At 37.2% G+C, this 125,231-nt stretch overlaps 1 protein-coding gene across 1 annotated transcript; it reads left to right on the top strand.

The window, feature by feature from the left end:
* The first annotated feature begins 40,057 nt into the window (after positions 1 to 40,057).
* LOC145688053 (uncharacterized) lies at positions 40,058 to 86,935 on the top strand. Its single transcript, XM_081761758.1, has 3 exons — positions 40,058 to 40,266; positions 58,150 to 58,410; positions 85,401 to 86,935. The coding sequence occupies exons 1-3, from the start codon at positions 40,144 to 40,146 to the stop codon at positions 86,502 to 86,504; spliced, it is 1,488 nt and encodes a 495-aa protein (XP_081617884.1). The 5' UTR covers positions 40,058 to 40,143; the 3' UTR covers positions 86,505 to 86,935.
* The last annotated feature ends 38,296 nt before the right edge of the window (positions 86,936 to 125,231 follow it).

The raw sequence follows: 125,231 nt of genomic DNA, 5'->3' as shown, positions 1-125,231 counted from the left end.
CCATGCCCAGAAGAATGGAGCGTGTAATAAATTCAGAAGGGTCTTGGACACAATATTAATGTCCCCGCCTTAACTCCCGAAAAAAGCCCTTTTCAGGGCTACCTAAACGCCTCTGAAAATATTTCTAGAAGTAAACCACTTCTTGTATCCGATTTCTGTGCAATCCTACTAACAAAAGAATGATAATTAGCTGTAGGCTTTGAACTCAAGACCTCTTCAGTGGCAAGTCCGTACTCTACCAGTGAACTAACATGAACACGCAAACCCAACCTGAAGAAACACGACTTTCAATTTCTGGTATTCGATGACAACGATGCTCATATACTTTGCAAATGTTGTATTCAACTTGGGATATTCCGCAACACACACACACACATAAACAAAGCGAAAGAGAGAGAGAGAGAGAGAGAGATGAATACACAAAAGCATATTCAACGTATTCGAATGAGACTCTAAGTAACGACATTCCGTTCTAAAGAGAATTTGTGTTTCTTCCCGTGACGTTAAGGGGATCGGGAAAAGTTATGTGTCTTGAAGCAGGATACGACTTTGGATACTCTGTTTATACACTTTCTATATCCGTAGGAATATACTGTATTTCACGAATATAAATAACATACTGTAATGAGAATATTGAGAAGTTAAATCTGTATGACAAATAGCTGCAAATAAATACACTACATAACTTATTTATTGCTATTAAACGATTTTCCTAACTTGTATTTAACATTCTCCTATATAATACCGACCTACTGTGAAAATTATCTCAGATGTTATATTTTAAACATAATACTTACTATGTTCTGCAATTATTATGTTATATATAAACAACTTATGTATTTTAATGTAATTATTTTATATAATTTTTCATGCATTGCGGAAAATATAATTTAAAAAAAAAAGTATTGGCCCAGACGAGAATCGAACTCTCAACCATATGATTTGAAATCCGACAGCTTACCAATGAGCTAACACAAGGACTTCTAGAACTAAGCTTCTAGCGATGTATAACGGATCTCATGATAATTATGACATTCATATCCATTACAAACGCAGTTTCTGTTCTACTTTGACTTTTATTTTAGTACTCAGGCGATAATTATGTTCTATTTCTTAATTTTGAGCATTCTTTTACATATGGAAAGATTCTTTAACGTATTTAAATGTTCCATTACGTATAGAGAGCTAAATGACAAACAAGCATGTGCTCACATTAATAAAAACGTTTCGAAATATTGTATCATTTAGTATTTCAATCAATGTTGCTTTTTTAAACACTTGGTAACAAGTCTTATTATATTTAAAAGAAGAAAAACACATCTGCAAACTTTTACCCTTTTGCAAAGGCTGGCTTGGAGGTTCGAACCTGGCTTACTTTTTCCCGAAGATACCCGAAGCTGGACTTTGAAAATTTTTGCCTCAAAACACCAATAAAGAATGCGCTCAACCTTTTTGAGACAAGGTGTACAAAGCTAAAAAAAAGTGTTGCTGCTGGTGTTTTTGAGGCCTGAAAGAATGGAAAATTTGGTTTCCTTATGGAAAACTAAAAACACTATTTTAGCTTCCTCTTCTTTTTATTATTATTATTAATATTATTAATATTAATATTATTAATATTAATATTACTCTCCATAAATTATATTCAAGATAGTTTTTATTATGCTTAATCAAGAACTACTGCTAGGACCAAACGCTATACTTTTGTGCATAACTGTAAAGGTAACCAAGAAAGTTCTGCCCCTTTTCTTGGAGGTCTGTGTTCAATTGGACCTTACACCGTGAGTTGAATGCGAGTGGAGATACGGCGAACGTCAGTTGTTGGTGTGGGTATATCCAACATACTACCTGGTTGTGGCAATTCAGATACACAGTGAAATTACATAAAGACAGAGGGAACTTGGTACATCCACAGAGCGTCATAAGAGCATGTACGAGTTCAAATGGAGGTCAAACGCCGCTGTAGCGGGACAGAAGATATGCCAGGTCTTTGGTGAGGGTGTCGTGACGACGCGGACAGTGCAGCGATGGTTTAACAAGTTTAAGTACGCTGACGAAACACCCGAAAACACCACGCACAGAAGACCAACACATGTACAAAGAGGAACTGGGACTACTATTCAGTGTGTGGAGAAACCATTCTACACCACAACCATCAACTTGGGAAGCACTACAAGTTGGGTCGATGGGTCTCACATGTTTTGCCTCCGGGCCAGAAGGCAACGCGGCAGTCGCCTGTGTTTATTTAGTTTCGGAGCCATTTCTGGACAGGGTGTTGACATGTGATAAAAGGTGGGTCCTATACGAAGCTCCACGGCGCTGTCATCATTGGTTAGCATCCCATGAACCGATTTCAAAACAACCGAAACCAGCACTGTACCAGAAGAAGGTCGTTCTGTGTGTTTGGTGCATCGTGCATCGGGAACTGCTGCCAGCTGGTCAGAGTATCAATGCAACTGTCTAGTGTTAGCAGTTGAGCTGTGCTCAAGAAAAACTCAAAACTCTGGAGCCATCACTTCTGAATTGCAAATGGGTCCTCGTTTACGGGACAACGCTAAGTCCCACGTGGCTAGGATGACTCAGAACACCACTCTCCGCATTGAATGGGAAACAATATTGAAACCACTATATTCCCCGTGTATTGCACCGTCCAATTATCACCTGTTGCACTCTTTGGACAATTACCTTAGAGGACGTCAGTTCAAATTCCTAGGAAAAGTCCAAAGTGCAGCTGATACCTTCTTCGTTTCACGGCCCATCAAGTTCTACCGCGATGGATTCCATGGCCTTCCAGAACGTTTTCAGAAGGTCGTCGATGCTGATGGGGACTATTTTTGATCTTCCAGGTTAGGTGACATATTGATGTTCGAAAGTGGTGGATGAAAAAGCGACAGAACTTTTCTTGCTTACCTTTATATTTAAATTTAAGACCTTGTATACAGAACCTTCTACACAAGATTGATTTTCTTTGAAATTTCACTTAAAATTTCTTTACGGTTTCCTGACAAAAATACTTATTTATCATTCGTGACTAAAAAAAATACACTGAGTAGAAGTAAAAGAGAGCGAATGAAATCCAAATTGAATAAAAACATTGTTTCTCACCAAATTTTCCATCCTCTATGTCTTTTAAAACACTTGTTAAAGCATATAAAAATATACTGTACTTACAAATCAGTTTAGTACCTTTGTTTTATGACTGTATTTGTAGTACCTTGTTAAAACGTTTGTCTTCAAACTGTCAAATATAAATCGCAGTAAATTGTGTAATCTGCTGTCACAAAATAGTATCCTATTTTTCGATCGGTATAAGGAAGAGATACTATACTATTTTTCGATCGGTATGGAAAAACAATATTTCTCCATACTATTTTACCGTAAATTATTAATTGTCAATAAAATTTGTTACTTTTAAATGAATGAAGCAAGATGATTTTACTATGATGTTTTAAAAGCTGGTCATTTGGGGGGCCAGGAAACCATTTGGGGGGGGGCGATGGGCCCTCCTTGGCTACACTCCTGAATTAATCAATCAACAGTATTTCAAATTTCAGCTGCATAAACAACCTATGACTTGTAGGACTAGTTCATTTTGTTAAAGCAGCTGTTTTAACGAAGCTTAGTATCAACGTGTCAGGTATTTCTATGAGATAAGAAAAAACATTATTTTGTAACTAAATGATAGCTCTATCCATATAGATTCTGCAAACAGAAACAATGAAAATCGATATAAATGTGACTCACATTATTTTAACAAAAATCTATTTAGGTAATAGTTTGGGCTGCCGCAAAAAAAGGAAAAGTAAGAAAACTCCTATTAATTATAACAACTCCATCAGGGGTTGAAATTGGAGGGAGCATACGCCATTCATCAGCCCATTAAGGTGTACAAGCTCGAGTGCGAGCCCAACTGAGAGAAGTGAGCCCGAGTGCAATTGAGCTCGAGCCCCAATGGAATACGTGAGCGCGAGCCCAATTGAGGGAACTGAGCCCGAGCACGAATGAGCGTGAGCCACATTGAGAGAAATGAACCCGAGCGCGAGCGCAGTCGAGAGAAGGGAGCGTGAGCCCAAGTGAGCGCGAGCTCAGTTGAGACAAGTGAGCGTGAGCCCGAGTGAGTGCGAGCTCAGTTGAGACAAGTGAGCGCGAGCCCGGGTGAGTGCAAGCCCAGTGCACAGATGTGAGCGCGAGCCCGAGTGAGTGCGAGTCCAGATAAGATCAGTGCGTGTGAGTGCGAGTGAGCGCGAGCCCAGTGGACAGAAGTGATCGCGAGCCCCAGTGAGTGCGAGCCCAGATAAGATTAGTGAGTGCGAGCGCGAGTGAGCTCGAGCCCAGTTGGCAGAAGTGATCGCGAGCGCTAATGATCGCGAGTCCAGTTGAGACAAGTGAGCGCGAGCCCGAATGAGTGCGAGCCCAGTCGAGAGAGATAAGCGCGAGCCCGAGTGAGTGCGAGCTCAGATAAGATTAGTGAGTGCGAGCGCGAGTGAGCGCGAGCCCAGTTGAGACAGGTGAGCGCGAGCCCAATGGAAAATGGCCATCTATGCTTGTCACAGGTAAATCCAAATTAAAACTAAACCTACAATATGCATGCAGTTATACAACACTTCCTTATCTGTTTGCCATGGACCTGACAATTTATCAATAGAGTCCTTTTTTTTTCATTCGGTGCAAAGAACGCAACATCACGTCTTAAAATAAGTAGTACAAACAACATACATGCAGCTATATTTATTTCTCTAGAAATAATAATGCGATTGTTCTGAAACTTGCGAGGTTTCTTAAGTATAAATCAAAGTTTTATATGGTGTCATCTTTGTATTTATATTTCAAGGACCAGTGGTACAAAATCTAAAAAAAAGGTATATTTTGAGGGAATTTCTCAGCCCCCTCCCCTTGTCACGCAAATAACTGTGGGTGATGGAGAAAAACAGATTGCACTTTCGAATTCAGCGACCAAAGTTCCTTTAGGATCAGATGTTTTCTTTCATGTGGCAAAAACCTTGTTTACTAGTGAGCTATTGATTTATTGAATTGATATAAATCTCTATTCTGGCGCAATTCCCGTTTCTGTATCATTATATGAACAGTGACATGAGACAAAAAAAAACTACTTTTTTTAGGGAATTTTCCGAAAAATCCTTCTAGAATTTCCCTCTTATAAAAATGGCGGACATGGTGTATACATCATTGTAAAGTATGTTTCATTACAAATCCAATGAAGTATAAACCTTGCTTATATTGTAATTCCCGTGGAAGTTACATGTAATTTTTCTGCACCTATTGTATATGGTAAAATGGACAGTACACATAGCATATTATATTTATAGAAATATATTTATTTCTCAATGAAGAATGATGCGACTCAGATGAAACTTACAGGGTTTACTAAGTATGAATCAAGCTAACCTAGAATATAATTTGTATGTTTATATGCCTAAGGGTACCCGAGCTAGAGGTACAAAAATGAAGAAAAAGGGAAATTTGGGGGGAAATTTCCCGAAAATCCCTCTGTCACGGGAAAACTGTGCGTGATAGAGAAAAACGGATTGCAGATTCGAATTCAGCGGCCAAAGTTCCTTTAAGATCAGGTGTTTTCTCTCATGTGGCAGAAAAAAAGTTAAAATTTGTTGACTAGTGTAATCTTTTCCTGGAATTTTGAAGGGAGCTTGCATTTTTGAGCACAGGAAAGACTAACATTTAACTTCGTTTTTGTAAGATATACAAGAATTTTAAAGGGACGCTTCAGCCCAAAGGCCCCTCCCCGTAAATAGGCCACTGACTACGGGATATTAATGGCATTGGTAATCAGTGCCACGAGACCCACAGGAGAAATAATTACATCCTTCCTTGTCATTTAGCATCAATAGTGTCGTTTTTCTTCCACGCTGCACTTACTTGTTGTACAGCGCCACAATTACATCTGGTGTAGAAAATTGGAACTAATTTTATTTTCTACACTAATCGCTTTTGCATGTTCCCAAATGTGTTCCCACCAGGTTTGACTGTATTCTGTCAAGTGGTTGCGTCTCCAGAGTTCTCTGAACAGCGATACTTATTTTATGATAACCTGGTACTCTATGGAACAGAAACATGGACATTACGCAAAAGCGATGAAAAAATATTGGAGGCTTTCGAAAAAGGAGAGAATTAGCTGTGTTGGACGGAAAACGAATGAGGTGTTAGAAATAGTATCAGTAGGGGAGACAAGAAGAATTTTAGATGCAATTAAGAGGAGGAAAAGGATCTGGTTGGGGCATTGGCTGAGGAGGAACTTTATTATGAGGGACATGGTGGAAGGAAAGAGAGGGAGGGGCAAAGGAGACTGTAGTTGAAGGAAGGTATTAAAACAGAAAATTGCTACGTCAAGACGAAGAGACTAGCTGACGATCACCGTATATCGAAGCCTCTGAGTAGCAACAAGTGACCTGCCAATAGCTATGATGATGATATGTTAGCAATATTGGCCGAAAGAGATAAAGAAAAATTAAAATAATAACGATTATAATCAAACCTCTTAATATTTTAGTATAATTTGAGTAAAAACTGAAAACGACTCAACTGTCCATGTCTTTTGTGTAAACTCAATTTATACAAATACTTTTGACCTATATTAGAAATACAAAAACACAGTATCAAACTCCAAGCTATTTGAAATAACTACAAAATCACTCTCATTTGTGTATATGGATTATTTATTGTTGTGTAATGTTATATGGCTCAATCCTCATGTGCCATACTCGTATATTTGACGAGGCTAAAAGTTATATTGATAACCAATTATTCAACGTATAAGCACCCGCCCATGAAATCAAACTTGCGGTCACATACACTAAGTTTTTGTCAATGTCATGAAAATGTTATTTCGATATTAATTTTTTGAGCACACATTTACACATTAAAAATTTTTAACAGGTGCTTGATCTTGGAGCCAAGGCCATCCATACCCATGTAGTCGGCACCTATGGTGTACGGAATTACCGATGTTCAATACTACATTCTCTTTAGTTTTAAAAGAACACCACTAATATGTTTTGAAATGAGGTAATATCTAGTTTTACGTAGCACGATTATGCACCGAGGTTAAGAGAGATGGTGATGATGAGAAATGACTGAAATAGTGGAATGAAGGAACAGTAGGAAACGGGAAAACCCCGAGAAAACCTACGCACACGGTCTCTATCCACTAAAAATGCTCACATGGTGCAAGCTGGGATTGAACCAGGGACCCCAGCACCAGAGGTGCACGCTCTACCACTGAGCCGGTACTTGTGCAAGACTCTTGCGCAAGAGTCTTGGTCTTGGTCTTGCATGCAAGACTCTTGCGAAAACTGCAAGACCAATACTCTTGCGCTCATCATTAGCTAGTACTATTCACAGAACTCTGTTCTTCTGTTCGTGTCATTCCCATGCAATTCTTGTGCTAAACATATCTTATAAGGATGATATTGTTCACATGACGAAATTCTAGACACAGATGCCAACTTCTTGTGCGACCTTCCCTGTTGACCCTTCTGAAATAATTCACAACCACATCAATACTCATGTCCGCCACGCTGTCTGTGACTTTGAACCCTTCCGTGAGTATTGAAATTAGTTTGCGGTCGGTGCTAGCTGATTTGAATGACGCCTATGATACTCTGCTGCTGCTTGTCGTTGACTAAGTCCAGATGCATGTAGGAGCTTTCAGCTTTTTCCTGCGTTGAATACATTTCACTTTCTGAAAACAGACGTATCACAAAGGAAACCGATAGAACAGAACTCAGAGCGATCCATTTCTCTGACCGTACATTTCCATTACACTTAGGAATGTAAATGTTCCGAAGCAAAATAATGACCAGTGGTGTAGGTGAAACTGTTCCTCGTACGAAGCTACATGTCATGAAGGGATGTAGAAGGGATGCGAATATAGAGCTCCACATTTTCTTATTCTCGACCATATTGGAGGTGGGTGATTAGTACGACGCCAAGACTTCCTTTTTTCACCCAAGATTACACCAAAGTATGCTCATTACCTCGAGGCTGAGTGGGCTATAAGTCTCTAGGTGCGGAGACTATGCAGAAAATGTATGCGGTTCTAATCTGCGTGGTCTCCTGCACTGCAGACAGATGCTCTACTGTCTTGGTCACTAAGTGCGTTTGCACACGGCAACGATAATATCGGTGGAACCACCGATAATGTCGGCGGTGAAATCGACTTCAATGTATTCAAATCGTAGCTTGCACACGCCACCGATATTATCGGCCGATCCTCCGACACGCAGATGCTGTCGGCCAAGCCCCCGATACTGTCGGCGGTATCGCCGACACCGATTTTGTCGGGGGCAATGTTTTCTTATGATTGGATGCACACGCCACCGATAATGTCGGCCGGCCAGCGGGTTAGATGAAGAGAGTGAGTGACAAGGCGCTGTGTATTTTTGTTTCGTTTCTTGTCTTTGGAATTTTGTTGTTTCCATTTTGTCTATTACAATTGTATAATAATATTATTATTGTCTTGTCCTATAAACAACTTCGGAACAGCTTATTATTTTTTTACAGTCTCTGTTTTGGAGTAGCTAATTCCCTTTATTAAATAAATATAAAATGTGGGAAGTCTGAAGGGTACTGGTTTCCCTCTAAATAGCTATTACCAAATAGAATATAGGAAATTTAGATAACCAATTTCTTGATTATTTTCCACTCCTTTTTTATTTTTGTTCTTTCTCTCTCTCTCTCTCACACACACACTCTTTGATTATATATTTTTTAATCTATTAATGCTTTTAAATTTTAATACATTCTGGAAATTAATTTAAGCGTAATTTTCAAAGTTTGATACACTGTAAACATAAGCATATGGAAAAATTCTGATTATTATTACTTTCTTTTCTTTTCATCAGAATTGTGTGCAGATCACTTTTCCAGGTTCCACTCAATAAGCAATGATTGAATAGAATATTTGTTGACAAGTCAAAGTAGAATTATTATTATTTTGAAACGAAACCAGCACAATCAAACTCTCTTTCCAAAGCTCCAAAGCAGGAGCGTCATTTCAGATTTTGCTTAGGGGGGGGGCAAGACCCTTTGGTATAAGTAAAATTTAGCGTATTTCACTGATTTACTACTATTTAATTGATAAAATCTATAGAAATCTCAAACTCGGGGGGGCAATTGCCCCTCCCTCCCCCCTTAAATGACGCCCCTGCACCAAGTACAAGTTACTCATTTGGCATTTTCTTGATTGTGATCTCAACAATAGGGATGTGACTTCATGCTTCACTTGTTGCAGATTTTTTCTCTCATTTCCAAAACTATCCAAACCCCCCTTTTGTAAAATAATTTGTGGAATGGCAATTGAAAACAAAGACCAAAGCTATGTATCCAAGTTCTCCCTCTCCTCTTTGTACCGGGATCGACCCCCTGATAGAGTTCTGCAGTTTAGCTACAGTGACTGAATGTAAAGGTTGTGTATTATTGCATTCGTATCTTTCTAGTTTTGCTTAGATTTTTAGAGATGGCAGGAATTTTTCCATTCGATATTTTAACCCACATTGAACTTGTGGAATGTAGACCTTGCATATGGGATAAGATAACAGACTCTTTCAAGGACAGGAGCTCTTCCGTGGCTAAGCGGTTAGCGTACGCGCCTTTGGCGTGGGAGATCCGGGTTCGATTCCCGGCGGGAGCTCATGTGGTTCGGATTCCACGTTAATCAGTAGGTCCACGTCTCATATAGCCTCGCTGCTGAACGGGACGTTAAACTCACAATCAATCAATCAATCAATCAATCTTTCAAGGACAGAATTGAAAAGCAAAAAGCATGGCGAAAAGTTTATGCAAGCCTTGCCCAGGATTTTGAGTTCATGGACAAAAAGAAACGAGAAACGACAGGTATGTATGCAACAGCGCAAATCTGTCTTCAACGTTGGGGCGGGGGGGAGGGTAAGATCGTTCCCATATTATATATATAGCGATGTTCAAACTATTTCTGTAGTCGAGAAACAATGCTGTGGAGGATCAGGGAAGCAGAGTTGTCTTCAACATTGGGAGGCGGACAGTTTTGAGGCTTATTCTGAGTGGACATTAATTTCATCTTACTTTCCTTTCTGGCGATCGGACACAATCAAATTTATCTCCCAAAAAACACATTTCAAATCGGATTATTGGGGGGGGGGCATCTCCCCAGTTCCAAGATTGAAGGGGACATGTCCCCTTCATCCCCCCGGGATTTACGCCAGTGTATGTATGGAGCAGTGTAAAACAGAATTACTAATTCGAATCTTATCGTTTAATCTACTATCACATTAATGTTAATTGCATAGAAAACAAAATAATATACATACAATATGTAACAGTGTTCCGACAAAAATTAAAACTAATATAGTTTGCAATGTACAGCAGCATCAATTCTCATCGAAACGAAAATAATATGTTTACAGCATCTATTTGAAACGGCACTGTTAAATCTAAACATGTTCAGGCATAGGGCTATTTTTTCTAAGTTTTGTACCGTCCTCCACACATCTTCAGAACAGTTTTTGAAGTCCTTGTTTTAAAAAATAATTTTCCCAATTATTATTTTTTTATGTTTTCATATATGGAGAAGATTTTTTTTTTGTGTGTGTGTCGCTTACTTCGCTCATCACCGGCAACGATATTGTCGGGGCTTCCACCGATATTGTCGGCGACGTGTGCAAAGTACACCGACACCGATATTATCGGGGATTCCACCGATATTATCGTTGCCGTGTGCAAACGCCCTTAGTTAATTTTTGTTGGAACACTGTTATATATTGTATGTATATTATTTTGTTTTCCATGCAATTAATATTAATGTCATAGTAGATTAAATGATCAGATTCGAATTAGTTATTCTGTTTTACATTGCTCCATACATTCACTGGCGCAAATCCCGGGGGGATGAAGGGGACATGTCCCCTCCAATCTTGGAACTGGGGAGATTGTCCCCCCCAATAATCCGATTTGAAATGTGTTTTTTGGGAGAGAAATTTGATTGTGTCCGATCGCCAGAAAGGAAAGTGAGATGAAATTAATGTCCACTCAGAATAAGCCTCAAATCTGTCCGTCTCCCAATGTTGAATACAACTCTGCTCCCCTGATCCTCCACAGCATTGTTTCTCGACTACAGAAATAGTTTGAACATCGCTATATATATAATATGGGAACGATCTTACCCCCCTCCCACTTCAATGTTGAAGACAGATTTGCGCTGTTGCATACATACCTGTCGTTTCTCGTTTCTTTTTGTCCATGAACTCAAAATCCTGGGCAAGGCTTGCATAAACTTTTCGCCATGCTTTTTGCTTTTCAATTCTGTCCTTGAAAGAGTCTGTTATCTTATCCCATATGCAAGGTCTACATTCCACAAGTTCAATAAGGGTTAAAATATCGAATGGAAAAATTCCTGCCATCTCTAAAAATCTAAGCAAAACTAGAAAGATACGAATGCAATAATACACAATCTTTTCATTCAGTCACTGTAGCTAAACTGCAGAACTCTATCAGGGGGTCGATCCCGGTACAAAGGGGAGAGGGGAAACTTGGATACATAGCTTTGGTCTTTGTTTTCAATTGCCATTCCACAAATTATTTTTAGAAAGGGGGATTTGGGATAGTTTTGGAAATGAGAGAAAAAAATCTACAACAAGTGAAGCATGAAGTCACATCCCTATTGTTGAGAAAATGCCAAATAAGTAACTTGTCCTTGGAGCTTTGGAAAGAGTGTTTGATTGTGCTGGTTTCGTTTCAAAATAATAATAATTCTACTTTGACTTGTCAACAAATATTCTATTCAATCATTGCTTATTGAGTGGAACCGGGAAAAGTGATCTGCACACAATTCTGATGAAAATAAAAGAAAGTAATAATAATCAGGATTTTTTCCATATGCTTATGTTCACAGTGTATCAAACTTTGAAAATTACGCTTAAATTAATTTCCAGAATGTATTAAAATTTAAAAGCATTAATAGATTGAAAAATATACCATCAAAGAGTGTGTCTGTGAGAAAGAGAGAAAGAACAAAAATAAAAAAAGGAGTGGAAAATAATCAAGAAATTGGTTATCTAAATTTCCTATATTCTATTTGGTAATAGCTATTTAGAGGGAAACCACTACTCTTCAGACTTCCCACATTTTATAATTATTTAATAAAGGGAATTAGCTACTCCAAAACAGAAACTGTAAAAAAATAATAAGCTGTTCCGAAGTTGTTTATAGGACAAGATAACAATAATATTATTATACAATTGTAATAGAAAAAATGGAAACAACAAAATTCCAAAGACAAGAAACGAAACAAAAATACACAGCGCCTTGTCACTCACTCTCTTCATCTAACCCGCTGGCCGGCCGACATTATCGGTGGCGTGTGCATCCAATCATAAGAAAACATTGCCCCCGACAAAATCGGTGTCGGCGGTACCGCCGACAGCATCTGCGAGTCGGAGGATCGGCCGATAATATCGGTGGCGTGTGCAAGCTACGATTTGAATACATTGAAGTCGATTTCACCGCCGACATTATCGGTGGTCCCACCGATATTATCGTTGCCGTGTGCAAGGCCAGTCCTAAGTACATTTTTATTCTTGCGCGTGTTACAATGGTAACGATATGATAAGGCGACAGTTTGAGTTTGTATCGGATACAAACTCAGACGGTCCCCACAGAAATTTTTAACAAAGGACATTTTTGACACTTGACTGGGTCTTTTATAATTCAAAGATGATAGTTGCAGAAATTCGTACTTTGGATGTCAGTACAGTCACCCACATAAGTACTTGGACCGCTGACTGTTATAACTCCATTACTTGGGGTCTAGGAACTTATGTGTGTGACTGTAAATTATTTCCTGCTGGTGACATTCCAGTAAGAAATAATAATTCATGTCGTATGTCTTATAATGTTAATATTAGTTAAAGTAACATTGTTAGTAATATTACGTAGCAAAATACTGTAGTAGTTGCAGTAATGCGTAGCAACAGCTGCATTGTTTTACACGACATCATGGATACTTTGTTACCGAAGTAATTTTCAAGTTGTTACGTACTTCATTCCACCTATCCCTGGCCGCCATGGGTTTAACGCTCTTTTCAGCAGCGAGGCTGTATGAGACGGGACCTTCTGATTAACATGGAATCCAAACCACATGAGCTACCACCGGGAATCGACCCCGGATCTCCCACGTCAAAGACGCGTAAGCTAACCGCTTAGCCACGCACCACGAAAGAACTCTGGCAAGGAACTTTTGTTCCACCCTATATATATAACTTTTAATGAGAATTTATGTGAGATTGGAAAATCTTCCCCATCTTATTTAAATATATCTCCTTCTATATTCCATAATTATTAGGCATTAATACTTTGCATTAATGCAATTTGTCATGTTTGTAACCTTTCAGAACTAATTCACAGAAAAAAGACAAAATCAAATATTTTTAGTTTCTAGGGGTTTTAAGAGCAGAAGAAATTTTTCCCATGTTATTTAAATAAATAATTTTTCAATGAGAAATTTAGAAGTTCATGTGTATACTTCAAATTGGAACAGAAACTCAAAGTTTGGCTTACTCGCAGGGTTTTGAATAGGGATGGTACCGAGACCGAGACTAGTCTCGGTCTCGTCTCGGTCTCGTCTCGAATTATCGAGACGAGACCGAGACCGAGACGGACTTTTATATACCGAGACGAGACCGAGACCGAGACGCACTTTTAAATACCGAGACGAGACCGAGACCGAGACAGACCTCTATAAATCGAGACGAGACCGAGACGAGACTTAGGTCAGTCTCGAAAGTCTCGGTCTCGTCTCGAATATTGATATTGATAGATACTAAAATTGCCTTCACTCAAAATTTCTTTCGTTGCTGTGTTAGATAATATGATAACGGTTGACTGATGTACATTGGCGTATTTAGGGGGTGGTTATCGGGCTTAAGCCCCTACCGAAATAAATTTGTGATAATTTTTTGCATTGCACGTATAACGTAAATGTTTCTTACTCGTTCCTCAAGCCTCTCCGGAAACAAAGTCCACTGCTGATGCAAGTAGAATTCTCTCTTTCTCTCTCTCTCTCTCTCTCTCTATATATATATATATATATATATATATATGTATACATGGTCGCGGTGCCACCCAGGTCCGCCCTGCATAGGTTTCCGGGGGCCCAACTTTAATTTTAAATGGAAGCAAGGGGTGAGTGGTGCCTCGTTCGATAGACCCTGAAAAAGTAAAAAGCGTTGTGGCAAAAAATCTTTCATATCGGGCACTATATTCAAAATGGCCGCCAAGACATGTTGCCTCTATCAGATACAGTAAAACGTACAGTACCACTAATATGAAAACGGTTGAATATAAATGAACCGAACAAAAATTCAAATAGAAAATGTCATGTGTCACATCGTTTGATATTGTCGCGGAGGCTCCCAGGGCCACCCTTCATGGCGCCCCAGGGCGCAACCTCAAAATTGTAAATGGAAACATGGGGTGAGTGATACCTCGTTCAAGATATCTTTAAAAACTAAATAGTCCTGTTGCAAAAGATCGTTCATATGGGTCACCGTTTTCAAAATGACCACCAAGACATGGTACCTGTATCAGTATTACATATTTCTAATTTAGTTATTTAACAAAATCACAATAGCCCATACATTATATAGTGTTTGTTTTATGGTGCAAGAATGCTTTCAAGAGAAGATGTTTCTCATAGTCTTTGGGCTACTTGTAATGTTAATGTTTCAGTCTTCGTTCCAGCAATACATGTAAATGGAAATTGTAACTGAAATTAAATGTAACTGATACATTTGCAGTAACACTAGTTGTTCCCCTTAAGCCTTAGGCCTGGTGTACACTTTAGATTAAGACCGTGCTTAATTAAAAGTTTTAATTACACACTAATTACATTTCACTTGCTTTAGTTTGACCACCGATCACCTCAAACTCGATCCATACCAAATAGCTATATGCAATTATTCAAGGACTTACAGTTAGTAATACACAGTGTTTACTTTTCTTTTGTTTTGTTTTAGTTTAACGTCCCACAGTTATGCTAGAGCGGCTAAAGGAGACGTGCAGCTAATGATTATAGTGGAATCCGAACCACTTCGGTCGTTCAACTTCACCTCTACCGGAAATCGAACTCGAGACCACGCGAATCGAAATGAAGAGTGCTAGTCGCTAGACCAAATGGGGGTTCTCACATTATGTTGATTTAAATAATTCAGTCAGTGTTGTCAGATCCGAAGATTAAAAACTAGCGTGTCTATACTCCAAAAATAGCGAATTGGAACTATTTGTAGCCCAAATAATGAATACTGATGATGTTAATGAAATTATTTAATATGAGCTGGAAAATGTGCTGGACGTATTGCAAGAAGAAATTATGATCGACGGACGAAAACAATTCTAGACTGGACACCACAAGACAAAAACAGCCTAGGAAACCTCTGCATACAAGAAGGTGTGACGAAATCAAGAGCCACTGAGGAGTAACCTGGAAAAGAATTGCCCAAGTTAAATAGTTCCAAGTGAAAACTTGGAAAGACCTTCATCCAGCAATGGATTTATAATGGTTGATTATGATGATTTTATTATATCTCAACCTCGGAGGTAAACTAAACCAAGTCATAATTTCGTAATTTTACATAAGCAAAAAACTGGTTCCTCAACCAAGACTATATGTGTAACTTTTACTGGGTAAGGTAGGGTAAAAATGGATCCAAAATTTGATGAGAGTCATAGAGCGAAAAAAGTATTTTTGACTATTCAATCCATCATGTTGCAGCAAAACTACGAAAATTAATACAAATAAAACTAGAAAGTTAAGAATCACTTCTTTTGGCGAGTGAGAAAAAAAAAGATACAGATAACTCGAATTACCTATATACTTATATAATATGTATGTCCATGTTTCACAAGTAATTTTTAATCAATATATAATTTCAACGTAATGAACGCAAGATTAGTTTTCTCGAATAAAGATTGCATACACCGTTCAGAGCTCAGGAATAAGATTAATCTATGTTACGGCACTGGATATGTGCTTACGTATGCATTACGACCTTATGAACTTGTATAAGAAACAGAATGCACTTAAAATGAGACGCGAATTATGCTAAACATCGGACTTTGAATCTAACTTGTTTTGTGATCCAAATCGAGACCTCACATAGCAAAGATGAGTGTAGTAGCTCCAACCACAAGGTTCAGGACGTTCGTGTTATAAAGCAGTGGTGCCCCCCCCCTTATGTACATGACGCACCCCCCCAATTGTCTATCCGTAGGTGTTCTTTCATGAAAAATTCTTAATTCTTTCGATTAATTTTTACACCCCCTCAAACATATTTATATATATTTTTAAACCCCCCCAAATATTTCAATGACGCAGTTTGCGTCATAGCCCCCCTCTGTGGGCACCCCTGTATAAAGTGTCAATTAAACACGGAGATGTGAAATGGTAATAAAGCATTTCATCAATTTCAAACAAAATACGTATATTGTAGTGGTAATTTGCCCTATTTGTTAAGATAATGAAAGTTATATTCTGTTTTTAAAATGACTGCCAAAGCAGAATGTATTGAATAATAAATGAGAAATTGTAAAGTTTAAATTTCGGTACGATTAAATACATTCGTGCTGCTATGTGTTGCGTTATCCGTTAGGAGGTATTGAACAATTCTGATTCAAAGGAAGGAAATGAACTACTGTGTAGTACTGGAGTTAATTTAATAGAGTTTAATTGTATATGCAGTACTGAGGCTATATGAGACGAAGTCTATTGCTGAAAGTGAAATATGGATTCTATCAGGGTTTTAGGGTGATATACCCACTGATCATTGAACCTGGAATACGCGCATGGAAAGCATTAGCATAAGCAAATTAGCTATGAAGAGGTACACCATACCATAATTTTAATTCAAAATGAAAGGAAAAAATAAGCTTAAACGACAGACTGTACGAGAATAATACTTTCACTATTTGAATTTCACACTATTTATTTCGAGACTTTCGAGACGAGACCGAGACTTGGTACTCGAGACCGAGACCGAGATCGAGACAAGCATCTGTTGACCGAGACGAGACCGAGACCGAGACGGTGATTTTTTACTCGAGACGAGACCGAGACCGAGACCGTTATTTATCAACCGAGACGAGACCGAGACTGTACAAAGTCTCGTCTCGTCTCGTCTCGATACCATCCCTAGTTTTGAAGCAAATAAGCAAATAAGAAAATCGTAAAAATTAAGGAGTTTCTTTTTTCGACCCCATGTGGGACTACTTCTACACCCCAAAATGTTAAGGTACTTCAAGCAGCTACAGAATCTTGTAATTTGGTGAGGTTTTAGGGTTTGCGGTGTAACCAACAGGAAAAATCCGAAATGTTAGGCTGTTGGTATATAACGACGGTTGAGGCGTGTATGCAGTGTGTCCAAATAAAATTATACTAATAAGAAATTTGAATAACTCGAGAACCAATAGTAATAGAATCACAAGATTTTATTTCTCGGGAAGAGGAAAGAATAGAATTGTATCACCAGCAGACAATTGAACGCAAAAAGACTTCACGCATGTATTTTACTCTTGAGCAAAATGGCGTCCTTTACTATTCGTCAGAAATTAGAGTGTTTTTTTTGGTTCGCAGAATTCAAGCCCCCCTATAACCACACAAAGAAATTTTAAACAACAATACGGACAGGAACTACCAGACCTTCATTGCATTGTTAGATAGTAGAAACAATTGCTGGAAACTGACTTTGTGTTTATGAAGAAAAGCAGTCGAAAAAAAAAAAAGCCGTGAATGAAGAAGTGGAGACGCTTCAGGAAGCCTTTCAGCGAAGTCCAACCAAATCGGTAAGGCGTACAAGCACACAACTGCAAATCCCATTGTGCATACTATTGTGCATAAAAGGTTACGTCTCAGAGCCTACAAGCTACAGCTTTTTCAGAAACTTCAGTTGAATAACAAGCTTCACAAGTATGAATTCACTGTTGAAATGCTATCGTACATTGATGGGGATTAAAAGGATAGCTTTTTCTGATGAAGTCACCTGCCATACGTCAGGTAAGATGCATAGGCATAACTGTAGGGTATGGGGTGAGCAAAATCCACATCGGTTTGTGGAACATGGAAGCAACAGCCTAAAATAAAACGTTAGAGATGCAAAAAAAGCCGGCTTTTTTGAATCGATAGTTTTTTTCATATAAAAAGCCGGCTTTTTTGGAAAAAACCGATAATTTTGGAAATTTTGGCTTTTTTAATTTTCATGATTTTTCTATCCAAATAGCTTTCTTATAGTATATTCTATATTTAGATAAGATTTCCACGACCTGAATGCCATATTTAGCTCTGTAATTCACCATCAAGATGGATGGAGCACATATTTTACGAATTAAAGCTAACATGAAGAATGTAGTATTTGAGGGCAATTTTACAGGTTATTTAACTTTATTTTAACTTTTGAGTTATCGACATTTTTTCCTTCTCTAGGTCATTTTAGTTTGTCATCCGTGTTTCATTTCTAAGAGCTTAGTACTCCAGCTTCTAGTACGAAAGTTAAACTTACGTTTTTCTATATATCCGTCAAAGCATACGTTTTTCAATATGTCCGTCAAACCGTATTTCCACATTTCTGTTATACTGTAGTTGTGCAATGATTTAGCAATAATTTTCCAGATACAACCTTGAATACCAATTTATACAAATAATCAATAGCGGATTTAGAAAAGTACTTTGGGAGGGGTTTCTCTGATTGTTTCGTTTTCTAAAAAGTTCTATTTTTATTTGGGAGCAGCTTGAAGTTTATGAGTACAGGCATAACTAATATTTCGTTTCGTTTATATGTTTAGCAATAATCTTCCGGATACAACCTTGAAGATCATTTTATACTGAGAATCAGTGGCGAATTTAAAAAAGTGTTTTGGGAGGGGTTTTCTTACTACTAATGTTTAGTTTTTCTAAACATTCGTAATTTTTATTTTACGGGAGCTTAAAGTTTATGAGTAAAGGCATAACTAATAGATATTTCGTTCGTTTTAGACATTCCACAACTTTGGAGAACAGGCTTTAGTCCGAAAGACCGATCCTCTAACCTTCGCAAAACCGTCACTGCTGGTAATTAGTAATAATAACGATTTAAAAACAATAAGAAAGGAAGTCGGCCAACTCCTACACTCCTAGTCGGCCAGTACACGCAATATTTCTACATTCTCAGATGGAATGAAGGAAGGCTTTGTCAGAATGGTCGAATGCTGGGTTGAATCCCGGACTTCCCGATAGAAGCGCAAAAGCCAACCACTCAGTCACGTTTGTTGTGCAGTTGTATTTAGCTTAACTTAAATATATTACGTAGTCTTTTTTTTTTGTTCCGTAATGATATGTTGAATCCCTCTTGTTAAAAATACAGAAAACTTGAGGACTGGGTAAACCGTGATGGTGGTCAAGGGCGCCCATGTTGTGGTTTCCAAGGAGGGGCAAGTATAAGCGACGTTTCAAAAATAGTTTCAAATTTTGCTGTAACTAATGTAAAAATCCTATTGGATTTTCAATATTCTGAAGTACATTTTCCTCTAGGGGGGCATGAGCCCCCTTAACCCCCCTGATGGGCGCCCTTGATGGTGGTTATAAAAAACTTGACTGTAGAATTTCAAGAATATACAGAACCATGTGCAGCCTTTAATTGTATCATATAAATCTAAGTATTTCTCTTATGTTTTATTTTAATTTTATTTTGTTTCAAAAAGAGGGTATGGAATATTTTGAAGTAAAAATACTACATACAATTTTGCTAGTTATTTGTGTATTTTTTGAAAGAAGTTTTTACTCTTAGGGTTGGCTCGTTTACACAAGCTGTTTTTTATTAAATAACTGGTTTAAACTAAAACAATTAAAAGAACAAAAATGCGAATCGTGTGAACTTCATGGTGACGTTTCACATGTCAAACCATCTGCATTAGTCTTATTTCCTTTTCACCTTTTAATCAAGGTGTCCTATGTTCAATTCTCGGTCGAACCACAACCCTTCTTTCATGTGTAAACCAAGTACTCTTTCGGATGTCACTTTAAGCGAAAGTCTTCTCCTTGATAACCTCGGTATTACGTAAGGATGTTAAGCCTAAACATACAAAACGAAACCAAATTATATATTTCTGCATGCCTGTTGTTTTATAAAGAAGCTAAAGTTGCTTAAATATATTGATTAAAATTGGTAAAATTTATCGATTGCCTACTTAGCTTCCAACATTAGCTTGGATTGGACTTTCAATGATACCTACATACTAAATTTGTAATTTAATACCTCAGTTTTAGAAAAATAAACACACTGCTGAACAAGACTGCACTTATTTAATATAAAAACACATTTACACGTGACGTTTCGATCTTCTATCCAAGTTCCTCATCAGACGTACACTCACGTCTGATGAGGATCTTGGATAGAAGATCGAAACGTCACGTGTAAATGTGTTTTTATATTAAATAAGTGCAGTCTTGTTCAGCAGTGTGTTTATTTTTCTGATTTTATTCATAAGACGTTGACTATGATTGTGTGTCACTCAGTTTTAGCGTACTGATTATAATACGTTGACCTTTAAAATTTACATGCAAATTAAATTTTACAGGATTTTCACGTTATTGTTTTACATTTAAAAGAATGACGGGATTTTCCCGATGGCTAGGGCGGGAGTTTCTCAATTTAAGAAATTTACTGACCGGACTTCTTTAAGCTTATGGGACCTCTTCCAGGATAACCCCGTTGTTGAATAATAACACCAAGGCGAAACAAACTTATTTCTGTGAATATGTAATATAAATACATAAAGCAAAATATCTAAATCAAAAAACCTGGTTTAAACCCCAAAAAAGCCTGGTTTAAACTGCCCCCCCCAAAACGGGTTTTTGGCATTTTCAGAAACAACCATGGTTCTTGCCAACTCTGCTTACTTTTGTATATAGGAGGTTAAAATGTATTTATTATATACATTGGTTAATCCTTTGGAATTCATAATGTAAAAATGTTGAAGTAAAATTGTTTAAAATATCTTTTCGAAATTCATGGTTTACTTTCGAGGTTTTATATTATTATCGGCATCAACCACTAATTAAATGACTTTCTGTGTTATAGAGAAGCGAAACAAAGTCTGCTTTATCGATTTAAAGCAGAATTTTGAAAAAAAAAGCCCAAAATTTCCCAAGCAAAAAAGCAAAGCAGAAAAAACCGAGTTTTTTTTCCAAAAAAGCCGGTTTTTTTTCGAGCCCTTGCATCTCTATAAAACGTGTGGATCGTTGACTGAAAATTCTGTCATAGCCCCATTCTTCTTTGGAGAGGCTAAAATTACAGGAGCAACGTACCTGGCAATACTAGAAAATTAAGCTTTATCCCACATACCACAGGGATACATATTCCAACAAGACAGTGCTCCTCCTCATTATGCCTGTTGCGTGAGAGAATTTCTGGATGACAATTTCCAGAACAATTAGATTGGAAGGGGAGTTCCCATTCAATGGCCACCGAGATCGACCGCCTTGACCCATGGACTTTTTTTCTTTGGGGTACACTGAGAAAAATCCATTATCCGGACAGCGGTATATTGTACAAATACAAGGAATCGTTATGTTTACTAAGGAAATCTGTACGGAGCGTACTTTATCCATATACTACAGAGGTACTGCCTTTTACCCGCTTAGATGTTACATCATGTCGCTGCAGGATGTCTGACATCTAACAATTTTCCGTATTTTACATACGTATACGTATGTTAAATACTTCAGCTATACGTTATATACGTCCATCTGTGTGTAAGATCCAGACCGCCTATAGACACTCTTTCTTTCGCCATGGCTGACGTCATATAACTACCGTCTTTTGCTTGCGAAACGAGGTTGTTTACAAACGGAACAGAAGAGAGGAAGGAAACAAAAGCCTGGGTAAGTACAATAGTTAACTATTACTTTAGTTAAATATTCCATTAATTATATATTCTTTTAGTGTAACTTGCTTTAGTATAGTACTAAGTAAGTAATGTAGTTTATGACTACAATTCTTACTATTGTAACTCGTAAATGATTGAGGAGAATGGAATGGGTGAATCTGAATTTTGAAAAAACTTTGAATATTAATGTTTTGAAACATATTATGTTTCAAGGTAGCAAAATGAATGTTATGTATTTATTCATTCCATTTTATATGTGACGATTTATTACTTGGTGCAGATTTACTACAGGACTGCTTAACATAATTGCTAATAAACCGTTTTCAGCGCGGAAATTTCCTTGTGTAGTGAAGATTTAGGATTTAGATTTCTGGGCTTTCGGCATCAATGGCCTTGTTACCCCATATGAGGGATGACTTTCCTCGGCGAGTACACTATCCGGGGAAAGGAAGGGAAGAAAGGATTGGGGAAGGAAGAAAACGGCCTGGGACCTATATGTTAGGTACCACTCCGGCATTTGCCTGCTGTGAATGAGGAAAACCCAAGGAAACCTCATTCAGGATGGCTGGACTTAAAATCTTTTGATACTTTTTCGACCGAGTTCTCCCCCGGGATCGAACCCGGAACCGTTCGCATGGAAGGCGAGAGCGCTAGCGACTACCCTACGCGGGGCCACTTGTGTAGTCTAGAAAACTCATTTTTACTAGGATATTTGCAATTTTTTTTTTTGTTGTTACTTTTAGTTTAACGCCCCATGATTGTACATCAATGTAAGAGAGAAGGTGACAATGAGATACATGATAATGGTGGAATCAAGAAAATGTAAGGAAACTGGAAAGTCTTAAGAATAACCACACCTACAGTGTTCACCAAAAGGCTATTTGTCGGGAGCAGGAATCGAACCAGGGACCTAACGCATCAGAGGTAAGCGCTCTACTACAAAGCTTTCTTTTGTTTAAAGAACTTGTTTACATTGAAATATATATATTTTACGAAGATACTGACATATTTTACAGCCTCACTGAAATTAAAAAAAAAGTAGTCAGGGAGAGTTTACTTGTCAGATTTTTATTTTTTAATTTAATTTATTTTTATTTTTATTTATTTTTGCTTTGTTATGTTCCCTAGTTAATTAATGTTTGGGTTACTGAAAATTAAAACCTTTTTAGTATTATTGTTATGTCATCACTTTGGAACCAAAAAAGTTAGATTTTTTTTTCTTGTGTTTTCATATAGGAAGTTGGTAAGTTTGTGCCTTAGCATTGGTTTGGTTTCTAGAACGTAATTGAAGGTCATGTTGAGTTGAGTCTTGGCGGGTTTAGAGTTCGTGAAGTGTCAGGCACTGCTTGTGCCCCTGTCTTCTGTCTGTGATGTTTCCTGGCTTTGGGCTGTGAGGTATTTATGTTGAGGAGTACCAACGCAGGCCGCGTGATATACAGGTAGCTACAACACAGCTTCAACAGCTACGAGTGCCAGGTGTTCATCTTTCGTTACGGCGTGACTAATGCAGTATAGTACTAGGTTCAAATTCTATGGGTGGTAAAAATGGTCGTGGTGTGGTAAGAAATACAACGTAATTGTTATTAGTTTATTAGTGTTTCTTCATAGTATAGTTTCACTATTTCTAGAAGGAATTAAGTATTAACGAAGTAATAAATAAGTAAAAGCACACTTTGATTGGCGTTAACTATTTCTCATACTCCATTGAGAATGTTTTGATCCTCAGTTGCGCAAACATCCAGTGTGCGTTTTTTTGTTTGCTTACACTGCCTTATAGATGAGCTCCCTCGTGGCTAAGTGGTTAGTGAACACGCCTTTGGCGTGGGACACCCGGGTTCGATTCCCGGCCGGGGGCCGCGGTGGCTCAGTGGTAGAAGGTTCACCTGTGGTGCTTGGGGTCCCGGGTTCGATCCCAGCCCCGCCAAGTGAACCTTGTGGTGGACAAACACCGTGTGCGTGGGTTTTCTCGGGGTTCTCCCGTTTCCTCCCACTTTCTTCATTCCACTATTTAATTCATTACTCATCACCGTCTCCATTAGCCTAACCGGCATAACCGTAGGACATAAAACTCAAAGATTTCATTTCATTTTTTCGATTCCCGGCCGGAGCTTATGTGGTTCGGATTCCACGTTAATCTGTAGGTCCACGTCTCATACAGCCTTGCTGCTGAAAGGAACGTTAAAATCAAATCAGCACTGTTTTACAGATGCAATTGTTCGATTCCGAGTTCGAATGAAGCTTTTTACGGGCAGGGGGCGACTTTTATATATACAATCCAAGGATTTTAGTTATTAGTCAGTGATGCAATATATAGACCTATATATATTACAAAATTGAAAGTGACTATGTTTGTGACTCTTAATCTCTTAAGAGCTGCGGTGGCTCAGTGGTAGAGCGTTCACCTCCGGTACTTGGGGTCCCGGGTTCGATCCCAGCCCCCGTCAAATGAACTTTGTGATGGACAAACACCTTGTGCGTGGGTTTCCTCGGGGTTCTCCCGTTTCCTTCCACTTTCTTCATTCCACCATTTCATTCATTGCTTATCATCAGCGTCTCCTTTAGCCTAACCGGCATAACTGTGGGACGTAAAACTCAAAGGTTTCATTTCATTTTTTCTTAATCTCTTTGGAATCTTGTACTTAGGTTCACAGCGGAAGCGACGAAATAACTCGACTCATCCATTGTAGCTCTCTTCGCAACCAGTTTCCAAAATGTTGGCAATAAGTTTGCGAAACGGGATATGACGACTCCAATTTTGGGTGAAAAGTCGCTATAAAAAATAATAGAGAAATTCATTGTCTATAAGCATTGTTTTAAAGTTGTAGATGTAAACTAAACAATATGTTCTACTCACTGGCGCAAATCCGTGGGGGGGATGACGGATACATGTCCCCTCCAATCTTGGAACTGAGGGGGACTTCTCCCCAATAATCCGATTTGAAATATGTTTTTTGGGAGAAATTTGATTATTTTTGTCCGATTGCTACAAAGGAACGTGAGATAAAATAGATGTCCCCCAGAATAAGCCTCAAATCTGCAGCCTCCCAACGCTGAAGACAACTCTGATCCTCCACAACATTGTTTTTCAACTTCATAAGTATTTTGGACATCGCCAAAAAAAGTATGGTAACGGTCTTACCCCCCCCCAATGTTGAAGACAGATTTGCGCCGCTGGTTCTACTCACATCTTTGTAAATAGGGCGCAACCAATCCTTTAATTCAGGGATCATTTCAGGTTGTTTCGGGTACTTTTGTTCATATTGTGGTCAAAATAGTTCCGAAATAATTAACACTACAGTACTTACGTTAAGCAATTTTTTTGTAAAAGAAAAAGTGCAGAATAATTAAAAGACCCCAAAGGACAAATATAACAAACATCTTCTTCGCCTTTATTCACGCAATCTATAGCTAATCTTGTTGCTATCGGTAATGATGTACAGGTATTACGTGTGTTTCTCAACGGAAACTCTGCGAACTAAAGGACATCAAGTTTGTAGTTGTTCTTCGTTAGAGGACAAGGGTAACATAACAATGCAGGATTGTGGGGCAGTGAGTATGCTGTATTTCCAAACTCTTCATCAGTTGCGCTGATTAAAACAAACAAACAGAAAAAAAGAACGTAAAAACTGTTTTGAACTAATAATGCTTCTCTACAGATGAACATTTTGTTTGGAGCAAAAAGTCGCTAAATGTGTAAGTAGGTAAATCGTCATTTAAAAATCACCCAAAAAAGTCTCCAATCGGAAAAAAATATTTTTTGTCGCTATCGTAGGGCGACCATACGTCCCGTTTTGACCGGGACAGTCCCGTTTTAGTGGCGTGTCCCGGCCGTCCCGTCAGTAGATGGAAAAAGTAGTATTCGTCCCGTTCTATGTAAATGAAAGAAGTAAATAACAAACCCAGTATCTTTACTCCTTTTAAAAGTATTAATAATTAATAATAACAAAGAGGCAAAAATTGAACTGAAATTCCCTATATTAAACATACTCTATAGTTCGCAGTACTGCTCGAAAGGCAGCAGAGGTTTTAGCAGTTGGTTGTGTGTTGAACAAATTTCAACGTGTCTTTCCTTTTTCATAAGTACCCGCTCTGTAACAAAGAGAGAGAGGAGGAAATCTGATATCAAGGCACTGATAAGAACAAAGGTAGATCTAAAAGTCTAGGGTTGCAAGAACCTGTCCCGTTTTTAACTGAAAATTTTATGGTCAACCTACGCTATCGTTGAGGTCGAATTCCCCTTATTTAGCGACTTTACCCAAAATTGGCAACATTGACCCCCACCGAACAACCAGGGTTGAATTCAGGGGGTAGCCCGGGGGGAATCTCCCCCCCGAAGAAAATTCATTCCCCCCCGGAGAAACTCCCAAAATTTCAGTCACAAAATGTAGAAATTACTTCACCCAATTATTTGCTTTTCTTTCCGTGTACGTGCAGACGAAATCCGATCTCTCAATATACATATAAATGACGCAGACCCATTCTATATAAATGTTAACATGTAACATCTAAGATAGAATACCAAATAGTGAATAAAACTTGTATTTCTTAACGCTATGACTGAGTTTGGCAGAACATGAAATTGTTAACTGTTGAAGAAAGGTTTGTATTTTAGTAGGTACTATACTCTCGCCCTATATTATATATTAGTAGGTAGCACTAGCACAGGTTGAGATACGAAAGGAAAGATAGGGAAGATCTTTCGATCATTCCATATAATCTCTCATGTCAGCAGACTTCAGTTCTTGAAAATATACAGTTCCTACATTATTTGAAATAGGGCGCCTAAATCCCATTTCTCGCATCGGAAGTAACAGACGTAAATGTGTTTTACGATTGTTAAAATAAACACATCTTTCTTTAATTAAAAATAATTCAGTTAAAGGGTGAGATTCAGTGGGCGTCATTTAGAGGGATCAGGGAGGAACAGTTATCCCTCCTTGATTAGAGACTTATATAGAATTTATCAATATGATAATAGTATATAAGTGAAAGATTGCTATTGAAGGTGGCCAAGATCCTGCTCAGTGCCGTTCCATGGGGGAGGGGCAAGCGGGGCGACGGCCCCGGGCGCCGAAGTAAGGGGTGAAAAATTCGGGAGGGAAAAAGAAAAGAAAAGAAGGAAAGAAAAACAGAGGAATGAAATACATGTGGACATATATAAAATGAAAGGAAAAAAGTAATGAAAAGTGCTCAAAATCAAGGAAAAGCAGGGTTTACTTTTTAAAATTTTCCCACCTTTGGCGGCTGGTCTGTCGACCTCACTCATATATACGGGGATGCCGTCGTATACTCTCGCGCCAAGCGCTGATTTTCCACGACACGGCACTAATCCTACTGAAGATTTCGTCAACTAAACTATTGATGTATATGCAGTGAAGAAACCAAGGCTAATATGTTTGATTTAGAATCAGAAGTGTGAGAAAGAATGATAACTTTTTATTAAGATATTCCTAAGTATGTTTGTTTTAGGAGAAAAAATATTTCAGTTAATTTAAATCTTTTTAAAAATTTTTACATTAGTAACAAACAGTAATTACTGAATATAGGGAATAATAAAAATAGTTACTGTAAATAGCAGTTAAAGTTTAGTGTAAACTATTTTTGCCAGTCTTTATTTAATGTTTTAGATGAAATCAAACGATTGTTTTCTTAAAATTATAATCTCATTGAATATTTATCAGCAATTAGTCTCAATATTAGGTAAGATGTGTATGTGAATGGAATTGTTAAATATGCTGCTTTCTTGAAAAAAATACAGAAAAATAACCCTCCCCCGAGCAGTTGACATTCCCCCCCGGGTGTAAATGTCTGAATTCAACACTGCGAACAACACCCCGTTATCTTTAGCCTAGCCAGCATAATAGTGGGACGTAAAACTTAAAGATTTCATTTCGAACAACACTCCCAGAAACCTATTGTTATACCATTCCCGAAACACCCTTTTGTACAGTTCTCCCTATTCGAAAAAAAAATTGTAAATAGCAGTGTTCATACATAAATATGGAACTCAATTTCCCTGAATTTTCCAGGTCTTCCAGGTATTAATTTTTCAATTTCCAGGTCTAGTGGAAGAAACTAATAGTACGAGAACACATAAATTTTAAGAATACTATATTTATATATTTGAGAATGGCCACCCTTCTCCCCAATGAACGATTGCAATTAAATATTGAGTCACAAGAAAATAAATAATTAAAATAAATAAAATTTAAGTTGAAAAATATGAAGTTGAGAAACCTACTAAGGGAATTATATAATACTTTTGTTCCATACTTGAATACATTCAAAATATACAAAAATATTGGCTTGGGGAAGAAAAAAGGGCCCGCGAGATTTTAACTGATTCTTATAGTACTCGACAACAGAAATAAATTACTGAAAGAATTTTCAAAATCGGCGCAGGTAAACATGCAGAAAATCGCATTTTCATGTACCGGTTCAAAATGGGGAAGAAAAGACGACCGCGAGATTTTAATTGATTCTTGTACACGACAAGAGAAATCGATTAGTGAAGGAATTTTCAAAATCGGCGCAGGCAAACATGGAGAAAATGGCATTTTCATGTACCGGTTCAAAATGGGGAAGGAAAAAGAACCGCGAGATTTGAACTGATTCTTGTAGTACTCGACGAGAGAAATTGACTAGTGAAGAATTGTCAAAATCGGCGCAGGCAAGCATGAAGAAAATGGCATTTTCATGTATCAGTTCAAAATGGGGAAGAAAAAAGGGCCCGCGAGATTTTAACTGTTTCTTGTAGTACTCGACGAGAGAAATCGATTAGTGAAGGAATTTTCAAAATCGGCGCAGGCAAACATGGAGAAAATGGCATTTTCATGTACCGGTTCAAAATGGGGAAGGAAAAAGGTTCCGCGAGATTTTAACTGATTCTTGTAGTACTCGTCGAGAGAAATCGATTAGTGAAGGAATTTTCAAAATCGGCGCAGGCAAACATAGAGAAAATCTCGTTTTTATGTTCCGGTTCAAAATGGGGAATGAAAAAGAACCGCGAGATTTTAACTGATTCTTGTAGTACTCGACGAGAGAAATCGACTAGTGAAGAATTGTCAAAATCGGCGCAGGCAAGCATGAAGAAAATCGCATTTTCATGTATCAGTTCAAAATGGGGAAGAAAAAAGGGCCCGCGAGATTTTAACTGTTTCTTGTAGTACTCGACGAGAGAAATCGATTAGTGAAGGAATTTTCAAAATCGGCGCAGGCAAACATGGAGAAAATGGCATTTTCATGTACCGGTTCAAAATGGGGAAGGAAAAAGGTTCCGCGAGTTTGAACCGCTACGATGTATGTTCACGAATGTCCCCGTCTTCTCAAATTTAGTTAATTACTGTGACACTGAAACATGTGACACAGAGTCAAATTGTGGATGACTGCAATCGGCAACCACTGCACATATACTCCTCCCGCCCCACAGTTTGATTATTTCGATCCATTCCTCACGTGCTAACGGCATGGTTCAACATCTGCAAGAAAGAGGTAAATGTAACGTTCAATTGGCAATAGCTTTTCACCAAATTAAGCTGCATGAAATCTGATTGCATATTTGACATACTGAGAAAATTCTAGTCCGTGGCCATATGTATCACATATCCCATCAATTCATAAAAATTTTGAACACAAAATTACGGTCGTCCGTGTGACGTACTCCCAAAAGGCCTAATGTGTATCACCCACCTCACATTCAATGAAACCACATCCGTGTAGAATTTAGAAAGGAACTTCTTATGATGTATACAGGATGTCTCAAACGTTCCCTGACATAGGATAACTCTGTTATTATCAGAGTTACAACAAAATGTAAGAGGAAAAACATCTCGAAATATGACGTTTTCAATCTAAAGTGAACACTTTTTAAAAAAAATCGGACGAGATGTTTGTGCTGTATACTCTTTATGCACCCAATTTTAAATGAAAATGCAACGTTGTCATTTACCTGGACCCACAACATAAGTGAATGAAGTTACTGTTTGAAACGGGGGTTGGCCATCGACATGTTAGCGTAAAAGACAGTAACTTCACTCACTTACGTTGTGGGTCCAGGTAAATGGCAATGTTGCATTTTCATTTCACATTGGACGCATAGCGAGTGTACAGCGCAAACGGGTCATCCGATTTTAAAAATTCCTTCACTTTAGAATGAAAACATTATATTTGGAGACGCTTTCCAAAGTAGTATAATTTAGTTTGTTTAAATTTACAATTTAATACAAGTAGATTCGGATTTATATGCGTAGGATTTTGTATGCATCTAACTAATGAATTCTTTATTTTCATGCTTAACTTAGTGACTTGGCTTTGGACTGCAACTGATTATTGTAACCCATTATTGCTTGAGAAGAAACAAGATATCCGAATCTTCATTTGGAGAAATCAAACGTCTATTGGAAAGCTGGGGATTACAATCATTAATTTCTACATTTCAAGGTGCGTAAATTATATATTCTGTGTTTGTTGTTAAATTACTATTACTATTATTGGGTTTAGAATCAATCAAGCACTTCATGATATTTTATGGCGATCAAGATGGGTGCCGGATAGATAAGTATTTGAGCGTCAGGCTCTTATTTCTTTTCAATTTAATATTTAATCAATGATTATTTTTCTCCCTCATTATTCCACCAAATCGTATTCCAAGATCATATATCCATTTTTGATCGATATATCCATATTTTTGATCTCTTTCATATTTCTATATTTTCGATTTTTGATATTGTTTATATTTCGATATTGCTGTATTTTTCGATATTTCGAACAAGTTTCGATAGTTTGTCAATATCGATTATCTATATCTAAATTCGGATATCCCAAAGCCCTATCGAACCCCCTCCGAAATGAAGTTTTTGGCTATGGACCTGATTAGGGATGCGCACGAGACAAGACGAGACAGAATTTTTGTTACGAAATTCGAGACGAGATAGAGCTCTTCCAATAGAAACGGATCCAGTTTTCGAGACGAGACATAACTTTCGCGGCACCTTTTCGAGAGGAGACAATCTCAAATCTTTTCTCTTGCGCATCCCTACACTTGATCATGAGGTATCAAAAAAAAAAAAAAAGTTAATGAGAAATACCGGTAACATGTAAATACAATATAGGTAGCTAAAACATTTTTGTTTTCATTCTTCAGTAATGCATTATTATTAATCTCAGGGGGGCGCGGTGGCTCAGTGGTAGAGTGTTAACCTCCGGTGTTTGGGGTCCCTGGTTCGATCCCAACTCGCGCCGTGTGGACTTTGTAGTGGACAAACACCGTGCTCGTGGGTTTTCTCGGGGTTCTCCCGTTTCCTCCCACTTTCTTCATTCCACCATTTCACTCATTTCTCATTATCTCCGTCTCCTGTAGCCTAACCGGCATAATCGTGGGACGTTCAACTTAAAGATTTCATTTTTTATTAATCTCTGTATTTTATAGTGTATTCTCAAGCTTAAGGTGATGTATAATTAAATTTTGAATTCAGTTAACTTATTTTGTTTCTCAGATTGTTTTTAAAATGTATGTACAAACGTTTATTTTCATTCTTGAGAGTTTAAAGTGACGTATAGTTATTAAACATAGTATTTAATATTGTACTCTTAACGTTGAAGTGATATACAGTTAACTTTTGAATTCAGTTAACATTTTTCTCTCTGAAATTGCTTTAAAAAGTATGTAAAAACGTTTTTATTTTATTTCTTGAGTGCTAAAAGTGATGCAAAGTTATTAAGCTTACTACTTTATATTGTATTCTTAACCCTAAACTGATACACAGTGCGTTTTTGAATAAATTATGTCAAGTTATTTGAGTGACGAACACTGGTAGAAAATCCTGACTACTACTGGAACATTTTGATTTTAAGGTGACGACTACTGGTGCAAGGATTTTAAAATATTGTTTTTCCTCCAACGGCTACTCCTTTTTTAATTCTAACTACATGGTCATTATAGGAAGGATCAGTGAGTCTTTCCAACTATGGTACAGCTCCGACAGATTCACGATGCTCAGAGAAGAGACAAAATAGTATGTTTTCAACCTTAAAGTGAGAACCACTGGCGTTTTTACCCTGCTATGCAAAAGTAAGTGAGTACTCCAATGGAGTTCCAATGCGGTACTTAATTTCTGCGTTTTAGATATATGGAAATACATGTCTCTAAAATGTAAAGAACTGATTTTTTTTTTTTTACTGAAAACTGCAACTCGGTAAGCCTTATGGATACCGAGGTATGGGAAAATAAACTATAGGTATGTGGGGCTTGCATACTTGACGCTACAATTCGGAAATTGAATTAAAATATGACTAACGGCTATCAAGATGTTGTCAAATAAAGGGAGGACCAACACAGTTAAGGGGTTTTCGTGTTAGATGCTAAAATTTCCGAAATCGGTCATGGAAAGTTAATAAACACCAGTAGCAATTTCATCTTAAAGTAATTAGATATCTTCATGGAGTGTTAGAACATCATGGAGTCTACCAAAATTAAATTTTAAAAGCTTTTGAAAATATAATCTGACATTTGTAAACAGTATTTGAAATATGTGTTTACCCAAAACTTCCAGCTAGTACATCTAACATCTAGAGAAACACTGTGAAATAAAAGCGTACGAGATCTTGAAATTTCGGAAACAATTATTGGTGGCAACAAAACTAAATAAGATGGTACTTCTATGGGTTAAATGAGTACCTCAGTACAATTTCGATCGAAAGATTAGTTCAGTCCTAGGTTTTCTTCAGGCAATTCCAATGGTTCATCGAGCTGTGCAAAAGAATGAAAATTCGCTGTCAATATCTAAGATAGTAACCAAGATATAAGGAATTATATATTTTATGACGTAAAAATAGAGATCTTTACGGATTTGTACTTTTGGCTCTTTCCTATAAGAAAAAAAATTCAGAAAACTACTGTATATACCTTAATAGACAATTCAGTGGGCGGGGACACAGTAGCTTAGTGGTAGGGTATTTAACTAATCTTTTTTTGCAGAAACTATTGGAGTATTCACTTAACCTGTAGAGATACGATCATACTTAACTCCCTATTTAATTTTAAAATTAAATAAAAGGAAATATTTCAGTGTAGCGACCCACGATTATGCATTTTAGTCTCAGGGAGATTATGATTAAAGCAAGTGAATGTTGTTGACAGAATTGATGGAATGCAAAGGTGGGAGGAAAGAGAGTACCCCGAGAAAACCCACGAATACGATGTGCACTACAAACTGACTTGACCGTGGATCGAACCAAGAACCCAATACACTAGAGGTAAGCACTCTACCCCTAAGCCATCGTGCCCTCGCCCATTTAATTGTCTATTAAGGTATATACGGTTGTTTTCTGAAATTTCTTCTTCTTACAGCAAATACTCAAAAGTACAAATCCATGTGGGTCTCTATTTTTACGACGTCATAAAATGCATAATTCCTTATATCTCGCTTGCTATATTAGATATTGACAAAAAATGTTCACTTTATTTCAGAGCCCGATGAACGCTTGGAATTGTCCAAAGAAAATTTAGAGCTGAATTAATCTTTCGATCGAAATTGTACTGACGAGTCTGAGGTACTCACTTAATCCATATAAGTACCATCTTATTTAACTTTTGTTAGGATCAATAATTGTTTTCTGAAATTTCAAGATCTAATACGCTTTTATTGTATGGTGTCTCTCTAGCTGCTAGATGTACTAGCTGGAACTTTTAGGTAAATACATATTTCTAATACTCTTTACAAATGTCAAAATATATTTTACAAAACTTTTAAAATTTAATCTTGGTAGACCCCGTGATGTTCTTAAACTCCATGGAAATACCTAATTATTTTAAGATGAAATTGCTACTGATGCTTATTAACTTTACATGACCGGTTTCGGAAATTTTACCACCTAACACGAAAACCCCATAACTATATGGATCTTCCCTTTATTTGACAATATCTTGATAGTCATATTTTAATTAATTTTCTAAATTGTACTGTCTAATATGCAAGCTCCACGTACCTATGGTGTCGCTTTTTATTTCACCATATTTCGGTAACTGTTAGGCGTACCGACTTGCGGTTTCGGTAAACACACACCTCTAACGTTCTTTAAAACGTTATTAAGACATATTTTAGAATATTTAGAAATGAGAGTTCTGGGAATATCATGGTACCCGAAAACCCCCATCAGGGCGTGTGTGTAGTGTATTTAATTGAAACTACTTTTGAGGTTGTTGTAAGCCCTCGTAATTACGTTTCCGAAACTGCACCATCTAGTACGCAAACTCCACAGTTCTGTAGTGTCGCTCTTTATTTTCCCATATCTCGATATCCATAAGGCTTACCGAGTTGAGGTTTTCGGTAAACAGATGTCAGTTCCTTACATTTTAGAGACATATATTTTCATATATCTAAAAAAATACAGACATTAGGTACCCCATGGTAGCCCGAACACCATTGAGGTACCCACTTACTTTTGAATGGTAATACATTTTGAGTTGTTGTTCAGCATCAATAAACACTTCATAGTTTTTCTACGTGCAACCCAAAAGTCCATACCTGACCGAACAGATTTTGTCCATTTAATCTCAAAAATGTTAAGATACTTTGTATTGTTAAGTACAACCAAATTAAGCACACTGAATATAACATTTTAAATATTTTCTGATTTTTGTTGCAGGTATTTCGTGCATCAAACCAGGATTCTGCTTGAAAGACAGTCAAAAGAAGCAGTGTAGGTTGTGGCTAAAAGTACGCCCTTTCTGAAGACAGACTCAGTTGTACTTACATTATTTTGTACGAATATATAACCCTAATAAAGATACTGTACTACAAATTATTTCTTTCTTCCATAAATTATAATAAAATATTATCTCTGTTTAAAGAAAATGATTGTTAATGTTAAGTCATTTTAATTCTTTTTCTCTGTAATAAGAACATTATCCCTAGCAATATTTTTTATCTTTGTGCTATTGCGATTGGATGAAGTAAAATTCTATACGAAGCACTATTATTTCAGACATGCATTAATAACTAATGTATTGTTCTGTATGTAAGACAATGTGTATACTGAACATGTCTAGCGAAGGTGTTGTTTTAATACAGAATCTATAACTCAGCTTTTCAGTAGTCAACTTTATTGGGAATCCGAAGAAAGAAGTTAAAAAAAATGTTGGACTTACCAGCGTGTGTGTGTTCGAATTCTGGACTAATCCAAATTATCCAGAGAAATCATTATATATTTCTTTGTTGCTATTTCAGATGTATCCTTTATCCAAGTCGTATGAAACGGAGACTTCATACATCGCTATACTTTGTATGAACTATGTTCCGTATTTACTTAATCACTTTGTAACTTTCTCTAGTGTTGACAAGGCCGCAGGTGTCAATCGAATAGTTTAGTGTTTCACTCATGTCACCTTGTGACTAAGGTACGTCCTGTCGGTATATATATGGTACTGGGTTCAATTAGCGATAAAATACATTTTTAGCGTTAAACAAATGCAAAAATCTACACGAAATGAGATACCGTGATCTCTGACTTACGGATAACACGAAGCAACTAATGGTACTGAGTGTGATTGAGTTTACTAATTACTATTTGGCTAAAATCAGTGTTCCTTTATCTATAGTTCTTTTCGTGCTTTGAATTGCAAAGTTTGAAATAACCGTTTTAAATTATTGTGTATATATATCTTCCGAGTAATTCTGAGAATCATTGCTCTTTCTTTAAGCAATGTAAAAGACTGTTAAATTGCTCTTTCCTTAAAATGTTGCACTAAGAAGGATGTATCCAGGAAAGTCCAAATTTGCAGAATGTCTATAGCAGGGAAGAATAAATATGTTTAGTCGATGGCTGCACAACGCCTCCGCTGTCACCACGTTGTCACACAGCGAATACAGCGAACGTTTAAGAGTATTCTGCACTTACTATTAGGTATCGGTCTGGGAACTTTGGCGCATCTACCCAGTCTCCTTCTTGGTGTTGCATTTTTAATGGCGAGTACTGAGTAGGAATAATATTGTAAGCGAATACGTTTCCGGCTGACACCACACTTTTAATTATTGCGACATTAAAAAAAAAAAAGACATACCTGTTAATTAAAATGTACAGAGAAGTTATTTCTGGAAAATTCTATTCAGGCCTCTTGTGGTAACAACTGCACTTTAGTAGAAGATACTATTAAGGAAAAGAATGAGGTAAAATAATCTTTATATCGTACAAGCAATGGATGATAACAGCTTAATAAATGATTGTACGTAAATCTTGTTTGAGTTTGAATATAGGATTGTATAAGGCTGTGCATTTTGCATTATTATTGAGGTGCTGCAACTAACTAACTGCAAACCATATGATAAATTCTTACAGTAATATATCACATATTGATTTACTCTGTATGGAAACGAAAATAGTTTAATATATGGTTAACCTCCTTTGTGCCAGGGGCGGATCCGGAGGGGGGCGATCGGGGCGATCGCCCCCCCACAAGAGGAAACTTTCTTATTTTATATATAAATAAACCCATCCATAACAAGTTTGGAGCTCTTAAAAGTAGCAGTATTACCGCCGACCGCCCCCCCCCCAGAAGTCCGTCCTGGATCCGCCCCTGCTTTGTGCCCATAATTTTAAAATTAACGCTTGTGTCACTTTTCAACACTTGACTTTGCAGTAGCTTTCCAACGAATTAGCAGGAAGCCCAAACTTATAGGACACCCTGCAGGTAAATACATTTCTTTGGACAGTTTCACTGCTCCAAACTAAGATTTGAAAAGTGTAGTATTGTTAATTTTATTATTATTGGCACAAAGGAGATCAACCATATTTTAAGCTATTTTTGTTTTCATACAGAGTAAAACAATATTTGACAACATTACAGTAAGAATGTATCATGCACTTTGCAGTATGTTGCAGCACTTTAATAATGGTGCACTATACGTACACTCTAGATCCTGCATATGTCCGATCCATACATTACAAGAAGGCAATACGTATTCGATACAGGTAAAATCTGTATATTTCATATGGACAACCTATTAGCTATATACATCCAATCTATACATTACATATGGCCAACCTGTACGCGACATACGTATAATCTATATGCTGCATGCAGACAGTCTGTAAGCTACATATATGCACTCTGTATGGTGCATACGGATATTCTGTATGCTGTATCTGGACAAGCTGTGTGCGACATAAGGAAAATCTGTATAATACATACGTACAATACGTATACTGTATATAGTCGTAAGTATGGGGCACAAGTACAATATAGATGCTGTCTCGGGGTTGAACGCAAGAAACATACGTACAGAACGTATATTGCATACTTCTTGAAATCATGCTCCGTCCTGATAGTCAGTGTATGTCGTCATTATTAACCCACATGCTACATACGACCCTGACGTCACAAAGCTAGATATTACCTCCGTATATACTTGTTACTGCAGATGACGTCACACGAATGACGTCATTGCACTTATGCAGACAGTATGTATAATACATACTTTTTCAGCTATACGTTTGCTGCAGGATGTTATATACGGTTGTACGTTAAGTCCGGAAACTACAGGAATTACGAATGTAACCTACGTTTTTAAGTATGCCACCTACATTTTTTTTCTCAGTGTACGTGAAAACTTCTGTGTACCAGACTTAAGTTCAATATTTGGATGGTCCAAGACAAAGAATTATCGATGCTTGTGGATCCGTGGCACTTCAAATGTTACGCAACTGCTGGGGGTAGGTTGAGTACCGCCTTGATGTTTGCCAAGTAACAAAACGGGCAGAAGTGGAGGTGCACTGAGGTGAGTTTTTTCTTTTTTGGCTGTATCATAAATTATTTTCTCTTTCTGAAAAGCAAAACCGAACGATTCCATCACTATTGTTTTTCGAGTTATTTAAATTTCTTATTGGTATATTTTCATCCAGATACCTGTACAGTGTATAACCGCATATATGTGCATAACGAAACTTGTTGGCACGATAGCGTCACAATTTTTATCGTGCCAAGAGTATACATTTCATATCCATTTGCTTGGATGAGTACTTGGTATCATTTCTTTTTCAGCTATATCCACCATCTTGATTCAAAATGGTGGAAGTTTAAAAATATAAAAAGAAAGTCGTAATTTCCTAATGTTAATGCTAAAAGAAAAATAAAAAAGTTTCTTTTTTATAAATTCTCATAAGGATTTTGCAACATTTATTTCGATAATTCTTTTCTGATACACCATCTTGTTTCAAAATTCTTCCATTTTAAAATTTAAAACATACATTACTTTCTTGCTATTGGTTTAGAGAAAAAAAATGAAAAAGTGTTTTAACCCCTTACCGCATGCCGTGCCATATATGGCACATACCCTTTTTTAACTTTAGCTTTTTTGTGATTTATCAAAGGCATCAAATGACTGTTTTGTCTGCTGTGTGAGATATTGGCGTTTATGAATAAGAAATTTTGGTGTCATCTGGCATGTTCTTTGTGAGTTGTGTGTCATATATGACACTTACTTATTTCTCTTCGGAATTAACTGAAAAATCTAAAATTTAAATTTTAACTCATTTTTTCAAGTTCCCATATGAGGATTTCCAATACTGATTATTTTTTTCTCTAAAAGAAAAAAAGCATGCAGAAAAGGGTTAACAAAAGGGGCCGCGGTGGCTCAATGGTAGAGCGTTCACTTCTGGTGCTTGGGGTCTCGGATTTGATCCCAACTCCCGCTAAAATGAACTTTGTGGTAGACAAACACCGTGTGCGTGGGTTTCCTAGGGATTCTCCCGTTTCCTCCCACTTTCTTCATTCCACCATTTCATTCATTAATCATCATCACCGTCTGCTTTAGCCTAACCGGCATAATCGTGGGACATAAAACTCAAATATTTCATTTTTTCATTTCATTTCATATATTGTAAAAGGTCGCTAAGCCGCGAATTAACTACTAACGTCGCGTACAGCCATTTTGAAATTCTTTTCATTACCTTATTCCATCATAATTTCACCGTTCAAGTTCTTCCGCCGCCAATAATGGTCCGGATTTATCATTCTTGTCCTTTAGTCTAGTAGTCATTACCCTAGGAACGTTAAGATAGTCATAAATGATAAGGTACGCGTTTTAGATACGGGAGTCTCGGATTCGCTGCATGTTAAGAGCTCATGCAGCTCCGGATCCAACGTTAAGCTGTAGATCTACGACTTATATAGCCTCGGTGCCGAAATAGAGCTTAAACTCCAAATCAATCAACGTCAAGTAAATATATGATACTGAACTCATATTTGGTATACCCACTCCGAATTTTTGTAACAAATTCTTGCAGCACTGTTAATATATATTAAGTGAGTATGATTCTCTATGTTTTATTTCAAGTGAGAGAGAGTCTAACTAAACACAATTGATCCTTGTTATTTTATAGGATGTCATTGCACATAGGTCATCAAATGTTTTGTTTTGACATGTAAGAAACACAGTGAATAAGCTAAGAAGTATCATATTCAGTATAACGACCCGTTCAGCAGCGAAGCTATATAAGATGTGGACCTATAGCTTAACGTGGGATATGAACCACTTGAGCTACCGCCAGGAACCGAGTTGAGTCGATTTAAAGTCTCATTCAGCAGCGAGGCTATATGAAACGTGGACCTAATGATTAACGTAGAATCCGAACCACATGAGTTCCCATCGGGAATCGAACAAGGGTTTCCCACGCCAAAGGCGCTTACGTTAACAGTTTAGCCACGAAGGGGCACGCCAGAAATTGAACCCGGGTCTCCTACGAAACTAAGAAGTAAAGGGAGTGTTATAATAATACACGATATCTATCCATCCTTAAGCCTACAGATGCCTAAGTTAGACTCGAATTATGTATTATACAGCTGAGAAACGATGACTTTACTACCGAGTCTCTACACGAAAAGAAAAAAAAAAAGTTTATAACGTAAGCATGAAGTGTTTTCTTATTGTGTGCAAGTATGTGACGTCCTTTGACAGTAATTTAACTAAGAAATAATTTTGTTGCTTCTCTTTTACCAACCAAGAATTTTCGAGATTAACTTAAAGGTGTTTGCTGAAATTTTGAACACATACCTTACGAAGCTAAGGTAGAAATAAGAATCGACTTCTTATTAGCTATCGATAAGTGCAGATTGATTGAGGAAGTATTGCTGTTCCGAGGGGGCGTTGCTTCCTGAAGAGAAGGAACTGGTGGCAGTCAGCAAGCATTGTCAGGTGGAGGAACAGTGTGTAGACGCGACTTGAGACCAAAATGGCAAGCGGTGTGCAATCTCCTTGTGTGGAAGACTACGTGCTTAACTATAATCTGGCAAAGAGGAAGTTCATGAAGCACGTATTAAATTGGAACGCGTGCAATTTTAAATCACATTGTGAGGTTAGTAAATTTTATTACTGTCATTATTAATAATATTGTTAGTTGAATAGTATTTATAGTTCAGTCTCATTATACTACGTAAGTTTACTGTTTCAAAATGCTAAGTATAGGCCGTACATATTTGCTATGGATAAATTTAAGTATTATCTTATGCTTTATAGTGTGGTTAACTTTTAAAAAAGTTAATATTGCATTTTAAAATATATACTGAAAATATATATTTTGAAGAAACTATTACAAACTACGTTCATCGTCGTGGAAAGATAAGTTGGCTAGTAAATCTCGTGCCAAACCAATCGGAAGTGTTACTCACTGCTCTAAGATTAAATTTTAAATTTTCCTCCCGTCTTTTGGCCTACTCGAAGGGCTTTATCATAATGTTTTTTTTATGAACGCTGTACTCAATGTGTTAAACATCCTAAATATAAATTCTCCCCATCTTATGTGTTTCATATAATTATTGTTAATATATTTTTTCGCATACACATTTTCGTCACGAATTTTAATTTTCGAAAGCAGCCAACTTGTTCACCTTGGATATTAGCATCCAGTTTTCACAACCATACAGCATGTTGAAAGTTACTATTCATTTCACTTGTAAATATAGTTATTGAATGTTACAGAAGCAAATGATACAGGATCCTTTTTTTAAAGTACTTTTCTTCTACTAGTCGATATTATGACTAAACGTGCGAAATTTTTCAGAATTTAAGGGAAGGAGGCTGAGAGTTTAACTATGCTCTTGGCACTCCAGACAGACATTCCCGCAGATTTTTTTTAAAGAGCAAAACGCTAACACACAAGCTAACTCGTGAATACACACACCTTACCGTTTCCTCCCACTTTCTTCATTCCACCATTTCATTCATTTCTCATCACCGTCTCCTTTAGCCTAGCCGGCATAACCGTAGGACGTAAAACTTAATTTCATTTCATTTTACATCTTATGCACGTAATATTTCTTTTAAAGTTTATAGGATGGCTCAGTGGTAGAGCGCGTAGTTCTGGTGCGTGGAGTTCTTGGTTCTAGCCCAGCCACGTAAGTTTGTGGAGAACAACATTGTGAGTTTCCTCGGGGTACTTTCGTTCCCTTCCACTTTCTCATCCCACCAATTCTTCCATCACTTGCCTTAATCATAGTCTCCTTAGCTTAAAGAACATATTTGTGGGACGTTAAACTGAAACATTTCATTTTATTTTTGTAACGTTTATCCCAATTACTATTGATGCACATTGTATTACTTCTTTGACTACAGTAAACATATTAAATCCTGTAATGAGTAAGTAAGGAAATATTTGTACATGTATTTCGAAAAAGTGAACCAGTTTCAAAATTCCAGGGAAGCAGTTGGTCTCCCCGCTGCGGACTCTCATTCCTCCAGGAGAGGATGCTCTTTGTATAATCAGTGGTGCCCACCCCCCCCCCTCATGTCCATGACGCACCCCCCTCAATTGCCAATCCGTAGGTGTTCTTCCTTGAAAAAAATCTTTTCGATTAACTTTTACACCCTCTCAAACATATTTATATAGATTTTTAACCCCCCCAAATATTTCAATGACGCAGTTTGCGTCATAGCCCCCCTTGTGGGCACCCCTGGTATAATATGCTAGAATTAGAGGTCCATCTTGCGTGAAACTTCGAAATAACGTTTTGTAAATTAATGCTGTATTTTGATGCAATGGTTTGCCTACCAATGACCTTAACAATGTTAATAATAATAATAAAGATCCATAATAATGAACGAATATTGGTTGAGAGTAATTGTTGACCTTTAGTTTTGAAACTGATTGGTGGTTGGTTTGGTTAAATGGGAGTTTAGCGTCCCTCTCAGCCCGAGACCATGAGAGACTTGGACCTACAAACTATCATGAGATCCAAACCACATGTGCTTCCACCGGCAATTGAACCACATGTGCCTCCAGCTCTTAAGACGCATACTGTAACCACATAGCCACGAAGCAACTCTGTCAGAAGTAAGTCTAGATTAAAATACCACGAAAGACCTTAGAGCCAGAAAGATGATTGGGCAGTAATGATCAATCTCACCCAACAATTGTGAATATTTAATATAATTTCCTTCATTATCACACCCTCCACTCACATTATTCTGAACACAGGCTGCAATTATTAACTCAAATAAAAAGTTTCCATTTTTTTTCGATCAAAAGATCTAAGTAATACAATAGAGTACCAACAAAGCTAGGTATTAGCGGCTGTATCTTGTAGCATATTTACATTTGCGTGGAATTTTCTGGAACTTGTTCACTCAAAAGAAGAAAAAAAACTGTAAAATTATTAATGAATTAGTTTCTAGTAGAAACTTTCTACGTACTATAAGTTCCTCTCTATGGTAGGCCTGGTAGTCCATAATAGGTGCCACTGTTGTAAATACTTAAATAAGGTTAAATTTTGCAGTAATTTCAGTGCTATTTACATATTTTACGTTGCAAACTGAAAGCTGTACAGACATACAATAGCTTTTCCTTTCATGAGTCCCACTATTGTATTCTTTTAGTCCTATATATGTATTCATTAGGGTTACGCAGTGAGACTTACAATATTAGTACGTACTCCGCATTACATTAGTAGTTACTCCGCACAATAGCTTTCTTCAAGATTTTTTATTTATTTATTTTGCAAATTCTAGCTAGAGCGATTATCTTGGCAGAGTTCGTTAATGTTGTCAATCCATGCTGTGATCGCGAAAAAAAGAAAAAAATATCGTTAATTAAAAAAAAAAAACTATTTTTCACGAATGTTTATCCTATATCAAGGTACTTTAAAACTACAATTATGTTTTTTACAACATCCAATGGCAACGCAGCGGCTGCCGCCATTTTGCGTTTTTTCGATTTTAGTCGTTTACGTTGCTTCAAATATCTCAGCATGTATTTGTTCTACCAAATGGAAAATTGCTGGGCGTCTCCAACTCGTGCAGTGCTAAAACTTTGATCACTCAACCTTTTTTTTGCCTAAAACCACTTGAAGGGGTGAAATCAGGGCCTACAGTAGCAACATTTATGGACATTGAAGACATGTTTGGGAAGAAGAAACAAATGACGTAGACGTCTGAATTTATGTGCATGTAGTCCGGGGTCATAAGTTAATACAAAAATTTACAGACCAGTAGCTGATCCCAAAGGCCGGGAAAAAATCGTAAACTTGGGGAATTATCTAAGTTTACTCTTATAGTTCCCACTTAATAGAGCTGTAAACATACATTCCTGGTTTGATGGTGCTCCTCTCTCTGATGGAATAATAATTCCCTCTCCTGTTACATGGAATAATAATGCATGATTAAAATATATTTGGTATAATTCTTATAAAAGAGAAATGGATCAAGTGTTCAACTTTTGATTCAAGTAAATGAATCCGAAAAGTCTAAACTCCATGTAAATTGTAAGAAAACTATGTAAGAACTAATCAATGTTTATATTTTGATTAAGTGATAAAGCTTCTTGCATCAAAGTCCATATTTTGTGCTTGTGATGATGTCACGGCCATAACAGATTTTTCTTGGTGATAACGTCTCTTTGCTATGGGGGACGTGATGGAAGATACGTGACCTTCTATAGGAATATTCTCCCTAGTTTATTCCGTTGTAGTAGAATTCTGTATTTATATAATATCGTATTTTGTGAGTGGGGTTAAATTCTTAATGGGACTCAAGTTTCAAGTGGCAAAAACTAGGACGATAAGCGAAAACCATTTTGATTCTTTTGCCCAGGTTTGGTACAATTACGCACGCGCACAACCAGGAAGATACGTTTTCGAAATCTTGAAGATAATCTGCACTAGCTTTTATCTCAGTTCAAACAAATTCCTGATATTCAACTAGTATTTAGTTTTAAAAAAAAATGCATATACTTAATTTCCACTGACCTTGCCAATTTTCAAAGAACTAAATGGCAAAGCATACTGTCAGAAAGATTAGTGTAATTTGTATGGAGTAGTAGGAGCGCACCTGCAGATCTAGCTACCCCCCTAAAAGAAAACTTCCTAACTGAACATACATTTCTACACTTTTCTTATTAAAACTAATTGCTTAGGAAAATGAATGATGTAGCATGAAAATTTGATCTTACACTTCTGTGCTCTTAAAAAAAAAAGTTTTGTTATATTTTCTGAAAATGTACTTGGAACTCTTTTTTTTCTCTTTTCCTCTTTTTTTATCTTTTTCTCTATCTTTTACCCTCTTTTTTTCTTTTTTTCTTTTTTTCTATTTTTCTCTTTTTCTCTTTTTCTCTTTTTCTCTTTTCTCTCTTTTCTCTCTTTTCTCTTTTTCTCTTTTCTCTTTTTCTCTTTTCTCTTTTTCTCTTTTCTCTTTTCTCTTTTTCTCTTTTCTCTTTTTCTCTTTTCTCTTTTTCTCTTTTCTCTTTTTCTCTTTTCTCTTTTTCTCTTCTCTTTTTCTCTTTTTCTCTTTTTCTCTTTTTCTCTTTTTCTCTTTTTCTCTTTTTCTCTTTTCTCTTTTTCTCTTTTCTCTTTTTCTCTTTTTCTCTCTTTTCTCTTTCTTTCTTTCTCTTTCTTTCTCTCTCTCTCCCTCTCTCTCTCTCTCTCCCCGGAGGTTCAATGCCACATTCACAAAAGCTCTACATTGACTGGATTCAATATAAAACTGTAATCATGCCTGTTCTGTATGGTTGCGATACCTGGTCCTGCACTGGGAGGGAAGAACTTAGACTGAAAGTATTTAACAAGACCGTGAGACGAATATTCGGACCAAAGAGGAACGAGAATCAAGAATGGCGGAAGCTTCATAACCAGAAACTACATAATTTATACAGTTTACCAAACAATTGTTAGGGTCATCAAATCTAGAAGATACAGGTGGGTATGTCATGTGACCAGAATGGAAGGAAGTAGAAACGCTTTCGAAGTTTTAACAGGAAATCCAATCGGAAAACTAAAATTAGGAAAACCTAGGCGCAGATGGGAGGATACTAAGATGGATCTCGCAGAAATAGGAACACAAAGTAGAAACTGGATCCAGTTGGCTAAGAATAGAAAATATATTTCGAAGCTTTGTTTTTTCATATTTACCTTTTAGGGTGGGGAATAATACCGTTAAACATTACATAGACATAGTGGCTTGTACTATTGAACCCTCCCCCAACAAAATTTATGGGTGGGCGCCTGTTGAATAGATGTCTTACAAGGGAACCTTCCGAAAATGATAGTTGCAGTGAAAGGTGTGACCTATGCCAATTAAAAGACCTGTAACAGAGATGAGCATTCTCAAAAAATTAGTTGCCCATAGCAATAGGTTCAAGGAATATAAGGGGTGGAAGTTCGGGAAACAGCAAGATTGAACAAGGGGGAAAAGTACAAATTCCGCAAAAAAAAAGTGCACGGCAAAATACAATGCTGACAAGTGATGTATAGAAAGAGACTTGTCACAATAGGGAACAAATGAAGGCCACCAGTGGGGTTAACAGTGTTGCCAACTGCAATGAAAAGTACATGTTTTACAAAGAGCACTATATGAAGTGAGTGCAATATTCAGTGTCAACCTGTCATGTAGAACATAAGATATGACGTGTATAATCAGTGCTACAATCTAAAAAAAAGAAATAGAAAAAACAGAAGTACGAAAAATACGGAAAAGACGGAGTTAGCCATAATGCACCACATTTGATCACGAGCTGCACACACTAGAATGAACAAAACAAGAAAGCACCAACTATGCAGGAAACCGACGTACCTAGAATCGAAAAGAAAAACAAGTTCCAAAGTTGGCAACACTGGTCATGAAAATCCAGACTATTCTAATATAGTTAGGCCACTCGCTTCACAAAAAGAAAATTCCGGCAACAGGCATTAGCCTTCGCATCATTTGTGCGTGCTCGTCAACATTGTACGTGCAATTGTTCGATGAGTCAATGGCCCAAACAGAAGATACGTTTGCAGTGAGCACAGCGGAATACTGCTAATCCGTCACACATAGTACAATGATCGCCTGTGAATGTCTCGAAACAGTACTCTAGAGGTGTCGGAATCTTTGGTGGTCTTTCTATCACATATCCACACCTGTAGAAAGCATACATAATCAAAGGCTTGAATAAACATGCCGTAAACTGGTAATGAGTTAAGTCTTGAAGTTTCAGAAAATTCTCGCGGGACCAAATGTAAAAGTGAGTATCTGATAACACAAGCTCTGTAACGTAGCGCACAAAGTTCTTGTATGGTCTAAAAACAAAAACATCAAGTGGTTGTATCAGACCCGTACAACCAGGAGGGATCAGCTCAACTTTGAAATTCATTCCGGATTGTACATGCTTGTAGAGCAAGTGTCTTTGTTCGCTGTCCAAGAATCAACAAGTAGCACAACATCAGTTAGGTTTCTTTCTGCCAAACTTGGTCAAAACACGTTGGCATAAAACACACCTAAATTACTCTTCCGCATGTTTGCGATTGTATTTGGGATGGCCTTAATATTCGAAAGAGTTGACAAAAAGTCAAAATGGCCGCCAGAAATATCTGCTCGGTGACAAGAACAACGTGCATTTTTGGCGGCCATTTGGAAACCCGTGCTTCATATAGCAAATGTTTCTTATGGGCGGTGTTGCATCTATCCAAAGAAATATCATCCGCCCACTATTCCCATTTGAAATGTTTCTCGAGGGGTCTAACGCAACGAGATGCTGCGTTTGACCCCTCGAGCTTTATGATGGGAACCCTGGAGGACTTTCTTCTTACCAACTTTTCTTGGCTTTCGATATGAGCAACATCTCTTTTCGTTTCGCAGCAATTTGGGATCAAAATATTCGATGCCATGTTAAGACACAACATATATTTGTGGCGGCCATTTTGAAAACCATGCTTCATATAGCAAATGTTTCCTATATGTATTGTTGCACATTCCATGATCTATCGAAAGAGGTACCACTCGGTCCCTGTTGCCATTTGAAAGTTTGAAGTTGGCTCCTGGGGTCCTATGATGGGGATCCTGTGAACACTTGCTTCTTACAGACTTTTATCACCTCCTGACATTGGTACATTCCTGCACAACTGGATCCGTCACATTTTTGTTCGTTTCGCAAATCTTTCAGGTCACAAAGTTTCATGGGACACCCTGTATATTCTCACATAGAACCCAACCATGACATAATGTTCACTACTTGTATTATCGGTTGTTGGCTCAACCCAACCATTTCATGTTCCCCGACTTGACATTGCCTCAATCACTTCAGCATTGATGCTTTCCGAGTGATGCCTGTTGCCGGAATTTTCTTTTTGTGAAGCGAGTGGCCTAACTATATTAGAATTGCTTGGATTTTCATGACCAGTGTTGCCAACTTTTGAACTCGTTTTTCTTTTCGGCTCTAGGTACGTCGGTTTCCTGCATAGTTGGTGCTTTCTTGTTTTGTTCATTTTAATATGTACAGCTCGTGATCAAATGTGGCGCATTATGGCTAAATCCGTCTTTTCCGTATTTTTCGTACTTCTGTTTTTTCTATTTCTTTTTTTAGATTGTAGCACTGATTATACACGTCATATCTTATGTTCTACATGACAGGTTGACACTGAATATTGCACTCACTTCATATAGTGCTCTTTGTAAAACATGTACTTTTCATTGCAGTTGGCAACACTGTTAACCCCACTGGTGGCCTTCATTTGTTCCCTATTGTGACAAGTCTCTTTCTATACATCACTTGTCAGCATTGTATTTTGCCGTGCACTTTTTTTGCGGAATTTGTACTTTTCCCCCTTGTCTAACCTTGCTGTTTCCCGAACTTCCACCCCTTATATTTCTTGAACCTACTGCTATGGGCAGCTAATTTTTTGGGAATGCTCATCTCTGTTACAGGTCTTTCAATTGGCATGGGTCACATCTTTCCCTGCAACTATCATTTTCGGAAGGTTCCCTTGTTAGTTGACTAGCTGTATTTTCATTTCAAATTAATGGTATTCTAATATCAATATTTAAATTGGCATGGTCGCAGGTTTATAAATGAAACTAGTCTGTTTTGTTTTGAATTATAAAACTACAGTAAACTTTCAAATTATGGAGATCTCTAGATCTCGCAATTCTAGTTTTAATGAAGAGATGAGTTTGGAGTTGTCTTACTCTTAAAATGCTCAATCCATTTGAAACCGGAAAAGATAAATTTGTCACTTTCGGTTACAATAAAGGAATCAAAGCAAAGCCTATTCTTAGAACGCTAAATTCACATCAAGTCAGTCTCTGTATCTATTAGTTTGACTCTTAAACTGGACTATGCATAAACGTGGGACGTCTTTAGAATCCGTCCGTCACAGCTATTACAGCAAAAATGAAAGACTTGAAGTTTTTTTTAATTTTTTTTAAAAAATATATTGTTTCTAAATATAGTTCAGTCTCCTCGATTCAAACCGGAACTGGTAGAGAGAGATTGCTTACGGTTTCAATCTCCATAAAGCAAAAACGATAAATGGATTGAGTCCAAAGAATAATTTTAATCTGTACTATTGTCGTATTAGCTTTCCACAAATAGTGATAAACTGATTTGCAGTTTCAACACTATCATAGCGCAAATATGGAAATAGATCGCGGGAAGCAGTTGTTTTGAAATTATATATATATAATCAGAACGGTTGGTCTGAAATACCCGTTCTTCGCATAGGTCAGATAAAATACCTATGTAAACAAACTGAACAACTACAGAAAAAAATCGGTCATTTTCTACTACTTCTACAAATTATCGGTAGTCTCCCTGAGACTTCCTGGTTCGAATTTTGTAAAAGAAAATTCCTGGACCCCAGCCGATACGAGTTGTATTTGGAAGCCAACGCCTGTAGGAGTATCACCATTCATCTCAGTGACCGCGAAAACTATAGATTTGACACTAATGTCGCTAATTTTCTACTACTTTTACATGTCCCGGTAAACTCCCCCCTGAGAACCCCCAGGTTCGAATTAAAAAAAAAAACTCTTGGTCTGGGGTCTGAACCAAGGTACCCGTGACCAAAATTTGGTAACTCTCGGTTCGTTCATTTGGTACCCAGGCCGTGCGCGCGCGCACACACACACACACACACACACACAATATATATATATATATATATATATATATATATATATATATATATATATATATATATATATATATATATATCGGGTGTTGCAAAATAAGTGTTACAACTCTTGGGAGGTGACTCCTGTCACTGAGACAAGAAAAAAGTTCTCTTCAATTTTCTGCTATCGGACATAGTTTCAGATCTACAAGGTGCCGAAAGCGTGGGAAAATGACTTTCGGACGCCAATAGTTCGGAAACTATCCAACATAAAGAGGGCGGGTAAAAAATTCACTGAAGAAGTCATACCTGCTCTATTAAATTTTGCATGTTTCACAATCCTACCGTGCACGCGCAGGGGATTCCCCAAAGGAACGTAGGGAGCCCCGGATAATCTGCCAAATGAAACTTGGTTAAATGGATATGAATTGATAGGCTTTCTACCAGGTAACAATAATTCGTTTGTCTTAAGTCGTTATCTGGAACGAATACAAAATGGCGGACACCTTTATGCCCGTTGTGTGTGGTTGCATAATCGCCAGGAACGGATGCTGGCCAACAGTGACGTTCTGAGTATTAATTGTAGCGAATTTGTACTCAAATGCTCTAGAAAGACATCTGGAGTGCCGGTAGAGCATAAGAGATGAAGCAGGGTGATTCACATGTGTGGAAACACTTAACGAAAAATGATAAGAAATGCACTCATACTCGATAAACGTGAGTTCAAAGCGTCGGAAATGTAAGGATTAGCGTCAAGAACATGAAAACCATTGCCAATTCACCAATAATATTCCCGCAAACCGATGCAATATGATGTGCATGGCTGCATACCAATAAGGATGAGGCCAAGTTCAAATTGTGCAATGGACTCACAAAGAAACTGGGTAAACTAAAGGAATGTCACTAGTGGGATCGCATGATCGATATTGAAATGTGGCCAATGTGTGTGTTGATATCAACATGTAGCTAATGGACAAATGCCAACATGTCGCACTACTGCCGGGACATCGTCCCACGTGCGAAAAATAGGAAAATAACTACTCGGGTCTTGAATCTGAGGCCGTGAGCTCCCAGTAGGATTGGAAACTGCGACCACCACGCGAGCAAAAGCGAGCGCTCTAGCCCTGAGGTTCGAAGGAGCCTCACTTTCTCTGTATTCATTTCTTTGAAGAGTACCCACTTTGGCAAGCCCTCTTGTACAGCCTCCCGACATACTTGTGTGTTTCATTTTGTTACTTCTACTGCACAGTTGTAAACAATCAGAGCTTTAAGACGTTTCTTTTTATTTCTCATGTCGTTTTATTTTCCATATCTATGGTGTTCCAGCTGTAGTGTTAAATGTGCCAAATCGGTTCATTTTCGTCTTTGTCTTGGGATGTGCACTGTGTGTAAGACGAATTTCTGGAGGTGTTTTCCTATATTTCGAGTACGTCATATGTCTCAGAAGACGTGGGACATGATACAAGTTTATTTTCACGCTCTATCAGAATTTGAACCATGCATTGAGATTTCTTTCCATATGTGTCGACTGTGGGACAATGTCCCAAACAAAGAGGGACATTGATACAATCGTGTTCTAGTTACGTTCTACCAAAAGGTGCACCAGATGTAATAGCAGAATGTACAACGTTATTTTCCTAGTTTTCGCACGTGAGATGGTGTCCCAGCAGTAGTGCGACATGTTGACATTTGTCCATTAGCTACATGTTGATATCAACACACACATTGGCCACAATTCAATATCGATCATGCGATCCCACTAGTGACATTCCTTTAGTTTACCTAGTTTCTTTGTGAGTCCATTGCACAATTTGAACTTGGCCTCAGTTGTTGTATCCTTATTGGTATGCAACCGTGCAGATCATATTGCATTGGTTTGAGGGGATATTATTGGTGAATTGGCAATGGTTTTCATGTTCTTGACGCTAATCCTTACATTTCCGACGCTTTGAACTCACGTTTATTGAGTATGAGTGCATTTCTTGGCATTTTTCGTTAAGTGTTTCCACACATGTGAATCACCCTGCTTCATCTCTTATGCTCTACTGACACTCCAGATGTCTTTCTAGAGCATTTGAGTACAAATTCGCTACAATTAATACTCAGAACGTCACTGTTGGCCAGCATCCGTTCCTGGCGATTATGCAACCACACACAACGGGCATAAAGGTGTCCGCCATTTTGTATTCGTTCCAGATAACGACTTAAGACAAACGAATTATTGTTACCTGGTAGAAAGCCTATCAATTCATATCCATTTAACCAAGTTTCATTTGGCAGATTATCCGGGACTCCCTACGTTCCTTTGGGGAATCCCTTGCGCGTGCACGGTAGGATTGTGAAACATGCAAATTTTAATAGAGCAGGTATGACTTCTTCAGTGAATTTTTTACCCGCCCTCTTTATGTTGGATAGTTTCCGAACTATTGGCGTCCGAAAGTCATTTTCCCACGCTTTCGGCACCTTGTAGATCTGAAACTATGTCCGATAGCAGAAAATTGAAGAGAACTTTTTTTCTTGTCTCAGTGACAGGAGTCACCTCCCAAGAGTTGTAACACTTATTTTGCAACACCCGATATATATATATATATATATATATATATATATATATATATATATATATATATATATATATATGGTGAACCATTTCTGTTGATACGCCCTTGCAACTTACAAAAAAAAAAAAAAAAAAAACTTCGAAATTTTGTATCGTGCAAATACTGGGAGGAAAATCCATTGTACCTAGTATTTTCCAGCCTTAGGCCGTATAGAACTAAATGATGATTCACTTATATTGGTGATCGCCTTTCATTGAAATGAACGTAAGTGTGGTTTGTACTTTGTGATTTCATTCAGTTTGCTATAATTCATCAATGGTTCCCATATATAGTCAAATGACAAATATGCTTACATTTTGTGATTCCACTAGATAACACATGACTAGGAATAGGAAACCTAGTCAAATATTCATAAACACTGATGTAACTAGCTCAAGCTTTCTTAGAACCTGTTCGAGTTTCATTTAATATTGTAACCAATTCAGTCCAGCATATTCTATTTTCCTATGGAGCTCTCTTTCTGCTGGGATTAGCTATATATATTGGCGATTATAGCCACTATTGGAGGCTATAATCGTCCCGAGGCTGACAGCCAGTTGGGACCTGCGAGATTTCAACCCCACAGAAGCGGCCAATAAAAACGAAGCTCCGGTCACCATCCAGATGTCACCATTGAATTGAGCTATAATCATCCATTCATTGCCCCTGACAGATTTGACGGAATGTGAAATCAAATTGTCAAGTCGAATATTGGTTCTATTGTATTGACACCAGAAAGTATACAGCAACTTTGGATAATTCTCATCAGTTTGGAACAACTTCAGCATCGCCGAGAACAAAGGAAATGAGACAAGTGCCTAGAAATTTCCTTTCCTATCCAATTTCCTATCCTTGAAATTAAATCCCTTCTCTTTCCTCTTTTACTTTTCACTAATCTAGTGATTATTTCATCACTTAAAATATGTAGATTAATTTATGTATTGAATCGTTCTCTCATGATCTTAGTTGCATGTGAATCGTCAGTTCTTATCTCCATTAAAATCCCTTTGTTTTGAGTGACTTTAAGGTAATTCGTAACTAATTCATAAGTAAATTTCTTAGCTGAACGAACTATCACTCCACATCTGTACAGTAGTTACTGTTGTCAATCCTCCAGTATTGGGATATTTGTGATACTGTAGCCACCTTAGTTTGCAACACTGAATTCAGTGATTTTAAGTTTTTTTTTCTTTAGAGAAATGGTGGATTTAGAATACATAATTTGACGTAGTGCCTTTGAAAAATCTTTGTTAGGAAACTGTTAATCTGGTGGTACCGCAGAGTATATCAATATCCTTCCAATACTTACGTCGTACAAAATTTCATTGTGCTTATCTATTAGTGTAAAGTTTAAAAGGGCGTATCAAGATAACCCACTGTGTAAAGACCCAAAATTTTATCGAAGGTGGATAATATAATAATGTTCTTGCATAGAAAATAAATATATTGCAACTAGAAAGTTTCTTCTGAGAACTGAATTGATCAGATAAACCTCCACATATGTTTACATATTTCTTTAGTGCAGTGATTCAACCTGATAACTCTGGTTGAAGGTGACGAGTTCTTCAGAATGTCCAGGATCTGCCCGAGCCAGCAACGCAGCTCAAATATATATAAAATAGTTTTTGCTAAGGCATTCATGTTTTTTTTACGTTGAAGTTAAGACAAGTTTTGTATTGAAACCAAACAGTTAATGTCGGATTTTCTATTGAAATATTTGCCATTATTTCAGATATTTGCCTTCTTATGTTGATACTTCTCATACTAAAATTTAAGGGCAATAGCCCACAGCATTCTATATTAAACTTTCATTTGGTGGCCCATGCATTTTCTATAGATGGGCCACCCACGAAATCTCAGAAGGTTGATGTAGACAACTTCAGACATCAGTTCAACAAAGGTTAGAATAAATATTTGCAGTAAAGATATTCTGTACTCTGAAAACTTTAAAACAAATATGTTATAATCGTAACGTTATAATATGTTGTAAGCATTATACGTATTGTTCCATGAGAGGAGCGTGGTAACTGTTATACAGAATTTCTCGAATAAAAAGCCGCGAGTTTATATCTCACGATACACTGTGCAGTTTTAATCGGATTTCTGCAAGTTTTTCGCGGGCATAGACATGAGATATTATGTTTGACGGACTAGTGTAATTTTCAAGTATTGTAGGTCATTTGTTTCCTGTAATTACTTTTGAACAATGATTCTCCTGGATGATAAATCTACCACTTATTGTCCTACTATATAATAATATTTTTTTTTTTCAGTGGTAGATTGAAATTTAACAGTAATAATAAACAAATTTCAACATACCTAAGATCTTGAGTATAACATACAATTTTTTTCCGATTCCGGGAACCTAGTTTCACTCTAGATGTGTGTTGTTTGGGAGGGGGTAGGTGTCTATATGTGGTACTTTATTTCTCTGTAACTACTGGCCAGAATTGAATGAAATCTGGTGAACAAGTAGCCAGTCGTCTAGAGAATAAAGGTTGATATATATTTGACTCACCTCCACCAGATAGGACTGGGTTCGTCTTGTCTGGTACAGTAGTAATTATCGAAGCTCCGACTAACAAGTTCGGGTTAGCCGGGGTGGTTCTGAAAAAACAAAATACACCGGGACGAACGGCTCGCGTTCTAAATGGCGCACGTTGTAGTGCGCGAGCAGAGCAGAGGTGACGTGGCAATTGGTATAAATTAAAAATAAAAGTTTAAGAGAAATTGAAGGTTCAAACATCCAACTCCGGAATCAGTACCATTAAGCTCTAACGCACACTTCAGAGCCGCTCTCGATGTCGTATTCGGAAAATCTATCCGTTCCTTCTTTTCCTCCTTATACACACCCACGCCTCTACTAGTAGTAATGGATCAGCTCTACAGCCATATGTACTGCTGTCAACGATCATCTTCAAAACTTCAAGACTATTTTATGATGCAATTAAAAATATACTGTACCTTTGTTTTAACTTTAATTTTCTCTGTATTGGATTTCCAAGCTATGCTATGCAGAAGTGTTAGAGATATTATAGAACAGCTATGTCAGTCAGTTTTTCGCCAGATACAAGCAAAAACTGTCAAACATCTATTTTTTTTAAATCTATTCAGTCCCAGAAATATATTCAATCTCCTCCGTTAATCCTCTATTCAAACCGGAAGTGGTTGATACTAATCATTTTTGGTTTCCATGTTAATCACCATAGTACAAAAACTGTAATTGATAGCAACAAGCAACTTTTTCTTTTGCAAGTCTCAAGAGAACATCATTATTACACGTAACACTCAGTCAAAATTGAAAGAGTTAACATAGTAGCTCAGTAGTAGAGCGCGTACCTCCGATGCCTGTCGTCCGTCGTTCGATCCTGCCCAAGTAAGTTTGTGGTGGACATAGTGTCCGTCGGTTTTCTCGGGTTCTCCCGTTTACTTCCACATTTTCATTCCACCAATTCTTCCATCATTCACTTGCTTTAATCATGGTCTCCCTTAGCCTAAAGGGCATAACGTGGGACGGTAAACTGAAAGATTTTCAAAATCCAAGTTGTTTGAAATTTACTACTGATTCCTGTTTCAATACTGATTCTCATAGAGCAAAAATAACATCGAAGCAGTGTATTGCAATTCACTCACCATTTCAAAAATATATTTCAATTCATCCCTTGACATTCTGTTCAAACAGGAAGCGATAGAAATTAACTATTTCAGATTTCAACGTTGATCTCCATAAAACAAGGACTGTAATAGACAGTGACATGAAGTTTTTGACAATCTATTCCGAGTCTTAAGCAAACACAATGTCACCACCCTCAACCGTCTGCGAAATCGAAGAGGTTGAAATTTACTAGTACTTTGGTTTCAATACTTATTTTGATACGTAGAGCAAGGAACGTAAGAGAAATTTTGACAGATTCAGGGTCCTAAGAATGAGTTCTCTCTACTTGTATCTGTGGAAACAGTGGTGAAAATCTAAATTTTGTTACAACACTGATAATATAATGGATGAAACGGAAATACAGCGAAAAACAATTTGATATGAATTCAGTACCATAAGAGTTTCCTTTTGATTTTATTCCTTTGTTGCTACCGGAAATGATAAACTTGGTTTCACTTCTAAGTTAGAACCAAAACTAATTGATAGCGAGTAAGGTCTTTTTGATATGGATTCAGCGTCCGAGATAATGATTCGATCTTTGATCTTATTACTCTATTGCAACCTGTAGCCATAGATGTCCTACTTCATGTTTGAGTATTGAATTCGCAGTTTTGAAGTCTACTTCACACTGTGATACTAATTTATTATTATTATTATTATTATTATTATTATTATTATTATTATTATTTTCAACTTACTCTAGAACAGTTGAACATACTGTACTGCCATTCATTTTACAGGAAGTCAGTGTTATGAGTCGACCTATTATCCAAGGTTAGTCAGGTCCACACTACTTGGGATAATCGTGGCTCTATAGCACTTTATTTCTTAACTACTGGCCGGAACTGAACGAAATTTGAAGAACGAGTAGCGAATTGTCTAAAGAATAAAGATTGCTATATTTGGTGGGAGAACTGGATCAGCGACCAAATTTGCACGCAGGAAGCTTCTGAGTTCAGAGACAGGTTTCAGTTGTTAACACAGAGCTAATTTTCTTTCCACTGGAACAGTAGAACAGTTAATTTAACACAAATTGCTATACTAATTAAAACAAAAATGCACATTCAACTTACCCATAAATGGTTAAACATTGGCATTGTTTCCTGATAATCTATATATATAAAATTGAAAATCACTGACTCTAAATCTCCTGTCTACATCTCGATCAAATTTGTAACATGGATGAGGTTAGAGGCTGGGCTGGTTTTAGGCTATTCACTTTGATGGTAGAACTGAGAGTTGGGGGACGGGTATAAAAAATAAAACTTAGCTCCTGAACCACTCGACCGATCTTGATCAAATTTTCAATATAAATGAGGTTCAGGCCTGGGATCGCTCTTGTGATTTAAATTTGACGGAACAACGTAGGGGAGTAGGAGGGGAAGTATATAAAATCAATTTATATAAGACTGAAAGTGACTATTTTTGTAACTTAACTCCTGAACTATCCGACCGATCTCAAATTTTCAAGATACATGAGGTTTGGATCTGGAAACATTTGTGATTTCACTTTAACAGTAGATCCTAGGGAGGGGAAGAGGAACGTATAAATAAACTAATAAACCTAATAACATTTGAACCACCCAACCATTCTCGATCAAATTTTCAACATATATGAGGGACTGGCCTTGGGTGTTTTTTAGCTTCACTTGGACGAGCCAACCTAGGGGAGGGGGAGACATATATGTAAAAAAAAAAAAAAAAAAATGACTGCCTTTGTGACTTCATCACCCTTGAACCACCCGACCGATATCAAATTTTCAACATTTATGAGTTTAGGGACAAGGATTACAGTAGGTTATTAACTTTGACGATACAACGTAGGAAAGGGGAGAAATTTAAAAATGATCAAAAATGACCGATATTAGTGTTCAATCTATAGCTTTCGGGGTCAATGAGAGAAACAGTAACACTTCAAATGCTGTTTCAATCCAAGTTCAGCCCTGATCGTTGGGGAGGGTACAACGAAGGGGAGGGGTATAAACATTTAAAAAAGATCGAAAATTACTAATATTAGTGTCGAATCCATAGTTGTAGAAGTAGTTGAGATTGAGTGACAATTCTGATGTCATGTGCCGCAGCACGGATGAGGGGGAGCTCTATATATAACAATCTAAAATGACCAATATTAGTGTCTAATCCATGGTTTTTGGGGTCGCCAAGATGATCAATGATCTTTCCGTTGCTGTTGAAATCGACGCCATTAAAAACAAAAGCAGCATATTTCACGGGTACGGAACACATGAGATACGGAGTTCTGGATTTGTTTTCATTTCAACCCAGCGAAGCGGGTAATATATGCTAGTATTGAATAAGAATCGTATTCCGAAAACTGTCTACTCATCTTTAAGGTCGTATTTTTGCATATTCACGAATTACATTCTAATAATTTGGCTTGAAATTAATTGGATAGAGAAAAAGATAGTGTAAGTTTTATGTTTATGGATGAGACCAGTGATTTATTTTTTAAAGGAAAATAACTATTTCTTTAACAAATGCACTATAGCAATACTAAGTACTTTGAGAAAAAGGTATTCTCTTGTATTATATAAAGAGCAAACTCCTGATTTTTTTTTTTTTATTTTTTTTGCATGTCAAATGTAAAACTTCTCAGCTTTGTTTCAACTTTCCAGGATTCAACTCTTCCGGATGTTCGAGATGTAACTACTCTTCTTCAAAGTTGGGGATTCAAACTGAATTACTTCGGGAAACCATCAGAAAAAGAATCGAATGATGCAGGCACTAATGAAGTGAGCCCTAGATGTGAAGTTCAGCTGAAGTGTGATCGGACGGGGATATCTGCTACCCTTGCGTCTACGACATGCAAATGTGAAGTCAAAGATTTGGACGGAGCGTCGTATTGGGAAGTGTCTTACTCTTGTGGAAATAAACAGGCAAGTTAATTATATGCAATTATAAGCTTCAGCAGATTTTTTTCCTAGTGGTCTCATGGCACGAGTTGGGGTTTGGCCTTAAGCAACTTACAGGGTAATTCACAATTGTATCCCTTTTTTATTGGCTTATTATTCTGTCGTTAATAACTTTACACAGTTGATTTTACTTTTGTAATGCCCATTAACAAATAATGCATAATGATTCTTGCCATTTTCTTGCAATATGAGCATCAGCACTAGCAGTATTTTTGCAGGTGGGGTAGACGTTTCGGCAGCTTATGTGGCACAACACTCATGTACATTCTTCCCTAATGCTGCAGTGTTACAATCATTTGACGTATAGACCTATTTAAGGATCTTACAGAGGGGGAATCCAAGGGGTTAAGTCTAGGCTTCTGCGGCCAATCAACATTTTATTAGTTACCATCTTATCAAAGTGGTGTTAGACAAGAAAATGACTTAAACCACTTTCACCACTATTAAACTTTCCAATTAACTATTATTATTTATTTATTTATTTATTTATTTATTTATTTATTTATCACTGTATTCTAAACTAAAGATTAGTGCAAAAACTGCGAAAAACTTAGCCAAATTGGAGTTTTCCTAAGAAATCAGGCTTGACATATTCTGAAGTCTTGAATAGGTCCTACAAGCAAAAATCTCCAGTGAATACAGAAGTGTCTAGCATCTGTATTTCTTGGCTTAAGTGCACGAGAAAAACATGTAAACTTCTCCAAGATATAATTTACGCCCGAATTTTTCTAAGTCCCTTAAAATTGTAGGTTTGACAACAGCGCATTCAACGTAAGGTAGGGGAAGTTACATGAAAAAAATAACGAGACTTCAGAACACAGCTCATAATTTGCTGTGTGAAATACTCAGTTCTTTTTTTTATATCCTAATGTAATGACATTTAGACCATCATAGTATTTGCTAAATGCAGAAAACTTGGTTGTAGGTTAGTAGGTAAAGCACACACGATTTTTGACCACAAAATTCGCTAAAGTAAGAGGGAGAGTTGTTAAGAAATTAGTTCTCTATCCATAAAATGGGGATGAAGCTTCGTAATTGTTTTGATAGTCATGCTTGTAAAGTTCTTACTTGCTGTGTGGATTTATTAATTTTGAAGCAGGTTCGAATCTCACTCGATGCTCTTTTTCATTTTGTAAATTTTCAGTTATTCTTGCCGTACATTTTATAGTATAGTATAGGATACGGAAGTGATGGACAACTTTCTAATTTATTCAAAAATAAGGTATACAGACGTAAAACCTTTCCTATGTATCCCAATGTGATTCCTCCTTAGTGCAAATCACTTCTTGCATCGATCCCTAAGATTTTCGAAAAACGGAAAATAAATCTGGAGTTCTAGTGTCCAGGAGATCACTACCAGCCCTAATACCTCCTTCATTACTACCAGAATGCAATTATTATTATTATTATTATTATTATTATTATTATTATTATTATTATTATTATTATTATTATTATTATTATTATTATTATTATTATTATTATTAATGAAGTAGGGAATAGAAGAAAGTTTGAGGGTACTAAATTTGGCGAGATAACATTTTATTTCCTCCCAGTTTGTTGTTAAACACATGGACTTTATGTTGACTTGGTGTATCAGAACCATTTTAGATAGGTTTTCACGAAAATATCACATTTTTTCACTTAAACGTCTTAATAGCTCTCAATAGTATCACAATTTGCTAGTCGCTTACAAGAATGCCCTTAGTTTCATGGAACATTGGCCATCACCTTACCCCGCACACTCTCATGAGCATTTTGCGAGTGGAGATGAGGTGTATTCTCTACCATTGGCGTCTCTGGCATGTAAAATTGGGGGGGGGGCATCAAAAGAATTGATCTGCTAGTGAGTATCTAAATAAAATTAAAATAAAATATTGAATATTTCGTATTTCAAAATATTTGGGGGGACGCGTCCCCCGTCCCCCCGCCAGAGACGCCCATGTTTTCTACTTCTTTCAAATCTGTTTTGCCTCAGGTTCAAAGTAATGGTGTTAACTGCTCGAGTGGTTCGGCTCACGGCTCTCACCACCGAGCCGTACCGAGAAGTGAGCCGAGTCGACAGCTCACCCAATCGAGCCGGCTCAGTTAGGCTGAACCGAACCTAGCCGATGTTTCATTCCACCCGAACAGGCTCGAGCCAATGGCTCACCTTGACCTGACCTGAGCCGAACCGAGCCGATGGCCCACCTGAGTCGAGCCGAACCGAGCCAATGGGTCATTTCAATCGAGCCGACTCGAGCTGTTGGCTCAGTTGAACTGAGCCGTAGCTCGAGCTGAGCCGATGATTCAGGATTCGAGCCGAGTCGGTTGACATTTCCAACTTGATAAAGCTTTTGCATAGCTATTTTCAAGAATTAACGCGTAAAGCAGATTTAACTAGCGTTTAGTAGTTTTCATCGATTCAGGTTAGTAGGGCCATTGTTTTGTTGCCCTTCCTTTGGTTATGACCCGAGTACTCTAAATCATATCCTTAACCTAGTTTTCTGAGCATACAGAAAACCAACTGAAAAAGGTGATAAATTTCCATCTACCGCTTGTTGAAATCGAGGCAAGCAAGCTCGCCGAGAATAGATCCTAGACGCACACGTAAAAGGGAAGTATATTGTATATTCTCAATTTGCCAATATTACTTTAGTACGAACAGGGATCGAGAAGCTAGTTTTCAAAAGTAGCTTCTACAGCCAGGCCCGCAACCAGCCACAGAAGTATTTTTCTTTTTTTTGGGGGGGGGGCATGAATAGCATAGGGGGCCAAGTGATTAAAAATTCTCTTACAAATGTCTCGAGTGTTTTTTGTATTATTAATAATAGCATTTTGTATTGAGGTCTAAAGGGGCCATGAAAAGTTTAGGGGGAAGCAGGCCCCTTAGCTCCCCTCTAGTTGCCGGCCTGACTACAGCTACAGCTACATCATAAAAATTGTAGCTCGCTACAGTTATTAGCTAGTTTTCTAGAAAAGTGGCTGAACTACGGCTACTTTTAAAATGAACAGCTCTCTACAGATGTTCGCTAATTAAGCCCTTGTCACAAATACAGTTTAGTTGGAATCGTGCATCATGTGTGTCATGACATCTACATGCGTAACTGAACTTAACTTGGTTAAAATATTACATAAAAACTTTAATTTGCATTTCATAGTAAAGTTTCATTTTTGTCTGTTCTTTTTAAACTATATATATTACCCCCTCAAAAATGTGTATGCTTTTTGCTGCTAGAATGACATGTAGGTACATTTTAAGTAATTACTATTCTTTTGACCCTCGTCAACACGCTATTTCAGAAAATTTTCTTGTAATAATATTGCAAAATAATTGGAGACAGAAATCAGAAAACATATTCTCCCTATCATCATACAAAAAAATTAAAAATTGAGGAAATGTTAGTTACAAAATATTTTTCCTTTCTGGAAAAAATGTTTGTAACTGTAGTGCAAAATTCGCTACAAACTATATAAAAAAAATATGTAGCTCAGCTACAAGCTACAGGTTTAAACTTGTAGCGCCGTTACAGATAAGAGCTACAAAATTTGAAGCGAACTATTTTAACTTGGCTACAAATAGCGCGCTACTTCCGAACCGATATGAATTATATTTGCAACAACTACTACCTAGTATAACTTGCGCCATATACTGTATGTAAGGAAAAGTTGATTACAAAGTAACGCATTACATTTTAAAAGTAACTTAACCAACAGACAAAATATTTCAAGTTTCTGTAAAATTATATTTTTATATCAATTAAATATTTTATTTTCTTTTAATGTGCCCATATTAGACCTACTCAAAATTACTGTGTATAATCAAAAGTTTGGACTACCTTTTAGAAAATTCATTTTTGATAATTCATGAATTTTCACACTTACGCTGTGAAGCCTGAGAGAACATCAGCGTGTCGTTGTTGTCCAAATCGACTCATTAAACACTTTTACTGATATCTTAAGAAAAGCAGAGTGCATTCACAGTAAAGAAAATGTGGGTTAATTGTTACTTGAATATCTTTTCTCCAATGAGAATCCTATGGTGCTGTATGGTACGGAACTCGGTGTTGTAAACAAAAACAGTGAAGTTTTATTTTCAATAAAAAAAAACATCACTCTTTTTTGTTTTTTTAATGTCACATGAAAACCATGGCCCTACTCACCTGAACCGATGGAAACTACTAAATGCTGTTTAAATCCATTAATTCTTCAAGATAACTATACAATAAATTTATCGAGTTGGAAATTTACATTTGGTTTTACAGGAACTTTGTTTCGTAATTCCTCTTTACAGCCGAACGAAGGATTGCTTTAAGGAGAGGCCAAATACAAGACGACTCACTAAACCGGACATATAGTCACTTCCATAAAAGCGACATCCGATCTAACACCTAGCGACCAAACTCGATCCATTTGAATGCGTTGAATGAAACGTGCAGCCTCTAATGGAGCAATTGGTTTAAATGGGTTTGCTCAAGGCTTGTTCACCAGAGCCGAGCTCAAAGACCACTCATGTATCACGTATATCGAGCCGATGGTACACCTCAACCGAGCCGACTCGAGAATGTGGTTAATCTAAGGAGAGCAGAGTTCAACCAAGCGGATGGCTTATCGGAACAGAACCGGCTCGAGTCGATGGGTCACTTGAGTCGAACTGAGCCGATGGCTCATTGCAACCGTGCCGGTTTGAGCCGATGGGTCACCTGAGCCGAGCCAATGAATGGCTCATTTCAATCGAGTCGGCTAGAGCTGTTTGCTCAGTTGAACAGAGCTGAAGCTGTGGCTCAGCGCTCGAGCCAAGCTGGTTGACATCACTGCAGTCATTCAATTATTTTTTTTTCTAAAACTTGGTTGTATCATCTTTATATAGATAAATGTGCTCAAAAGTTAGGCTTATTTCACGTTTTCCTAGATAAAAGTTTGTCTGAGGAGAAATCAATAAGTTGAGGTCATACTGAGAGACTATTCGATATATCTTAGATCCTGCGCAGGGCGATGTTTCAACTTGAGGGGAAAAGTACACCTAAAAAGAACACTGAGCTCGCTTCCGACTATGTTCAGCATTCAGATTTGGGAACCTGTCTCGTCAATATTTTTATCATGCTCTGCCACATATTTGTATTTTCAAGACTTCATTAGAGGATGTTGTAACTTCTGATACAAAATGCATATAATTTCTATAACACACCAAAGGTTTTGATTCTGCAATACTATGCCATTGATAAAATCAATCTTTTCTGGGTCAGTATTATTGAAGGTGCACTGGAGCAACGTTCTCTAACAATGAACATCTGACCTTTCAGAATTCTGCAACTCAAATTCTCACAGTAGCGTTAGAAGTTCCAGGGTTCATCAACGATTGACACATATCAAGATGGATTTTGAGCCAATATCCTTCTAGTAGAGGCACCCAATAACTCGGTTTTCTACTCCTGTTCCTTGGTCATACCTATTCACAAGTCCATTCTGTCTGCGGGGTTCGGAGCAAAATTAAATTGTAGGGTCAACGATGTACGTGAGAATTTTGTAACGATCATGCTTATTTTTCTGCTACTGTTACAAAGGATGATCATTATTATCATCATCATCATCATTATTATTATTATTATTATTATTATTATTATTATTATTATTATTATTATTATTATTATTATTATTATTATTATTATTATTATTATTATTATTATTATAGTAAAACTGCAAGCTTATTTTAATGAAAAAAGCGTTATGAAAATTTAAAAAATCGTAGGCAGGGTTCGAACCCACGCCAAAAACTATTTTCATTACGAGACTGTTGCCCTAATACGCTCGACCACGAGGACCGACAGCAGTTAGTCTTAATTTCCGCTAAATGTAGGTCATGACTCTTTATGCCCTCTCTATATCTGCCAATAAGATCAGAGGATATCTGAAATTCTTGGAATCCGAAAATGCAAGCCGGTAGTCAGGCAGGTAGCCAGAATTTCGTAATAGCGGGAGTCCGTGACGAAATATTGAAGTTCACACCAGGGGCTGGGTCATTCTAATCTATTTTACTGGTAAAATATTTTGGTTTGTTTAGCCAGAATTTTGTAATGGGGGGAAAGTAACATGAAACATTGTGGTTACCCACAAAAAGGTCGATCAATCTTAAACTATTTTACTGACAACGTACCCATATTGTTTTAAGACAATAAAATGAGAATGTTAGTATTTTAGTAACAAACTATGAAGAAATCTCGAGTAAAAGGATATTAAAAATGAAAAAGATAGTCTTCCGAGGTCTTTTGAACTCGGTTCTTCTTGTCTTTTCTTTTCCTCGTCTTCGTTTAATGCCGTTAAGGATAGCAACGAGATCTCTTTCGGTAGTGAAAACATCCTGCCGCAAATTGGATTAGTGTTGCCGCGAAATTGAAAATTTAACAAGTGTCACTGGAATATGTTGGCAGGCTCATATTATTGGGGATTATTGGTATTAAGTTTTACATGAGTCTCTGATCGTCATTTGTAGTCGATAGGATTAGCATGGGGCTAGATGGAATTCAGAATGCTCCGTTACAATAATATAATTTTTAACTTGACTCCCCTCTGTTTCCCCCACACAAAGTTCCTCATAAGAAAGAGTAATCAAATGCTTCCTGTAGCTTTATATTTTTAACGCGGATTCTTTTTCTTGTTCCTTTTTCTTTAATCTTTCCTTATTTTTTAATTTCTGGTCTCGAAAGGAGGGGTCCGGACCCACCCCTTGGCTACGTGCGTGCGGCAGATATTATTTTAACATTCTCTGAATATCAACACGTGTAGAAAAATAGTTCTATTTACCTTCCGTAACTACTAGTTTGTTTTATCTTTGTATGAAGAATTTGTGGTAGATTGACAAATTATTAAATTCATATTTCAGACACGGGTTCGAATCTCGTTGTAGCAGCGCCGTAACTTACATTTTTTCTGGGGAAGGGGCAATAATTAATACTCGTATTTGCGCTCCCTAGAAAAAGTAGCTTTCCTAATTCTTGGGCCCACTCTTTCCAACCTTGTCTTACTCTTTATGGGCTCCCGGAGCCTGTGGGGCCCTCTCGCACAGCAAGGTCTGCGGGGTTGTTAGTTATTCCTCTGGGCCCGTTCCATACACGACAAGTTAAGGGGACAATATTGACAAATCTGACAATAATATACGAATATAATTTCTAGGGCCTCTAATAGTAGACATTTTTTTTTATTGAAATGGGCCCACGACTCATCTTTCTTTGTTCCATTTACCTTTTGTGTGTTCGGTTTATGTAATGTAGTGAATCTTTCTGATGTTTCACTTATTTCATGTTCGTATCGTATATGGAGTAAGACAATTTTGTCTGAAAATGGGCTCTCCCCTCGTACAGCGGGGAGCTTCCCTGGGAGCAGTGGCTCCCCTGCCCCCACAAGTTACGGCCCTGCGTGGTGGCAATATTTTTTTCTTAATTTTAAGGTATGGTTTACGTAATTGATTTTGTAATTGTTATTCCATTATTATTATTATTATTATTATTATTATTATTATTATTGCAAAGTCGAGACTTGGCTACATATTTTATATTATATGAATTTTCTGATTGGATTTTGTCTTTTTGTTGAATAATCAACATATTCCACTTTAGGGGCTTTGCTGGAGGGAAATATCATCCTGTTGCTTTTTATTTGTTTACTTGCATGCTACACCAAGCCTGGACACTACATTTCACCTTTCTATATCTACGGGAAGTACCCTAAAGGTTTTGATGATCATAAGAGAGTAAGTGAATAAGTGATGCGACCAATGAACTTTGCGTATTAACAACATTTAAAATATCAGGTTGTCGGAAAAGTCATGACGTATTTCGGTAAATATGACAAATGATTTATGGATATACTAGAGTTATTCGGATCATGCAATAGTTGTCATGAATAGCTAAGCTCTTGAGCGTTTTGTGTATTAATATTGCTCTTTGTTTGGTTTGCTCTCTGTAACAAATTTGATCAGAGATGGCGTGGGTCAATGAAACCTTGACCTATGACACACTGACCCATGATCCACGACCCACCATGACGCACTCCGACCCACCACATACCATGAACCACTGACTCACGAAAACACAGTCATCAACTTTGACACATGATCCAGGCCTTTTCTCTAACTACTAAAGAGTTTATACTTGTAATAAAACCAGGTTATCAAATTCTAACTAATCGGAGTTTGAATTTCTACAGTCAATCGCTCAAGCACCGCTCTGTTACAATAACGATGAATTTGAGCTTTGATATAAAATGGTAAAGTGTTCGTCATGGGCAAAATTACGATGAATTTCAATTAAATTATCATGGTCTAATTATTTCATTGTTGAATTATCGATACTTTTCAGTGGAAAAATTGAATTTAAAGCCCCAAATCAAGGTAAGTAGACCAACATACAGAAGCTTACATGACAAATTTTTTTTTGTCTATTTTTCTCAGAATATGGGTTGATTGCCCTGTGCTCTAAGCGCTCCATGTAATAAACAAGCTTCAGCAAATATTATAAAGCGAATGATAAACATATATGGATATATGATGCGAAACACTATTTTTTTGTTGAGTTGATTGAGTTTAACGTCCGTTTCAGCAGCAAGGCTATATGAGACGTGGACCTACCCCATGCCGTAAACTTCGCCAACACCTAGTAGCCACTTGCGGGTAAACGTCGATAGTCAATATAGAGACGAGTCGAAGGATTGCCGCTAGTGTCCCACTGGCGGTAGGTTTCGTCTAGTCGAAACGGATATCTCGAGTCTAGGTGCTGAAGTTACCACCGCGTAGCAGCCAGGACATATATTTGGTCCGCGCTCCTTCGATTCGTCGCTGAGAATCGCGAAGCAACCAACACGAACTATCGCCAGTCATGAGCATGCGGTTATTATTGTTCCTAAAGTGAGATCGGGGAGTCAGGAATAACCTCTTCCTCAACATCATGAAGAGAGAAATTTTGAGATAAGTGCGATTATTGTATGAATTTAGATGGCAACTGTATTTCTCTCCGTTCTTGCAATATTGCAAATTGCCGCTTCGTAAGGTGACATTTCAGACTCCTCTAGCGTCCAAACGAAGCCGCACTCACCCGATGTTTATACGACATTTTTTTGCTTGTTTTTACTTGTAGATTCATCTCCCGAATTTTCCGTTACTGATGCATGACCACCCAGTATGTGTATATATATATATATATATATATATATATATATATATATATATATATATATATATATATATATATATATATATATATATATATATATATATCAAATGTGAGGGAGGTTCAATAATTATTGTCCCCGGTATATTTAAAATACTTGAGCTGGGATGGCTGATGGGGATATTGTAACCTAATGTCTTAAATGCCTATATCCTAAATTTCAGAACCATAGCTGCTATACTAACATTCTTTTTTTGTAGTTTCAGGTGTGAGAGGTGGCACCTAGCTTGAAAATGGAGAAAACCGAACGACGAGCTGCCATCAAATATCTTCAGAAAAAGGGGTTAAGCCCAAAGGAGATTCATGAGGGCATGATCAGTGTTTTGGGTTATGGGGCTCCTTCCTACCAGGTGGTAAAGAACTGGTGCCGAGACTTCCGTTGCGGCAGGGAAAGCTGTCGAGAGGCCCCTGGTTCTGGTCCTTCAAGAACAGCATGCATCCCAGAAAACATTGATGCTGTATTATCTGTCAGGAAAGTAAATGTACACCTGTTTTTCGAGTCTGGCATTCCTGCTCTCCATCCGTGGAGAGTATGAGAATTAAATCAATCAAATGTTTACTGAGGGGCAAAAAGAAAAGTTTAATCTGAATAAGACATTGCAGAGGGACACAAGCTGTGAATACGAATAGTGCATAGTGTAAATAAAGGACGACACCGAAAGAGAAAACCAGACACAGCTGTTGAACTTAGAAAAAAGAGTAAAAATTGTCGAAGTGGGAACATAAAACACAAATACAACAAATACGCCGAAAACTAAACATTCACCATGCCATGATCTTGGTGTAGTGGTTAAGATGCTGGCTTACAAATGCAAAGGTCGCCAGTTCGAATCTTCGGTGAGGACATTTTTAAAAATTTTTGTTTATAATACATGCAGCTCATGAGAGATGGTAAAAGAGGTCGTATTTAGTCTTTCATAGCAATTATTATTGGTAAGGTTTAGTACTGATAATACTTTTGTCTTTGCGTATTGGTTTTATTCTTTTCTTCATTTCAAAAGAGAAAAATATCCGAACAAATGCCACCAAAATTCCTCATATTTTGAATGTAAACGCCATTTGCAATTAGTAAAGAATAAAAATTGAACGTTCCGATGTAGCTGCAAAAAGTAAAAAGAAAAACATGGAAGTAGACCATACTCATGGTTATTAAAAATACAATTTCTACATGCCTTACGCCTCCCGACCACGTTTCTACGTTAGCAAGTAAGAGGTTTGTGTTTAGGTTAGGCTGGTCAATACGTTTTGCAAAGGGGCCCGGTTTAGCTCTGACGCACCACAGGTGCGAGAAGGGAGAAAAACACTTTTTCTCTCTCCCTCTGTGTGTCTGTTTATCTATCTATCTGTATATATATAACGCTATTTGTGAATGCCGTAACCACCCTAATTTTCAGCGGATTGAGATGAAACTTGGCACAAACATTAATTGTTGAAATATATTCAGTTCGTTAACCAGAATAATCAGACGAAAATGTTCAAAATGGCGGCCCTTTAAACTTGTAAAAACTTCCAAGGGAACCAAATTTCGCCCATAAATGGGTATTCAGAATGTTTGAATAACTTTTCCTCTTTTACTGAAATATTTGTGTGCAGAGACTTATTGAAATATTGGACCCGATTAATCGCATAAAGAATGTTCACGCCCTTTTCGCTACGGTCAGGGTTTTTTTTTTTTTTTTTTTTGCAGGAGGGGGTTATTTTCGTAGTGATGATAAGATGATTGCTAGTGATGATATGAAATTACACATTGAAAGTGAAGTAACTTGTGAAACGTGTTATTTGAAAGAATCATATAATAAATGTGCTTTCCTGTAACACAGAGAGAGCGTGAATGGCGAGGAGTGTTATTTGATTTGCTTTTTAGTAACACATTGCATTGCAAATAAAGGTAGGCAACATTAGTGGTAAGTAAAACAATAATAATAATAATAATAATAATAATAATAATAATAATAATAATAATAGGTGTTGTTTGTGGCAAGGCAATATCTTCCTCAATTCTTCTTCAAACGTAATGATTGTAACGCCATATCTCCCTTACAAACAAAATATTAGCAATTTATATCGAAAGAACGGGAAACTGTTGAATGATGGGAGCAACGTTGGACAGTATGCACTCATAGTACTCAGAAAAATAAGCGATTTCAATGAAAAATGAACGAAGAGTCATTGCCGTGGGTAGTCATGGAGCCAAGCAGAGCCCTCTTTCGGCAAAATGTCGATAACTTATATCGAGAGAACAGGAGGTGATAGTGAGATGGGACCAACGTTGGACACCGTGGACCCATAAGGCGCATCGAAAAAATTAGGGGGCCGGGCGCCAGCCAGATGTACTTATTTCCACATAATAATATAAAATTATATTGTCGAAATACACACACGAGTTAGCTAGTAATATTTCATATTATTATTATTATTATTATTATTATTATTATTATTATTATTATTATTATTATTATTATTATTATTATTATTATTATTATTATTATTATCATCGACAGCGTCTTTTCATTACGTGTGCATGTTTGACGTGAAGCCAAAGAGAAGATCCATCATTCATAGAAAGAATAAGAATAGCCAGTTACTTTAATTGCGAACGACGGCGAAAAATACGAAAAGAGACAACCTTAGCGAAAAGAAACAATACTTTCTCTCAAATGGATAAAAAAATAAAGCCGAGATAGATTCGAACTCGCATGGACGGCGCGAACAGTCAGTTCAGTGTCCACTTTTTTTTTTTTTTTTTTAACTGACTCACCAAATGTGTTTTAGTAACTTACTTATTGCTAATTTTATTTGCTTCACTCATTTAACTTGCTATTTCTAATAACTTATAACGACAGGGACACGAACACAGAAACATCGAGGATAGTTAAAAATCATAGATGCTCTCCCACCGGGAATCGAACCCGGGACACAATGCACCAAAGGCGCATGTGCTAGCCACTAGACCAGCCGGCGGGGCACTGCTCACGCTCTGTGTCGTTAGGGATTACGACCACTGTATTGCCAGCTATCACTTCTGAGGGTTGTATACTATGATCACATGTTTCTTCTTTCCTGGAAGAGTTAAACCTACATTCTATGTAATACATGAAATATTTAGACCTACATGCTCTTCATATAATGTAATAAAAGGTCATGCTGGGAATAAGAAAAAGAACATTCCTTGGACAAAACGGAAACTATTGGCATCAGAAATAATTATCTACGAGGCATGCGCAGTAGTATATTTCAGAATAGTTACTGTTTAGTTCAGTAAACGAAGAAAGCGGTATAAAAAAGCAAATATGTCGAGTCAACGAGATCGACCAGAGTTGACAGAGGCGGAGTAGTAATACAATAACTTGGTTAAATTGATAATTGGTTCTTTATTCTGTAGTAGATCGTATCACTCTTTACGGGAGAGTAGAGAAAGACTTAAACGCTGTTATATAGTAAGCATTAGTAACACGATAATACAGACACAAATGGATGTAACTGTGAGTACTACAACTTGGATTTAACGAAAGCCGTTTAGATATTCAGTCTTTTGCAGGGTTGTATAAGACACAAAAAGATAAGACACAATACAATTCTTCATACCTCAGCTTCCAGTAACTAGATACATGCAATTTCAGGAAAGATACTGAAACTGCTGTCGGATTTTAATACATGACGTATTGCAGGATACAAAATGCTTTGCATTACTTGTTTGTTTGTAGACAGCTACTAGCTTAGTGTTCTGAAAGGTTGTGTATAAACTAGAGATAGCCAATTCCGGAATTATTACTTTCCGGACTCCCGAAAGTAAAACCGGACAAATTCCGGAATTCGGAAAATTCCGATTTTGGAATAATTCCGGAATTCGGAAAATTCCGATCTTGGAATAATTCGGAATTCGGAAAAATCCGGAATTTAGAAATTTCTGATTTCGTTTACATTCCGGAATTCGGAACAATCCGGATTTTTTTCGAAATCCGGGATTTTTCTCAATTCCGGAATTTTCTAAATTCCGGATTGTTTCCGAGTTCCGAAATTATTCTGAATTCCGGAGTTTAACTGAATTTCATAATTTTCCGAAATCCGGAAAGTGAAAGTTCCGCTTCCGAAAAATGAATTTATTTTGGTTAATATGAATCGTGGCGGAAATAAGTCTTTGACCAGGTAATGGCGACTTCTTTGAAAGAAATGGGGTGTATGAGAATTCAATCTGTCATATTTGTAGTTTCGTATGGAGAAAAACAGGTGTGTCTTGAAGCAGTAGCGTAGCCAGGATGTGTTTTTTTTGGGGGGGGGACAAGTGCTGTTATAGGCCCATATAGAAAAATTACAAACAAAAAATATATAAACATAAAAATATATAAAAATTACAAACATCAAAGTACCAAAGTACAATTTCGGACCTCTTTGGGGGGCCGGCCCCTCCGGGCCCCCTTCCCTACGCCACTGTCTTGAAGGTACGGAACCCTTTCCCCGAAATCTCTACTTTTAAGTAAGTTTTGCCAAATTTCAACGGCAAGTTTAAAACTTTTATTATTATTATTATTATTATTATTATTATTATTATTATTATTATTATTATTATTATTATTATTATTATTATTAGTATTAGTATTAGTATTAGTATATCAACACCGTGTATAATCTTTGAAAGATATACGGTTTGTATCTGAATAGTAAAAGCTAATTGACTGTCGATCTCGGTCGTCGAGAAGTCTTCAGGAGGGAAGGACATCAGTCACGTTCTGGGTTTGAGTTCCGAAAGGGCAAGTTTTCGGGCTCGAGCCAAAAATTGTTAAGAGTTATAGGCTTCAGCCAAACATGTTCAAAACAGCTGGGACCGGGTTTAGGGCTCTCAACGGCTCGAGCGACTCGGCTTACAGCTCATTCACTATCGAACCGAACCAAGAAGTGAGCCGAGCCAACAGCTCACTCAACCGAGCCGATTTGAGCCATCGGCTTAGTTGAGCTGAATCGAAACGTGCCGATGGACTAATTTCAACTTAGCTGGCTTGAACCGGTTCACATGAGCCGAGTAGGGGACCCATCCCAACCGAGAAAGCTCGAGGCATCGGCTCAATTGAGCTGAGTCGATGGCTCGTTCCAACTGAGCCGGCTCGGGTCATCGGCTCATCCCAACCGAGCCGACTCGAGGTGTTCGCTCAGTTGATACGAGCAGAGCCGGTTGATATCGCTACCCGAGTTGGTCTTCTGCTTGGGCTCAAAAATTCGACAGTTCAGGTCTCAGCCTTGATTTTAAGAACAACAGTATATACTTATATTGGTGATTACGACATTTGAGGCTGTCTCGTAATAATAAAAAAAAAAACCTTGTCTTCTCGTTATCTAGACGAGACGAGATACATAAAAATTGCCCCACGAGATGCACTAAAATTACGAGAAGAGACGCACCCCTGTCGTGAGCAGCACTAAAAAGTATTCCATATTGGTGCTTACATTTCTCATGGTTTCGCTTTCCAGTCTAATCAGGCCATTATTTAAAAAAGAGTTAAAACGAGCTGAACGAGCGAGCTAGCCATTATCAAACTCGACTGAACTCGAAACTCGCTCTGGAAAACAGCTCGACCTTGATCGCTACGCGGTAAACGATTCGTCTTTAGTCTGGTTACGTTAGGTTTCTTTGTCTCAGCTTGCAAACTTGTATGTTATATTTCTTCGATTCAAAATGTCTTTCGTATTTCTTTTATGATGTCCGAAAAGTTTACATTAATAACTTGTGTTTTCCTTGAACCGTTGGTTCACAAGTTTGTATTTTCTCCACACGAAACTACAAATATGACAGATTGAATTCTCATACTCTCTATTTCTTTCAAAGCAGTCGCCATTACCTAGTCAAAGACTTATTTCCACCATGATTCATATTAACCAAAATAAATTCATTTTTTGGAAGCGGAACTTTCACTTTCCGGATTTCGGAAAAGTATGGAATTCAGTTAAACTCCATAATTCAGAAGAATTCCGGAACTCGGGAAGAATCCGGAATTTAGATAAATCCGGAATTGAGAAAAATTCCGGATTTCGAAAAAAATCCGGATTGTTCCGAATTCCGGAATGTAAACGAAATCAGAAATTTCTAAATTCCGGATTTTTCCGAATTCCGAAATTACTCCAAGATCGGAATTTTCCGAATTCCGGAATTATTCCAAAATCGGAATTTTCCGATTTCCGGAATTTGTCCGGTTTTACTTTCGGGAGTCCGGAAAGTAATAATTCCGGAATTGGCTATCTCTAGTTTATACACAACCTTTCAGAACACTAAGCTAGTAGCTGTCTACAAACAAACAAGTAATGCAAAGCATTTTGTATCCAATACGTCATGTATTAAAATCCGACAGCAGTTTCAGTATCTATCCTGAAATTGCATGTATCTAGTTACTGGAAGCTGAGGTATGAAGAATTGTATTGTGTCTTAACTTTTTGTGTCTTATACAACCCTGCAAACCACTGAATATCTAAACGGCTTTCGTTAAATCCAAGTTGTAGTACTCACAGTTACATCCATTTGTGTCTGTATGATCGTGTTACTAATGCTTACTATATAACATCGTTTAAGTCTTTCTCTACTCTCCCGTAAAGAGTGATACGATCTACTACAGAATAAAGAACCAATTATCAATTTAACCAAGTTGTTGTATTACTACTCCGCCTCTGTCAACTCTGGTCGATCTCGTTGACTCGACATATTTGCTTTTTTATACCCACTACTGCGCATGCCTCGTAGATAATTATTTCTGATGCCAATAGTTTCCGTTTTGTCCAAGGAATGTTCTTTTTCTTATTCCCAGCATGACCTTTTATTACATTATATGAAGAGCATGTAGGTCTAAATATTTCATGTATTACATAGAATGTAGGTTTAACTCTTCCAGGAAAGAAGAAACATGTGATCATAGTATACAACCCTCAGAAGTGATAGCTGGCAATACAGTGGTCGTAATCCCTAACGACACAGAGAGTGAGCAGTGCCCCGCCGGCTGGTCTAGTGGCTAGCACATGCGCCTTTGGTGCATTGTGTCCCGGGTTCGATTCCCGGTGGGAGAGCATCTATGATTTTTAACTGTCCTCGATGTTTCTGTGTTCGTGTCCCTGTCGTTATAAGTTATTAGAAAAGGCAAGTTAAACGAGAGAAGCAAATAAAATTAGCAATAAGTAAGTTACTAAAACACATTTGGTGAGTCAGTTAAAAAAAAAAAAAAAAAAAAAAAAGTGGACACTGAACTGACTGTTCGCGCCATCCATGCGAGTTCGAATCTATCTCGGCTTTATTTTTTTTTATCCATTTGAGAGAAAGTATTGTTTCTTTTCGCTAAGGTTGTCTCTTTTCGTATCTTTCGCCGTCGTTCGCAATTAAAGTAACTGGCTATTCTTATTCTTTCTATGAATGATGGATCTTCTCTTTGGCTTCACGTCAAACATGCACACGTAATGAAAAGACGCTGTCGATGATAATAATAATAATAATAATAATAATAATAATAATAATAATAATAATAATAATAATAATATGAAATATTACTAGCTAACTCGTGTGTGTATTTCGACAATATAATTTTATATTATTATGTGGAAATAAGTAAATCTGGCTGGCGCCCGTCCCCCTAATTTTTTCGATGCGCCTTATGGGTCCACGGTTTCCAACGTTGGTCCCATCTCACTATCACCTCCTGTTCTCTCGATATAAGTTATCGACATTTTGCCTAAAGAGGGCTCTGCTTGGCTCCATGACTACCCACGGCAATGAGTCTTCGTTCATTTTTCATTGAAATCGCTTATTTTTCTGAGTACTATGAGTGCATACTGTCCAACGTTGCTCCCATCACTCAACAGTTTCCCGTTCTTTCGATATAAATTGCTAATATTTTGTTTGTAAGGGAGATATGGCGTTACAATCATTACGTTTGAAGAAGAATTGAGGAAGATATTGCCTTGCCACAAACAACACCTATTATTATTATTATTATTATTATTATTATTATTATTATTATTATTATTATTATTATTATTATTATTATTATTATTGTTGTTGTTGTTTTACTTACCACTAATGTTGCCTACCTTTATTTGCAATGCAATGTGTTACTAAAAAGCAAATCAAATAACACTCCTCGCCATTCACGCTCTCTCTGTGTTAGAGGAAAGCACATTCATTATATGATACTTTCAAATAACACGTTTCAAAAGTTACTTCACTTTCAATGTGTAATTTCATATCATCACTAGCAATCATCTTATCATCACTACGAAAATAACCCCCTCTTGCAAAAAAAAAAAAAAAAAAAAAAAAAAAAAACCCTGACCGTAGCGAAAAGGGCGTGAACATTCTTTATGCGATTAATCGGGTCCAATATTTCAATAAGTCTCTGCACACAAATATTTCAGTAAAAGAGGAAAAGTTATTCAAACATTCTGAATACCCATTTATGGGCGAAATTTGGTTCCCTTGGAAGTTTTTACGAGTTTAAAGGGCCGCCATTTTGAACATTTTCGTCTGATTATTCTGGTTAACGAACTGAATATATTTCAACAATTAATGTTTGTGCCAAGTTTCATCTCAATCCGCTGAAAATTAGGGTGGTTATGGCATTCACAAATAGCGTTATATATATATACAGATAGATAGATAAACAGACACACAGAGGGAGAGAGAAAAAGTGTTTTTCTCCCTTCTCGCACCTGTGGTGCGTCAGAGCTAAATCGGGCCCCTTTGCAAAACGTAATGACCAGCCTAACCTAAACACAAACCTCTTACTTGCTAACGTAGAAACGTGGTCGGGAGGCGTAAGGCATTTAGAAATTGTATTTTTAATAACCATGAGTATGATCTACTTCCATGTTTTTCTTTTTACTTTTATCAAGACAAAAAGACAAAAACAAAACAAAAAGTATTATCAGTACTAAACCTTACCAATAATAATTGCTACGAAAGACTAAATACGATCTCTTTTACCACCTCTCATGAGCTGCATAGTATATTATAAACAAAAATTTTTAAAAATGTCCTCACCGAAGATTCGAACTGGCGACCTTTGCATTTGTAAGCCAGCATCTTAACCACTACACCAAGATCATGGCATGGTGAATGTTTAGTTTTCGGCGTATTTGTTGTATTTGTGTTTTATGTTCCCACTTCGACAATTTTTACTCTTTTTTCTAAGTTCAACAGCTGTGTCTGGTTTTCTCTTTCGGTGTCGTCCTTTATTTACACTATGCACTATTCGTATTCACAGCTTGTGTCCCTCTGCAATGTCTTATTCAGATTAAACTTTTCTTTTTGCCCCTCAGTAAACATTTGATTGATTTAATTCTCATACTCTCCACGGATGGAGAGCAGGAATGCCAGACTCGAAAAACAGGTGTACATTTACTTTCCTGACAGATAATACATGATACAATTATAGCAGACAGGAGAATCGCTGCAACAGTTAGCAGACATGCATATCTCTGTAGGCTCAGGGGAAACCATTGTGCATGAACACTTGGGATTCAGGAAGGTGTCAGCGCGATGGATACCCAAACTGTTATCTCGTTTAAATCAGAAAGACAGTTCTATGTTCAAGGGCTGGTTTGGTGGTTATGGGGCAGACCTGAAACAGTTCTATGATAAATTTGTGGCAGTGGATGAGACGTGGCTTCACCACTATGATCCCGAGTCCAAACGACAGAGCATGGAGTGGCAGCACAGCAGTTCGCCTCCCCCACGCAAGTTCAAGGTGCATGCATCAGCACGCAAATTTATGTCCACAATTTTTTGGGATGCGAAGGGTGTGATCCTTATTGACTACCTGGAGGTTCGACACTGGGGCCTATTATGCAGCCCTAATCTCTAAGTTAGGCTAAGCAATCAAGGAAACATGGCGCGGGATGTTGCAGCGAACAGTGCTGTTCCACCAATATCATGCTCCGGCCCACAAAAGCCATCTTACTGGTGCTGCAATCCATGCTGCTGGTTTTGATGTGCTGAGACATCCTCCATACTCACCCGACCTCGCCCCTAGTGACTTTCGTTTGTTCCCAGAGTTGAAGGAGCATTTCAAGCGGAAGAAGTTTCACTCAAATGCAGCTGCTATTGAAGTTGAGGAATGGCTCACGGCTCAGCCAGAGACTTTCTATGAAGCTGGCATTGTGGCTTTACAGCATATGTACACTGCTCCACAAAACTTAAGCAACTCGAAGAAAGTGGCAGAAAATAGAACGACACGATCACTGCGCCAAGTATAATGAACAAACAGACGGTCCAGATGCACAATGCAACACAAGTGAAGACGAACAATACAGTTAGCATGTACAGTGACCAAAAAGTTCAGCACAACGATACCTCAACAGTGAAGCTGGATTGTGCGAGGGCATAGGCAGTCAATATCGCGTGTGACCACCACGAACAGCTATACAGGCACGACATCTAGCCTCCATGCTGCAAATCAGTGTTGATCAAGTCTTGCGTCAGATGGGGGCACTACTCGAGGAGAGCTGTTTGCAGGTCAGGGAGAGTGCGTGCTGGTGGATTACGCTGCACTATTCGCCGCCCAAGAGCATCCCACACATGCTAGATGGGATTTAAGTCCGGCGAATATGCAGGCCATGCAATACGCGTAATGTCTTCACTCCCCAGATACTCGGACACAAGATGTCCACGGTGTGGGCGGGCATTGTCATCCATGAACAGGAAATCTGGGCCAAATGCTCCGCGGAAATTGCGCACATGTGTATAGAGAATTTTATCCCGGTACAGTTGTGCTGTCATTGTGCCATGTTGCACAATATGGAGGTCCGTTTTCCTATCCAGCATAATTCTATCCACACCATAATGGAACCACCGCCATAGGACGGCCGTTCAGCAATGAAGTTTGTATGATAGCGTGTTCCTGGCTCTCTGCACACTAAAATCGGACCAGAATCTGACGACAGGCTGAATCTCGACTCATCGGAGAACATGACACGCGCCCACTGGTGTTCCCCCCATGCAACATGTTCCTGACACCATGTGTAACGCGCACATTCGTGCTCCAGTTTCAATGGCACACACGGCACAGGCCTTCTTGCATACAGTCCTGCTCTATTGAGCTGACGACGAACAGTTTCATGACTCACGCGTTGTCCTGTAGCCTGAAACAACTCTGGCCAGTTGAGAGTATGAAGCTTGACGGTTACGTTTGGCAGAAATTGTGAGAAATCTGTCCTCGACGGCCGACGTCTTCTTCGGACGGCCTCCATGACGTCAGTCTTCACCTCCATTTTGAAGAGACTGCATACTCTCGACACAACACTTTTGTTCAAGTTTAATTCTGCGCCACTTTTACTTGCGATCGGCCCAATTATTCGCCCGCGGTCAGTCACTCAAATGTCGTCTACCAGCTGTTGCAAGGTGTGAACCCCACACAAGAACCAATAACTCAATGCTTGGAGCCTCGGACACTACTGGGATGTCATGGCATAAGTTGTTCACCGCACTTGTAACGGTGCTGCTTATGCGGTAGAGTGGGGGCTCGCCTTGCCTGTGTGTTTGTGTATGTGCATGCCACTAACCAGTGTTGAATGAGCCCCACACGTCACTTATACCACGTTATCTCGGGTTGCTTAAGTTTTGTGGAGCAGTGTAAAAGTACATTACTATGAAAGGAGACTTTTTGGAAAAATAATACTGCTTATAGGTCAGGGACAATAATTATTGAACCACTCTTGTATATATATGCAATATAGTAGTAGTTATCAGGAGCATGAATAGTTTTCATTTTGGACGTAGAACTCTTTTCTTAATGAGTTGAGATAATTTGGAGTTTAACGTGCCTTTCAATGGCAAGAATGAGACATGGACGTATTGATTAACGTAAAAAAAAAAAAAAAAGTGAACTCCGGCCGGGTGGTTGTGATGATGATTCTGAGAGTAACGTCCCGGTCTGCAGTGAGGCTATATGAGACGTGGTTCTACTGATTAACATGGAATCTAAACCACAGGAGCTCCCACCGGGAATCGAACCCGGGTCTCCCACGCCAAAGGCGTGTACGCTAACTCCCCCGGAAATTGAAATCTGTTCTCATTGTAAGAATGTTAACGTTCCTTATTTTAGTCTTCGTATAATTTGATGGACATGGCGAATAAATACGACTGAGCCTTTGAAACTTGACAGTTCATCTATTTTTTTCCAAGAACTTCAAAATAGAACTTTATATTTTAAAAAAGCCATCCTTATATTGGAAAAAGACATTTGCTGTACTCAGGCTTGAACATTCGCCCTCCGTTTCTAGAACTTCAACAGCATTATTAAACACGCTTTACCACAGAGGCAACTCAGGAAAATGTGTTGATATAACTAATAGAATTGCTTCAAGCACAGGTTTACACTTGGAGTTTGAAATAGCCATTTTCTGTCTTTTTCAGTAATTTCAATTGATGACTGCGTGAAACTTCAAGATCTAGAGAGTATTCAAATGTGGTGTGATAAGAATAAATTAGTCCTGAATATTTCCAAATGTAAATCTGTATCTTTCACGAGGAAAGAAAATCAAATTAACTTTACGTATACAATAAGTGGCACTTCCTTGTCTACCCCAAATACTATCAAAGATCTAGGAGTTATATTTGATAGCAAATTAACCTTTACTCAACACATTGACGCAATAACGAGTAGTGCATATAGAAACCTAGGTTTAATTTATAGAATAGGACAGGATTTCTGCAAACAATCAACATTTATAAGGTTATATTTTTCATATGTGAGGTCAAAATTAGAATACTGTTGTCCTGTTTGGACACCAAACGTCACTAAATACACTGATGCAATAGAAAACATACAATTTAAGTTCTTAAAAATGCTTGCATACAAGAAAGCCGGTTTCTACCCAAAGTATGTCCCCTATGAAGACTTTGTAAGGAGTTTTAATTTTCAAACATTAGAAAAAAAAAAGAGACGTGTTTTTGATTTGTTGTTTTCTTACATAAATTATTAAATTGTAAAATTGATTGTCTAGAATTAGTTTCAGAAGTATTATTACGTGTCCAAACAGGTAAGACTAGAACAGCAAACGCTGGGACATTCTATTGTAGAAAAGCAAGAACAAAAATATTACATAAGTCTCCTCTGTGGAGAATGTGTGCTTCATATAATGAAATGATTAGACTTCATGTAATAGATGTGTTTAGTATGTCAGAGAACAAGTTCAAAAGAATTCATGCAATAACTTATGTATAACTAGATAACGTATATTTGTGTATGTATAATAGTGTATGCTAAATAATTCTGTATACGACACTATCACTGGGCATTAAGCCTGTTGTGTTGTCTTTATGAAATAAATAGAAATAAATAAATAAATATTGTCAAGACGATGGATTGCTATCGCTCTAGATTTTCATATAAAAGGCACGAGCAATTTTCATCGAGGAACCAATCCTAACCACTCATAATGAAATACCTCACCACTATCAGCACTGGCTGTAACCCGTTCTTTTTGGTAAAATAATTCCTATCCTGTAGGTGCCTAATTCCGACCAACTTGAATTACCAGCAGTAGGGCATCTGGTTTTCTCTCCTTTAGTTGTTCGGTATTCAGCTAAGCATCGGTGTTTCCAAGTGTTAGAATCTATACGTGGGGTAGTTTTCTCAGCCATTTACACCATTCCAAACCTACTAACGCTATTATTCCCAATTTGTTCATCTTCCAGAACCCTAGTAGATAAGGTCTTGCGAGTGTTAGGAGCCAGGAACTAACATATCGTGACCCTGTTATGTTTCAGTATAATTTAATGCGTGCGGAACCTGATGAATAGAGGTCTGTGCCCAGAACCGGATGCTGCTAGATTTGCGTATCAGTAACCCAGAAACAAGTTAGTTTCCGCTTTAGGAACTATAGTGTAAAATTCCTTGATTCAGACAAGTTTCGACTTAATTTCGCTAAGAGATGGGAGGTTCCTGTTTTAAATACCGTATGTCAGAGGAACGGTTGCTATTTGGAATAGAAACTGTAAGATACAGGATTGAACAGAATCGACGAGTGAGTCCATGGAATTAGATGTTTGAGCACTTCTCTTCTAGAAATGTTTTTCTTGTTTAATAAAGTATTATAGGAAAGTTTTTCAGGATAGGCGTAAGCTTTTAACATCCAGTGAAAACAATTAACATGCCTTTAGAGAATGTTGCTCTTAATTCCCAATCTAAATGTTCTGTAAATTTTATTGGATATTTGTTTTGTTCAAGGTCACTGAATAGTTTCTTTGAATGTTGATTTAAGGATTCTGAGCTCGTCCCTTTATCAGATTATATAAGGTCTGGCGGATAGTTGATCTAAATAGGTGCCACTCTCAAGAATAGGACTGGACCTTTCTTTCTTTCAAATCTGGTCTTTAGTGAAGATCACTAGTCTCTATTTTTAAATCCTTTCTAACCATAGTTTCATCCCATCGTATATACTGTAAATTGAATATCTATAAAATGTGTTGTGCGTGTTTCTTCCGTGATTGGGCTTCACATGAGTAGTAGTAGGAGTAGGCCAGATGTCTTACAAGAGGAGACACCTTTAGAACTACTCTCGTAAGAGTGCCTGGTAGATCTTAGTGCTTTGATGTGTGTTAGCTTTGAATTTACAGAAAATGTTTAGGAGCTTATTTCATGCGCTTGAAAATATCTAGATTTCATTGAAAGTCTCTTCTTGATATGCGAAGTAAGAGTTGACTTCATTAGCAAAGTTTAATTTGGAATAGTTTAAGAGGAATTGTTGAGTATTTGATTTTAAATATGATCTTTGGACCTATTAAGAATTCCCTAGGCTCGTACACTAGAAGTTCATGCATCCTTTCTGGGTCAAGAAAGGATGTGTATATATAGTATGTATAATATAGGGTGTCCCAATAAAGTGCATACACTGTTTAACATATTTTACATTTAAATGTTACTTTTTAACAGCTCGTAACTGTTAGAAATGGTGTTTCCAGCACCTTCCCACTGCCATCACCAACAGTGACGAACACCTACAGAACAGAGGGATTGGACGAAGAGGCACTATTAAATACCCTCCACGCTCACCAGATTTGACATCTATTTTTTTCTGTGGGAGGATGTCAGTTACAATGTTTATAGCACAAAACCATCTACAATCAATTAGTTGAAAGCAACCATTTAAAACTGATGTGCCCATATACCAATTGCAACGATTAAGAACGTTCTGGATTCCACCCGTCAAAGTTCAGTTGTCTGGACCACAATGACAAACAATTTGAACACTTTCGATAAATGGCTAGTTTCTATGTTTGTTCACATTATTCAAATTTTAACTTTTTCGTATCATAATAATTACTAGTGTTAGTCATTCAAACAGTCTATACATTTTATTGGGACACTGTAGTTGCAATATATTATTTACAAAGTTCTGTTTCTTTTTCTGTACTATTGCGTAAGCTTTTCTTCTATTTTTCTTGGTGTAAGAAAAAGGAGTAAGATGGAAAGAGAAACAATTCAGTTAACTGAAGCCAATAAGTTTATTTTAGCTCATAGATATTGGTTGCTGGTCCTTAGGAAAGAATAGAAAATAAACTATTAGTAGAAGACAAAAAAAAAAAAAAAACTTGCATTACATAACTGTATTAACTATAATGCTATAGTATTTATAATTACAGTATATCTACAGGGTGATATTGAACTCTACCAACATACTGTAATAGGTGAATCTTCACACCAAAAAAAGACAAAGTACGGGGCATCACACAATTTTTTCTCACTTAAATTCCTTAGACTAAATTTTTGTGCTGCAGTTACTAATAAATTACCTTCTTCTGAAACACCTACAAAATTATAACGAATCTCCGAATAACATCACCCAAAGAAAACTCATCGCTAAAATTAAACTACTACTTGTAAATTTTTACATAAGAAATTACTTACATCATAATTATGTTAGGATTATTAATGAAATATTTGTTTATAAAATAACAAATTCGCGAGAGTCCTTTTCAAGAAAATTGTCCGAAAAAAACTCGCCCCCCAAGAATAAACTATTCTTTGATTTTCTCAGGACAAATGAGTTATGCTATTTTATTTATAAATGAAATATGTATTAAATATGGACAAAACTACCTCAGTTCTTTTGGAGAAAAGTCTCCAAAGAACGTCCCCCAGAGCAAATTACCCATTTTCGAATTTTCCTGGAGAAATTACTTATACCACAGTATGGGGTTATTGCAAAATTGAGTTATAAAATATAAACAATCATTAGAGCTGTTTTGGAGAATTGGAATTTTTCACCCATCAATAAACTACCTTTAGTAGTGATTAGGTAGAACGTGGAAAGACGTCGAAAAACCACTTTCGGTATCTACGGTCACAAATCTGTTAAAATATTGAATTAGATCTTTCATGATACTCATGCATTCTTCTTTCGTCACTCGAAACAAAAAAGTTAATACGGATCTGTGGGGAAAAAGCGCATAGTTTGTGCTAGGGCTGTCAAAATGCAAGCGAAAATGTATTCTAGCATAGTAACCTTGGAGCTAGCCGTCTGTAGTCTAAGGTCCCCAGTGGACATAGGGGATTCAGACGTGCTCGGACATAAAGGTGAATCCGAAGTAGACCAAAGGGAAGTTGAGTAATGTATCACATGTGGATGGTATCTTGGAACTATTTAGAAAACTGCAATTGGCTAATCATTTGTTGTTGCGTTATTCATTGTCCATTCCATTCTTGACTGAAGAATGGATTGAAATTACTCGTACAACTTCCGTTTGCTCTGCAGTGTTTCGTTCAGGCATACTTCTGGGGAAGTTGTCTCCCCTAGTCCCCTGGAGTTCAACTGCACTCTCCCGGAGCTGAAATAAATTGCAAATAGGATACATACTACTCTTCACAGGGTGCGTCCTTTAGAAAATAGTGTCCCAGTAAACCCCTTGTATTTATTTTTTGCTCCCTCGCGGAAAAAAAATCAGGAAGAAATTTTTCTTTTGAGCTGAGCTATAACTTGATGTATTATTGCTTGATATGTCAATAGACGTTCGCAAAGTGAGGCCATGACTCCTCTGGAAATCAAGTAAGTCATTAATTTGAATAAAGTTTCCGTGCACGAGCGCAAAATTTTCTAAATTTAATTGTTCAGTTGTCTCTTTAAAAGAAAAGTTAAAAACTAAATAAAGAAGGTACCTGTTTTCTGGTACTAAGTAATGAGCAAAAGTTTGTTCTTTTGCTGAAATTGAGCCCATGAATACCGGAATCAGCCCCTGGATAACTTCTTTCCATGTCTTTTCCTCTATCCCGAGGTGCCTCCTGCTAAAAGACCAATAAGAATTAAATACTACACTCCTCCCTTCTGCGAGAAATCGTCCTGATGCCCATGGATATGTCTCAACGTATATCTACCTAGGTACAATCATATGTGACAGTTTTGGGTTTTATACGAATGCTACACATAATGAAAACTAAGTAATTACGGTCACCTTGCAAAATGTTTTTGGTCACGGAGAATTAGTAAAAGTAATTGAATTAGCTTGTACTTTGTTGTTGGAATTCTATTAGTTTGAAGAAAAGTTTGCTTTCCACTTGTTTTGGGACAAAAATGTACAATAGGAAAATTGCTTGTGCACTTAAAAAGGATTCAAATTAAGCACAGTATAATTATAGTAATTGCAGATTCCATTACAGATTTTTGTTCTTCTAAAACATAATTACTATATCAAATGCTGTCACCTATAAGTTTTATGTTGGAACAGTTTTTAATAGTATTTTGTAAAAGTAAGTATTGAGGCAGATATGAGAGATTACTTTTTCTTTGCAGGCTAAGAGACCTTCACTTCAGTCGCTGGACGCAGGAAGCAGTGAGCTTCCAGATATGAAGCAAAGTACAGCCACACTTGTTCAAGAAATTCTGTCACTTCTTGTTGATTTTATCAAAGACGAAGATAAAACTAGTAAAAGTTTATCAAATTCAGCTGAACGCTTGGAACACTTGTATGTATCGAGCAGAAAATTAAGAACATTGACACCTACACGTTATCGGTCATTAGATGCTCTTACAACTGGAAGCGGGAAAATATCTGGAATTTTAGATAGTAACTCGAGAATAGAATCTCCACTTACCTCAAACATAAAGCTAGGAAGCATGCAAGAAGTAGATGTCTGTCAACGTCAGATAGATCTTCCGGTAAAACCAGCACAAAGCGACCAGGAAATCTCGACATCGGAGTGCAGTTTCGACATATGCGACATCGTGTCATCAAGTCCGAAGACAGAAACCACTATACTTCAAACGGAGCACACTTTTGTTTTCAAAACCCCTGAACCATATCTTTATAACCAACAACGCCGCTATACCTTTCCCGAGAAAACGTTAACAAAGACAATAATTGAAGAGAAGCACATGAAACAAGGTGTTCAACACTCTGGAGGAATTCATAAACCTGTGGCTGTGGGAAATTCACGTTCAGAACCAAGAGGTATAGCTGCAAATGATAAAAGCGAAACAAAGGCTACTGTGCCAAAAAGAATTCCTGAACTGATCAGAAGTCCACAAACCCGGCTAAAGAAATACCCAATTGCAAAGGGATACACGTCTCCAGTTGCCTCGAGATTAGTCAAAACTGGTGGCAGTGTTCCTGATATTAGGACAGGGAAAGAGAACAAACATCCAGTTATTGGTCAGTCCACTGAGAACCCTGAAGCAAGGCGCTTTACAAACACTAAGTTTCGAAGGAGTTTACCCCCAGGGTCGCGTCTATCACAACCTAAGTCGACTGCACAAACAGTTCCCAATAAAAATAAAGATGTAAATCGTGACAAACCATCAGTTTCTGGAATAGAAATCAAAAGATCTGTGAAAAGAACAAGCACTGATGGTTTTCGGTCTCGATTTACTTCAGTCAAAAATGGTAAAAATACATAATTTCCTTAATTTTAATACACCATTAAAATGCAGAATTACGGGTGTAAATTATAATTTGAAACAACGTGTTTAGTATTCAAGCAATACTTACTAAATTTTAAATTAGTAAATTATTTGTAATTACTGTTGTAATATTTATTAGTGTTATAACTTCGACCAAGGAACTTTCTTTCCTTTTGTGTGTAAAATTGTTAAATTTAATTGCACTTTTCATGATATACAATCTAATCATGCGAAAGCATATTCCGCAAGCAAAGTAGTAATTAAGAGATATTTTGAATAGTTTTATATTCTGTTCATATTTATAGTAACAAGAAACAGAATGTACGAATTAACTGACTAATGTTAAACCATGTATGGTTTATATGTTTGGAAAGATAGTTTATTGCAATGTACAGGCTTAAACTGAAATATCAATGATATATTAGTTACTTTGGCATTTTTCTTATTCAGGTATCTTTATCTCTAAAACTTCATCCTACCAGAGACGGAAGACCACTCTAAGCTTCAGATAATGACAGAAGTGAATAGATTTGATGAAAAGTTATCAGTATTATATAGCAGATAACTTTCCTCTGCTTCGTTGACTAATAATTTTTCTGCCAACTAAGTCTCTCGTACCTTTTGTCACATTCAATTATTGTAATTCCTACATATCTAAAACTTAAATCTTCTAGAAATTGAGTGCTTGACAGTTCTACAACAAAAGCATAAAGTGTAAAAACAAAAGTAGTTGTTCTTTATAGAATTTTGTGCGCTGAAAACACACTAATATATACACCTCGGCTTCGTAATCAGACTTGGCTTTGACTTTTCAAATACTAATGTTCTTAAAACCCTGTTCAATAGTTAAGTTAGATCCAAACTTGAGTACTCTTCAATCATATGGCATCCCAATAGTCAGAAAAACAAAGCACGTCTTGAAGCGATTCAATCTCGTTTTGTGAGGTACTTAACTTATAAGGAAACCGGACTATATCCAAAATTCGAAAAATATACCGACCTCCTTCGTAAGCATGATCTCTCTCGAAGATAGACGTACCACCCAACTTTTGATTTTCTTAATCTATATTATTTTGCAATAATTACATTGAGTATTTACTATCCCAGTTAGAATTACATGTTCCAGCTAAACGCACGCGCCATAGAAATGTTACTTTTCATTTACCTACAGCTAGAACAAATACGCTATACATGTCACCTATTAGGAGAATGTGTTATATTTTTAACTCCTATGCTGAAAGTAATCCTGAACTTGACATATTTACTATAAATGACCGTTCTCTAAGAACTATTGTGGAATCTTATTGAAGATTCATTAATTAAAATGGCCATATCTATAAATGTGTATTTGTAATTATGTAAGTGAATTCATGCATGCTCTAACTATATACAAACTGACTAGGTCACTATCATTAGTTAATATACTTGTTGTGGTCTATATGTAACCATAAATAAATATATAAATATAAAATGTACGAGCAGCGCCTTGGGCGCTGCCCCTATCACAAAATAAGGAACTGAGTAGAATAAATAGACAGCCGAAACTGAAGCCTCCCTGGCCATATAAATTTGAGCCTGCTAACACAGCTAACATGCCAGTTCTTACCTAAATTTGAGCTTAAATATCATTGGATTTGGATCTTAACGATCATGAAAACGCAGTAATCTACGATGGACCCGATGTAATCATCAGTAATCTGTAATCTCAAGCATTTTTCTTCACCCTTACTCACATTATGCTGATGGGGGATAGAATTTGAATGTTAACGAAAGTGGGAGTATGATTATTCATCTAAGAGGACCAGAAAGCTATGGATTTGTCTAATATTGGTCAGTGGCTCAATGGTAGAGCGCTTGCCTCTGGCGTGTGGGGTTCCCTGGTTCGATCCCAGGCCGAGTGAGTTTGGGTGGGCAACATCGTGTCCGTATGTTTTCTCGGGGTAATCCTGTTTCCTCCCACTTTCGCATTCCACCAATTCTTCCATCATTCACTTGCTTTAATCGTCACCTTTATCCTAAAGGGCATAATCGTAGGGCATTAGACTGAAAGGCTTTTTCTAATATAGGTAGTTTTCGGTTATTTTTACATACCACCTTCCCATCCCTTGAGGGATGCTAATGAAGGTTGAACGTGAACGTAAAAATATCAAGTGTCACTATTCATCTGAGAACTATGGAGTAGGCACAAATATCAACCATTTTTGACTTTTACACGTTCCTTTTTCCCAAATCGTCTTGGCCATTAAGGGGTCTGACCCTCACTGGGTCCGAAGTTGACTTAAAGGACATTGAAACTGTCATCAATTAACTTAGGAACCCCGAAAACTGCATTCGACACTAATATTGGCAGTCTTCGGTTCTTTCTCCATGTCCCTATTTCCCCATAGGTGCTAATGGAAGCTGAAATTAGACTTCACTACATAGGGAATGTTTATAGAGAGAGCATGACGTAAAGAGGTGTTTATCGGGATTAAGATACGAAGAGTTTCGAGCCATGGAATATGCTGGAAGTTCTTGTTTTATTCTTCAAACAATTCCTTCACAAGCGGATGGCTAGGTGTTACCTTAAGAGATACTATCGCCATGGGATTTGGGTGAAAGATGGTGAGAAATACTAAGTCTGCGATGAGGGAACTATACTGGGCACCAATCATGTATTCTACCAGAATCGGCAGATGACCTAGTTTTTGTCATGTGAACATGCCCTGCAGCATACATCCTTCCGCAATAGCCTGCACAGTTGGCACTATGTACGAGGGCTCCGCCACCTTATGGGATTTTAGCCAACCCCCCCACCACGAAGTGGAATGAAAATCATGACTCCTTCATCTTACTTTCCAATTCGTTTTCTCATTACTCCAAGCAAATCATTTGTTTCCGGGACTCCTGCTAGGACAGGTACATAAGAACTTCCGAATGTGTGGCCAATGGCCGTAGGTGTTTCCACACTGAATGGAACGACTTGTGTTGCATTGGCCTAGTACGAGTCAGCACAGATATATATACTTTTCGCACTGATATTTCAGCTTCAAGAAGAATTCACCAGGGAACAGAAAAATCCCCGAAATGCTATCTATCTTCATATAAAAGTTTGAGGAATGTTCCTGGATTTTCTATTGGTCCTTTACCTTCCTTCATTCTTGCATCAACTTTCTTCTATCCAAAAATTCCTCTGGTATCTTCTGTTTTGTGCACATAATTTGTCCGAAATAACGCTAAATGTACTTCTTTACGTTTCAAACTCAATTTTTCAGTAGCTCTTGAATCTCTCCCCCCCCCCCAAACACCTATTAAAGCTTTCAGTCCACTATTCTACTATTGGCACGAGTTATTTAGCAAACAAAGAACTTTGTGTGTTTCATTGATGTAATTAAAAACCACCCGCAAAAACAAATCGGTTCTCAAATATCAAACAAACAATATTCAACATGACATTGCTGCGATACTTGCGGTTAGTACTAACCCTTACCAGTCTAACTCAAACACTATTCTACTCTGCATGTATCGGTTTGATTCGGCACGACTCAGCGCTAATGATCTTGCACTGACAAAAGCGTGCTGTCTCGGGTCAATCCGCGATGAGGTCTCAGTGCGAAAAGACCTACGATATACGTTTGAGTTTCTTTTTTTTCTTTTTCTTTCTTTTTTTTTTTGTATTGAATAGCTAGGTCCTTCACCGTGGTGCGCGTGTAAGCAGTGGTTTATCCAGAATTTTGAACTTAGGGGATGTTCAGAAAATCTGGAAGTGCAATCTTACTTTTTTTTCTTTTACAAATTTTAAAATGCATTGATGTAACGGACGATTGCATTAGATTTCCTTCCTGAGCCAGAGACAATTAACATAGACTTTCTTATGCTTGGTGTGACGTCGAGATTAAATCCTTGGCAATCGATTAATCAAACGTTGTGGTGATCACAGCCGTTTAAAGGTTTATTTCCATTCAGTCTTGCGTTGCGTGCTTTGCTTGAAAATTTATCTTGTCGAAAGTAAGTTGTTGTATTCTATTGGAACTTAAAAACAAGAATTAAACATCTTTTAAAAACCAAAATAGCAAGATTTTGTTGGTCTTCCCGTTCTGCCTGAAGACCCTCCAGCACTTTGTAGAAAATATTTTAAATGATTTTATATTTAGGTAGAATGGGAATTCCCGTTCTGCCTAATCTTTCCAGACGAGGAATTATGTCTAGGGAGAGATTTCTTCAAGCGAATTTTTTTAGTGGTTGTAACAGATTCTGTAAGAAGAATAACTATTTCTTAGTTTTATCATAAATTTTAGATGTTATTCTGCTTGTTCTTCTCGGAAAAATGACTAGATACTGTCCTATTAACAGCGTTATTCACATCTATATCAGTAAAAATGAATTTTAAGTTACCTGTATAGAAATGGAAAATTGACTGTTGCAAGAAACCCTTTGACATTGTAGCTGAAACGAAGATAAAACAAATTTACTTCGGTCTAATAGCAAGTCATTTCACAACATAATTTTATTCAGTTTTCCAGTAGTTCACCTCCAACAGGCTAAGGCTCGCACTCAGAGGCGGCTTTAGGATTTTAATTTTGGGTAAGCCCGCTCCCTCGCGTATGGATACATATGCACATTTGGTTGATTAATGACAATAGGAAATTACTTTTACAGTAGTGGTTGATGCTGTTTATTAAATAATTATTTACCATTAATATAAAAAGTGGAAAATATATTTACTCTTTATTGTATCTTTGTGTTGATAATTTTCAGTTCTATATATTTTTGGGTACGACCGTGCCTACCCGGCCTACCCGCTAAAACCGCTACTGCTCACAGTACGAAAAGGGTGCCACAGTTCACATCCTCAAGATACATTTGACCATATATTAAGCAAACAATGCAGAGAGATGCGTAAGACGGCCTTATCCCCGATTATCTGACCTTTTGATTTGATTGAAACTACAAAAAACATACAAGAATTTCGATATTGATATTTTTTTTATTGCTACTATTTACATTAATATAAATATGAAAATTGAAGTATATGATACTATTGCATATAATATAGAATTATGTATGACAAATCAGCTGATAAGGTGATGCCGAAAAAGGAGTTGATTTAGAACACTAACATTCTTAAGAGTCGCCTTATGCATCCTCTTGCATTGTTTGCTTAATATATAGCCAAACATGTCTTGAGGATGTGAACTGAGGCACCTTTTACGTACTGAGACTCTTAGCATGTTAGAGATGAACTACTGAAAAAGTGAATAGAATCTTGATGTGAAATAATTTAATACTATACTGAATTAAGTTTATTTTATGTTTGTTACAATGTCAAACGGCTTTCTTGCAACTGAGTCAATCAATTTTCTATTTGCTCGCAGGTATTTTTTTTTTTAATTACATTCAACTTTACCAAAGTAGATGTGAATAACACTGCTGATAAAGAATTCCAAGAACAACATCTAAAATTTGGTGAAATTTGCAGAAATAGTTATTCTTCTTACAGCCTCTGTTAGAATTACCGAAACGATTAAGAATGCAGGACAAAATTCAAGAGGACAAACCCAAAACAAAATTCAGACAAAACGGACTAAATTCAAGCCACAGAATCATAAGCGCAGATTAATAAAATTAGTTTTGTCTTCAATTATTATGCATGTAAAATATCTGAAATTCTTCATATTATGGAAATAGCATTTTCTTTTAAATGCTGAAAACCCAATAAAAGACGTAAGATTGTTATAGTAACTATACGTATGTTCCACATTTTCATCTTTGCTAAAAAAAAAAAAAAAAAAAAATCGTGATCAGTATTTCAGAATTAAAATATTTATACATTACTCAAAATAAGACTGCTATATGCTACCACAAAAGAACCACTTAAAAAAAATCAAGCAGCATCAGTTATTTTTTGTAATTAAAATGAATGGTCTTACTGTAATATGCTAAACGTATTTCAAATATATTAATGGTATAATAAATAGAAATCCCCAGAACTTTTCATATTGGTATGTGTGAAAGTAATTAAAGCTAATCCGTTTTTATTTAAGATATTTACGCATTTTACAAGTTTTCAGTATTTTAAAAGAGTTTTCAGTTGAAAAAAAATATACTATTAGTGGAGTGGATTAGAGGAAAAATTCATAAGAATCATGCATATTGTGATAAGAACATAAAATTTTGCACAGTCTACTAATATATTAACAAATAAATTCTGACGTAGACCCCAAAAATCCGATGCTAATTTCCTGGAATTCCAGGCGCTGGAACATCTGGAGAACTGGAGAACGATATGGTATCGCTGGAATAGCCATTATGTGAAAACGGCTTGACCTACAGAGCCAAAATAAGACTTAAATGCAAGAGAAATAACAAGCCTTTAATTATATTCTATATTGTCTTAATTGAACATCATCCATGGCCGCTCGAGGGACCTAAAATTCATTAAAAAACAACAAAAAAAAACCTATTGCGTTTGTTTACGGTTTTATCCATCTGGAAGCTTTGGTTTAACAGATATCGCAATAACACTCTTGTAAATCGTTTAGCAAAACCTTAAGCTTTACGTCGATATCCTTTTAATTTATATGAGATCAAGTCTCGGAGCTATGTGCATTTAAAGTGATGCGCTACATCACTGGTTTCCGTTCATGTTAGTACTGAATAAACGCCTGCAGGCATCACACTTTACTTTATCATTTTGTGGGCAAAAAATGAATGCAAAAGTGACCCACCCAGTGGTTGTATCTGACACCGAAGGAAGCATAACAAAGGCATGTAAGTGTTTCCTCCCAGTATACAGTTTAAAATGTTTAGGCAGCAGTGAGAAATTAAACGCGGCTACGCAGATGTTTGTAGATAATTGCAGTGGCTGGCTACAGTGACTCTCAGCTGAAAATATGGTTGTAATGATAACTTTGCGTCGTAACTGAAGAAATCTATCTATATTTGACAAACGAGTTGTTGTCTTGAAAAATCAAATTATATTTTATCATCAAGAAAGCCTTTTAATATTACATATGTGTGAAAGAAGCTTGAAGGTGGAACTTTAAATAACCAGCCGGTCTTTGTGCTGTTCATTGGGATGTATGCTGATATTCAGGTAATGTTGATAAAATTTTTGTTTAACAGAAACAGAGTTGAGAGAAGATTTATATATCACAAGAATCTTCGTTGTTTAAGCTACCAGAATATATAAAAAAAATTCCTACTCAACTACTGAATAACTTTCTCGCAATCTGTATGAGAAAGTGCATTACCAGCGTGGTATACAAATGTCCCCTGGATGACTCCACTAAAATCCAATTTGCCCGTTTCGACCATAAATCCTGATGAACTGCCTGAGCAAAGTAAGCTATTGTCAAGCAAGTGGCTGGAACACATCCAAGCAGTTGCAACAGAAAGTCCTGGAAATACGCCAAACATGACATGAACATCTTTTTATACTTGTGAGTATCGTGGTAAGGTTCCATCTAAAAGTCAGTGTGTTTTACTTCCGTTACTTCCATAAATTCGCCTGCAATGATTCGGCATTGCTTTGATATAATCAAGAGAATTTTATCTTCATTGAATCCATCTCAAGTACCTGTCATTACGTGTGATCAGCCTGTTTATGCGATGGCAAAGCAAGTACAATGGATGCTGCTCAATTTGTATGAAGAAGACTTAATTATAGTTATGATGGGCCCTTTGCATATCGAAATGGCGTTTCTGGAAATGTTGGGCACGTGTTAACTGAAAGTGGATGGACGGATCTTTTGGTTGAGGCAGGCGTAACTTCTGGAAAGACCGATCAATGTCTTCATGGTTCTCACGTTAAGCGAGCTAGATATGCTCACGAGGTAACATCAGCAGCATTGTACATTATACTAAGGAACGCGTACGTAGAGTATGTGGCTTCTGGTTCTGACAAACATCTATCATTTGAAGAATGAATTGATATTCGACAAAGTGAATCGGTTCAGTTTAAATACTGTTACACAGTATTACAGTTGGAATTGATGCTCTTAAACTTCCTACACAGTGTGCGAATAGCAGATTTTGAACAGTATGTAAGCTCACTCTCAAATGTGCCCTTGGATGTTCGCTCTTGACCATACTCACTACGCGAGATGGATGTCAGTGTTTGGTAAATCTTTACAGGAACTTAGGGTTAGACATCCTGCCATTTATGAGGAATTTGTCCGTGAAGCTTTTGTAGGTTCCAAAACAAGTCGACTACATTCTTGTATGGGACATGATCAAATGCAAGAACAGTGCAACAAGACGGTGCAGTCTGAAGGTGGTGCAATTGGAATTCTCGATAACTCAAGTGTGTTGCTAAAATGGGTGGTGTCCGGACCTGTAACTGGCAACCTTGTATCGGGTTTTGAGGAAGAGTGTGGATTGATCTCTGATAATGATGATCTCAGAATACGCCACAAAGAATCATCTGTTGCTAATATGCGATTTAAAAATGATGTTACAGAACTGGTACGTGTGTTCTCAGAGAATGGCAACAATCCTTTTATTCAAGAAGGTAATGAACATTTTGGTGGTGCGAGTTATTCTATAATGCCCGAAGATTCAGTTAAGTCGGTATACATTGCTGAAACTCTTGGAAGAGATCAGTATAACAGTTTTAAACAAGAACGATTGCAGCTGTGCAGTAAATCACTGTTTGAACCAATTAAACGAAACAACCTTGCTCTTTGTCGCAAGACAATGAAAAAACTTAATCCTGAACACCGTAAGCTATCCATATTAAAAATGACTGTGCTCTCTTCAGTCGTCTCCATAGCATGTCAGAGTCGACAGGGAGATCTATCCGACTTTTTTGCTCATGAAAATCTGGGATATCATCCGTCAATTTCTGAAGATGGATTCATACGCAAAGGAACTAAATCAAATGTAGTTACACGTTTAGAAAAATCCGGCGATACCCAATTTACCCCTCCACCTGCTACATGTATGATATTGGACGGCTCTACTATCATCTATATGTTGAAACCGTCACCATCACAAATATTCCATGATTACTTGCAGATGAAAGTACATCCTTATATTTCATCCATTCTATCCGAGAAGAGCAGAGTAGATCTGGTGTTTGATCGTTACTTGCAAGTTAGCTTAAAAAGCGAAGAGAAACAGGATCGAGGGTCAGCATCACGAGTTCGTATCACAAACTCTACTCCCATCCAGAAAAATTGGAATCTGTTTTTGCAGAATGAAGAGAACTAAACAAGTCTTTTTCACTTAATTGCAGAATCTATGAACGAGGCTAAAATACCCAATGAGAAAACTTATTTGCACTAAAGGTATTGACATATGGGGTACATTTGACGTAAATATACATGGTCCACTAGCACCGTGCACGCATGAAGAGGCCAATACGAGGTTGCTTCTGCATGCCAAACATGCCAGTAAAGCAGGCCATAAATCCATTATCATCAAAACGGTAGATTCAGATGTAGTTGTCCTGGCTTTGCATGCTTTCCCCAAACTACTACGGTCCCACCTGTTGGTTGAATATGGTGTTGGTAAGCATAAACGCTTTTTTCCTATTCACCAGTACGCGGAGAAACTAGGGACAGAAATCTGTGACGGCATCCTGTTTTGGCATGCATTCACCGGATGCGATACTGTATCTGCCTTTGGAGGTCGGGAAAAAAAACAGCTTGGGAAGCGTGGCGGACAAATCTAGAAGTTACTGCTGCACTTGTAGAACTTTCACATGCACCTTTAAAAGTAGACGATACTACATTCATGAAATTGCAAGGTTTCTCCGTGTACCTATATGATCGAACCAGCAACCTGCAAAATGTAAACGACTGTCGTCGAATGCTAGTAACTAAAACAGGTCGTCAGTTGGAAAGCGTACCTCCCACTGAGGCTGCACTTCTTCAACATGTGAAAAGAGCCCTTTTGCAAGGAGGATTTGGTCACAGTGGTCTGCGCTACAACCTAACTTGCCAGATCCTGAACAGTGGGGCTGGAAAAGAAGTGATTCAGGGTATACGCCTTTATGGCAGAACTTTCCAAGCACTGCCAAGAACTTGTTCGTTGCGGATGCAAATCTCTGTGCACTAATATGTGCCAATATGCTGGCCTATTCCTTCCATGCACAGCCTTGTGTGTCTCTGATGGTATGTGTAAATGACTATAAACTGATGCAATTACTATAGGAAGAAACTGGGGTTTACTTAATTTAAATTTTGACTTTATTACTATTTTATGTAACTTTTCTTCATGAAGTGACCAAATAAAAAGCAGAGAAAAAGTACGCCATAGGTTTTTTTGTTTTTTAATGAATTTTAGGCCCCTCGTGCGGCCCTGGATGATGTGCAATTAAGACAATATAGAATTTAAATTAAAGGCTTGTTATTTCTCTTGCATTTGAGTCTTACTTTGGCTCTGTAGGTCAAGCCGTTTTCATGTAATGGCTATTCCAGCGATAACATACCGTTCTCCAGTGCTCCAGATGTTTCAGCGCCTGGAATTCCAGGAAATTGTCGTCAGATTTTTGGGGTCTACGTCAAAATTTATTTGTTACTATGTTAGTAAGCTCGGTGCAAAATTTTATGTTCTTATCACAATATGCATGATTCTATCATTATGCTACCCCACTATATTTTAGAATATGTCAATTGAAGGAAAAAACATAATCATATAGGGTGTGCATATCCAATACATTCTCCAGTTATTTTGTCCTTTTGAATTTTGTCCTTGTCAGATTTTTGCATTTTGACCACTTGGATTTGGTTCTCGCGCTCGTTACTACAGCCATTTTATACTCGAGTTCCGATCTGCATACAAACACGCTAGGAGTCTAGCTTTTCGGTGATGCATTTCCCTAAAAATTTCCTCCTCGCATAGAACTGTCTTCAAAGATTAGGCAGAACGGGGATTCGAAAAATTTAGGGGTGTGTAGATCAATCACCGCCTGTAAAGCAATATCAGCCGCTAAACGCGACGATTACCTCATCAATCAACCTACAGCCGCAACCTTCAACATTGTCGACAGTTCCTCACTAATGCAGCAGTTAGCGCAATCTACTGAATAATGCTATGACTCACACTTAAAATCCACTCATCCAGTATAATTTATATTCAACATTTATATTTCGGCGATGCTAATAGAACTAAGACGGCAACTTGACACCGTAGCCAACTCGTTCTTCTAGTAAACTCTTAATTTAACTGAGCCACAGCTGGATAAAAAAAAAAAATAATTTTCGATATTTATAAGTGAAGTATATTCATATTTTCCGAAAATAAATATACCATGGAAATACACAGACTTCTCAAGTTTTAAAAAGAATTTTTAGATGTATTTCAGGAATATTTTAAAGACAAAGAATTTGGAAGCAAATTGCGAATGATTTAAGAGAACTAGATATTGAATTATTTTTAGTATGTTATTTTTGGATAAAACGGGAGCAAGACAATGGTTACTCTCATTCCTCTCTTTCTAACCATATTCTTTGTTTATAGCTCGCTCGAAAATTTATGAAACGCATACTCAAAGTATTGTTCATGTATATTTTCAGTATGAAAGCCTGGAAAGTAAAATGTTCACAAAATAACTCCCTAAATTTTACTTGCAGCTGGAAACAGTAAAATTATTGGAAGGAATTTAGATTTTGACCAAATGGTTCCATCCTCGTTATTTATAACCTAGGTTTATAGATACTTCTACTGCGAAGAGGCTACGAAAAAGGGGAGGAGGAAGAGAACCCTTTGGGGATCCCATGGTACAGTCTGTACTATACGGGGTGTTTCATAGTACATTGCGTTATAACTCTCCTATTTGAGCTTTTTCGTCCGGTTTTTTTTCTCAAGTCCAGAGGCATTGTACAAGACATTACGCATGGTTTCGCACCTTCCTGCGTCGAGACATAGGAGGTGATGACGTCATAATTCTAAAATCTATATTTCCGTGTAATATTTTTTTGGGGGGTTTATGTAAAGTATTTTTGGCGGGCTTATTTTTGCACGTAGAAGATTGAAATTTTGCACAAACATTCAGTCCACCGAGTAGTATTTACCAGATTTTTTTTTCAGATTTCTGTGTTAAAATAGGGGGGAACCAGAGGGGCTAAAATTGAAAAAAAGAGAGATTTTTACCCCAAAAATCCCGTTTTTCCTCATTTTCCCGCCTTAGATACATGATGGAGACACGTGAGTCATACCGTCTAAAAGGCAGTTCTATTCTGAAGAGAATGATGTGCGACAAATGGCCCTAGGGTAATTAGGGAAGTGTCAGGGAATTTTTATGAAAATATACTTCTGTATAGGGGAATTTTGGACATTTTCGGTATTATTTTTTGCGGGCTTATTTTTGCACCTAGAAGATTGAAGTTGTGCAAAAACATTCAGTCCGCCGAGTAGTATTTACCAGATTTTTCCGGATTTCTGCGTTGAAACAGGGTGGTACAGAGGGGCTAAACGTTGAAAAAGGGAAATTTTTACCAAAAAATCCTTTTAATGGGATTTTCCCGCCTTAGATACATGATGGGGATAAGTGAATGGTACCGCCAGAAAGGCAGTTCTATTTTGAAGATAATGATGGGCGAAACATGACCCTAGGGTAATTAGGTATGTCTGAGGGAATGTTTAAAAAATTCTCTGTATACGGGAATATGGGACATTGTTGGTATATTTTTTTTTTTGGCGGGCTTACTTTTGCACCTGGAAAATTGGAATTGTTCATAAACATTTAGCCCACCGAGTAGTATTTACCAGATTTTTTCAGATCTCTGCGATAAAACAGGGGGGCTAAAAGTTGAAAAAAGGATATTTTTACCCCCAAAATCCCGTTTTTCCTCATTTTCCCGCCTTAGATACATGGAGACACGTGAGTCATACCACCTGAAAGGCAGTTCTATTCTGAAGAGAATGATGAGCGAAACATGACCCTAGGGTAATTAGGGATGTCTCAGGAAATTTTTTATCTGAGATCATGGTGTTTTACGGTAATTTGGGGCATGGTGGGAATTCCTGATAAAATTTCTCCCACCCTTGGTATTCAGGATAGAAACTTGAAATTTGGCACACACATTCATTATACCAAGTACTATTTCAGATTTTTTTTTTTTTAGATGGATACGTTCACACCGGGCCGCTCCAGTGGGGCCCAAAGTGCGAGGAAAAAAAAATCCCTCCGAAATTTTCCTTTTGACATCATTTTTCCCGCTCCTGGTATATGGTACGAGCATGTAAGTGGTACCATTTGAAAGCCAGCTCCATTCTGAAGAGAATGAGGTATGAACCATGATCCTAGGATAAACAGTGACGATGCAGTAGCTGCTTGAATGAAAATCTAAAAAAATAGCCAAAAACCCCGGATCCGGAAAGTGTTTAAAACCAAAGATAGAAAACTGCAAAAGAATTGTATTTTTTAATCTTTTTACCCCAATTATGAAATTCCCTATAAATTTGCTGTATCACTCATCGGATTTGGATTCAACATTTCAAAATTAGGTAAATTGAAAAAAACTTTCATTAAAAATGAAAATTCTTACATGTAAGATGTGGGTGGAAATTTATCTGGCACTGGCATAGAAGTTTGACTAGTTCTGGAACATTTTAGTAGGTAAAATTGCTACTCTATTATCTATAAATACTCACATGATTAATCCTCAAGGCATACAACTTTCATGCAATGTGCATCTACAGTCTTCAAATGCAACAATCTATCCCTTCAGCTTTGGAACACACCTTAGGCATGGACTATACGAACGCTGCTAATACAGCGCTAGAAACACAGAAAAGTGGACGTTACTTTTTATTCAGACTATACAAACGCTAAATACGCAGGGTAAGTACGGTATGTCAATATCAAATCAAGAGCTTAAAATTGTATATTCAATTATAAAAATTGTATTTTCTAATTTACAAAAACCACTTAAGAAATTTGGTTTACCAAAACTCCTTTACATATTTACCTTGTCCGTCAGTTTGACAATAATAATAATAACATAAAATAATAATCTCAAGAATGACTAGATGGATAATCACTAGTTTTGGCCAGAATATAGATAATCAAAGTTAGGAACAAAGTTCATTTTTGGAGACTATATTCAAACCGAAGTCCTAGAAACAACTTCCGGTTTTTAAGTTGATCGCCATAAAGCAAAAATTAATAGATGGAGAAAGTTGTTCCTCCCTCAAATATCCCGAAAAAAAATCTAAATATTTTAAACACTATACTAAAATCGGAATTGGTAGGAATCCATTAAAACTTTGTTTCATTATTGACTTAGAGCAAAAATGATAAAAGATAGCGAGAACCTTTTCTGGAATCGATTTAGTATTCTAACAATATGTGCCATTCGCGGCAAAGAAATAGTTACAAAATTCTAAATCAAAATTAACACACTTGACTCAATTTCCTTGTGTATGCTGAAACACGTCTCGATCGACAGCTTCCTTCTAGTATTTAATCCAACTCACCCCCTCCTCCACCTCTCCTTGACTAAAGCAGTCTGTGACGTAACATACTCTTTCCATTCAGACGAATAAAACTGGAACCAGGTTTACTAACTTTATAGCTCTCAAACTGTCTTTCATTCGTTTGTTCTGAAATGCCTATTCAAATCCTGAATTTATAAACTGGCACAAAATGTTCCCATGGCTTCATAAACGCCTTCATTTGTATTCTGTTCTTCAAAGATTGCAAGCTAGGAAGATGCTCCTTGTGAAATCTATGGTAATTGTCAATCATGGCAGTAGGTTTTGTGCTTCCCAAAGTTTGTAATGCGGGTGCAGAGCTCTAGAAACTACTGACAGAAATGAGTGTTATTCAACGATTAATTTCATTTTTTTTTTCAGTAATTGCAAGCAAATGTTCCAGAAGCGTCAATTGGCCACGACAGCACTGTGTAATTCCTCCCTCCCTTGTTTCATAAACTCACATTGTTTGATCAACTGTATAGTAATATAAAAAAAATAAAAAAGTGAAACTTATGTCGGCGGAGATCCCCCAAGGCAAAATCTAAAATTACACTGCTTTTTAGCAACAAACATATAGTTAAAATAGCACATTGCTAGAGCACTTACATTTGGTTTCAAGAGTCGAAGGTTTGACCGCAAGCCATGTGCTTTCACAGTGGACGACATTGAGAGAGGGATGATTTACATATGCAAGTTTAGAATTGGAGAAAATAATGATCAGACAGCATCCATATTATGACGAAAATTGTGATTTTTGTGAAACAGAAGGAAAGTTTCCGATCTGCGAGCATCACATCAGGCAGTTGTCGAATTATGGTGAACTATTCTTTTTAGAGTATCAGATGATTACGAAGGGAGAGAAAGATCTTAAAATCTGAAGAATTATGATATTAAAAGGTCTTCTGCTTCCGAAACGGGTTTCAAAACCACGAACCTTCTAGCTAGCGAACCATGACTTTCTCCACACAGCCATGGGGAACTGCACGGAGTTATTCATACACGTTGTCTCTAGCTACAGTGAGAAACTAATAGAAAGGAATATTCCAAAAGTTGACGAGTTTAATGAGCCGTTTATACCTATTGTAGCTTAGTTACAGGGTGCATAATGAATTTCCCTTGTTCAGGAAGACTTTCTAAAGCAGTAAATGTTTATTGTTACTACTTTGTTAATTGAGTTACATTTGATAGAACCGTCTATTAAAGTAGTGTAAAATTAGACGCAGGCCTAAATCTCCTGTTGCGAAGTTCTAGTGGAAGATTAAACAAATAATAGTAAACATGTTAGACTGTTGAAAAGAAAAAAAAATGTTTTAAGAAAAAGCAATAAAAATGCTTAAGAGTGTCACTTGGATACGAACTAGGGATGGCCAATTCCGGAATTTTTACTTTCCGGAATCCGGAAAGTAAAATCGGAAAATTCCGGATTTCGGAAAAATTCCGGAATTCGGAAAAATTCCGGATTTCGGAAAAAATCCGGATTTCGGAAAAATTCCGGAATTCGGAAAAAATCCGTATTTCGGAAAAATTCCGGAATTCGGAAAAATTCCGGAATTCGGAAAAATTCCGGAATTCAGAAAAAATCCGGAATTCGGAAAAATTCCGGAATTCGGAAAAAATCCGGATTTCGGAAAAATTCCGGAATTCGGAAAAAATCCGTATTTCGGAAAAATTCCGGAATTCGGAAAAATTCCGGATTTCGGAAAAAATCCGGAATTCGGAAAAATTCCGGATTTCGGAAAAAATCCGGATTTCGGAAAAATTCCGGAATTCGGAAAAATTATTTTTTCTTTTTGTAATCCTAAGAATTTTGTTCAAATACAAACGAACAAATTTCCTTTTTGTAATCCTAAGAATGTATGATGCAAGTTAAGCTGAAACTTATATCTTAAAGTATACACTACTCAATCTTCCCATGGTTAATGAGATGTAGTCCAAAAGTACGATGTACTCCTAATATTTAATTTTTGTTTTACTGTGATATTGTCCAGAGGTAAGACATATATTACACTGAGATAAACAACTTGACATAATGAAGATGTTATCATACGTAGTTTTCCAGAAAATCGTGAGAAACGATTTTTTATGAAGTTAAAATATGCGTCGCTTGTTGCCAGTGTAATGCAATTGATAACTTTTATGCTGGAATAGTCTTCTTCTTCTTCTTCTTCTTCTTATTATTATTATTATTATTATTATTATTATTAATCGTTTATGTACTGTAAAAGAAAAATATGAACCGTTAAGTAGTATATTTTATCTTGTTTTTTGATATCTTCTAACAGTAATAACAAATTGCTTGTAAATACGCAATGATTATCAAGGACAATGGCATATTAATGTAAGGACTACTCTGCAGACTAGCAATAAACAATAAACAATAACATAAACAATAGTTCCAAAAAAAAAGTAACTAACTTGGGCACGTCAGAATATTCGCGAGAATATAGGGACGCATTGAGACTAGCAAAAAACGTGGTGTTATTATTACTCAAAGGGCCGTACGATGGAGGCTTTAACGTTAATGTTAATGGCACCAATGAGCACTTACTTGCTCTAATGGTTAACCTCACTTTTGAGATGATTCTTAGAAGTGGGCGTGTTGGCATGCAGTTGGAGTACTAACGATTTGCGTCACTATCGAACACTAACTTAGCACTAGCGACGTTTAAAGTCGAAATTGGAGTCTGACATAAGTGGCTTGTCAACTTCACGGACATTATATTTTCCTTGAATGCGAGAATTTTGCGCCCTACCACAAAAATAGGAAAAAATGCACTCGCAATATATTTGCACTGGAATGTTTGCGCCCTACCCCAAAAAGAGGGGAAAATGCGCCGGCTATATATTTGCACTGGGATGTTAGCGCCCTACAATTCAACTTATTATTGTATTGTGTAAAGTAACTTCCACTCGCACTTGAACTAGGCTTGCCTCTCATCGTCTCAGTGAGTTACTCCATCCGTTATAATATTCCGAACAAATGAAAAAAAAATACAATTTTAGTTCACTAAAGGGCAATCCATACAAATACAATTTTTCATTATACTACAAAATTTACAATAAACGTATAAATGACTGATATATAATTATTTATTAATATAATCAAAGAGTATAATTTAATCTACAAAAGGCTGTTTGGCTCTACCCAGATATCTCTGTTCACAATCCTTGAGAGTTGTTTGGCTTTTCAGGACACAAAATATAGAAAAGAAAATGTAAAGTGAATGTAAAATCAGTTCAGTAATATTATCAAGAAAACTATGTACAGTGTGTTTACTTGCTGGAATTACACTTCAAACACACAATTGCGTTCAGTCGTTCTTTCAGGAAAAATGTTCCGGGGGGCACATTTAGTATTCCGGAGGGGGGTCACTGCTGGTACTATTCTATTTATTATTATATTATAGACGTATTATTTTGGTCTCCTCCGAGGGGGCACTCTGAGAGCTCTGGGGAGGCCAGTGTTCCCCCAAAATCATCTCTAGAAGAAGCAGTGATTGCGTTGATCCGTTGTGTTCTTTTGGCTTATATTGAAGTTTATTCTCCCCTTATATAGCCACAATGAAAATAAATCACAAATGGCATGGTTGTGGGGGGAGGATTGTTTATGCTGTAATGTCAGCCCCTCCGAGGAAATGCGTAAGCTCCAATAGGTTCTTTTATTTCGCAGGTCTCAAACTTCCCGGTGGAGGTACATCGCAGGCGCAATTTTCCCTGTTCTTGAGGTAGGGCGCAAATTTCCCAGACGCAAAATTCTCGACACCGTTCGAATGACCTCGGAAGACTATATCTTTTTCAATACTTTTTTATAATTTTTTACTCGAGATTTCTTCATAGCTTCTTATTAAAATACTTACTAATATATCCTCATTTTATTGTCCTAACCAATCAATATGGGTATGGTGTCAGTAAAATATTTAGATTGATCGAGCCTCTGGTGTGTAACCACAGTATCATGCCCCCATTAGAAATCTTGGCTAAACGAATCAATATATGTTGCCAATAAAATAGTTTAGAATGATTGAGCCCCTGGTAAATAACCATAGTATTTCGTGACAGACCCCCCCCCTTCCTATTACCATATTCTAGCTACGTGCGTGACTCAGCTAAATCTCTACATTCTTTACCAAGCACACATTTTCTAAAGCGGAAAATGCTCTCTAAATACCTAAGCTCATTATTTTCAGCAGATGCACAAACTGGGTAACATGCTATCTACATGAATGTTATATATGTCGATTACTGGAAACCGCTTCTCGCTATCTATTACCATATTTACTATATAATGATTAACGTTAAAACCGGAAATGGTTGATTTGTACCCCTTCCGGTTTGAATATTACATTCATCAGGGAACTCGATTCTTAACTATTGACTCTGTACATCATGGCCAAAATTGATTGGTAATCCATCAGATAGTTCTTGAGACTGTTTGTTTCACTGACGGACAGAATGAATATATGGCTATAGAGTTTTGATAAACTAAATTCGTTAATGAGTGATGATGGAACAAATATAAGAAAGGGAACCAAGAGTACCACCGGGAAAATTTTCGAACACAAAATTAGCCATCGAAAACCCACATGTCCTGGGTTAGAATACCATAGATGAAAACTCTACCACTGAGTCATCAATCACCCGCTTATTAGTTTTGTTAACTATTATATTAATATAAATTAATGAATGCCTGCTTATGCTAATTATTGAACAATTACATTGTATACTTCGTAAAGTCAATTTGTATTTACTGTACATACAGTGAGCGCAGAAAGTGTTCGTACACCTATGCTATTGAAACGAGAATGCCTGCGAAAAAGAAACAGAAAATTTAAGAAGTGTAATAACACACACAATATGAATAATGAAAACTAAGCTTTATGAATATATCAATAAAGAACCACAAAGACAAGTTTAATGGTCAGAAAGTAAATAAATTCCGTAGAAAATATATAGAGTAGACGCAAAAAGTGATCGTACACCTGACGTACGAATACGAAACAAAGATACCACAACTGGGGTTCACTAGTATTCACCTGAGTATACACCTCTGTATAGCATGACGAGTAACAGAATGAGTTTAGTTGTGAATAGGAGTGAAAAAACTGCACGGTGGGCTGTCGAAATGGGAAGCAACCGAACAGAAACAAATGAGGAGACAAGAAAAGTAATTATTAAAGTGCATAAGAAGGGTAAGTCTTTGAGAAAGATAGCAAACCTCAGGGGCAGATCCAGAGGGGGGCGATCGGGGCCATCGCCCCCCCCCACATGAGGAAACTTTCTTATTTTATATATAAATAAACCCATCCATAACAAGTTTGGAGCTCTTAAAAGTAGCAGTATTACTGCCGACCGCCCCTTCCCCAGAAGTCCGTCCTGGATCCGCCCCTGTATAGAGTAGCCACAATCGAGTATTTTCCGCTGTATATTTGGAGTCGTTGTCTTGCTGAACAATAAATTGTTTTCAAGAACCATCTTCTGCCCACTAGTATGGAGATATTCCTTTAATATGTTAATATACACTTTGTAGATCATCACTCCATCGATAAGGTGGAGACGACCTACTCCTGAGGCACTCATACAACCCCAGACGAGCACGGACCCTCCTCCGTGTCTTACTTTAGAGACGAGATTTTGAGGATTCATCTCTGTATTCACCTTGCGCCATACCATACGCCTCCCATTGGACTCGATAAAATTAAATTTATTTTCGTCCGAAAATATGACCCTATTCCAGAAAGAAGCCTGATCCCTTATCTTTATACTCTTTTTCAAACTTTAGTCTCTTTATACGATTTGTCTTGTTCACCCAGAACATTTTCCTGGCTATCCGACCATGATACCCTGCAAATATTCCGCACTGTACTGGCTGATACTTTAACACCGCGTGTTTCCAGATCCGTTGCCAATTGCACAGCACTACTTTTTGGAACCTTTTTTCTTTCCCTAATAATGTAACGTTTAACTTGTTCACTCAACACTCTTGGTCTTCGAGTTCTTTTTTTATTATTTTTTTTATGGTTTCGCACAGTGATAGAAACATTATACATCGCAATTATTGTTTGTACTGTTGAACAAGGCCTGTCTGCAAGGTTTGCCAGGGGCGGATCCAGGACGGACTTCTGGGGGGGGGGCGGTCGGCGGTAATACTGCTACTTTTAAGAGCTCCAAACTTGTTATGGATGGGTTTATTTATGTATAAAATAAGAGTTTCCTCTTGTGGGGGGGGGCGATTGCCCCCTCTGGACCCGCCCCTGACTCTATAATACCTTGAAACAGCTTCGCACACCTCCCCAATCCCCAGACATGAACCCCATAGAACATCTATGATCTGTTCTGGAGACAAGAATCAGAAGGCACAGCTTGTCTACTAAAGAAGGCCTAAGAAAAGCTATTCAAGAAGAATGGGACATAATCAGTCCCGAAGCTACAGAACTACGAACTACTACAGGTGAAATCAATGCCACGAAGATTACAGACAATCATTAACGCACAGGGTAATCCCACAAAATATTAAATAACGTAATATACTTTATAAGCATTAATTCAAGCATAAGTGTACGGTGACTTTTTGCGTTTACAAAAAAGGAATTCTCTCTTTTCTTCTGAACAAAACAGTGATTGTGTTTGTTTGGCCTTTCTCTTGTATATAGAAATAAAATGTATGAATGTGTAGTCTTAATTCTGGTTATATATATATTTTTCCACCTCCCGTTCTCATGCTAGCTGTTTTCAATATAAACTATGCACGGTGTACGAACACTTTCTGCGCTCACTGTAGGTATGTTGACAATAAGCGAATGTTATTAGAATATTTGTTGAGATTTATTTTCCTTCACTGCCTTTCGCCTGATTAAAAAGTAGTTTGCAGTGCTTTGGAGCAGCTGCAGGTGGGAACGCGATAATGTTTGAGACATACCGGCGACTTTTTTGTGTGTGAAAATAAGATCTTTCTCATAAAGTAGTAAATAACTGCAGTAGCAATTGTCTACGTAAATGATAAAGACATATCCAACTACAAGAAATTAATACAGTATATATAGCCTATTCATTATTGTGTTTCTCTTTTAACAACTACTAGCTAAGGATGGCCAATTCCAGAATTTTTACTTTCCGGAATCCGGAAAGTAAAATCGGAAAAATTTCGGATCTCGGAAAAATTCCGGATTTTTTCTGAATTCCGGAATTTTTCCGAAATCCGGAATTTTTCCGAATTCCGGAATTTTTCTAAATTCCGGATTTTTTCCGAATGTCGGAATTTTTCCGAAATCCGGAATTTTTCCGAATGTCGGAATTTTTCCGAAATCCGGAATTTTTCCGAATTCCGGAATTTTTCCGAAATCCGGAATTTTTCTGAATTCCGGAATTTTTCCGAATTCCGGAAATTTTCTAAATTCCGGATTTTTTCCGAATGTCGGAATTTTTCCGAAATCCGGAATTTTTCCGAATTCCGGAATTTTTCCGAAATCCGGAATTTTTCCGAATTCCGGAATTTTTCCGAAATCCGGAATTTTTCCGAATTCCGGAATTTTTCCGAATTCCGGAATTTTTCTGAATTCCGGAATTTTTCCGAATTCCGGAATTTTTCCGAATTCCGGAAAGTAAATTTTCCGATTCCGGAAAGTAAATTTTCCGATTCCGGAAAACAAAATTTCCGGAATCCGGATTCCGGAAAATTTTGGCCATCCCTAATACGAACTAAAAAAAAAAAAAAAAACTCGTTCTGATGATTGTTTAGGTGAATAGTTAGTGTAAGGGAATTCTACATAAATAGTCCTTCCTTTCCAATCCCGACCGTTCTTATTGTTTTTTTAAGTTTTGTTTTCGCTCATACTGTGAATTCCAAAAGTTCGTTTTTGAATTAAATGTATTCGCCGCTAATTTAAGCCAAAATTATTTTCAGATATGAGATTTATTAGATACTTTTCCTTAACTCGTGATGTTTCAACTTTGATATTAAATCTTACAATCTTAATTTATTTCCCTACGTCATATGATGGAGTTTTGGACAGCAACACCAATCTGACGAGAATACAATATTCTATTGTCACTGTCAGGGATTTATTTGTAGCCGGGGAAGCCTGGGAATTTCCCCCCTTCTAAGTTTTGGTTTCCCTGTCTCTAGGTTTAATTCGATCTTCGCAGCCTGGGAAGATATTTTACACCTTTCTTAAAATATACAATATGTTTTAAAGTACAATAATTCAACTCCATATTTTAATAACAATTTTTATTACTTTTCTAGTATGTTTATTGTCGCGAGCTATGCTGGTCTTGTTTATAGAATTGTTTCCCGAAGAAAAATCTTGCAGCTGATACCATTGATTATCATACTTCATCTGAGTAGCACAGTAATAATAATAAAATATTTTCAGTTATCATTGAGCAGTCACTGCAGTTGTGAATTGATAGTCTTAGTGAGCAGTCTTCGTTGACAAGCACCTTGAAAAGATCATAAGGACATGGATATTAGACTATATTTTAATAAAGGAAAAGCTCCTGAAAATTAGAATGCAATAATTCCGGTACACAAAGAGGCTTTCGTGTTAATTGTGAATGAAATTCGTGTTAAAAAGACAAATGTGATATTTAGAACTGCCCATATTATTGCCCAAAATCGTCTGTCGTTTACCTTGCATCTTATTAAATAGTAAGAAATAAATGGAATGAACCTCTACTCTAATGTTACGTGCGCGGGAGACCCGGGTTCGATTCCCGGCGGGAGCTCATGTGGTTCGGATTCCACGTTAATCAGTAGGTCCACGTCTCATATAGCCTCGCTGCTGAACGGGACGTAAAACTGAAAATCAATCAATCCATCTAATGTTACGTGTTCAAATATTGTTGACTTTGTAGCTACAGAAATGAACGAAAAATGACCCAGTATCTTGCGAATTCCGATTAACCCTTCGCGCTAATGATAGACGAATCCTCCACTGTTTCTCATAAATCTGTTCTCATTGTGTATATCCGTACTGTAGTTAATCAGGTGTGTAGCAATATACTTTTAGGTTTATTTGAGTTATAGGTAACAACAGGCAGAGGGGTTTGTGATTTCATAGTTAAAATATGTGAAAGTATGAATCTTTCCAAAATGATATTACGAGAAAGACTTATAGTAGTTTGTATTGATGGCGAAAATAACATGCAAGGCGAAATAAATGCTGCTGTTTCTTTACTCCAGCGAGAATTAGACCACTTTATTCGTGTTTCACTGCATGAGTCATAAGCTGGAACTGGCTATTGACAACGTTGTAAATACGATTTCAGATATGGTTCATTTCCAAAGCCTTGTAGAGCGATTGCACAGTGTTTACTCAGTCCCCGAACAACAGGTGAGAAATCGAATTATCAGAAGAACTAGGTATTCGGTTCTATAATAGTACTAAAGTTTTTGATGTACGGTGGTTAGGCTCTTCATACCGTTCAGTAGAAGCATTGCGGAAGTCCTATCCTGAGCTAGTGGAACACTTTCGAGAAGCTTCTACAAATTTGCAGAAAAGCTTTCAGCAGCGCACAATATTTTCAGATCTGTACGTAAAATTCAAAATGAAAAAAATGAAATGAAATCTTTAAGTTTAACGTCCCACGATTATGCCGGTTAGGCTAAGGAGACGGTGATAATGAGAAATGAGTCAAATGGTGGAATGGAGAAAGTGGGAGGAAACGGGAGAACCCCGAGAAAACCCACGAGCACGGTGTTTGTCCACCACTCCGTGCAGTTCCCCATGGCTGTGTGGAGAAAGTCATGGTTCGCTAGCTAGAAGGTTCGTGGTTTTGAAACCCGTTTCGGAAGCTGAAGACCTTTTTAAAATCATAATTCTTCAGATTTTAAGATTTTTCTCTCCCTTCGTAATCATCTGATACTCTAAAAAGAGTTCTTCACCTTAATTCGACAACTGCCTGATGTGATGCTCGCAATGTTTGGAAGCTTTCCATATGTTTCACAAAAATCTCAATTTTCGTGATAATATACATGCTAGCTGATACATTTTTTTTCTCCAATTCTAAACTCGCATATGTAAGTCATCCCTCTCTCTCAATGTCGTACACTATGAAAGCACATGGCTTGAGAACAAACCTTCGTCTTTTGAAACCAAATGAAATTGTTCTAGCAATGTGCTATTCTAACTATAGGTTTGTTGCTAAAAAGCAGTGTAGTTTTAGATTTTGCCTTGGGGGATCTTTGTCGACATAAGGGTTTCACTTTTTAATTATTTTTATGTTACTATACACTTGATCAAACAATATGTGTTTATGAAACTCAAGCAAGGAAGGAAGGAATTACACCGCGCTGTCCGATTCCGTGCATTCTTACACGGTGCAATATCTCATGGTGCTCATTATCGAGCAATTTCACACGGTCCTGTTTATCGGATTAATCACTCTGCAGATGTGTATTTTCACATGGTTTCCCTGTCAATCACGTGATTCATCCTGAAACTGTTTTTACTATAAGGGAAGAGGGGACACAGAGCAAATATGAACTAAGGAAGAACAAAAAAAAAAAAAAAAAAAAAAAAAAAAACTTGAAATAAATACCAACAATTGTAATTAATACTTTAGAAGCTAGGAAAACATAGGAAACACAAGTTATAATAAAGAAGAGGAAAATAATTACAAAAATAAATTAAAACTAAAAACAAAAATAACAGCAAATTAAAGTAGAAGAAAATAAAAATTCAGGAGAAGGATACTTGCGAAAACAAACAAAAAGTGTTACTGGTTTCCAATTCAGTATTTTTGGAAATTGATATAGTTTCTACAGGTCGACTTTCAAGGTATCCTGCGGTTGGTCAAAACCTGTATTTTCGAAAATTAACGTGTGTCAAAACAGTGACTTAATCCCCCCGAAATAATTTAATTATTATTTTTTCACATTATACGTACAACACAAAACCTTGTTACTGGTTCTCAAGCCACCCCCGAAATAAGATCCTAAATACGCCACCGGTCAACAGTAAATTCATTCGCAACAGTAAAGAATAAAATAAGCGCTTTATTGATCAAATCGGAGCCCATTGTTTCAAAAATAGGAAGATGAATTAAACTTTTTTGTGATTGTTCTCTTCCTGTCCTTGATTAGTTCGCTCTGTATTCTGAAGGGCAGCGAGTAATGGTTTCTTGTGTAAGAGTTGCTGCAAGTATCTTCCTCAGTTGTACATTATACATGCAGATATAGGAAGCGCACATGATAAGACATTGGTTATATCAGTCTTGTATGCAGTGCTGTCAGATAAAACAGCGAACATACAAGTAACTATTTACATTTCTTAAAATGTGGCATAGCCAGAACGAATCTCGAGTGCTGAAAGTGCATTGCTTGGGTGTTTCCTAATTCACAGGTTTCCGGGTGACATTACCATTTCAACCAGAGCACCTGGCAGAAGTTCAGAGTATAAGTCTCGTCGAAGAATACCTCCACAATGAAGGTGTATGCCATCATGTTCGTATGTGTAGTACATTAGTATTAATACTAGCGAGCAGGGACAATGAAAGTTGGCTCATCGTCATAGAGGACTATCCATCTGACCATAAAATCGAATAGTTCAACGATTTCATTGAAGAATGTATAGACAATCCAAATATTCCTAGATAAATATGGAACTTCAATGGTCAAAAGGCACAGAACAACCCAGTGGAGGGTTGGGACAATAAGTTAAACCGCAGAGTACACCATATATCTTGAAGCTTGTGAATGTCTTAAAAGCAAATGCTCCGTCTAGTTTCCATCCCTTTATATGAGAAAGCTTAGATTGTAATCCGGAAGAAGCGTAGAAAACCAACTTACACCCGTCTTGACAAACGATTGCAATTAGTTCTGGAGAAGCTAAAGAATTACAGGACCTTAAAATATGCTTGAGAAGCTTGAGCTATCTCCAAAAGCTGAAATAATGGGCTATGAACTGTACAAATGGATTGACGTCGTACAAAGGCACGTTCCATCTTAACGACGTGCTGTTTGCTAGGAATATAACAAAATAACAAGGTTCTTCTTAGAACCGCTTTGGAGTATGGAGCTAATGTTGTGTGTTTCACAAATCACGACGTTTTTTCTACGCTCTGGGGCGGGCATATTTTTCTTCGATTTTTAAACTACTTGACTGAACTCTCTGATGGGCTGCTTATTTTATTCTTTATATATTTTAGTATGTATTTGTTCTATGTTCTGTTCCTAATTATTTTAATTTTTGATTATTCTTTTTCTATTCTTGTTTATTTTCATTTTCTATTCTTGTACTAATATCAATTTGCGGTAGATTTTATTATTATTTTTCTCATTTATTTCAATTTCCAATTGTTTATGCTATTATTTTTATCTTCTTATTTACTATAATTTTTGTTTGCTCATTTGTGGTCTGTATCTTGTTTTCTATTTTAATTTCCGGTTATTTTCTTTATTATTCTTTTGGTAAACATTTTCTAAGCACGCCTTCTCTGGTTTGAATTGCAATTGTTCGCATTTATTTTAATTTGTGCTTGCGCTTTTTCTGTTCTTACTTCACATTTGTACTGTATGCTTGCAACCCCTATAGTGAAAGCGTATTCAGGATGAATCACGTGGTTGACAGGTGGATCATGTGAAAATGCACGACACTTGCAGGATGATTAATCCAATAAACAGAACCGTGTGAAATTGCACCGTGAGAAGCTGCACGTCACCTGCTGTCCTGGCCAATTGACGCTCCTGCAACATTTGCTTACAATTACTTAAGAAAAAAATGAAATTAACCATTGATTAAGACTCATTTTTGTCAGTAGTTTCTAGAGCTCTGCGCCTGCATTACATACTTTGGAAAGCACAAAACCTACTGCCGTGATTGACAATTTCCATAGATTTTACAACGTACATCTTCCTAGCTTGAAATCTTTGAAGAACTGAGAGAATACAAATAAAGGCCTTTGTGAAGCCATGCGAACATTTTGTGCCTGTTTTTAAATTCAGGCTTTAAATAGGCATTTCAGAACAAACGAATGAAAGACGGTTTTTGAGCTATAAAGCTTGTAAACCTGGTTCCTGTTTTCCTCGTCTGAATGGAAAGAGTATGTTACGTCACACATTGCTTTAGACAAGGAGAGGTGGAGGAGGGGTGAGTTGGATTAAATACCTGAAGGAAGCTGTCGATCGAGACGTGTGCTTCTGAATGCATAAGAAAACAGGGCAAATGTTATTAATTTGGACTTAGAATTTTTGCAACGATTTCGAGCCGCGAACTGTACCATGATATTTGGTTGTAAATTATGTTTGGTTTTCAAAACCCACTTTCAACCTCCTTACAAGTTGAGTTCTTCACGGGGCTTGCTAAGGAATGATATTTACTTCCAAATTAAAATGATACCAGATTTAACGTCAATCAAATAAGGGGGCTGGAAACATCAATGCGACAGCTATTTAGCATTGTTGGGTACTTCACTTTTATGCTCCTATGTCACCTAATTAGTTTTGCCACCCCTAACTCCCTTCACCAGTCCATCTGCGTCATCCTTTTTAGTTTGTGCAAGCGAATAACCCTCGTATTCTGTAAAGAAAAACTATTCACAAATTTCGAAGGCTTTTATATCCAGACTAGCCTGTGGCTAGTTGGGAGCTAAGCCCCCAGACCCTCGTCTTTGCTCGGCCTACGGCCTAGCACTTTTTCAGGTTTCTTTTTTATTTCATTTCAACTACCTAAAAGATAACATTTTGTATCCCAAGAAAACACGCATTTAAATAACATGGAGATTTAGAACCCCTAAAAACTAAAAATACTCACTGTCAGTTTTGGCAATTTTCCTGTGAGTTAGTTCCCAAACGCTACAATCATTGCAAATTTCATCATTGTAGCCCTACAGCAAGTGCCTAAATATTTTGGAGTGTAGATGTCCCATATAAATACCATAGGACAGACTCTTCAGTTCTCCATAAAACCACTCTAAATTTCGAAATTTTAATTTTTAGTGATTTTGTTAAATAATCCTATGAAAAACGTACAAGCCTACCGAATTTCAAATTTTTGTCCCCGTTTCAAGTACCTAAAATATCAGATTATATGTAATAAAAAAAAGCTTTCTAAAAGTACTGGAGAGGTTTGAGAAAAGCCTTCGGGTCATCCTAAACAAAAGAAAAATCCCAACCTACACCTCCTCGCTGGATAAAGCGGGCAACGTCTTTGGCGGCTAACTTAGGTGGGGACCTACCGACTCCGGAGGTAAAATAGTTCCGGAGGTAAAATAGTCCCCCGTTCGGATCTCCGGGTGGGGACTGCTGTGGGAAGAATCGTCAAAGGAGAAAATAACTTTAATTTCAGCATAGGAACCTGGAACGTACGGACTGTACGACGTGAGGGGAAACTTGAAAATTTAAAAGTGGAAATGGAAAAAATGTAAAATGGACATAGTGGGCTTGAGTGAAGTGAGATGGTCAGGCAAAGATGAGATAATATCGGGAAATTACAAAATATACTATTCGGATGGCGATAAGGGAGAGAATAGTGTAGCGATAGCAATGAAGAACGAAGCAAGAATTGTAATCAAAGTGGAATACTGCAGTGACCGCTTGATGTTTGTAAAACTACATGCAAAACCAGTGGATATTGTGATAATACAAGTGTATATGCCAACAACCGTTCATGCTGATAATGAAGTTGAAGTAATGTATGATCAGATTAGTTACATATTGCATCAGGAAGGAAGAGGTAAGGTCAACAACGTAATAATGGGAGACTTGAACAGCGTAGTAGGAGAAGGAGCTGAGAATAAGGTAGTGGGACCGTTTGGACTAAGTAGAAGAAGCGAACAAGTTCAAAGGCTTATCGATTTCTGTAGGCAACACGATTTGGTTGTCATGAACACATGGTTTAAGAAAAGAAAAAAAAACAAGCTGTACACGTGGAAAGTCCAGGAGATACGAAACGCTACCAAATCGATTACATTCTTATGAAGCAACATTTCAGAAATAGTGTACGAGACGTGAAGACACTGATTCGGATCACAATCTCCTGGTGGCGGAAGTACAAACCTGGTTAAAGTCGCTCAAGAAAAATGGGAAGAGAAATTGAAAATGGAAATTGAAGCGACTAAAAAATATCGACGATGATGCGAAAGAAGAAATTGAAGAAAAATTCTGCGCAATGCATGATGTGGTTGACAATATGGAGAATAGTTCGTTAAAAGTTAAACAGATTCTACTTGACACACTCCACAATAACATTGGCAGGATGAAAAGAGCACCGAGAAAATCATGGATAACTGAAGCAATGCTTAATAAGATGGAAGAACGCAGAAGGGCGAAAAACACGGGCATCAAGGAATGCTGAAGGCTGAATAATGAATTGAGAAGAGAGACAGACAAAGCCAAAGAAAAGTACATGGGACAGATATATGAAGAAATAATGGAACTTTAACGGCGCGGCAGATATGATCTGATGTACCAGAAAGCACAAGAATTGGGAGGGAAAGCTAACAAAGGTATACGAACGTTCGGCATTGAAGATCAAGAAGGTAATGTAACCTCTGACCATAAAAGAATCCTTATAATTTGAAATGAAATAAAATGAAATCTTTGAGTTTTACGTCCCACGGTTATGCCGGTTAGGCTAAAGGAGACGGTGATCATGAGAAATGAATGAAATGGTGGAGTGAAGAAAGTGGGAGGAAACGGGAGAACCCCAGGAAAACCCACGCACACGGTGTCTGTCCACCATAAAGTTCACTTGGCGGGGGCTCCTTAGAATTTGGGATGAATACATAAAAGATCTGTATAATCAGAACAACCACCCCAAAGATATTGCGATCGAAGAAGAGGAAGAGGTGGATGATGATGAAAAAGGATCCAGTATATTGAAAAGTGAAGTAGTACAAGCAATCAAAGACATGCGAAGGAGAAAGATCACTGAAGAAGACGACATACTAGTAGATTTGCTCAAGGGATTAGGAGACAACGCAATGAAAGTACTGACATCACTTATTAACAAGATCTACCTGAGTGGAGAATGGCCAAAGTATTTTCTTAATGTTACAATGATTGCATTGCCCAAGAAAAAGCAAGCAAAGAAGTGCAGAGATCACAGAACCATTAGTCTTATTTCCCATACTGGAAAGATCATTGCACGCATACTGAATAGGCGGCTGGAAAGTAAGAAAGATGAGCGGTTAGAAGAATATCAATTTGGATTCCGGAAAGGAAAAAGCACCAGAGATGCTATTGGATTGATGAGAATTATATCACAAAGAATTCTTGATGTAAAGGAAGAGTTGTGTTGGTGCTTCATCGACTGGCGAAAAGCTTTCGACCGAGTCAATTGAACGAAACTTCTGAAAATACTTAAAGAAATCGGAGTCAACTGGAGAGATCGACGACTCATTCAAAACCTGTACACAGGACAACGAGTGAAGCTGCGCTTGAATGAAGGATAAACCAATGGAGTGTGGAGATTGGAAGAGGGGTCATACGAGGATGTAGTTTGTCGCCCCAATTATTCAACATTTACAGTGAATGTTTAATGAAGGAAGCATTAATGGGGATTGGAGATCTCAAGATTGGAGGGCAGATCATTAACAAGATCAGGTATGCAGATGATACAGTTATAATAGCTAAATCCAAAGGAGGACTACAGGAGATGATTGACAAAATAGTTGACACTGGAAAACTGTATGAAATGGAAATTAACATCGAAAAGTCGAAAGTCATGAGAATATTCCGTGGAAACAAGCCCTTAAAGATCAGAGTAGAACAAAGAGAACTTGAAAAAGTCGATAATTTCAAGTATCTGGGAAGTATTTTGACGAGAGACGCGTACTACACCAAAGAGATCAGGTTAAGAATTGCCATAGCTAAATAAGCATTCAACAAGAAAAGATCACTCTTAACTAGCAGGCTCAATATTGGACTTAAGAAGAAGTTGGTCAAGTGATATATATGGAGCATTGGACTGTATGGTTGAGAAACTTGGACATTACGGAAGTTAGAGATGAAATATTTGGAGAGCTTCGAAATGTGGTGTTGGAGAAAGATGGAGAAGATAACATGGACAGAGAGAGCAACAAACGAAGATGTTTCAAAACGGATAGAAGAAAAGAGGACACTTCTAGCCACCATCCTTCGTAGAAAGTCCAATTGGATTGGACACATCTTGCGAAGAAATTGTCTTTTCACACCGCCATAGAAGGAAAATGGAAGGGAAGCTAGGAATAGGAAGAAGAAGAACACAGATGATCGATGATTTGAAAGACAGGAGAAAATATTGGTAGTTGAGAGAGGAAGCTGAAGATCGACAAAAGTGGAAGAAACATTTCCAGGCGAAAATCTAAAATTAAAAAAAAAATCCTTATTTGTCCCAGGACCTCCGAAAGGCAGAATACTTGATAATAATAAAATGTAAAAAAATGTCCATTTAAATAACATGGACAATTTCTTCATCGCTTTTTTAGAAACACTAAAAATTAAAAATATTCACTTTTGGCAATTTTCGTGTGGGTTAGTCCGTAAAAGCTACAACCATGTCAAATTTAACCATTGTAATCTTACAGGAACTGCCCAATAATTTGGGGGTGTAAAAGGTGTCCCATATAAATAACATGGAGAAGATTTTTCAGTTTCCCATAAATCTACTTTAATGCGGGAAGTTTTTACTTTTAGTTATTTCCTTAGGTAACGCTAAGGAAAACGTACAAGCATACCGGATTTCAAGTTTTTATTCCAATTTCAAGCACCTAAAATATCAGATTATAAGTCCAAAAAAACCCCATTTGAATTAGTGATGAGCAAATGCAAGACCAAGACCAAGACCGGGGTGGTCTTGGTCTTCGTCTTGCACATCCAGTCTTGGTCTTGGTCTTGCACTGGAATCCTTGATCTTGGTCTTGGTCTTGGTCTTGGTCTTGCACACCCAGTCTTGGTCTTGGTCTTGGTCTTGCTTGCAAGAGTCTTGTGAGTCTTGCATTTAAGAAATCTGAAGCTTTTCGTAGGTAAATTTTACTATGGATATAACTAACTAAATAACTAACTCTATGGCCTATGGAACCCCGGAGGTTCAGTGCCGCGTTCACAAAAGCTCTCCACTGACTTCTATCCTTAGCTAATTGGATCCAGTTTCTACTTTGTATTCCTATCTCTGCGAGATCCATCTTAATATTATCCTCCCATCTGCGCCTAGGTCTTTCTAATGGTCGTTTTCCTATGGGTCTACCAGTCAAGACTTTGAAAGCGTTTGTACTTTCTTCCATTCTAGCTACATGACCTGCCCACCTAAGCCTCCTAGACTTGACGACCCTAACAATGTTGGGTAAACTGTATAAACTATGTAGTTCCTCGTTATGAAGCTTCCGCCATTCCCCATTCTCGTTCCTCTTGGGTCCGAATATTCTTCTCAGGATCCTGTTCTCAAATACTTTCAGTCTATGTTCTTCCCTCAGAGTAAGCGACCATGTTTCGCAACCATACAGAACAACAGGCATGATTATCGTTTTATATATTTTAAGCTTCAAATTCCTCGACAGAACTCGCGACGACAAGAGATTTTGAACCGAATAGTAACACGAATTCCCTGCTTTTAGTCGACATTTAATTTCTTCGTGAATATGATTGTCTGTTAATATTGATCCTAAATATTTGAAAGTATCCACTTTATCAAAAGTATTATTTAATATTTTAACGCCTCCACAATTTGCCGTATTACGGTCCCGAAGCACTTCCATGTATTTAGTTTTCTCTGCATTTACTTCTAAACCCATGTCACTGCAAGCGTTTAATAAGATCTCTGCATTTATTTCTACTGTTCTCCTATCATCCCCTATTAAATTTACATCATAAGCATATGCCATAACCTGGTGAATGCCGTTCAACTCTAGGCCCTGGTTGATATCTTTGATTTTCCTTATGGCGTATTCCAGCACAAAGTTAAATAATAATGGCGACAACGCATCTCCTTGTTTCAGGCCATTTTCGACGTGGAAGCTCGCAGACAAAAATTTTCCTACCCGGACTTTACTTTGGGATTCATTTAAACATATCTTAATTAATCTAATTAGCTTTCTCGGTATTCCAAGCTCTGTAAGAACGTTGTATAAAGTTTCTCTCCTAACCGAGTCGTAAGCCTTTCTAAAATCAATAAATAGTTGATGTACCGGGGTATTGTATTCCCACTTCTTTTCGAGTATTTGGCGAATGGTAAATATTTGGTCGATAGTTGATCGATTTCGCCTAAATCCGCACTGATAATCTCCAATAATTTCATCTGCGTATGGGGTCAATCTTGCTAATAGAATATTTGAAAGGATTTTATAGGATGTTGACAGAAGAGAAATGCCTCGATAATTATTACAGTCAGTTTTGTCGCCTTTCTTGTGAATTGGAACAATGATTGACTCTTTCCACTCTTGTGGCAATTCTTCCTTGTTCCAGATAAGGAGAATGAGTTTGTGTATCTTGTTCCACAATTTTTCCTCCAGCAAAAATTAATTCAGCCGGAATTTCATTTACACCCGGAGATTTGTGTTTCTTTAATTTCTTTATAGCGGCTTCCACTTCTATTCGATTGGGTTCCGGAATACACGGTTCTGCGGTGTGTATCTCCTTTTCTCCACGCACATTAGTTTTTGGCTGCGTGTTCAGCAAATCGTCAAAGAAATCTTTCCATCTATTTAAGAGGTTATCCGTATCAGTGAGAACTGTTCCGTCAGATTTCTTTAATATATAAGCACGAGGTTGATAACATTTCTTAAATTCGCTGATCCCCTTATACATGTCCCGAATATTTTTATTTTTACTATTATCTTCAAGTTCCTTAATTTTTAGCTTTCAAAAAATCCCGTTTCTTTGTTCTAAAAGTTTTGGAAGTTTCCCGCCTGATATCTGCGAAATTTTGTGTAGTTATTTCATTCGGATTTTGTAGCCACCGTAATTTTGCATGTTTTCTCTTCTCTACTAGTTTAATGCATTCTTGGTCGAACCATGGTTTGTTCCTACGTATTTCCGCGTGTCCCAATTTTTCTATTGCTGAACTTTTAATGCTATCTCTAATTTCAATCCAAGTATCCTCAACACTAGTGCACTCCGAGTCTTCTAAAACCGAGAATCTATTCGAAACTTCAATCTGGTATTCCTCTCTTACCTGGTTCTCTTCTAATTTCTTTAAATTAAATCTCTCCGTTTTCGGACATTGAGTATTACATTTATTCAACGATAATCTCTCCCGTATTATCGCTGCTACCAGGTAGTGATCAGGTAGTATGGATATAAGGGATAATAAATTCTACAATGCGCCAATAGTAACGGAGATACAATGTATATTTCTAAATGTAATATAGTTTAATTTTGTGTAAGTATGATGATAGTGTACAACATAGGTGATGATCTTTATTTTTTTAATGGGTTCCCACGCTTTACTACTTATAAGATATGCCTAAATCACAACGTTTCGTAATCTGTTTATATTTTTTAACAGATCCAACACTCCAGTGGTTCCCAAACTGGGGAGGCTACCCCTGAGACACATGAAAGAAAATCAAGACGGCACAGATTATTGAAATGCCATGAATTGCAAAATTATTTTTACACTTTAAAAGTGTCAGATTTTTCTTTTCAACCACGATTAGCTAATCCTTGTATTAAACAGAACTCCAATTAAATATTGAGATTTTGTTTTAATGATTCCAATATGTACTCTATGGGGCATAAACATGGACATTACGCAAAAGCGAATAAAAAATGCATGCTTTCGAAATGTGGGCATGGAGAAAAAAGGAGAGAATTTGCTGTGTTGAACGTAAAACGAATGAGAAGGTGTTAGAAATATTAGCAGTAGGGGAAAAAAAGAGGAATTTTAGATATTGTTAAAGAGGAGGAAGAGGAACTGGTTAGGATATTGGCTGAGGAGCAACTGTATTATGAGGGACGTGCTAGAGGGTATTGTAGATGGAAAGAGAGGAATGGGAGCGAAGGAGACTGTAGTTGAAAGAAGGTATTAAAACAGAAAATTGCTACGTCAAGACGGAGACTAGCTGAGGCCTACCGAACGTCGAACTTTCTCTGTTACAGCAAGTAACCTGCCAATAATGGCAGAATAGCTATGATGATGATGATGATGTGTTTAGCAATACTGACCAAAAAAGAGAGAAAATTAAAAATAATAATAATAATTATAATCAAACCTCTTAATGAAAACTGAAAATCACTCAACTGTCTATGTCTGGTATAAACTCAATTTATATGAATACTTTCGACCTGTATTAGAAATACAAAATAACGGCATCATACTCCAAGTTATTTGAAGTCTCACTTGTGAATATGGATTACTAGCATCAATTACCCACTTCGTTGGGTTAAACTAATATATATATATATATATATATATATATATATATATATATATATATATATATATATATATATATATATATATACATATCGTTAGTCAGTTACTTTTTACTATTAGTAAATCGCTCTCTGATATCAATCATCTCCTCTCCTCTCCTTCTCCCCAAGCTACGGGGCTGAATTTGGATTTAAACAGCATCGGAAGTGTCACTGCTTATCTCATCGACCCCCTAAACTATAGATTCCACTCTAATATCGGCCATTTTCGATCATTTTAGATATCTCTCCCCTCCCCTAAGCTACACTATCAAAGTGATATAGCAGAAACCAATCTGAGGTCCAAACCTCATCTATGTTGAAAATTTGATCGAGATCGGTTGGGTGGTTCAAGAGTTATTAAGTTTCATTTATTTTTGTTCACTTCCCCTCCCCTCCTCCTCCTCTAAGTTCTACCGTGAAAGTAATATGACAAAAAACACCCTAAGTCCGAACCTCACTTATGTTGAAAATTTGATTGAGATCGATCTGCTTGCTCAAGAGTGATGAAGTTACAAAGACAGTCACATGTTTTTATTTTTTACATGTATCCCCCTCCTGCCCCTCCCCTACGTTGCACCATCAAAGTAAAATTATAAAAATCTCTCCAGGCCTTAACTTCATCTATGTTGAACATTTGATCAAGATCGATCAGGTGTTTCAAAAGTTATTAAGTTTTATTATATATTATACCGAACCTTATACATGTTAAAAATTTGATTGAGATCGCTTCAAGAGTTGTTTAGTCACAAACTTATCACTTTTATTTCTATTTATATTGATTTTTGTATATCTTACCCTCCTCCTCCTTCCCTACGTTGCTCCGTCAAAGTGAAATGATGAAAACATTCCCATGCTCAAACTTCATCTATGTTGAAAATTTGATCGAGATCGGTCAGGTGGTTCAAGAGATAAGTAGTCACAAAAATAGTCACTTTCAATTTTATAATATAGATTTATTATTGTAGTATAATATTATATCGCTCAATCCTCGATGTGCCGTATGCATAAGGAGGCTAAAAGTTATATTAATAAACAATTATTCAACGTACAAGCATCCGTCCAAACTTGCCAACGTACAAGCATCCAATCAAATTGCGGCACATGCACTAAGTTTTTGTCAGTGTCATGAAAATGTTATTTCGATATTAATTTTATGAGCACACATTAAAAATTTCCAACGGATGCTTGAGTCTCGGAGCCAAGGCCATACTCATGAGTCGACACCTATGGTGTACGGTATTACCGATGTTCAATGCTACATTTCTCTTTAGTTTTGGAAGAAGAACACCACTAATATGCTTTGAAATGAAACGAAGTATCTAGTTTAACGTTCCACAATTATGCATCAAGAATAAGGGAGACGGTAATGATGAGAAACGACTGAAATGGTGGAATGAAGAAAGTAGGAGGAAACAGAAAAACACCGAGAAAATCCACGCACACAGTGTTTGTCCACTAAAAAAAGCTCACATTACGCAAGATGACACCTGTGTGCATTGGAAACGAGCAATATCTGCAGAAAACGCGAACAATCAATTCAGAAGTCGACATACTGTAGCTATATGCTACGGGGTCAGATCGACTCACACGGATTGCATAAACTACTGGGGCACATTCACTCCAGCAGCATTTTTACTGAAGCCAAGAAATCCATCTCCTTTTTAACATTCTATATAAAAAAAAAGTCAAGTAGTCGGTACTTGTGCAAGACTCTTGCACAAGAGTCTTGGTCTTGGTCTTGGTCTTGCACCCCTTGGTCTTGGTCTTGGTCTTGCATCGGGATACCTCGTCGTGGTCTTGGTCTTTGTCTTGGTCTTGCATGCAAGACTCTTGCAAAAACTGCAAGACCAAGACTCTTGCGCTCATCACTAATTTGAATAGGATGGAGAATTTCTTCATGCCCCGTTTAGAACCCATAAAACTAAAAATATTCACTTTTGGCAATTTTCCTGTTGGTTAGTCCCGAAAAACTACAACCATGTCAAATTTCAACTTTTCACTTCAACCGGAAGTACCCCTTTATTTAATGTCAGTTCATGTAGTTTTATATATAGCTAAGATTGTACCTCCCTTCCCCATCCCCATTTCATTGAGAGTGAAATTTCTTTAAAAAAAATGTAACTCGAAGCCACTAACCTATATCATACATTACATTTCGTAAAACAGCTATATGCCATTTTTTTTCACTTTGTGTCCAGAGTTTGAACTGAAACTCATAATAATGATAAAACATTTTGTACCCACAACTTTCTCCTTCGGGGTAAGATTTTGTAATGCCTTGTCTTCTTGCAGTCTATCGTGTTTTTAATACGCAATTATGGTAATGAAGTTTGATAAAAAGAAACACTCCCCTTTTAGATACAGAATTCTCAAAATTCTGTCTTATACACAGCCTGGAATTTTAAGTAGTGCATTTGTGCGAAATTTCAAGCTTTAGAGGTATGCGCAGAGTTAATCAGTGAATGAAGAGATTCACTCCTTTATGAATATGGATTAAGTATTTTTTTCTACAGTTATGAACTTTCTGAAACTTAAAAAAAAAAACCTTCAGTTAATTGTTTATGCTACTAGATGCAGAGTATGCTCTTATTGTATCCATGAATATTAATGAAATGTTTGTGGTAGTCCTGAATATTTAAGCATAATTAATAAGTGACCACTTTAATTCATAAATCGAACTATTAAATTTCTTGTACATATTATTATTGTTCGAAAGTTCCCGAATAGTTAGCACACGACTTTGTGTTCGTGGCTGTCGCGTGTTTGATTCTACGTTAAAGTGAAGGTTCATCTGTAGCTTCAATCAGTGTTGTCAGATTGGGCTACAAGTAGCGAATTAGGCGATTTTTTAAAGTTCCCTCGTTACCAAAATTTCAAATTGGGCGACATGCTATTTTCTGCCTAATTTTAATTATCTATAGGCTACAAATTTTAAGAATCCGCTATTTATTTTTATATATGAAATTAAAAAAATGTTAGTTTATATA

This window comes from Thermobia domestica, chromosome 6, assembly GCF_964235325.1.
Source record: "Thermobia domestica chromosome 6, izTheDome1.hap1.1, whole genome shotgun sequence".
Classification (NCBI taxonomy): Eukaryota; Metazoa; Arthropoda; class Insecta; order Zygentoma; family Lepismatidae; genus Thermobia; species Thermobia domestica.
This window is presented reverse-complemented; position numbering and strand designations above follow the sequence as displayed.

Excerpts from the sequence above, each read along its gene's own strand:
- LOC145688053 (XM_081761758.1), top strand. The coding sequence starts at position 40,144 with ATGGCAAGCGGTGTGCAATCTCCTTGTGTGGAAGACTACGTGCTTAAC. Across the intron at positions 40,267-58,149 it reads ATTTTAAATCACATTGTGAG|GATTCAACTCTTCCGGATGT; the intron begins GTTAGTAAATTT and ends TCAACTTTCCAG. Across the intron at positions 58,411-85,400 it reads ACTCTTGTGGAAATAAACAG|GCTAAGAGACCTTCACTTCA; the intron begins GCAAGTTAATTA and ends TTTTCTTTGCAG.